The sequence below is a fragment of the Calonectris borealis genome, chromosome 1 (genome assembly GCF_964195595.1).
Source record: "Calonectris borealis chromosome 1, bCalBor7.hap1.2, whole genome shotgun sequence".
Classification (NCBI taxonomy): domain Eukaryota; kingdom Metazoa; phylum Chordata; class Aves; order Procellariiformes; family Procellariidae; genus Calonectris; species Calonectris borealis.
This window is the reverse complement of record NC_134312.1, coordinates 35,319,756-35,463,934: the sequence shown is the minus strand read 5'-3', so window position 1 is coordinate 35,463,934 and position 144,179 is coordinate 35,319,756.

The following is a 144,179-nucleotide window of genomic DNA, read 5'->3' as shown; positions in this document are numbered from 1 at the left end:
AGCAATCGCTACTTCCTGGAATGCACCTGCCATTCATATACTGAGCATGATGTCACATGGTATGGAATATGCCGTTGGCCAGCTGGGCCAGCTGTCCTGGCTATGCTCCCTCCCAGCCTCTGCTTGGTAGAGCATAGAAGCTGAATGTCCTTGACTAGCAGGGTACTTAGCAACAACAGAAAACATCAGTGCGTTATCAACATTCTTCTCATACTAAATCCAAAACACAGCACTAGGAAGAAATTTAACTCTATCCTAGACGAAACCAGGACACCTATTTACTTTGTGTTACAATTTCCATTTTGATGCACTAGAATTACATTTGAATTGTGTCTTGTTCTTCATGAAAATGTCATCTGTTCTGAGTTCCTTCATTCATGCACATCTGCCATCTCCCATTTTTGAACTTCCCATCATGATATTTTGCACAAATAGGAGCTACAAAAATTTGACATAAAGCTTTAGTTTGAAGGTTGCTTTTAAGGAATTCTGAAAGTAAAGTTGCAAAAATACAAGTGTGGCTTGAACCCTAACACTGGTTTGATTTTTACTTTTTGATTTCATTTTGCATGAATTAAGCACAAGATGAGAATTTGACACAGATTATAGACAGCAGCTTAGCATAAGCTTGGAAACCTATAAGTTTGCAGATGGTCCTGTCCCACATGTAAGCTCTTCTGTATTCCTGAAAGGTGTGCCATTAAAAATCACAGTCCATCCAGGTGGGAGGTAGATGCCAAGAGAAGACAGCAGATCACTGCAGGAAAAGAATATGAACTGAACTATGAAAACTCAAAATAATTGTCTATGTGAGAGAGTACCTTGATTCGTGAGTCTGAGAAGAGGAAAGTTTGGAGAAAGCAGGGAAGAAAGAGAAGTATCTTAATGAGGAACGGCCGTCCACAAGGCAGACCAGGCAGGTCTTTGGTAATGAGGATCGCAGGCAGATGACAGCATTTGTCAGGATGAGGTGGAAGCCCATTACATGTCCAACTCACACAGCAGCAGCAATGAACATAGATGCACCAGACAGCTTTTCACAAAGCCAAACACTAAAGCCCACAATCCCTAAGCTCATGAGCCAGACACTCCGGAGGGAGAGGAAGGCAGACCTCAGGTGGGACAACTGTTAATGTTTCTATTGTTTTATTACAAAAGGAAGTTCATGTGATGAAATTATATTGACAAGAACAGTTTAAACAAGGTTAAATTACATCCCTAATCTTACCTCTTTTCCCTTTTTCCAACAACCTTTTATTAAAATCAAACACTGAGAAGCTAATTTGTATGTGATTCATGCAGATCCTTTCTTCTTTGCCGCTGATTCTTATTCCCGCCCAGACAGACAGAATACTGCTCATATTGACATAATTGGAAACACTGCCATTGATTTCAGTAGGAGCAGCATCCAGCATAGCATGGGTGGGTTTTCATGGGATATCCATTGTCACTATTCACTTCCAGTATCATGCAGGCCTATTACAGGAGCACAAAGTACCATATGACAATTATAGCATTAAAGATCAGTACATTGCAGTCACAACCAAATTGTCAGCCTTAGTGTAGAGCAGTGCTTAAAGGGAAAACTGCTCTGTTGCAGACAAATACTTAAAGAATAGAAGTAGCTGGATGATTTAATTGCACAATAATGTATGCAATGTCTGATTTTCTATAGAAGACTATCAGGAATTATCTAAATCATTGTGTTCACTCTAGTTAGGGCTTCATGTAGTTCAAATTCATATAATTCTTCTTTGAAGCTACCATGTGAGTTATAAAAGCTCACATGGCAACAATGCTTGGCTTTCAAAGCACTTTCGTAAAACAGCTGTACAGAGTCCATTTCAAGCCTCGGAAATGAATAGTTATTTTGACAGTCAAGTCAGTGATGCTGAGATACTAAGAACTACTTTCCACATCATTAACCACAGTCTTTCCCCCTTGCTAGAGTAGCTGGTAAAAAAGGGCAGGCTACTTTTTGTCATGACAGCTTCTCAACAGCTCATTTTGTAGGGTATTAATCATGAATGTCTTTTCACCTTTCAAAAAAATGATTTTTGTTTGCATAATGGGCCAGGTATAATGTTCACCAAATTGGCATACTGTGATAGACAACTCGATTACTGAAGTTTATTGAATTTGAGATTAGGTATTCTAACCTTCCAAAAACTTCAGCCAGTTCAAAATGTAACCACCTTCTCAAAAAACACTACCAGCAGTCAGTGTGGACTCCCCAGCATACCTCTTCTTAATAGGAAAGGTCAGTTTAACTGACCTCGTGGACTATTTGCCTTCAGTGGGATCACTGAAATTCTCGTGAGAGCTCATGAGAGCTTTCCAAGCTGCAGAGCCAAACCTGGAGTGCTTTATGAAGAATGACAGTCAATCTCTGAATCTAAGGACTGAAGAGCAAAATTCCCTTCTTTGGCCCTGTCACAATAGAGGGAGGAGCGTTGAATGTGAAGAGCTTTATATTCAGACATGTTCTGAAGCACTGACTGCACTCGCAAATTGGCCTTGTCTGCACAAATTTAAAAGCAGGCATGAGAGTGGACCACTATCTTCCAGTCATTTTCCATCTGTATTATTACCTGTTTGCTTGAATTGATTTTCGGCTCAAAAGAAAACCCCAGGACAGGATAGGTGCTCCAGGATAAATCTGTGCATGACCTGATCAAATGACCTGCTCCATGAACAGGCAATTGGACATACACTGGGACTCCAAGGGCAATCCAGATCTAAGACTGAATCCACACCTTGATGTCTATAATATGGAGCATGAGGAAAAAATATTTTGACAGCAGTCTTTGGCTTGCCATTCAAGTCCTTAGAGCTCTTTTTCTTTGGAGGAAGGGGCACACTTATCTATGGAGCTCATCACTAGATAACAATAAAGAAAGACAAGGAAAGCAATAGGAACCAAAGGTCCGGTGCAAGCTGCACAACGTGCTCAGCAAAACAATTGTATCATGAAACCACTGACATGAAACAAATGCATTTTGCTGTGTTTATTAATATAAGAACTTGGTTGCCAGAAAGAGATCTCAGGGGATGATAAATAGGTTGTCTTCTTTTTTTATTGAGTATGGTAAAGTTAGTATTATAGGCTTAGAAGATGAACACAGGAGATCTGAATTCCATTAATTTCCTGGCTATTGTAATGGTACAAATAAACAGAGTTTTCTACAGCAGGGAACCAACTTGACAGAAGGGTTGAATCCATTGGGATATGAGGGTACTGATTAAGAAGATATTGCAAATGTTGTTTATCTAAACCCTGGCTGAAAAAGAAATGGATAAAAAAGAACATTTGGTACCATTTGAAACATTAACTTTTAAAAGTCCACAAAGTGCTGCTGTTCTTAAGGAGTATAAAATAAAGACTTGCTGTTAGAAGGAGTTTGGGATTTATTTCAGTGAAACATTTTACATCTGCAGAAATTCACCGTTTTCTCATGGGGAAGATTTTTTTTTTCTTTTTTACAAAGATTTGGAAATGGGTGAAATTTAAACTGATAATCTTGCAGTTCAGAATTTTCATTAAGAACTTTCTATTTAGAATTATATGATGTAAGACTGTAGGAGCATAACTATAAGTTAATTATGATAACAGATTTTTTAAATATAGAAAAAATACTAATTCTCAAAGTGTTTGAAACAAAATGTCTTAGTTAAATTAAATTCTATTTCCCCCGGATTTTGAGTTATAAAGAATGTCAAAATTAATTTACATACTTTTTGGAGAGGTCAAATAAATACAAATTATCAAAAATATACAGGATAGAAAAGTGTTTTCCACCCAGCTACACTCCTAGCAGTATTTCCCAGAGCTCCTAAATGTCAGATCTCAACTCCAACATTCATTTCTATTTAAAGACAAATCACTTATTTATAGTAGTTTTAATGATGATAATTATGCACTAAGCAGAAACAAAACAAAAATACTGAAATGCTTACTTACAGCATCAGTATTTGGATATCCAGGACAGAAACCTCATCCAGCCACTTGTTGATCCTCTGAATTCTGAAGCACAAACTGCTATTGTCTTCTGGTACAACTACTATGGCATTATCCGACTAAGCAACATTTACTGACAGGGTTATCATCTGAGACAATGCCTCAATGGTGTGCTGTGTCCATGGGTGTTCTTGGCCTGCTGGTAGAAAATGGTAGCTTGTGATCTTTGCATGGATGACTGACTGCAGAGGTGCCAGGACTGGTGGCCTCACCTTGGAGGGCCGGCACAAAATTCAAGCTGGCAGAATGCAAGTGGGTATATTTGAAAACAAATTATTTAGATTGTTCTTCAGAATTTTTGTGCAAGTGAAAACCCATCAAGATTTAGGGAATCATCTAAACATAAAAAAATAGCTAATGTTTTCAATCTGGATTTCCAAGCCTCAACATGTTGTGAACAGTTTTGAGAGCTGTGAACCATCCCTCTGTCAATAAAAGATGAAGGGTGGGAATGCAAACATTTTCCTATTCCCTGTCACTGTAATCCTTTCAATCTTTTCACAAACACAATGCTAGCAAGGTCATAGCTCCCTCAGCCCAGTCACAAATCTGTCCTGACTTTTTCTATGATATATCTAGACAAAGAATGGTCCCATTCCATCTGTCTACTGCAAAGTGGGGCAAGAAGACTGAAGCAGTTGAGACACAGAGGCGCAAAATATTCCTTTCCTTTTATTTCCTAACTATGTGGATAGGTGAAATATTTGAGGCAGATGGGAACCCTCCTGACTGGCAACTTTTCAAACTTTTTGCAGGATAAACAGTTGCCTGATTATGTACAGTATACAGTGCAAGGCTTCTTATCCAAAGGAAGTAGATTAATACCATGAAACACCTACCACTCAAATACAGATTATAATGCATGCTGCATATGCATTATGCATATCAGTGGTATGTCAGTGAAATACAGAAATCTGAACAAAAGTGTTTATTCATTCAACTCTGAGAAAAAATAAACCACACTTTATTAGTAATTACAAAGAGACCACATGACAAAACAAAATTGCATGCATCTTTTTCACTTACATCTTAAGTGATAGAGGAGCAAAGTCTCAGTATATATTGGGTATCTTTGAATACATCCAGACAAGCAATAATAAAGGATAATATGTTGTGATTTTTACACAGTAGCATGCTGGGATTGACCTGAAATATGTATTTCATTTGTCACTGAAGATTATGAAAATATCCTATACAGCTTTACATCAGAAAATAGTTTTTGAGCTATGCCTTTGAATTCAACAAAAACGATGTCTTTCTAATGGAATCCCACAAGGAGGTAAAATATCCCATAACGGTCTTTGTTTAATTCCATAATTTTAAAGACATTTTAATGTACCTCAACTGTGGTTACACAAGGGCAAATCAATTTGTCCATCTAGTTCTACAGCCTTCTCTAGCACCAATACCAATAACTAAATACTGATTGCTTTCAGACACAGAAAGTAGCTGTGGCATAGAAAATGTTGTGCCATGAACAACCAGAGAACCTTCTGAAAGGTCCTTCAGAGTTTTCTTCCATATTCATTAATCAAGAGAGAAGTGTTCCACCTTTCATGATATGGGGGATGGTGGGATTTCCTTAACACAGTTAGTGTGGGACAAATCTTGTGAAAAAGAGCCAAATCTAGGAATGAAGCTTCACCTCTACACAAAAACATTTGATTAGGAACTGAAATTTCATGTCAGTGCAGCTGAAATAATTCAGTTCTGGACAGAAAACTTTCCGCAGTGTGAAGAGTAGGAAAGCAGATGCTTTGCAGGATTAATAGGGTAACCTTCAGTTTTAGGTTTAATAGGGTGAAAGAATAAAATTAATTCTTTGACTCTTTCTTTGACTTTTATCCACCTCTTATCTCCTCCTTTTTTTTTTTTCTTCTTGAGTCTTCTTTTCGACTTTCAATGCATCATGTGTAATCACCCAAGGTCTCCTGAGAAACCCTTGCAACTTACATGTACCTCATTCCATGTCTTCATTCAGACTAACCTAATACGTGACTCTTGTAGTCAGTGTTTTCCAATAATATTCATCAAACTCTATAGACAATAGAGACTAAACCAAATTGTTTTCAGATTATCTTTGATTCTCATTAAATTCTAAGCTGCATATTCTCTACCAGAAGTTTTTGGGAACCTCCTCTCCTTTCTCCCAGTATTTTGATTTTATTATTATGGCCAGCAAATGTCAACTTCCATTCATCCACCATATCCTCTAGGTTTAATTTCTTTAAAAAGTATGTTGATACCAGAGCTAGTGTGGACCTAGTGAACTATAACAGATGATAGCAGGTTCCTACTGTAGCATCTCTAAAGTAGTTATAAATCCCACACAAAGAAAATGTTCTCTCCAGAAGTCCTTGTGTTTCAGAGTCATTTCTAATAGAACCTTATTTCATTTCCACAGAAACTGAGAAGCCTTTTCTAGCCAATGTTACTGGGCTTCTCTACCTCTAATGCTCTCTAAAAAAGATATAATATTGACTGCATTCTTAATATAGAAAGCTTGACTCAAGTTCCTTTATGGCAGAAACAAAGGCCAGATAACATTGAATGGATGAGTTGTTTGGGTGGGTGTAAATAGAAGCTAAAGTAGGAAGGAGAAAGGTGAGGTTTAAAACAGCCCCAGTGATGCTGCCTCTTGCGACAACTGCAACAGCTCCCACCAGGGACTCCCCTTCTTGAAACGATAGTCAGTTTAAATACCACTTTGCCAAATTCATCCAACACACCTTGTACATTCAGATAACAGCTATGCTTCCACTAATGAGGAATATGCATATTTCAGGGTTAAGGATCAGATTATTCTAAATTCATGCTTATTTGAAAATAGTTGACAATTAATTAGGGCTTAAGGAAATGGCTCAGTTCTATTCCTGTCCCTTGCATCAGAATTTTACTAGGACAAACCTATCAAAGCTAGGCGCAGCCTGAGCCTGTTAGCCTCACAGGTCATACAGTGTAAATAATGACTGGTGTAAGAGAATGGCCCTCATAGCTTTCTGTCACTGCTTTCTCTGGCTTTGTCTCCTGCTGTCCTGACACGCTGACTGGACTTGCTAGATGGACCTGGACTTGACTTGTTACCTCACCTTGTCTCATGATTGTTGATGGACTGTGTCCCTATCACCACCCTGGTCCTGTCTGGGTGCTGTGGGACTGCACTTTCAGGGTGTCTCTGCCTGCCTATGCTGGGGTCACCCTCTCTTCCTGGCTCATCCTCCTTCCTGGAGCAGCCTTGCTTTTGCTGCTCCCTGACATGTGCATCTACTGTAAGCACCTGCCCCAAAAGTACCTATTTCTTTCCACTGACTATTAATGGATTATGAGATGCATACTTCGAATGCAGCTAGTCCACTGTAGACATGGGAAAGAATCCCACCTAAGGTAATAATTTACTATCCAACACCTCCTAGAAATTACTGTGTGTGGTTTAATTAATACTAATTCTCTGGAAACCTTTTCTATTTCTCAGTAATTTTCTTAAAAAGCAGTTGTATATCTTTATATTCTCATCTGGACAATTATGAGATTCCTAAGGCCAATCAGTTGGTTTTTAAATTGATGGTATTTGACATGATACATTGATTAACTCCTCTCTTTTCTTGGAGTATTCTGTGGTTGTAACCATGGCTCTACCCAAAGGGCCTTGAGTGATACTGTGGGACACCCGCTTGTGCTTTCCCATAAAACCACTCTTATCCCAAGATTTGTTAGTGCTACAACAGAAAATTTGGCCTTTCCTAGCTTTCCTTTAAACACAGATTTCTCTTTACTATACCCCATTTTGTAGGGATAAAGCTCCAAGTCTTTTGGGTTTTTTTCCTCTTCTCTGTCTTCTGCTGATATCTCTAAACTTCTAATGCAGCTATTGACCTTGAATATAGTTTATTATGAATCAGGTGGGAGTAAAATTTTCTTCCTGCTGGAATTCTACTGGAGAAATTAATCAGAAATTCTTTCAAGGTTTTCAACAAAGAAAATCAAAATGTTGAAACTTCAAAAGTTGAAGTCTTTACTGGCAAATTCCACTTCAGCACAATCAGTTACATTGACAAAATGAGAAGGAGGAAATACGGAAGCCATGCACAAGCTTATATATTTTTTTTTAGAAAAGTAGTACAACAAAATCCACAGCTATAGAGACTGGGAAGAAGTGGGGAATGGTCCATAAGTGATTGTGTAATTTATCCTTGTGCTGAATTTATCAGGAATACTGTTCTTTCTAAGGCTCATTCATACTTACTGACTATTCAGTTCTGCCCAGTTTTATCACTCTTATTTATATAGCACACTGTGTAAGAATTACAGATACTGCATGGTCCCACAGTTTATATCACATGTATTAGCATGGCTGACTTCATAGTTTCCTGTGCTTGAAATGTGGTGTTCATTTTGAACTGGATTAGTCCAAAATAAGCCTATCTATAAGATCTGTATGATTAAGAATGTCTCAAGCCCATTGTTGTTGTCACTGGTATTGCTCCTATTTATGGGCTTACAGGATTTGATGAAGGATGGGAGAGGCATCCTTTCAGTATTTTAGATTGTACTGTGAATTGTACAAATGAAAGTAAGTCTATGTTTATTTTATGTACATAGAGCATAAGACAAGATCAAATAATTGGATGGGATCCATATATCAGTATCACTGCAACTGAACATCTGCCTGAAGATATTAAACACATATGCCATGCTTAATACATGTTGTGATGCTGCTGGATAGATCATTTGCTAATAACAAATCAAGTTCTCCTACCCTTTCTCATACTGAACCCTCATTCTCTGTATATAGGTGTCTTGCACTGACTCATGGATCTTTCTACCTCTAACATGCCTACAGTGAGCAAAATCTTCCCAGGAGATTAGGTTATATAACACATCAAAACTCACACAGCAAGAAACAGTGGGAGTAAAGATAATTTTATATAGTTAGATTTGGTCGTAAATTGTAATGAGAGTTTAAGATGTAAAAAAAGACTTGGACTAATAGGAATGAGTTGTGTAAAAGAAGCTCTGATGATTTTATTACTAATGAAAATATTTGCAAACATGGGAATCATGCAGCATACTGCAGAAGGAAGGTAATCAAAATTCCGTGATAACTCCAAATGCACTTCCTTTCAATGAGTTTACAGAGCATCACACTTCAAAATGTGTCATTTCTGTTTACAACAAATCACTGCTAGGTTGCAAATTTGAGGAAGCAGTAAATATTTATTTCATATTACATAAGAGGGTATTTAGCAGATGGGACTTTATGGGATGATAAGGATGTAGGTAGCATATTCAAGGGGAAAATAAAAACCACAAATTAATTGCTGATTTTTTTTATTTATTAATTTTTGTTTGTTGATTTTTGGCTGTCAAATGTTATGGTATCATTCCAGGAAGATAGCACTTTTTAACTATACAAGATGAGAATAAGATGTTCTTTTAGCTGCCAGATGATAAGTTTGACTAAAAACATTTTCATAGAAACCAAAGACACTTAACTTTTCATCACATTCAAATCACTAATCTGCAATGTTCACGATTGCCAAGATAAAAGAGACTATAGCAAGAAAGTAATTGGTATCTTTGCAGACAGACAAGGAGTACCAAAATTCTGAGGAAGACAGGTGATACTAAGTGAGATCAGCACCAGCACTGGTGTTCATTAGCTATGTTATAATCCAGCATGCATTTAAAATGTGTATTCTTTTAGAAGATCAAAGCAAAAAATGTAAAAGACAGATTTGTCTTGTAAAAGATCTTAGGATCAGTTTGACATGAATATCTTCCTTGTTTAAGCTCGTGCTTAGGTATACTATGGAAATAAGCTGATGACACCTACTCTGAAGTTTTTAAGATTTGTTACAACCAAACTGCAAGTCCCCATCCTTGGGGAAGGTAAAGATGCTGTTACACATGGACACCAGCTCATATCTACCAGTACTACAGTATGGCAGTCCAGAACATTACCTGCTGAGGAATAACATTTATCACCTTCTCTTTCACAAAAGTTTATTTGTGAAAATTTCTGACATTCAAAAATAATGTAATGGTCTCCAGAGAACAGAGACATTTTTAGTGCAGATGGAAGGCAATAAATCATTTTACCATACTCATTCAGAGCTGTTTAAAATGATTTTGTACACTCAAAATAACCAGTAGACAATGTTAACCTTTAAGTTTCTCAAAGCAGATGCCAAATCCTCTCCTATATTCTTCAGCAGAGAAGAATGGGATAACTGGTACAATCAATCCTATCTTTTTAATACAGAATAATTCCATCTAACAGCTTAGAGAGATTCAGCTGCTGTTGTTATCTTCCAGGCAAACCAGCATAAGAGCTTTATAATACTAGAAGGTGTATTGGGTTTCTGTGTCCAGGTGTTGGCAGTGGGGGAGGGGGGCAGGCTGCAGGAGTGGCTTCTGTGAGAAGAGGCTACTTGCCCCAATGTTGGAGAGTACCAGTTCCAGGAATCTGCAAGACCAAAAGCTGAGCCCATCAACGATGCTGGTGGCACCTCTGTGATAACATATTTAAGAAATGGTAAAAATTATATGCAGCAGCTGTGAAAGACAGGAGTGAGAAAATGTGAGAGAAACAACCCTGCAGAAGAGAAGAAGGAGGGGGAGGAGGTGCTCCAGGTGCCGGGGCAGAGATTTCCCTGGAGCCCATGGAGAAGACTATGGTGATGTCTCCCTGCAGCCCATGGGCGACAACGGTGGAGCAGATATCCACACTGCAGCCCATGGAGGACCCTACACTGCAGCAGGTGGATACAGCCCGAAGGAAGATGCAGCCCGTGGAGAGGAGCCCACACAGGAGCAGGCTCCTGGCAGGAACTGTGGCCTGTGGGGGTAGCCAAGCTGGAGCAGTCCATTCCTGAAGGACTGTACTCTGTGGAAAGGACCCATGCTGAAGCAGGTTTTGAAGAACTGCAGCCCATGAGAAGAACCCACATTGGAGCAGTTTATGAAGGACTGTATTCTGTGGGAGGGACCCCATGCTGGAGCAGGGGAAGAATGTGAGGAGGAAGGAGTAGCAGAGACAAAATGTTATGAACTGACCGCAACCCCCATTCCCTGTCCACCTGCACCATTGGGAAGGACAAAGTAGAAGAGTTGGGAGTGAAGGAGCGAAGCTGAGCCTGGGAAGAAGGGGAGGTGGGGGGAAGGTGTTTTTAATTTTATTTTTATTTCTCACTATCCTACTCTGCCATTAATTGGCAATTAATTTAATTAACCTTACCCATGTCAAGTCTGTTTTGCCTGTGACAATAACTGGTGAGCAATCTCCCTGTCCTTATCTCAGCCCACGAGCTTTTTCATCTCATTTTCTCCTTCTGTCTTCCTGAGGAAGGGGAGTGAGAGAGCAGCTTGGTGGGTGCCTGGCAGCCAGCCAAGCTTAACCCACCACTGAAGGCAATTTAAATTATTTGTAAAAATGATAGAGAATAAAGATATAAATGAAAGAGGTTTCTCAAAAAAATGTTTGAGATTTAAAAAATGTCACATCATCAAGCTACAAAATCAAGAATCTAAAAGTTTTGGCAGAGCAATATAATTTCCTTATTTTCCAAAATAAGTAGTTAGAATCCAATGAAATATATATTTATATTTGAACCACTTTTAACATTTGTTGAGTGACTTAACTTTGAATTAACTTACATTTTGACCCAGTTTTGAACCGCTGCCACAGGTTTTGTTTATCTTGACACTCTCTAAAGGTAAAGAAAAGACTAAACAATGATGCTGACCATTTCCTGTTAAGAATAATTTCAGTGACTCAGCCCTTTATCATGAGAAACTACTGAGATTAAAAACTCTCTGAATTCTCACTTATTCTTTTCATAAGATTGAGCTTTTCTGGAGTCTCCATACTTCATATCTATCTGTATTGCGTCTGGCTGAGGTGGAGTTAATTTTCGCCGTAGCAGCCCTCATAGTGCTGTGCTTTGTATTGGCAGCTAGAAAAGGTGTTGATAACACAGCAGTATTTTGGCTACTGCTGAGCAGTGCTCGCACAGCATCAAGGCTGTCTCTCCAGTAGGCTGGGAGTGGGCAAGATCTTGGGAGGGGACATAGCCAGGACGGCTGACCCAAACTGACCAAAGCGATATTCCATACCATATGACATCTGCTCAGCTATAAAAGCTAAGAGAAGGGGGGTTGGGGGGGGGGCATTCGTTATTCCAACATTTGTCTTCTGGAGCAACTGCTACATGTATTGAAGCCCTACTTCCGAGGAAGTGGCTGGACATTGCCTGCTGATGGGAAGTAGAGAATAAATCTTCTGTTTTCCTTTGCTTCCACATGCGGCCTTTGCTTTTGCTTTACTAACCTGCCTTTATCTTGACCCACGAGTTTTTTTCCATCTTATTTTCTTCCCTACCCCATTCTGCTGAGGAGGGGAGTGACAGAGCATCTCGATGGGCACCTGGTGTCCAGCCAAGGTCAACCCACCACACTATCATATATAATTTTAATGATTTTGGAAGACAGTATTAAATTACAGGGAATTAATAAAATAGTTGCATTAATCAAATGAACGATATATTCAGTTCATACATTGTATTCTTGCTGTTATTAATGGGAATTACACATACATATCAAAAGAAACAAAGTGTGCAACCGACATGTTCAACTTCAGTAACTTTAGTTCAAATCCCATCACATGTACCTCTAGGGACTTATTCATTCTACCATCCCAAATGGGATTAACCATTATAAGGAAGGCCTTGCTCATTAGAAGGAGTCTAGACAACAAGTGTAAGATAGGTACCGAACTTTAAGATGAACAAAGATAGGTGTGATGAACCCTGGACTTAGTTATAAATCTAGAAGTTTTTCATATCCTACGCTAAAAGCAATATAAATGAAATGTGAGAATTTTTTCTGCCTTCAAATTACCACTATGTACCAATATGGTCAGGTTTAGCTTATCCCTTTGAGTACAAAGCAGGATAACTGAAGTTTTGCTAAAACTGGCCAGAGAAGCAGCAAATTAGAACTCAAAAATATAGGATTTTTTTTTAAATGGTTTTTAAATCATATTGAAATTGCTAAATCATTTCTGTTTCCTTCATTTACCTGTGACTGCAGATGGCAACACAAAGCAACTAGAGTCTTGTAGGCAGAGGAGAAAAATAGCCTTCTTTTGAAAAACCTCTGCCAAGAATATAATTTGAGAAAGATGTAGTTTTCACAGGAAAACAATGGGAGCAAGCATATATTAAAGATAAGTACATTCTAAAGGATAGATTTACTATATTACCACTTCCTGAACAGGAATAGGCTCATATGCATTTTTTTCTCAAACTTGACTAAACTTCTTTTAGAGGACTCTGTCTTGGGTGTTAATAAATGGCAACGAATCATGTCCATTTGTTTCCAAACAAGTCTGTTGCCCAGGAGTACTCTGATACAGATTTATTACATCAGGTGTAAACGGGAACCCTGCTTTTCAAAATGCTTATTCTGGCTTTTCCTAGAAGAGAAAGCTAATGATACTAATATAAGCAGCTGATTAAAAGGTTTCAGTAGTCCAAATCTATTTTGCTGTTGAACACCTCTTTCATCTTTCTGAAAAATAAACACAGGCTTTTAATGCAGGACACTAGAAAAGAAAAAGTAGGAGCCTTCATCTGGGCTGTCTGTGTAATTTAACTTAGTTGCTGAGTTTAGGTGGATGTTTCCTGGAGTGCACACTTTCCAAAAGTTCACATAAGAATCCCTTTTTATTTGGTTTGATATTGTCAAGAAAAATAAAGCCATTTTGAAAAGAAAAAAATGGAAAAAATGGCAGAACTGAAATGAACTCTTCCCAATGATTGCCAAATAGAAAATCAGGCTTTCACTAATCACTGAATTCATATGACTGAAAGAATTATTCTCAAGGAATGGTCACCTGCTCAAGTGACTTGAGAGAGGCCCACGAAGATGATCAGGGGGCTGGAGCACCTCCCTTATGGGGACAGGCTGAGAGAGTTGGGGTTGTTTAACCTGGAGAAGAGAAGGCTCCGAGGAGACCTTATAGCAACCTTCCAGTACTTTAAGGAGGCCTACAGGAAAGATGGGGAGGGACTCTTTATCAGGGAGTGTAGTGATAGGATGAGGGGTAACAGTTTTGAACCGAAAAAGGGTAGATTTAGATTAGATAGGAGGAAGAAATTCTTTACTGTGAGGGTGGTGAGACACTGGAACAGATTGCCCAGAGAAGTTGTGGATGTCCTCTCCCTGAAAGTGTTCAAGGCCAGGTTGAATGATGTTTTGAGCAACCTGATCTACAGGTAGGTATTCCTGCCCATGGCAAACGGGTTGGAACTAAATGATCTTTAAAGTCCCTTCCAACCCAAACCATTTTGATTCTATGGTTCTATTATTGTAAGTCACTATCAAACAAAATACGATTAGGTCTACTGATCTTCTAAACCTGTTCAAAAACCCATTGAAAGTGACAGGATCTTTTAAATCAGATTCAGAAATCAAAAGACTAAGCAGATGCCCTGGGTCTGGCAAATATTGCTCAGCACCTTGATGGACAGGACCCCTCACCGCGGGAATTACACTATTTTGGAACATGTTGGATATGCCAATGTGAGACAAATGGACTAGAGCAGGAGAAGCTGAAACACCATAATACCACACTTCTCCACAGTCTTCCTACTGAAAAGGTTCCCAGAACCTGTGACAATCTTACAAGGGAGACTGGCTGCACAGAAACAGTCTGACTCCGCACCCTTCCTATCCTAAAGATTATAACCGTATGAAATTTTTCTTCAGCATCAGGATGGGGAAAAGTAAAGCTGAGGAGAGATATGCAAATTCACATCCAGCCTAGCATAACTCATATGCAGAGATTTTAGCACTAAACATCACAATTAGCTTTGCTGTGAAGAGATAACCCAACCAGAAAGCTGTTTTGCTGACTTTGTTTTCATGGCAAGAATGCCATGGCTCCTATTCCAGCAATGGCCAACATGCTGATAAAGGTAGTGGCTGCCCAGCAATGTTGCAGTGACTTCTCTGGTGTTGGTGTCTAATCTAGACAGATTTAGCTCAGATAGCTGTAAAAATGCCTTCACCTGCTCATCTTGCTTTTTCCTACTACAAAAATAATCCAAATTGCACCCCGCAAAGCTGTTATCAGAGCCCTTAGATGAAGATCTTCCCAACAGATCAAAAGGGAAGCTGATCCAAAGGATTTTAGGGCTTCTCATGAACAATGTCTCAATGATACATGGCTACAAAGGAAATTAAGTTAAATCATCTGTGGCAAGACTGGAATCAATCAGATTATTTCTCTGTTTCAAAATCATTTCTTAGCATTTTGATCATGTGGTGCACACAATAGAAGAAAATGTATACTTCAAATAGAAAATAGAGGTAAATCGGTAAGTAGTTCCTTGGGGACAGCTAGCAATTCAAAACAAACTGGAGCTGTTTGGCTCCATCTCTGTCTAGATACTTCTTTCAATTATGAAGCCCCATTTATCTCATTATAGGTTGAAAGACCATAACATTAGACTGAAAAATCACATGAAAAATAAATCTCAGTTTTAGTGAGACTCCATATTAACCTCATTGTTTTGACAATAACAACTAGGTAAGAAGCACTGTGACAATCAGTCCTTACCTTAACTCAGTTTTTCCTAAACTATCACTAAAAAGCTAGTTATTTCTGATACTTGTCCATTTAGAGTTATAGGTATCTGTAAACACACTCATGCATGCTCAGGAAAGCAGTTAGGAATGAGTTAAATACCCAGAAACGCTACTTAGATTCTTCTGTGTTCCAGGTAAATAAATGTCTTCTCTATCAGGCTAGGAAATACTGTAATTACCTGTATCTGCCAAAAGAGTATTTAAATCTTGTGATGAAATGACTTAGTATTTTTCAAGTGGTAAGGCAAGCACCATTGTTATTTTGAGAACTGCTTAGGGTGAAAACAAAAATTGTATGAAATTTGCAGTATTTTGAGACATTTTTTCTCATTTAAAGAATCTCACACTTTTTGAATAACTAAATCAATACTTTCCAACATTTATCCAATGCTTAAAATTGTTCTTTCAGTTCTATAAGATCACCTGTTATTCATTCTGATACAATGGGCTGATTTGGGGAAACTAGTTATCTATAATGTATGAATGTTGGTTTTATGAAATTACAATATCATTGATAGCCTCAATATGCAGTGAGTCAGCCCCAGGCTGAAAAAAATTTGAGAAAAAAAATAAAAGAAATCATCATCATTAAAAAAGGAGCTATGCCAGGCCTTTTGGAATATTGGACAGGAATGCCTGATCTAACAAAAAAATAGAAGAAAACAATTTCACCAACTTCATCTGCAAAGACAAGACAATATAAACTAAGAAAAATACAAAATGGAAAAGTCTGGATCAAGATGACAATAAAAAAGGGAGCTTGAGATAAAAGATGGAAACAAGTGCGCAAACTTTTTGAAATAGAGAAACTCCGTTGGATCATGGGACAAAGGTCAAAGCAAGCTGGTTGAAAGATAAGGTGATAACACCTCAACTTTCAGAGGAGTTGCCATGAGGGAAGACACCCAAAAGAAATGGTTTAGAAAGCTGAATGGACACTAGCACATGCCAGGAGGAGCAGTCCACAACAGTAAAGAAAGCATTAGGTGCTGACATGTGAATTTGCTTGTATCTCTTTATTTAACCATGTATACCCCATAACACTGAAGCTCTGAGAAAAGCTGGCTTTAAGCTACAAGGAAGACTGAAGGGATCAGTTTGAAGTTTAGTGCCTCAACAGTTCTGGTGACCCCCTTTTCAGTCTGTTAACTTTCACTCAAATCATGGATCTGGAAACAAGGATTATCCTGCATAATGATATACTTCCAAAATTGAGTGTTCTGGGAGAAGACAGTCATATAGCTTGTGGACAGTTACCAATATAGAGGGACGGGCATCTCTTGAATGAAACTCAGTTCCTCTACATTGGCCCCCTGGGTTAGGATGTGATGAGTTGCCTTCTGGAAGTGTCTGTCTCTCCCCATTAACTACAGAAGGCAAGCAACTAGATAAGGTTAGATACCTACCCATTAAACAAGTTGTCCTGGTTCCGGCTGGGACAGAGTTAACTTTCTTCCCAGTAGCTTGGGGGGTGTGCTGTGTTTTGGGTTTGGTGTGAAAGGAGCGTTGATGGCCCATTGATGCTTTGGCTGTTGCACCGGAAGGGGGGAGCACAGCCGGGGTGGTGGACCCAGCTGGCCAATGGGGTATTCTATACCATGTGACATCATGCTCAGTATAAAAACCAGGTGTGTGGGGGGGCTTGCCCCCATTCGTGACACGCGGTCGGCAGTCGGTGAGCAGTTGCATTGTGCATCGCCTGCTTTGTGTATTGTGTTATTATTGTTGTTCTCATTGTTATTCTCACTGTTCTACTTCATTTTATTTCAATTATTAAACTGTTTTTATCTCAACCTGGGAGTTTTCCTACTTGTGCCCTCCCGATTCTCTCCCCCATCCCACTGGAGGGGGTGGGGGGTGATCGAGCGACTGCGTGGGGTTTATTTCCTGGCTGGGGTTAAACCACAACACAAGTTAATTTAGATGAAGTGAATTCTAGACTGAAAGGCAGTATTTGGAATTGCTGAGACTTGGAAAACTTGAAAAAGCAGCGGTTCCCCATGTGTGACCCAAAGCACTCTGTGACCAACAGTCTAGTGAGCAACAAAAGCATTACTTAAACTATAAACTGTAAAATGTTATCACAGTGGTAGTAATGTTTTCTTACTTGTCTTCTGATTATATTTCTCAGACATGATCCTCCTTGTCTCTCTCTTCTCATTACTGAAAAATATATTTGAAACAGGCAAAGTTTCTGCCCTCTTCCAGTCTTTCAAAATTGATTTCACACAGAGAAATTCCCTACACAAGAATGGGCAAAATTACCTGAAGTATCTATTCAGATTTGGAGTGGCAGAAAGAGAGGAGAGTCCTGGCATGAATCCATCACATAATTAAGTAACGGTCCTGCCAAAATCAAAGAGAAATTAACTTGAATATCAGAGGCGCAGGCACTTTTTACATGTTTGCATATCGCATTTTACAGATGTGTATTATCAGCCTTAAAGGACACACTAAATCATTCTTTCACACACTCATCAGTTTAAAGAATGCAGAATTACTAAATTTTCTACAGTGTGGACTCAGATTGCTATTATTCTATGAAACCTTGGATCATTAATTACATGTTAGCTTTAAAAAGCTGCTTTCTGATTGTCATGAGTGAATCAGATGTCAAAGTGGTTTAAATCTGACTCAGATTCAGAAGAACTAAGCCAGCAGGCATGTGGAAAAATTATTTCATCCAATGCAGTAGGTACCTGAAAGTCCCTGAAACTGAATCTCTTACATCTGCTTTTTTTCTTTAAACTCTCAAGAATGTTTATGGAACTGAAGCTTTTTGATCTTTACAGTTCTTCTCTTTCCTTGAAGCTGGTTCAGGGGAAGGCCAATGTCCCCCATTTATAATTAGTCTCTGGTGTACCAAAGTCTGAATTAGCCTGTTCCAGCTCAAGGGAAAGAAAATGTAAGAGCAAAATATCTTAGTTGTTAGATAGTCTTTCTGTAAGAAAGTCAGCAAGTCGCATCTGATGTTTTTTTCTGGACTGCTGCCTTTTTCCTGGGGAGACATGAAAGGGGACATTGGCTTAAACAGATGTTTGTTGCCTCTGAGTTATTTAACAGCTAAACCAGTGAGAAGCTTCTGCTGCCATGAGAAGAAAGGGTGTGCTGGAAGCATTCCTCCTCCTCCTCCTCCTTCTCCTGTTAGAAGTGGCCAGGATCAGAGTCTGCTATTGGCAGCATCAAAGCCTGCAGGGGTGGAAGTGGAGGATGCAAAAGTGAAACCTGGATTCTAGAGCTACCAAAGGAGAGCTGCCCTTACCTAAGAAATATGTTTATCCTCTTCAAATGGTATTGCATCCAGTTTGGTACACATCTGTGATTACTAGATAGGGTTAATGGGATAGGAGGGTTAAAAAAAAAAAAGCAAAAAAAGGTGAATAACCTGTATAGCCTATAGCTTTGCAGTCTGCATAAGGTATGCTCAGATCTAATTTTTTAAATGCTGTGAGACCACAGGCTAATTACTTTGAGCTATGAAATCTGCATTGGGATAGTTGACAGACAATATCTCAGGAGAAACAGTGGAAGGACGAATTTCTCCATGTACTCCCTCTTATTTTGAGATGCAAGTGCATAATCCATTGCAATGCCTAAGTATAGAATCATAGAATCATTAAGGTTGGAAAAGACCTCTAAGATCATCGAGTCCAACCGTCAACCCAAGACCACCATGTCCACTAAGCACCACACCTACACGCCTTTTAAATACTTCCAGGGATGGTGACTCCACCACTTCCCTGGGCAGCAACAGTTCCAATGTTTAACCACTCTTTCAATAAATAAATTTTTCCTAATGTCCAATCTAAACCTCCCTTGGCACAACTTGAGGCCATTTCCTCTCGTCCTATCGCTAGTTACTTGGGAGAAGAAACCGACACCCACCTCGCTACAACCTCCTTTCAGGTAGTTGTAGAGCACGATGAGGTCTCCCCTCAGCCTCCTCTTCTCCAGACTAAACAACCCCAGTTCCCTCAGCCGCTCCTCATAAGACTTGTTCTCCAGACCCTTCACCAGCTTTGTTGCCCTTCTCTGGACATGCTTCAGCACCTCCATGTCCTTCTTGTAGTGAGGGGCCCAAAACTGAACACAGCATTCGAGGTGCGACCTCACCAGTGCCGAGTACAGGGGCACTGTATCTTTCTACTGTCACAAGAAGGACGGTCCTTGCTGTCAGTGCCATCAGACTTGTAAAAGCCTGGTCCTTCCTTGATAAATAGAATCTTCATGCAAACTTCATGCTCGGCAGGTCCAATGTCCCTCAACCCCAAATTTCCAACCTTCTAATTTTGAAAACAAACATGAAGCCTTGATCAAACAGAGTCAGAGAGACGGGAGCTTCTCCTCAGTCCTCGAAATGTGTTTTATTGGTCGAAGCCGTGAACTAGAGCCGATAGAGATGATTACAGCTGGTAGTGGAGGAAAAAAATACCTCTTCAGGATAAGATCGCGCAGTCGCAGCTGGCCAGCTGCAGCCCGGCGGGGCGGGGCGGGGCGGGGCGGGGCGGTGGGAGGGGGCGCTGTCCGTGGTGCTGCAGCGCTCCCCGCGGCACTCTCGCCGGGCTGCCGGAACACCGCCGGCTCCAGCGGCCCCCAAAATCAGCCCCCCATCACACACTCCTCGTCAAGCGCTGAGCAATTTACACCGGAGGGCGAGCATCTGGAATGAACTGCACAGTTTGAGGCAAGCAGGTTAGTTTTGTTTAGCTTGTAATCAATCCTCATTCCTGTTTTTGCTTTAACCAAAGAACCCAACCATCCATCAGTCCTTGGACTGACTGCTGAGCTAAGCAGGCTGTGCACAATGGCATATACTTAATAGGCCCCAGGAGAATAAATAAATAAATAAATAAAGAGTAAAAACCAACTGTACTGCAACCCACTGAGAAGGAAAAAAAAAAAAAGAAAAATATGTATGCAGCTGTTTGTGCCTCTGAACTCAAAAGTAGCTTGGATAAAGACCTCACACAGAGATAAATTATGACCAGTTCAGCAGTATCGTACCTCTGCAAAGGTAGAAATGCATTTTAATATAGAGAACTGGCACTTTATGTAGTCATGTTCACGAATAGACCACTTTTAAATGTTTGAAAGTTAAAACCATTTTACAATCTTTTAGTACCACTAGGTCTAGGGTAGGAAGAATCTTAACGCACCTCTGTGCACATGTGAGAAAAACTCAGCCTGTGTTGTTATATTATCATACAACTAAAAAATTTGAATTGTTGTGCAAAACTGATCTTCTGAATCAATCATGTCTTGTGTAACTTCCTAGTTAGTGCCCAGATAAAAAGAAGCAGAGGTCAAAACTTTTACCTGGCTAGACAGTGACAACTTTTCCTTGTGGAATCTGTTGCATTTATATCAAACAGACATATCGCAATCTTCGTATTTGCTGTCATTCTGCAATCTTTTGGACCTTAAATCTTAACACAAATGTGACTTTAAAGTTGTGGGAAGAGCTTGTGTCAAATACTAGAACGAGAGCTGCTCAGAAGTAGAAATGAATAGACTAGAGACACTCAGTTTCTGAGTATGGAAAGCATAAAGACAAAAATCTGAGTATCATTCTATTATTAATTCACCTACCTGCAAATTAAGCCAGCCTACACAGTTATTCTTTTTTAATTGTAGAAAAATGAGGCTGTTTACCTTTTCACAGTAATGATTTATTATCTGTAATGAACAAATCAGTAACAAAAGAAATTGGTGTTAAGGAAAGGAAGCACCATAAACACAGATGACCTTTTGGTACCCAATTCTTAATGCAATGAAAAATTTGCATAGCTTTAAACATTTCCACAAGGTACAACCCTTGCTATACACCAAAGTAATTAAGTACATTCTGAATATCACTAAACTGGCACACACTTAAATTGTTTGGAGAATAAGGATGTATTGATGTAGCTGCTTATAATAGTCAAGTTTACACTGAACAAAGGAATAAAACAGTAAATGGCAGAGAACTCATAGCTCTCTGAAAAAAAAAATCAGTTAGACAACACATGGAAATAATTCATGTGCAAATATGATCCACCATTTTTCTTAGCTATGCATTTCCTTGTTAATTTGTTTTCATATTATTTGTTAAAACAAGCTGACCATAAGTCCAGAAGATCTGCCTTTCCAATTGACTCTAAAATTTATCATTAATGAAAGCACTTTATTTCTCTATTATTCTTTCATTATTGTAATGGTATGTAAATTATATTCATTAGATTGTAATTTTTCCTGCAAATGTGCCTGGGGCAGAGAATTCTTTGCCTCATTTTGCCCTAGATTATTCCATCAACTTTACAGGACTTCAGCATACTTCATTGAAAGGAAACAGTGAAACATACTAGTAGAAGTTCTATACTAACATTTTTTTGTATCATATGAGCAAAGATAAACCAAGCTGCTCTTGAAGTGCAGTAGTCTACAACCCACTAGACATGTGGACTCTCTTGAGGATACCTAGATACTGCAAACAGAAGCCAAAGAGCCATGGTTATGTATTTGGTAAGCAGCATTCTGCAGAAACGGAGAGTCTCAAGAGTTCTTTTGGGGATATTGAGACTACAAACGTAACTACCAGATAGGACATATTAACTTCTTGTTGTACAGGCACTAGGAAAGCTACTTACTTTATTCCCCCGTTTTATTTAAGATTCACTTACAAGACCAAATTTAATTATGTAGATTTAGGCCTTAATTGTGCAAGACTGTAGGCAGCCTTACTGCTATCTAGGTGGAATCTCCACCAACTAGGAAAGAGGTAGGCTTGCATAGATCTGTAGGTGTGGGTGTATGCACACACATCTAATGATGGGCTTGAAGTTCTTGCGAATAGGAAGTTTTCCCCTTAGAAATAGAATAAAGTCAAGGCCAATGAAAACCAATGTGATCTTTCCTCTTTTTTGCCCACCTTAAATGTAATCATTTTTAAGTCTGATCCATGATTTTTGAGCAGCGATAGTCTCTGTAGATTAGTAGAGAATATACAGACCAAGAAACAGACATTTTTCATGTTCCAAACACTCTGAAAACAGCAAGGTCTGCAGTTACAGGGAGAAGCAATAATTTCAATTTGAAGGTATCTTTTTCAAGTAGAAGAATGGCAAACATAAGCCCAGGAGTATGGATGGCCAAGAATGATGTAATTCCCTCCAAGGGTCTGACATGAATCATCCTGTTGTACCACTAATGGACTGACAGCCATCCTCCCTCACAGCCTTCATTCTGTTTTAAATAAGTCACCAAATACAGAAGCAAAATTTCAGAGCTCATTGAGGGCAACACATTTTTTGTGCTAATATAGTAAACAACCTTAAATTTATTAAAAAATAGAAGTATTTGCCTAGTAACATCTATGAAAGTGAAAAAATAGTGGACTGCTAATTGTCCACCCCACCAAAGAAAATATGTTCAGCAGCCTGCAAAACTGTGATGGTTATATGATACGTGTACAAGCTCAGTGTGGCTGGGACAGTTGCAAACAAAAGTAGGACAATTACATATAGAGAGAACTAATTTTAGACTATGGTCTGTCAGATTTACTCATCTCTCACTAGGACAGCTGCCAATACTTTGACACTGTGACAAACGTAATCAAGGAAAAAGCTCATACACATTCCAACATTCTTTCTCCCACAGGCATGGGTGGGTACAATCAGGCTAAGGGCTTAGGAGGTAAACATCTGGGGTATGTTCACATATACATATATGAATAAATTTGAGGATGATTATTTTTATATATTCCACATACACGTGCACACACACATGCTAAAATATACCAATAGACTATATTGACATCCAAGACATATACTGGCTCTTTTCCAGAGAGGAAATGGGTGAAAACCAGACAACATCAGGGCTTTTACATTTCTATTTTAATCACCAAACATGCATGTCACTTTCACATACATAGACATACATGCATATCATATATATATGTATGTATGTATTTATGTAAAGTGATCAAAGTTATAGGGGGAAAGACATGCATACACTTGATTCTGAACACAGTATCACTTTCCAGTAGCAAACTACCTCATGGCTCTGTAATGAAAAAGGTAACCTGCTATCAGTTAATAATATTGCCACCCTCACAGTCCAATATAAAATATGAAGCTCTTCCCATCATTGTCTTTTTAAAACATTTTAAATGCTCTCATTCTGTCAAACACATTTCTTTCAGGTATCTAGCTGAAGTCAGTTTTCATGAAAATAGCCTGGTGCTTTATGCTGTTTCACGTAACAGCACCAGCTCACCATGTTCTATTTCATTTTCTTAGCTAGGTGACCATGGCAGAGAAGGGCATTGTCTCCAGGGGGTGTCCAAAGGAGCCTCTTTCTTGTCCTTGCCACAGCAATTTGCAGAGCCTTCGGGAGGACAACCACTCTGCTGCCCTTTGCAAAGGTTTTCAGTGTGTTCTCCCACCTGTAGAGTTCTCTGTAGTCCTCCAAGCCTGGGACACACAGAGGGAGGCCACTCTTCCTCCTGGAAGCTCCTAATGGATGTTTGTGACTCAAAGACAGAAGAACAATTTGTAACAAAGAGGCACAAAGGAGAGAAATTGCTCTTTGTACCATCTGCCTTTGTTACACACCTAGAGCATAAGCCTTAATGTTTAACTGGCTTTTATTAGAATTTCAGCTAATGAAAAGGGAGATTTCATAACAATATTGCTAAGCTGCTAGAAAAATGCATTGCACTCTATAACACTCTGTGAGATTCTGGTTTTTTGCAATATTGACAGTTTGACATTCAGAGATTGATGGTATGACACTCAGACGATATAACACTCAGCGGTTTCTGAGTCAGGCAATGGCATCTCTGTGCAGAAGGTTTGGTTTGTGTTTATCATCTGGATCCATTCTTCAGTCCCTTCTATATCACTTAGCTAACCACCTCATTAACATTAGGTTGTCCTCACAAAAAATAGGGAAGCATTATTATCATTGTTTTACAGAAAGGAAATAGAAGTAAAGAAAATTGTAAGTGATATGCCCAAGTTAGCATAGAAAATTGATGCAGAGCTATGTACAGAAACCAGAGGAGCTGAGCCCTAGCTGAGTGTCTCACCTGCTGTCTCACCCATTCTCCATCTTAGAGTGATGTCCCACTCTTTGGAAAGCTGAATATCCCAGCTTCCAAGGGTCTGTAACCAGCTGCTGGAACTCACAGGCAAGAGAAAGAAAAAGTCCACAAACAAAAAAGGCAAAGCAGGACCTGCTCAACAACACTGCTCGAACCCAGAAAATAATTTTTCGGTTCACTGTCCTATGTTATATCATCCTTTGGGCAATAAAATTGAAGTAATGTTGTTAAGCTTGCCAATTACCACCAATAAAAGTTGGTTCCCTCAGTTTCAGCAGTGAGAAGAAAGAATCATTTGCAGTCCTAGCTTAATTATTCATTTGGAAGGGATGCTATTAATGACCCTTTTCCTCCTTGTGAAATGCATGTGGTAAGTCATACTCTTGGACCCATCCTAAGTATAATAAAGAAAAAATTCATTTTTCTAAAGTGAGGCACATAGAGACACAAACATTTTATTTCTTTGAAAAACACTGAGCAGATAGTTCTGGCAGAGTAGAATAGAAAGTGGCTTCTAGTCTCATTACATACAAAAGGATTCAAAAAATTCCCTAGTTTCTCTCTGATTATTTCAAGCTGAGACAATATAGGGGGAAAAAATCTTTCTCTAAATATTTGCTCACATTTTGCTTTGGCATGATTGCTATCAGCTTGTATTTCTTTTGTTCAAATATTTGTATGATCAAATCACGCTGGCACAAGTGTTCATGGAAAACAGATTTCAAAGTCACACACACAGGCATTCACAGAAACTGAATATTCTGTCCTCCCACATGACAATTTATTTTAGAAAGGTTCATTTATCAATCAAATCAGAGCAAGAAAATAGCATCACCTGATTTATCTGACCTATCGCTACCAGGCAATACAACTAGAATATAAAATATTCTGAGAACCAGTAACAGGCAAGCCACAGATTAAAAATTCTAATCACAAATGCATTGATTTAATAATTTCAAATACAAAGAAATCCCAGAAAACATGATCTGCTTGCAAATATCCTTTCAGTAGCAAAGTAATACATTCGTTCTGTGAATTATTCATCCAAACCTCATAAATATGTATTTTATAACAGCAGGATATACTAATCCACAACTTCTCCTAATAACCTGAATTAAATGTGAAGTGTAAATAAAATTTTTAAGAGGTTTTGTGCCCTTTTTATGCTTTTGTGATCAGCAAAATTTCAAAGGGCCTTCTTCTGCATTTTAAATGTAGAAGTACCATCAAGTCTAGGCTTGAATTCGTTCAAAGTCTTGATGAGGCTCTCAAAAGTGTAGTTGAAATGTTTCCTTACATTGATTGAAAGGACATAAGAAAAGATGCTAAATCTTTAAATACTTTCCTTTTAAGTGTTTATTTGCTGGAGTTCAGTAAGAGAGAAATACTAAAGCAAGATATGTGCCAGCAAAGCTATATGGCGTATGAGAGAAACACTCAAAGTGTATTGTTTACCTCCTTCTCCCATCTCTTCACTGAATGTGAACCCACTACATGAATATTATGAACTGAGCACTGGCATGTGGGCTGAAACACATGCACTCCCTTGAAGGGGTGCCCGTGTGTGTCAGGCTGTGTCCCCTGATGGCTATGTGATTTCCACCTAAACCTGCACACATGTGCACATGCTAGAGCTTTGTTTGTGATGTCTCCTTGTATGACCTGTTGTGTGCGTGCATGCCTGCATTTGTGTGTGTGTACATGTGTGCAGGACCAGAGTTGTGCACCCCCATCGAGAATGCTTGCATTTTGCTGGTGTGTTGTCCAGTCATGTCCAGTAAGGTAGCAGTGATTGTGAGGTCCTTGGGAAAAACTGGCACTAGGAATTTGTCTGCCAGGTTCATAAGGCTTGTAGTCTGCCTGTCCCCAAGAAATCTTTAAGAAATAAAGCACAGAACGAATTGAATTTGGTTTTTCTGCTGGCAGTCTCTGGTTTGCAGTGTGTAGACTGTTCTTGGTGACCTTGGACAAGGAGGAGGGCAGTTACAGTTTTGGCAGGTAACCACATCATATACTTCACCATAAAACCTTTTCGCTTCACAATATTTATTAGAAATTGTTCCGGAAAAAAAATTGCCTGAGTGTTACAGACCTCCCCATCTCAGTACCTTTCTGGACAGTTTATGCCACTGTTCTGTAAAACCTTGTACTTTAGCTTAATTGTTTCTTTTCCTTTTCTAGTGTTTACCCATATATGTTAATTTCAGAGAGCAATCATCCTCTCAGCCAGGAAACTCCACAACCGAGAGAGAGTCTAAGTTTTTGGATCAAGATGAAGCTCTGATAATGTGGGACATTTACACAGCATGTTTAGCCATTAGCAGGTTACTATGGTGACAGAGTAATTTCAAGGTAGGGTTTGAGAACTACCTAGAAGATGTGCAGCTTTGGGTTATCTTCTCAGGTAAGAGCTTGCTGACAGCTGTTTGCTCTGATTCTTACTAAAATCATAAAAAACCTAATCCTCATTGGTAAAGTCCCAAACACAATTATGTGAGATTCCAAATTGTTACAGAAAGCTCTCCAAAATCACCATATCCTTTCTTTTTGCAATCTTCTTTTGAAAGCAAACAAGCGATTTTTAATTCCCCCCATCCCCTCATCCAGAAAAAGGTATTTGCACATGAGAATTGAAATCTTTATGCCTAGCTTGTGTTTTAATCTGTTATAGTTATTAGAACGCTTCAGGGTATTTTTCAAAACGAAGGTGCTCTGTTAATGAAAAAGAAAATGATTGTAAAATCAAAGCTGAAATTACAGGGGATCATGATAGTGCTGCTGTAAAAAGGATCTAGCAGCATTTTAATACAATATGCTCTGCTTGTGAGGAGGAGAAGACAGTACTTCATGTCAAAATATCGTATTCAGATATCTTTCATAGACAGAAAGCACAACAAAAATACTCAGAGCTAGCCTAAATCATGCATCCTTAGTTGTATACATATGCATTATAATAAAAAAATTAATGTAAAAAGACAGCCACTATTTATTTATTACATATTTGGTTCCATTTTCAGGACACAGTATGCCAGCCAGAAGAGGGAATGTAGTTTATCAGCCCTGATGTGCAGTGTTGTGCTGACAATGCTGAGGGCACTGGTGATAAATGGAGGCAAAGGAGATGCCTCCAAATTAGATCCATATTAGAATTTTTTCTTCATGAAGAGAAAGAGAAACCCTGTCGTTTATCAGAGGGAAAAAAAAGTATTCATGCAGCAAGGGGGTAAATTTTACTCTGACTTTTGAAATGGTTATCACTAACAATGGAGGCTACTAAAATTCAGCATTTTGGGTAATCCCTTTCTTAATTTAGTGTATTGCTAGCTTGATATACCTTTTCATTGTAATTGGTGTAACTCTAGAGACAATTAAAAAGCTGTTCTTCTTCTGAGGATCTTTATTAAATTAAATGGCAAAGAGCTATGGAACATAAGGCCGTTGGCTGAAATGAACGTTACCTGCGGAAAGGCAGAATGTGACATTTCTGTAACTCCTTGAGTCATTCCCATTCCAAGATCCTAGAAGAAAGGAAGTGTTTTATTGTGTGTATGAAAATAGCTGGCTCTCTGTTGCACCTTCTTTAGGGCTAATATTTGTTTGTTTCAAGATTTTAGGGCACACTGTCATTCCTAAAAGTTCAGCCAGGGAACATGGGGAGGAGAAGAGAGAATTTGTGCTAAGTACAGTGAATCCCATTCCATCAGCCACCCGAGTGCACAAGGACTGTTAAATTGTGTCAGATAAAGGAACCATCTAGGCCCACATCCCTTTCCTGACATCAGCTAGGCACAAATACTTAGGAAAAGGCACTAAGAAAAGATGGTCTTTCCCCAGTCTCTCCTTAGAAACCAGGCTCTTAATCTGAAGCTAATTTGGACTATTTTTGAGTGTCCTAAAATGGATCTATCCTTCAGAAATATGATTAAAACTATTTCTAGCTCTTCACAATATCACATGATAATGATCTATAAGAACTCTTTCCCCAGCTCCACAAAGTGAAATATGAAGTAGTGTTGATTTTCTTCTTAACCTCAGTTTAGCCCTGGCTCTTTCTAGTCAGCTCTTACAAGTAAAAGAAGTTTCAAGCAGCTAGTCACTTTGAATTCAGACCTCTCAACGGAATAAGATCCTGATGTATGAGACTCCCTTGCCATGAGGCCATGGGAAGGGCATCTCATCAGCTGTTGGATGGCACCTGAACATAGCATGACACACTCCAAATCATGGGATGGGATTGAGGCCCCTGGTGTATCGCAGCACAGGGCAGGGAATGGTTCTGCAGCATTTGACTTCTGGTGGGTAGGTGCTTTCTACCAGTACCTTGTCCTGGTTATAGCACAGCCCCGTTCACTCACTCTCATTTGGGGCTCTCAGCAGCAGGGTCTGGCAGACAGGGACGTGCTGAATACGCACGTCTGGTCTGTGGGATCCTGAGGAGGGACAGAGACTGGGACCCTGCATGGCAAACACGCTTGATCTATGCACTGCTACAGGGGAGTGTGAAAGGGGGTGGATTGTATTGAGTCTCACATTCAGCATGCAAGACTTGACAGCTCTGGGAATCTGCTGGCAGAAGTGCTCTGTAAGCACACAGGTGGGGTATAACCCTAAGAGCTGCATGGAACCAGGGGCAGTTGTCAAAATTTTAATGGTCATATAGAAAAAAAATATACGGATGCTACTTACCTTTGAAATGAAGGAGGGTTTCTGAATAAAGCTGCTCTCTATTCAGTTTGTTCTCTTCTATCAGATCCCCTAAAAAATCCCAGTACCTGGGTTTTCTCTAGAATGTCCTCTCAAACTATTTCTGCATATAGAAAAATCTTTTGAATAGATACATATTATAGTGATAATGTAACTAAATATATCATCCACCCATACACTTGCAATTGACTTTTCTCTAAAACTGGTCTTTTCTCCATAGCTCCTGCATCTAATTATCATCAATTTCAGCTCAGGAAGGAAATGATCTAACAATTAAGAGATCAATTATCTTAGTAGCAAAAGAAAAAAAAAATCAAATTAGTAAACTGGGAATTTTAGATGGCAATTTGATCTTTGGGACTTGTGGTGCTTAGAGGAACAATGCATACAGAACTTATCCTGTGGAAAGCCAATTGAATTCAGTAAAACAACGTGGCTTCTGTAACTGAACTATCAGAGTAATTAATTTCCATCCAATACCTGACAGTAGCAAAGTGTCCTGTATAAAATATGTTTAAGACAAAACAAGGAAAGTGATAATACACTGATCTGAAAGACAATGATGTCATTCTCTGAGGATATGGTCTGTTTTGTTCTACAGCAATACTTCACCAGAGTCAAACATAATGATTTATTAACACACAAGAAGTACCCCTGGCAGGCATAGTTAATATTTTAATACTGCGGGCGATGGAATGTGATAATTTCACTTGTTGCTCTGACCTTTATTTTTCTTTGTACTATAATTTCCTAGAACTTCAATTTATCTGGAGAACATGCAATTAGAGAGATCCTTTTAGATAAGTCACAATCATTTCTCACCTAACTTTAGCACTCATTTTTTTCTAAATGAAGCTTGTTCTTCACAATGCACGCTTCAAAACAGTTCGGAGTGGTTCACTGAGAACAATAAAGACCTTAGACAAGACACATTAAAAGATACCAATTAGTAAGCTGAGAATTTTAGGCTAAAATTTTATTTTTGAACAGTTCAGTATGTCAGGGAAGACTGCATACCAAAAAGCACAGATATGACCATGGTGAGAGCAAATATTCATTTACATTATTAAATGAAAGAAGAAGAAGCACCTGAGTGACAACTTCATTAAATTTGAATACATTGTCTCTAACTTCTGCCGTAAAAGCTTCAGGAACAATTCATTTCCTTGCTACCGGTAGTGATAATATATCATGGAACAAGAAACAAGAGAACTGAAAACAAAACAGGCAGGGCACGCTAATTAAGGAATCTGAAGAGCTAAATCCTATTTTGATAACGTGTAGGGTTGTTTCTACCTTCTTTCTCTAATACTATTTTATCATCTTCCTTCAAAATTGTAGCTTATTGGAAAATAGAAGTATTTTTTCTTGTCACGTCTGGATAAGATTTTAGTTTCTCGTAAAGCAGGGTATGACAGTTTCATTGCCTCCGTACAGTGATTTTCACATTTTCCTTTGCATCCCCGAGTCTGAGAGGTGACTGCTGAGTTTTCTGCAGTAGAAGAAGAGCACCACATAACTGGATTTACTAGAAATACATGACTCTAATTTTCTCACATGGCTTTTCTGGAATTTTATTTTGTGGAGACCTTAACTGGAATAGCATGTTCAGGTTCACTGCTGAATAATCCAATGAGATCTGCATGTACCTATGTGCTGGGACCACAGAGCAGGCAAAGTTTTGAGTGAGATCTGCCTAAGCTTTTGCATTACACTAAGGACATGCTTCCCTTCTCCTCCCCTTACACCCAGCTTGCTCTTCCCTACACATCTCAGGAGCCCTTGCAAGATTCCTGCTTTTCCCCATGACTCTTCTCTCCCATCCTTTCCATGTAGTCCTTGAGAGAAGCTTCCAAGGGTGGGAGTAAACCTCTCCCCTCCAAGAGGTTCCCACCATCCCAGCAAGCCATATCACAAACATCACTTGCAAACTGACAACAAGAAAATCAAACACACCAGACCAACGGCTATGGCATGTGTGCTGTTTTTGGCTGGGATAGAGTTAATTTTCTTCATAGAAGCCAGTACGGGGCTATGGTTTGGATTTGTGCTGAAAACAGTGTTGATAACACAGGGATGTTTCAGTCACTGCTGAGCAGTGCTCACACAGAGTCAAGGCCTTTTCTGCTTCTCACCCCACCCCACCAGCGAGGAGGCTGGGGGTGCACAAGAAGCTGGGAGGGGACACAGCTGGGACAGCTGACCCCAACTGACCAAAGGGATATTCCATACCATATGACGTCATGTGCAGCATATAAAGCTGGGGGAAGAAGGAGGAAGGGGGGACGTTCGGAGTGATGGCGTTTGTCTTCCCAAGTCACCGTTATGCGGGATGGAGCCCTGCTTTCCTGGAGATGGCTGAACACCTGCCTGCCCATGGGAAGTAGTGAATGAATTCCTTGTGTTGCTTTGCTTGTGTGCACGGCTTTTGCTTTACCTATTAAACTGTCTTTATCTCAACCCACGAGTTTTCTCACTTTACCTTTCTGATTCTCTCCCCCATCCCACCAGGGGGGAGTGAGCGAGCGGCTGAGTGGGGCTTAGTTGCCAGCGGGGGTTAAACCACGACAGCATGTTAGAGCTATTTCCAAAGCTATAACAAAAAGATAGCATCATTTATTTGCTTCCCCAGAGAACCTCCAATCTGAAGTGGTGATAACCCCTATGTATCAAAACTGCAACCCAAAAATCTCAAAAGCAAAACTTAGTTTGACTAGCACAAACCTGGCAGTGGGGGCCAGTGATGAAATATCTCATCAGTATTAAATGTTTTATGAAGCCAGAAGAACCGAACTCACAAGAAAAATAAGCAGGTAAGATCCACGCAGGCTAACTTTAGAACTAGGGAGGCAGGTCGGTAAATTCCATCTGGAGGCACCAGAGAGAGATGCACTCTTCCGGCAGATGAATCAGAGCACTTACAGTTAGGCTGCTGCTCTGAATCACTCTCTGCAGGTAATTTTCTTTATTCACAGGGAAGAGGAGCCTCAGAAAACCACCTCACTTAAGTTAAAGCAAGTGCCAGTGCATTGAACAACCCGTTCAGGTCTTTCAAAGCTGATAAATGGTATGCATAAACATGGAATTAAGGTAAGATTTCTCAAATCACTAAAATTAACTAGAAACTTCACTCTTATTTTCAAAAGTGTATTTAAAGGCAAAGCGGGTTTAATTCCTAAATCTCTGCTGGCCCATTTAAAAATGTTGCTATATTGAAGTTCCTCTGAAAAAACATCACCTTGAAAAAAGAAACCTTGTGCTTTAACTTCACATCAATGAACATATGCATGTAGCCAAAGTGAGAATAAGATCTGGAACAAAAAACTGAGGGGAATACTTAGAACAACTATTTCTTATGTTAAAGAGGGTGACTATTAACTCAGGTTCTGTCACTGTTGAGACTTTACTTGGCATCACATAAAAGCAAACACAGTGAGATCTCAAAAGTTAGCAGCTAGCCATAAAAATTTATAGATTGAAACTGACATCTTGAATTGTTTCTGGAAATGAATTAAATAAGTCATTATATTTTGCACTTGCTTAGTATTCTGAATCTTTTTGAATTATAGCTTCATGCACAGCGGATAAAATTATTTTCCAGAGGCAGAAAGGACTACTTTGAAAAAACAAAGTGTTTGCACTGTGTTTACACAGTACAGATTTAAAGATTAATTCATGGCCATACTTAGTATCTGAGAAGTCCAATGTGCCCAAAACATTCTCCAACAGCAGAGCAGGCACTAACAGTGTGGAAGTAGCCAGTAAATAATTCTACCGAAATGACAGGTGCTTCTTTGCTTCTGCCTCCATTAATTCTTGACTAACCAGCAACAGCTGGTTATCCAGACTTGAATTCTGATCTATATGTTAAAACTTTGCTCCATTACACAAACCAATTTGAAAGAAAGTTGAGTAACTTCTTTGTAGACTAAAATCGTAACCAGTGTATTTCCACTGGACTTCCTAAGTGTCTGGTATTCACATTAAAAAAGATGTACATTGTAAAATAGTGAAAAGCTGAAGTCAGTGTTGCATATTTTAGAAATAATATATCAGCACTGTTCACTGAGGAGAAAAGTAAGGATGTTAGATGCTGTGAGGAGTTCTACGCCAATAATATTCAAGACTTGCAGTGTTCACTTGTCTGATTTTCTATTAAAGCTAATGGTCTCTGCTCTCAGAGGTGTGCTTAATGGCAGTTCTGGAGAAGTAAGTAAAACTACTGTGTTAATTTCTCACCCTGTTACAAACACCCAGGCAAATCTGGCTTCCAGATCACACTATATTGTAATGCAATTCCCTCCCGCAGTTATGTACTGTGGGCACTGCACCAGTTTCCAGCACAGGAACAGGGAGAATGAGGAATAGGATCTGGCAGAGAAAGCTGATAGAACTGGTGGAAAAAGGACCCCTGAAGTGGCAGTCTGGAAATTAAGGTACCATCACCTCATTGTTAAGATTCAGGCTGAACCACTTTAACAAGATCAGACTTGTTTCCCAGCTTCATTTGCCACATATGCTCATATGCACCTAGTCTTATTTTAAACACCTAAATCCAAGCTGGGGCATCACTCTCCAGCTGCCACCCAGCCTTCATTGATGCCAGGAGAGTCTCTCAGGCTTTTTGAGAGAAGCAAATTCATTCCAGCGTGTCCTGAATGGAGGGACAGAGCCTGTTACAGCAGAGAAAAGGCACAGTCCTTTGTGAGCACAGCAAAACATCAGTTTTGGGGATCTGTGTGTTGGGTTTTTTTAAAACTAACCATAATAGATTTCATAGGGTGCATCTAGTAGAATGTCAAGGTAGGCAGGTGCCTGCTCCTTACCATCACATGGGCTTTCCCTGCCTCCAGGCCTCAGCTGCAGTTTCGTGGGAGCAGCTGTTGGCACATTCCAGTGTAATCTCTATTTCAAAAGTACTTTTGAACTGAAAAGCAGGGTCTTGAGAGAAAAATAATGGATTACACAGACAAAGAAACCACACATATCCATCTAGAGTCATCATCTCATTCCTACCAAAACCAGTGGAACTTTTTTTCACTTGAGTAAATCCCTCCATTTGGGGGTTTCATGTTAACAGTCAGAGTTACTGTTGCTGTTCAGGCTTCATCTGTACAAAACAAATGGACATACCAGTGAGTATTGGAAGCAGCATAGCTCAATACTTTGACTAACCAAAAAATAATTAGGAATCCTTCATTGTAGAGAGCTTAGTGAATTAATTACCTTTTTCTACTTCCTAGCTATTAATTAAGTTGCAAAGTTGAATCTCTCTATCACACATCCATTAGACCAAAAGATGATTTATTTGCCATCTGAATGCCGTGGTTGCTCTTTGCTGAAGCAATACAGGCAGGACTGCAAAAAGCAGCATGTTTTCTTAGACTTCTGTATGTCTTGTTTCTTTATAAATGTAGACTGGCATTATACCTCCCTGAATATGAAAGTCAAAGCACTTCTCTGGAAACACTGTCAATGACAATTTTCTTATCATTACAGATTATAATTAGAAACCTCACCCTATGGAAATACAGAGATCAGTGCCAAGCCTTGGCAAAGGACCAGCTGAGCTAATATGACACATGTCATTATCCTATCCTAGTCACAGGTATGGGAATTAATTGCGAGCAAATTTTCATTTATGAACACCTGCACCTAGATAGTTATCATCTATTACAGCCTTGTGAGGGCTTTTATTAATCTACACTACCCCTTATCCATGTGCTGCAGGTCAGAGATTTTAACACTAGTTATTTTGAGAGTGAAATAGCATTTTAAAATGCTATTGCCTTGTGATAATTGAGTTGAATTTACTGGAGGGTTATGTACTGTGTTCTTTACTGTCAAAGCTTAGGAAGTATCCAGTGAGACATACTTTTCCATGGTAGAAATGGGAACTTTTAATTTTAAGGAAGGCCGTTTATTTCCACTGGCTAACTGGATTCAGCTAAGCATTTTATGGTCAGACTAAGCCCAATGTTTTCACTTCATTCACTATGAAATATGTGCTATTATACCTCCTTAAGTATTGAGTAATTTTTTTTCACCCTGAGCGTTCATGTTTTGGAGTTACTGCAAAACCTGTCTTTCTAAATGTCACAGGAGACCTTGAAAACCTGTGGATAATTGAGGATTTGAATATCTGAAGGGCATTGCAATGTAATGTGTCTATTCTGGATGACATGATCTTCTTGTAGAAAACAGAATTCTGGATGTTTATAATATCCATACCCTAGTGCTTTTCCAAATGATTTTCTACTGTAGAGTAACTACTCTGTGAAAACTTTCCCCCAAGCGAAAAAGATTTTCTTTTTTTATTCCTTGCCCATAGCCCAAATGAGTCTGTGCATGTGAGAAGACCAGTGGTTTGTCTTGGATACTTTCCTATCTCCAGCACACAGATGGAAGCCTCCAGGGCAAGTACGAAAACTCCAGCGTGAACAATGATGGAGAAAATTTTCCCTGGAAGAAAGTTCATTCTAAAATAACTGGTCAGTGTTCCTAAACTTTTGGACACTTCCCTGGCTCCATTCTTCCCGAAATCTTGGAAATTCACTGATGTCTTATAGCAGTGACTTGTGTATGTACCACTAGACAGTTTTATGGACATGACAGTCCCATAAGGTTGATATAATTTACGGAGTAATTGACTCTGCCAGATCATTCAAAAAAGCTTAAATGAACCCAAGCATAACCCAATCTCTTTCACATGTCTCTCCACACCTCAAAGTGCTGACCTTTACCTGCCATTTATATCCCAAAAGAAACTTCTCTACCTGTGTGTCAATGTTTCTATCAGAACCAGTTCAAATTAATTTTTCAGTGAAGATTTTTCTGGTGTACAGACACGCTGCAGGTTCTGCATTCTTTATAGTATACACTGTATACTGCTTCACAACATAAAACATTTTCAGAAACACCCCTCTCTCTAAACCTCTGGAGAGTTAGTCTGTTTTCTAGATAGAAAACTGCTGACTTAGGATATCTGTTTTTCATATAGTGGCTTAGATGGAAGCAATGAAAACCAGCCAAGCAAAGAGCAAGACTGATGTGATCTGTGTGTCACGTAGAGGTGGGAGATAATTTTGAGTTCCTTAGTAGAGCAGCCTATTTTGTGCCAGATTTTATACAGTTTCTAAGCATCTTCCAAACAAAATTATATTTACCAGAATCTAATGGTTACTTGGGTTATTGATGTATTTGCTCAATAACCATCAGGAACAGTTATTGATGCATTATTTTTATAGATGACACTAAAAAATGAGTGAAAGATTTCGGTCCCACAATTACCCAAATATATTCAATTCATAATGTAAAACTACATTTTTCACTTGCATTAGACCATAGTAAGGGGAGAGGAGTATTTGTTCTTTAATATGGGAATGCAGTCAGGCCGGTTCAGCCACAGTACATTTTCAAGCTCCATTTTACCTCTAGTTTGAAAAAAATGCCGATTAAAAAAGTGGAAGATTCATAGTCCTCTCCAGCCACTGATTATTACCCCTTAAATCTTCCAGCTAGAGACAAATGAAGCATGGAATGTCCAGCATTGACATTATAATATAGTAAAGACAATCTGTTAAATCATACATATATTGTAGTTAACTCTAATTTAGAATATAAATCTTTGTGACAGATGATTGTGACATCATCCTCCCCTGAGTTTCATTGCAAGGAACTGGAACTTAAAGATAATGAAATGCTTTATGTCCCAGCAACCCTTTTAAGGTCAGCCGGGGAAGTACTGGTACACTGCTGTGTGAGGGCACTATGAGCAAGTTCATGCTGGCTCAGCGCTCAGTGCTAGTAAGCCTATTTTCCTCCATCTATTCGGGAGATTCCCAGAAGACTGTCTGATCTTTTGACTTCCCCAGATTTTCCCTCTTTCATTCTTTCTGGCTGGAAGAATCTAAACTGCAAATAATTCAGTGTTTGAGAGCTTTTGGGATATGTTACTTTTTCTCTATTTGATTGCAATACCGTAAATTCATTATGTTTCTGGTACCATGCAATAAGTACTCAAATTGCAATGTCAATGTTAACTTTTGTCAACCTCTTTGAAATAAATAAAATGAACGTTCCAGCATAGAGGTGTACTTTGACTAGTAAGTGAAAGAAGAGAAATAGTGTAAAACTCCATATTGTTTTTCTGATGAATGTAGCTAGGTAGAAAGTGTATGTGTTTGTTGCCTATTGGGGAACTGCCTCTGTACACTCTGTACTTAATTTGCATCATTGTAGAAGGCTTCTAAAGAATCAGACCTATATTCATTTACGACAGCCATGGACTTTGCTCTTCGTCAATTTAACACCGGTATGTGATTTTACAGGATCTCTTTAAAACTAGTTTTTTCCCCTCATAGCATGAATATAATTCTGATCAAGATTAAATACTAAAACACAATTATTTCAGACTTATGATGAAAAATATAATGAAATACAATTTCAAGATTGCACTTAGACCAATTTAATAGTACACACATAAACACAATAATAGTGCTTGTCAATGAAAAGAAAAACGTCAGAGCAAGTTAGAAAAGGAAATGCAGAACTTTCCTCTATCAGAAGATGCAGCTCATTCAAAATCAGACAGAAATCATGACAATATTCTTCCTTGTGAAAAACAAAGCAAAAACCAATTTTTTCAGCCTGCTCCAACTTCTCAGCTGGAAATATCTTTTCATTCTGCTGCTTTAAAGGTATATCTGTTTAAGAATTGCCAGTGTTAACACTGCAATGGAGTGCTTTTATTTTGTTGAAATGTTCTGACAGCTCTGACACAAAATATTTGGATTTTTTCTCCTTGAGAAGCACGTTTGAGTATTTGAGAATGAAGAGACATGAGGAGTTGCTGTGGAGGAGTGACCATGTCACTCACCCTATTCAAGTCATCTTCACCTGTAAGAAAGGTTGTGGTGGGGGAGAATTAAATCCATCATGTTAGCCATAAATTGACGCAAGGACAATTACCATGGAATACCTAATAACACAAAAAATGGTCTTTTTTTTCATTTCCCTCCTGCATGTCAACTAAGATAGCAGGAGTGACAACCATCACTTTTGAAGGCCTTGTGCAGGTAATGGGCACATTTTGAATTTTATTCTTTCATCAAACTGATTTAAGTCAAGAGTAACGCAGTGAAAGTCAAGGGATTTGCACTAGTGCAACACTGACACAAATAAGAAATTAGGCCCAGAAATCTATTCACATTCACAAATGTATTCACATCATACAGACACGTTGATAATAGGGCAAATTAGTAGAAAACAGTTTGTTCATGACAGGACTGATTTTCAGTATGTTGAGAACCACTCACTTTCCACTGACATCTCCTGGACTTCCAAATGCTCATCATTTCTGAAAAATCAGCCTTAAAACTTTTTGTCATATCTGCCCCATTTTTGCAAACCTACTGCAAACACAGTAGAAAGTGCTAGGTGGGTCTAGATGGTTCGTAGGTGCTCAGACTTGGGTGCACACATTCTGCAATCTCCCTCTTTCCCCAGGAGGAAAGGAATTTATGTACCCTGTACAGTTTATTTTATTACACTGTTATTTGTTAGCTTCAGATAACCACTTTCTTATCTAAAGAAACCAAAAGTGAATGCTTTTGCAGTTGGATGAGAAATGTTTCTAAAGAATAATCCTCTTGCAGGGAATCTGCAATAACAATCTGTTTCCCAGAGATCTGAAGGCTGGCAAACCAACTGACCCCAACTCCTTTGAAATGAGCATTTCTGCCTTCTCTCCCATCAGGCTTAGGGCAAAAATGTGCCAATCTTTATATGGATTGAGATAATTTCCTTCAGCAGAAGGTAGTCAAGAAAAGGCAAGACTTTGTGAAGAAAACCCATGTACCTCTGTAGCAGTGGATAAAAGGAAGCCAGTGGAAATCAATATAAATGCCTCTGACTGCAACCCAAATTTTGCAAGGTGACAAATTAAGCGTGTCAGTGTTTAATCCTATTAAAGCCAATGAGATCAAACATATGCCGAAACATACACACATGCCAAAAGCTGTTATGAAAGGAGGCCAAGAATGTTAAGGCCAGATTGGAAATCCTGACCCCCCAAGCCTCAGGTTTTCTTTTTACTTATGATGGTATAAAACCACTGAGAACTATGAACTGGGTTCCTGATCTGTTCTTAAAGATGTGTTGCAAATGACCTGTCCGATCTGGATCTTCTCAAGTTGAATTTGAGGGAGAAAAAGGAATTTAAAATCTTCAGTAGGAGCAGCATGGCTAGTTGCTCGTGCATGAAAACCAAGGACAGGCACTTTAGGTTTTCTGCACCAGCTCTGCTTTTCCTGAAATACTTGACTTTGTACTTAAGTCCAGAATATATTTATGCATTTATGTCTATACCCAGAAAACAGACAAGGGTCACTAGCTTTTTCTAGTGATAGGCACATCACTAGCTGGAATTTCAGCTCTCAGCAGGGCAGGATCCGTTGCACTCCTTGAGGTCGAGTATATCAAATGACACTTTCAGAGGTGTCCCCAAGGCATTCAGGCTGGGGCAGCATGTGAGAAGTGGGATGCTCAGCACATAAGGCACCCAAATGTTTCCCTCATAAGACTGCAGGGGAAGGCTGGAAGGAAGACTGGAGTGTATTTGGCTTCCATAGAATCATAGAATCGTTAAGGTTGGAAAAGACCTCTAAGATCATTGAGTCCAACCATCAACCCAACACCACCATGCCCACTACACCATGTCCCTAAGCGCCTCATCTACACGTCTTTTAAATACTTCCAGGGATGGTGACTCAACCACTTCCCTGGGCAGCCTGTTCCAAGGCCCGACCACTCTTTCAGTAAAGAAATTTTTCCTAACGTCCAATGAAAACCTCCCTTGGCACAACTTGAGGCCATTTCCTCTTGTCCTATCACTTGTTACTTGGGAGAAGAGACCAACCCCCACCTCACTACAACCTCCTTTCAGGTAATTGTAGAGCGTGATGAGGTCTCCCCTCAGCCTCCTCTTCTCCAGACTAAACAACCCCAGTTCCCTCAGCTGCCCCTCATAAGACTTGTGCTCCAGATCCTTCACCAGCTTCGTTGCCCTTCTCTGGACTCGCTCCAGCACCTCCATGTCCTTCTTGTAGTGAAGGGCCCAAAACTGAACACAGGATTTGAGGTGCAGCCTCACCAGTGCCGAGTACATGGGCTCGATCACCTCCCTGCTCCTGCTGGCCACACTATTTCTGATACAGGCCAGGATGCCGTTGGCCTTCTTGGCCACCTGGGCACACTGCCAGCTCATGTTCAGCCGGCTGTCGACCAGCACCCCCCCAATCCTTTTCTGACAGGAAGCTTTCCAGCCACTCTTCCCCAAGCTTGTAGTGTTGCATGGATTTAGATGCCTACAGTTTACCTACACCTTGCTTTACATGCCAAAGTCTTCTCATAAATCTAGCCAGTAGCCATAAAAGGATGGTACGCACCATCTTGCATAGGTGCATATAATATGCACATTTTGCACAAGGTCTTCAAATGCCTGTCCCAACTCTTTTAGACTCAAGATATAGGATGCATAGGCAGTGAAGGAGAGCTTACCAATTTTCACCCCGGATATCTTGACCTTTGTGTTGATTAGTAGAGTTTGCTTTATGGGCTTTTATCATCCTCCAGAGTATCATCCTGGTTCTCTGAATCTCTCTATAACTCTAAGTTATGCACATCTCTCTTCTGAAGAAAAACCTCTGCACCCCATTCCACAAGAAGGATTACCCAAGCACTCAAATATCTAGGAGAAAAGTAATGAGTGAAAGTCCATGGATAACTGCAGTATGTATATGCAAATTTGTAACCTACTGCATTACAGTGAACTGTGCAGATGCCCAAGGACCTCTGAATCATCCAACAGCAGAAGGTCTAAACTGATTAAACTCTTATAGCAGAAGCCTCATAAAGGTTTTAGTTATATTATTGAAAATGATCCTATTAAACTGTATCTTTATAATCAACCATGTCAGTGTGTTTTATTAAATCCACTTGAATGGTAAATGACTTTTTAAAACAGGGATAAAAGAAACCTAGAAAGTGCAATTGTCCCTCCAGTCCTAGGACCAGCCTTGCCAACTGCTCATGATTCAGAGAAAGTCAAAAGAATTTCCAGAGCATATAAATATAAGTTCAGAGACTTGAGAGCAGAAGGAAAGTATCAGACTTTAATAAGCTGGCTTTCAGAACTTCTGCTCCTGCAGTTTTTTTGTTGTTTTTGAAACAGAATAATGAGAACTGAACATCCTTGATGCCTTATACAGTCACTTCAGCAAAGTCTATAAAGATACCAGACGATTTTTTTCATATTTTGTTGCATCCTCTTGTTTACATAGGTCCACAAGCAAACAGAATTAAAAGTTATGTATATTGTAAAGTCAGGCATTCAGAAGTTAGGGTAAGCCGAAGTTGTATATAACATGCAGGAGCAACATTAATTTGACTCCAGCTTGTGCACATCTTGCTTTGTGAATGGGTTCAAGTCACTTGGAAAAAAAACCCAGGTAATCCTGCAGCTGAAGTCTGTACCATAATATGTAGGCACAATGGGGGCAGGAATAAGAAGGGAAGCTGTGGCTCATTGCGTGAGCCAAGGGTATACACTCAATAAAAAGGCTGACTCTTTTTCTTTACGGCTGATCTCACACTTCTGAGAGATTCTTAGTACAGGCTGTTCTACAGGGGCCACTGATTTGGTTTAACAGGTGATAGCTCCACTAAATTGAAACAGAATTTCCTGGGACAAAGAAAAGGCTTTTCTTTTTTTTTTCCCTTTCTGCAAAATTTCAAAGTCTTGCTGTAAACAGTGGAGATGTTAGAGCTTCTCAGAAAGAAGAATAAAAAAAGGTCATCTGTATCTGCTACAGGGGAACATTAGAAAATCGAAGAGTTTTTCTTTCGTCAGTAAAGCAAAGATTTTCAGAATGATTTCAAGGCTTTTTACCTGATGGGTTACATTTAGCACAGGATCAAGCGCAAATAGTGGCTCACGGATATTCCTTCCAATATCCATTATTTGTTTTATTTGCTTATCTCAGTTTTACCTGCTTCCAGGCCACCCAGTTTCTTAGCTTTGTGAACACTATCAGTATGCCCTTTGGGCACTGACACTTCAGATGCTCCTTCCCTAAATGAACCAATTTATGTATTTAAAATTCCCCATGTACATATACACATATAGGTATATACATAAATGAACATGCATGTGCGTATATGTAAATATATGCATACACACTAAATGTATATACTTACGTATATATGTATTAACACCATGAACGTTCTATTAACTTTTTTAACAGACCAGCAGAAAATAAAACTTTGAGCTGTAAAGTTCTGAAGACTTAATTTGTAAATAATTTTGAAATTTATTTGTGTTTAGCACAACGGAGTGTACCAAAAATTCCTTATACTTATCAATTTGACATATTTTTGCTAGGTTTACTACTCTTACTTCACAAATATGGCAGAAAATAGCAACGGTCTGCTGAGTGTGACACTTTGATTAATGCATAAAACTTTGTGATTGCACTTACTTCTCTCATGGTTTGTGGCTGGGAAAGCTCCTGTGAAGAATGGTGAATGGGTTATCTGAGGGCGTGTCTACAGGGTACACGGTGGGATATAGTCAAGTCAGCTCTCAGGGTACAGCATTGAAGAAGCACCCTGCGAAGACAGTAGGATGGGTTCAGGGAGAAGTTGAGCTCTGCAGGTGGCACAACATCAAGCTCGTTAGCTTCTGCCTGCCAAGGCTCTGAGGAGGACTGATGAGGAAGGGTGTAGTGATGCTTTTAGGGATGAGACCAGGGATTTCTGTATTGCACTCTGTCCAAGTGCCACGGGAGCTCTTCTTTGAGGAATTTGACTTTTCAGACAGGTTTAGAAATAATGCCTGGGTTGTCCTTTTATTTATACCAGTAATCTTAAAGGGCTTATGCATGGTCTTTGCCAGTTGGAGAGTTTCTCTACACACAGAATTTTGTATTGATATGACAGGCTGGGCCTGTATTTACATGTCTTGCTGGCATACCTACATCAGTATTAAAAAACCACACAACCCAAACCCCAAAAAGACATGTACAAGCAAAAAGTGTCTCGTAGACAAAGGTTACTAGCAAAACATTACTTTGCCTTACATAATTACTTCAGTATACCACCTAATTTCTCTAGGAAAATTGCTCTAAACTATAGAGATTCCCATATCCAGTGGTACTTTTCCAACCAACATTTGAATGATTCTGTGATATTATAAGCTACATCTCTGCTACGATATACCAATGCCAGCAAGCTCTCTTAGGTGCAGAGAGATAAATATCTCTTAGAAAAAAAAAGGGATCTACCTTTATAGCTCCTTAGTGAGGACATTCTTCTGTTCATGAAAAGAACTGCTATCATTATAAAGCTCTTCATATCCATGTCTCCGACCTAGAGAGAAAGTTGCAACAACTGAAAGCACTAAAGAAAGATGTAGATCATCAAGTCCATATTCTTATTGCAAGACAGGATCAACAGTACCCTTACCATTTCTAACAGACATCTGCCTGCATTGTTCTCCAGGTCTCCTGTGATGGTGTTCTGTTGTTCTTGCAATCAACCTACTGCCAGTGCTTCACAGTCTCCCCTGTTAGAAAGCTTTTCCTAATATCTAACCAAAAAGTCTCTTATTAAAGTCCGTTACTTCTCAACATAATGACATTGGAGAAGATAAGTAGCTTTTTCCCCCTTTAGAGTAGCTTTGGAATATTGAAGTCTTTATCAGATCTGTCATTAATGGCAATTTATCAAAATCCATTTCTAAACCAGCGTTGCTGCGTTTGTAGAAAAAATGAAACCACATATACGTGCAGCCCAGAGCTCACTATTTAAAGAAGTGAAAATTAGCACTGCCAAAACCAGTGATTTGCAAACTGTAATCCATAAGCAATGGAAAATGTGTGGATGTTCAGTAAAAGGCATCTAGAAAAAGGAAACCTGTTGTCAGTAGGCTGCTACAAAGCTACAATACACTACAAATGGGCCAGTGCCTCAGCCCAAGAACTGAAAAGATTCTAAAAATCAGAAAGTATTTGGAATCACTGATGTTCTGTTATTCATGCCAGATTAGGTAATTTACATCTAGTTTGGGTGTGCTTACTAAACACTGAAGTAATAGAACATGACTGAAGACATACAAGAATATTGTTTTGTCCAAAGCAAAAAGTGAGTATCATTCTTTTCTGGTTAAGGTTTGTTGTCTGTCATTTTAACCTATATACAGAGATTGACCTACGGGTGAATTCATCCAGCTGTGGTTTGGACTGAAAGAGAGATTATAAAACAGGAAACATGAGTACATGAGTACAATGTAAAAAAGAAAAGCATTAAAAGCTAAGAGACAATACAAAGTCTTAAAAGTGTCAAGCTTCTTAAAGGAGGAAAGAAGATTTAAAATAAGAAATAAGTGATTAGAAATAAAGATCCAGAAAGATCATGGACATTCAATTCAAGGAAAATCTTCCTAAATTAGGATGACAAGAAATTACATTAAACAAAGGATTATGGCTCTTTAAGAAATAACTTAGAAAAGACTTATGGTTGTTTCAAACAAAAGTCATCAGTACAATAGATTTTTTTATAGATCATACATAGAAAGCAGATTATTAGAGCCTGCAGAAAACAATTTTTATAATGGGGGAATCTTAAAAAATCACATAATTGAAATTTCGATAGAAAATTTTTTTCTTTCAGCTTCTGATAAAAGCATTGGTTTATGAAGGACTGACTGGAAAATATGTTTTGCTGAAAAACTAAAACCTGCTGTAAAAATGAAAAAACTATTTTTTAATTTCAGAAATTCCTTCTGTAACTACTTACTGCAATATTCTCTGTGTGCTATCATTAAACATTTCTTAGATTTCACTATGCTTTTTTCAGGCATCTTGTGGTTAGTGTAAAGTATAGTGTAGTTAAAAGTCAGAATGTTAGTAAAGTGAATAAGAAAAAGGATCGAACTGTATAATTTAGTAGGATATCCACAGAATTTATAACTAGAACCTTTCAAATACTGAATTCTATAGAAAGATCCTTCTCCCTCATTAGATATGATGCATTGGGTGTTTGAAGAAAAGATATGGACTACAGGAAAACTGCCTAGTTCGGGGAGAAAGGCAGAAAGTGAGGGAGAAAGGGAAGCAGGGAGGGAATCACTAAGGCTTTATATATTCTTTCCTAAATACTCAAAACCAAAATTGAAACTTTTCCCACTGAAATCAGTAGGACTTGACTTCTTTGGTAATCTGATTAGACTCATGTTGGCATGCACCAGAAAACATTCCAGCGAACGATATTGAAGATAGATAAAGCACTTTTTAAAGATTCTTTGTTTTACAAAGAAACTGTCATTCCTGTTTATCCATCCCTAGCAGAGACAGCATGGGCCAAATTGTGATACTTTACAATTTAAAGAAAGGAATAACTCCAAGAAAGGTCATGAAAAAAACTCTTGGAAGGCTCTGGAATTTGGAAATAATTATTTGGCAACTCAGGAAGAGTACAGGGATCGCGTTAGGTCGTGCAGAGAGGAAATTAGAAAGGCAAAAGCCCAGCTAGAACTCAACTTGGCCACTGTCGTGAGAGACAACAAAAAATGCTTTTATAAGTATGTTAATGACAAAAGGAGAGCCAAGGAGAATCTCCATCCTCTATTGGATGCGGGGGGGTACGTTGCCACCAAGGATGAGGATAAGGCTGAGGTACTCAACGCCTTCTTTGCCTCAGTCTTTAGTAGTCAGAGTGGTTATCCTCAGGGTACTCAGCCCCCTGAGCTGGAAGACAAGGACGACGAGCAGGATAAACCCCCCATAATCCAAGAGGATGAAGTTAATGACCTGCTATGCCACCTGGACGTTCACAAGTCTATGGGGCCGGATGGGATCCACCCGAGGGTACTGAGGGAGCTGGCAGAGGAGCTTGCCGAGTCGCTCTCCATCATTTACCAGCAGTCCTGGTTAACTGGGGAGGTCCCGGACGACTGGAGGCTCGCCAATGTGACTCCCATCTACAAGAAGGGCCGGAAGGAGGATCCGGGGAACTACAGGCCGGTCAGCCTGACCTCGGTGCCGGGGAAGATCATGGAGCGGTTGGTTTTGAGGGTGCTCACGAGCCATGTCCGGGACAACCAGGGGATCAGGCCCAGCCAGCACGGGTTCATGGAAGGCAGGTCCTGCTTGACCAACCTGATCTCCTTCTATGACCAGGTGACCCGCCTAGTGGATGAGGGAAAGGCAGTGGATGTGGTCTACCTGGACTTCAGTAAAGCCTTTGACACTGTCTCCCACAGCATTCTCCTAGAGAAGCTGGCGGCTCACGGCCTAGACAGGTGCACTCTTCGCTGGGTAAAAAACTGGCTGGACGGCCGAGCCCAGAGAGTTGTGGTCAACGGAGTTAAATCCAGTTGGCAGCTGGTCACGAGCGGTGTTCCCCAGGGCTCAGTTTTGGGGCCAGTCCTGTTCAATATCTTTATCAACGATCTGGATGAGGGGATTGAGTGCTCCCTCAGTAAGTTTGCAGATGACACCAAGTTGGGCGGCGGTGTTGATCTTCTTGATGGTAGGAAGGCTCTGCAGAGGGACCTGGACAGGCTGGATCGATGGGCCGAGGCCAACTGTATGAGGTTCAACAAGGCCAAGTGCCGGGTCCTGCACTTCGGCCACAACAACCCCAGGCAACGCTACAGGCTTGGGCAAGAGTGGCTGGAAAGCTGCCCAGAGGAAAAGGACCTGCGGGTGCTGATTGACAGCCGGCTGAACATGAGCTGGCAGTGTGCCCAGGTGGCCAAGAAGGCCAACAGCATCCTGGCCTGTATCAGAAATAGTGTGGCCAGCAGGAGTACGGAGGTGATCGTGCCCCTGTACTCGGCACTGGTGAGGCCGCACCTCGACTACTGTGTTCAGTTTTGGGCCCCTCACTACAAGAAGGACATGGAGGTGCTGAAGCGTGTCCAGAGAAAGGCAATGAAGCTGGTGAAGGATCTGGAGCACAAGTCTTATGAGGAGCGGCTGAGGGAACTGGGACTGTTTAGTCTGGAGAAGAGGAGGCTGAGGGGAGACCTCATCACGCTCTACAACTACCTGAAAGGAGGTTGTAGCGAGGTGGGTGTTGGTCTCTTCTCCCAAGTAACTAGAGATAGGATGAGAGGAAATGGCCTCAAGTTGTGCCAAGGGAGGTTTAGATTGGACATTAGGAGAAATTTCTTTACTGAAAGAGTGGTCAAGCCTTGGAACAGGCTGCCCAGGGAAGTGGTTGAGTCACCATCCCTGGAGGTATTTAAAAGACGTGTAGATGAGGTGCTTAGGGACATGGTGTAGTGGGTATGGTGGTGTTGGGTTGATGGTTGGACTCGATGATCTTAGAGGTCTTTTCCAACCTTAATAATTCTATGATTCTATGATTCTGTGATTTAATTTGACTCCTGCAACTTCATGAAACTATAGTTTATTTTTCTGTTAAGCTCTGTAAATGGAAATATTTGCTCTGCTTGCAGTTAAGCAGGTAGAACCACTGGAAGCCTCCACTCCAGTGCCAAAATGTCAGGAAATTAATATAATGTATTCAAGGGGTTGGTACAAGCATATACAGCAATTTAAAGCAGAGTTGTCAACTCAAGTTAAAGCTGCTTAAGCTGTGCTGTAGCCAGAGCAAAAATGCAGATCTCTTTTGAAATGAAATATTGTGGTTATTTTTGGTACAAAAAGGCTCATAGCAAGAGTATCACATTCTCCTCATAATGTTTGTCTGCTAGTTTAATTAGCAAGCCCCATCTATTCCTGTGGTAGACTTTAGGAGTGTCTATAACAGTGTTAGAAATTGCTTTTCAGGGGACCCTCCATTTGTCCCCACTTACTGTGCTTGGATTCATGGCGCAGGGTGCTCTGAGAGAGCAGGAGTGGGACTCCTCCTGAGCAAGATGGGGGGACATGCTCCAGAAGTTATCACCCCCTGTGCTCCGGCTGCTGATGGGAGCACAGTAGAATGGGCCAGAGTGGGGCCAGCCTGAAGGAGAAGCCCTTTGACCCTGCAAGGTGGTCCCAAGAGGTACAGCCCCAGCTGCCTCCCCAGCACCTCTGCTCCTCCGACAGTGTGTGGCTCATTCGTACAAACACAGCCTTTACCTTGCTCAGTGTTTCACATTTTGTCCTTGCTTAAGATTGAGTAATTTTTTACATTAAGTGACGAAAGTGTGTAAATGTGCGTGTATTCAGACATGTCTTAAAGCAGCTTTTCCTCTTTGGGTTACATTTGTGAGACAATGAAGAGGAGTCCACCTGAACTCACTTTCTTGAGTGTCCTCTAGGTAGGTATGAGATCTGGGTCTGCTGAAATACATTGCCTGATAAGGAGTACATGGAAAACCCCATGTAAGGGGGTTCATATCTAAGGATCCTATCAGTACTATACAGAGAGTACTTCAGATCCTGGGTACTTCAGCACTCCACACAGATGAGAGGAAACCTCTTGATACAGGACACAGCCTTCACAATGACAAAATGCAGACGGAGGATACCTTCAAGTTTCTGTTAAGAGTTTCTGTTATAGGAGCCAATCTAATTTTCTACAACACAAAACCTCTGTTTATAGAATATGTTGTAATGAAACAAATGCTGTATTCACTTGATTTTTTTCCACATGGTTCTCTTCCCATTTTCTTGGGTGAAAACTTTTCACAATAAGGATAATGTGAATATAACCAATGGCAGCATAGAACTATTGCTGGACATATTTGGTCAAACCTCAGCTTAACAAGACTTTGCCTGATGAGGGAGAGAGAGAGAGGACCAAAGGGGCCATGATCTAAGGCAGGTGACTGTACCTCCAGTGTCTGTTAGTCTAAAATGTATTTTTCCATCCATGATTCTATATATGCACATTACAGGCGCTTCTGGGCATGAAATGAGGAGATCTAATTGGCTGAATCAAGTTTGCTTCTGAAGATAGCAGTTTACATTTATCTCAGCCTTACTAGTGTGTTTTGTAAGAAGTCATTTTTAAAATCAAAAAGCAAGCACTTTGTTAATCTTCATTTTATGTGGTAGGTCTCCAGAAAAAAGGAAAAAAAAAAAAAAATCACGTGCTGTGCATGACAGTGATTGCAACTTCCCTGCAAATATTTTGCTTTTATGTTAACTCATTTCAGTCTTCAATCTTCTTCATCTTTTCTTTTGAAGTAGAGCATGACTTTCGCTCCATGTGAATATTATTTAAACATTATATTCAGACAGGAGCAGGATAAGCTCTTATGAATGTGAGTCAGGAAGAAAAAAAGTTGTTTTACTGAAGAAATTCTAATAAAAAAAAATTCATATTAGATAATAATCTAAAAGTTGTGAAATTGAGATTTTGTAGGTGTATCAGAATTCTGATCATAAGAGGTTTTGAAAATTAATTTTTCTTTCTGTTTTGAAACAGAAGACATTCAAATGGTTACAATTTTCCACTCCACTGAGGACTCACCATGTGTCCGGTTCTCTGTGTGTCTTGGGAAGATGTTAAATCAGAATAAACAAAATAATAAAACAGATGAAACCTACATCCTACAGCTTCATCTATGCAGTCATATCCCCATAAGGGATTACTTTAACAGACAAATTAGCTGCTCTCATTTAGAATAATAATCACTAGCATCAACTGCTGAAATACAACCTTATATGAAAGCTAAAAGAGTAAAGAAAAACTGCTTCAGTTTTCACAAAAAATATTGAGTTTGAATCTTAAATATTCTGAGGCCATTTTATACCACTTGGATAACACACAGGGGGTTTGAATTGCTAATTACATTAACTCCTTTTACATAAGGTCACTTTTTAATACAGTACGGCTGCAGAAAGGCTAGAGCGTACGAAAAAAACGAACATGTCTGTGTGAATCATAGAATCATAGAATCATTAAGGTTGGAAAAGACCTCTAAGATCATCGAGTCCAACCGTCAACCCAACACCACCATGCCCACTAAACCATGTCCCTAAGGGCCTCATCTACACGTCTTTTAAATACCTCCAGGGATGGTGACTCCACCACTTCCCTGGGCAGCCTGTTCCAAGGCCTGACCACTCTTTCAGTAAAGAAATTTCTCCTAATGTCCAATCTAAACCTCCCTTGGCGCAACATGAGGCCATTTCCTCTTGTCCTATCGCTAGTTACTTGGCAGAAGAGACCAACACCCACCTCGCTACAACCTCCTTTCAGGTAGTTGTAGAGCGTGATGAGGTCTCCCCTCAGCCTCCTCTTCTCCAGACTAAACAACCCCAGTTCCCTCAGCTGCTCCTCATAAGAATTGTGCTCCAGATCCTTCACCAGCTTCGTTGCCCTTCTCTGGACACGCTCCAGCACCTCCATGTCCTTCTTGTAGTGAGGGGCCCAAAACTGAACACAGGATTTGAGGTGCGGCCTCGGCCTCACCAGTGCCGAGTACAGGGGCACGATCACGTCCTTACTCCTGCTGGCCACACTATTTCTGATACAGGCCAGGATGCCATTGGCCTTCTTGGCCACCTGGGCACACTGCCGGCTCATGTTCAGCTGGCTGTCAACCAGCACCCGCAGGTCCTTTTCCTCTGGGCAGCTTTCCAGCCACTCTTGCCCAAGCCTGTAGCGTTGCCTGGGGTTGTTGTGGCCGAAGTGCAGGACCCGGCACTTGGCCTTGTTGAACCTCATACAGTTGGCCTCGGCCCATCGATCCAGCCTGTCCAGGTCCCTCTGCAGAGCCTTCCTACCATCAAGAAGATCAACACCGCCGCCCAACTTGGTGTCATCTGCAAACTTACTGAGGGAGCACTCAATCCCCTCATCCAGATCGTTGATAAAGATATTGAACAGGACTGGCCCCAAAACTGAGCCCTGGGGAACACCGCTCGTGACCAGCTGCCAACTGGATTTAACTCCGTTGACCACAACTCTCTGGGCTCGGCCGTCCAGCCAGTTTTTTACCCAGCGAAGAGTGCACCTGTCTAGGCCGTGAGCCGCCAGCTTCTCTAGGAGAATGCTGTGGGAGACAGTGTCAAAGGCTTTACTGAAGTCCAGGTAGACCACATCCACTGCCTTTCCCTCATCCACTAGGCGGGTCACCTGGTCATGACACACATTCTTCACATTCCAAGAGTGTATTTAGGTTACAATTTTACAAAACATGAAGCTCCTTTACAGAAGACTTCTGAAAAGTGAGAACATCTTTTGCAATCAAACCAGATGCAAACTAAATTATTCATCTTTACTAAATTTTGTTATTGCAGCTTAGACATTTTCTGTTATGAAAGGAAGTGATTTCCAGACAAGACACATTTACGACTGTTCCTACTAAGTAGTCAAGCTGCCTTTGATTAAGTTGGTGAAGCTGCAGAATATATGACAGGACTGTAGGTTAACAACTCAGCCGAGGCAAAATGAGGTATACAGTCACTGTGGAGTGTAGATTTACTGATAGGTCTAGGAATCTGAATAACACATAGGCAGCCCAGAACCTAATAGGAAATTAATCTTGTGGAAAGACATACAAATCAATAAAACAAAAATAAAATCATTTCCTCTTAAAGTTATTTCTTGAATAGCCATCACTCATGGATGGGGGCAGAGTGTGCAAAGAAAATACAGTATATAGGCATTACTTGCATAAGTATAGAACTGGTATAATAAAGGCAGTTGTTAATATCTGGTGGGAACAGACATAAAACCCAACCACTATGACCACAATAAACATAATGAATATGTAAGAAACACTAAATTAGAGTTGAATAAATGATTGAAAGAGAGACTGGGCTTTTGGTAGATATTTGAATAGCCTCAAGTTTAAGTCCAGAATTAGTAGGATGCCTTCTTGTCTAAGAATTTTGCAGGACATTTGTGGTGGAGAAAAAGGAACAGAAGCTTGAATGAAAGTTGTGCAGACAAAATTAGAGAACTGGCACAAGTAGCTCCATGCCACCCCTCCTCATTTTGTAGCATAAAGAGGTGTACATGTAAAGTCCTCTTTTAACTTTTGAACAAAACTGAATGAATCTTGTCCATTCTCAGGAATTTTGGCAAATTCTGGCACTGGTAAAATGGTAAACCGAAAAAAATAATGTTCTTTCTGCTCTTCTTTATATGTCTCCCAACTGCAACTCCAGAATTTTGTTGTAGTGGTTTTGAGGTAAAGCAATGAAGATATGAGTAAGGCCATTTAAAAAGGAATTATATGAACAGGAGAGCTCTGAAGCTTGAAAATAAAGCTATGCACTGTGCCAGTAAAACACCGGTTCTGTAGAGTGATTTGCTTCTTGAGGAGTGTTATTGACCTTGTACAGGAAAGACATAAGAAAGAAATAGTTATTCGATTCATTAGGATGACTTCTCACTTTTTTTCTTTTTCTTGTTCTTTGGCTTATAACTAGGCATGATGAGAACTGGTTTTGCCTTTTAAGGAAGTATATGGCAAGCAGTTTTGTCTCCAGATTTCCCATTAAACTTCTTATCAGAAAAGCTCTACACACGAGCAAATTCCTGGTGTCACTTCTTTCTTAAGATGTTCAGGTGTATGGCACAGGGTTTCCTGGTGATGTCTTCAATCAGAAAAGTGATGAGATTAATAAAAAAATAAAGAAATTATGCTGATGTTGAATAAAGCAACCCCAAAATCAAAGAGATGCCATACAGACTTTCTAGGTGGAACTGAATACAGTAGTCTGCCTACATCCAAATAACCTGCCAAGGCTTTCACAAGAGCCTTCTCAAGGTGAAATATATTGTATGATGATAACTTGACTGTCCAGCTGGCATCATTCAGAGCAATAACCCTTTCTCTAATAGGATATGAAAGGGTAAGAAACATGTTTGTGCTGATTATATATGATTTATGGTCACAGAGGAAAGATACAAATGATATGACTAAGACTTTTATTATTCATACAATATTCTATATGAGCATAACATGTACTAGGTCATCAAATAAAGATTGATTTTTATAGAACTTGTTAATCACAAAGGTCCAGAACTTCAGAATTTATTGATTTCAACAGGAATGAGCCATTTAAACACCTCTGAATATCTGGTCTTAAATTAAAGCGGGATGGTGTCTTTAATTCATACTTAAGTAGAGTGCCCATTGATTGATTTGAAAATGTAAAACCAGGTGTGTTAACAGAATACTAAGGTGACCTCCTGTTCTTATATCAAATCACCAGTAGTGTGAGCTATTTTTAGTGGCATAATAATTATACATTATAGCTAAAAACTTCTATTTCAAAAAGACCTTGTCCCCTGAATTTACAAAGTTCTGTTTAGGTAGATTGAATCACCTTCAGAAAATCTCTGTCTCTCTTCATTGACTTTGCAGAAAACCTAGGATGACTAGGCTCCCACTTGGGTTAAATGGAGTGGCATTAATTAGGTGGGATAAGTCGGGGACTGAAGACAACAGCTATCTTTGAAACTCTCCAGGGATCATGATTTAGCTGCAGGACCCTAAATTGTTTATTCCAAAACCTTTTGGGCCCCTCACTACAAGAAGGACATGGAGGTGCTGGAGCGTGTCCAGAGGAGGGCAACGAAGCTGGTGAAGGGCCTGGAGCACAAGTCTTATGAGGAGCGGCTGAGGGAACTGGGGTTGTTTAGTCTGGAGAAGAGGAGGCTGAGGGGAGACCTCATCACGCTCTACAACTGCCTGAAAGGAGGTTGTAGCGAGGTGGGTGTTGGTCTCTTCTCCCAAGTAACCAGCGATAGGACAAGAGGAAATGGCCTCAAGTTGCGCCAAGGGAGGTTTAGATTGAACATTAGGAAAAATTTCTTTACTGAAAGAGTGGTCAGGCCTTGGAACAGGCTGCCCAGGGAAGTGGTGGAGTCACCATCCCTGGAGGTATTTAAAAGACGTGTAGATGAGGCCCTTAGGGACATGGTTTAGTGGGCATGGTGGTGTTGGGTTGACGGTTGGACACGATGATCTTAGAGGTCTTTTCCAACCTGTATGATTCTATGATTCTATGATTCTATGATTCTATGATTCTAATGGCATGTCCTTTCAAAAATATAGGCTTTTCTTTCTAAAGTGTTTCCATCTGCTTTTCTTCACACCATTTCTCAGTTTCACATAGATTTTAATATTGACAGCTGAACAAAGAGTCTGGGACATAATGCGAGCACTCCTGAAGGAACTGGGTTCAAGCCTATCAATTCATTTCACAGGTTCTGATTCAACAGACAGAAGCATTACTATCACCACCATGAACAAATGATTACCATAAAATCTTTAGGATTTTAGCCCAAATCAATGGCTTTGGGTCTAAACTCAATTACACTTATTATCCTCAGCAGTTAATTCAGGGCTCAGTTCAGGGCAAACAGCTGAATGTCAAGGAGGATCCCATCTTGAATTTTGTTAGCTTTAAATATATTTTTATGTCATTGTGGATGAAACTAGGTTTTCCTTGCCAACACTGGCTGCCCCAAGTAGCCCATTTGCACTGCAATGTTGACACACGGCCAACATTAAGCAGACAAGACTGCCTGGAAACCTTCCTAAAGGGGCCTGCCATAACTCGCCAGAAAGACAGAGGGGAATTAGGGGAAATTTAAGATTAAATCATCTAAAAAAGAAACTCTGATTTGCTTAAAACTGAGTCTAGGGACTGCACCAGCTTTGTCTCTTCTCATGTCAACCCAAATGACTAAGAGCTCTGAGGTATAATGCAGTTTTGACCTCTTCCAGGGCTGAATTACAAACTCATTAAGTCAAAGACACAGAAGACTGACATTATTTCAGTGAAATGGAAGGTCCGATAGCACAGCATCAGGGCAATGGAGAGCTCTGAATATAGGATCAAAGACTTGAACTGTCCTTTACCTTCAGGAAACAGTGAAAGGGATGGTTTCCAGCATTTCAGGTGAAGAATCAGGTAGATTAAAAAAAGCAATCATCTGATATAAAATAAAAATATTAATACTAATAAAATAGTAGATATTATATGACAAGCACCAGGAAAACCCGTGTACCTGATCACAAACAGGCAGCAGACAATATTTTTAATAAGATATTAAAAATATTTTGATAATATATAATAATTTAGTATCACATAATTTGGTTTTGTAAATTGGTATGATCCTGACACACAGGGTCAAGACAACACACAGCTCTGCACTCTCAAGGTCACACACAAAATTTTCTCAGTTCTTTCTATATAGCATATTCGGCAGAACCTGGGAGCCTTGGAAACTGTCCTTTTACAGCACAAAGCATTAGATCTTGCTGATATTTTTCTTCAAAGGACAATTTTAAGGAAAACAAAAGCAAATGAGAAACACAACCTGTGCTACTACCAAAATGTAAACTCTAAAGAACTGCTAAATGTCTTTAACTATTTAACATAAATCTTCAGCACAGTAGCAGAGAGCACAAGTTTGTATTCTCCCCTAGAAATGTAAACAGTGATATGCCCTCCAGAAGCTGAAATCCAAAAGAAAGTATGAGGCTCTCCAATGTTATTCCTTGACAATTTCTTAAAGGCTTTTTCAGATTTCTAGTGCTGACTTGAAATATTTTACAGCCTTGGTTTCTCTCCAAATTGTATCTCTTAATCACAACAAACTGTCACACATTGTCAGTCTCCACCAGTGGAAATGATAATGAGCAGCTTCACTTTACAGAAACACATCTAACTGATTTCAGATTGATGGGGATGGCAAACAGTTTTGCCCCAGCCTTTGATGAGCATATTTGTGCAGCTTGGAAATTCCATCCCAGAAGAGTAAATATGCTCTTGGCAGTTCGAAGACAGATAGCGCCAGGACTCTTTTCTAGTAATACTGAACTAATTGTGGAGCAGATGTTGATTTGCTGCCCTTCATGCATTGTTCTCTAAACTCTGGGCTGCCATTAAGGCTGCAGTCTCTAATGGCCACTTCCACACGTAGTAGTAGACCCCTTAGTAACAAATTCTCTCTTGGGAACACGGTCTTACAAATGCCATAATTCCTTTTCCAAAATCCCAAATGTGACATATGTCTTTACTCTTTGATACTGCAAGGATTTTACTTTCCTTACTTTATTATTTCTGGAATGCAAGTACATGGCTAAAACCAAGTTCAAACAAATAAATAGACCTCTTATAGGATACAGTTGCTTTGTTGGCATGTATTCAGGAGTCCTTGCACTGTACTCGTTCAGTCTCTGATGAAGGGGGAGCATATGAAAGTTCACATCCAAATTACCACTCCTGCAGCAACTCAAAGTGTACTACTGTCCTGGTTCCAGCTGGGACAGGGTTAACTTTCTTCCCAGTAGCCTGGGGGGTATGCTGTGTTTTGGGTTCGGTGTGAAAGGAGCGTTGATGGCCCATTGATGCTTTGGCTGTTGCTGGGTGATGCTTGCACCGGGAGGGGGGAGCACAGCCGGGGTGGTGGACCCAGCTGGCCAATGGGGTATTCTATACCATGTGACATCATGCTCAGTATAAAAACCAGGTGTGTGGGGGGGCTCGCCCCCCGTTCGTGACACGCGGTCGGCGGTCGGTGAGCGGTTCTGTTGTGCATTGCCTGCTTTGTGTATTCTGTTATTGTTGTTGTTCTCACTGTTATTATTACTGTTCTACTTAGTTTTATTTCAATTATTAAACTGTTTTTATCTCAACCCGGGAGCTTTCCTACTTGTGCCCTCCCAATTCTCTCCCCCATCCCACCGGGGGGGGGGTGATCGAGCGGCTGCGTGGCGTTTATTTTTGCTGGCTGGGGTTAAACCACGACAGTCCTTTTTGGCGCCCAACGTGGGGCACGAAGGGTTGAGATAACGACAGATTATTTAGAACATATTAAGGAATTTATATCTGGTGACATATTCGTTTGTTCTGCACCATGCTCTTGTTTTTACTGTACCTGTTAAAAATTGGAGTTGGGTTTTGTAGTCTGTTGTGCTCTGCCGTGATTAATGATGTTTTGCCTGGGAGATTTGTTACTAAAACGCTGGCATTGGGGGTTATTTGGTATTTGGGATTCGTAATGAAGCCGTTTCTGCATTTCGGGTACCACCTCATGGAGACCATTAGCAATTATACCTTTTCCTCCGAGAGATTTTTTATGGAGGAAAGAGAGAATGGCACCCTCACTACCTTCATCTCCTTTGTTAAAATAACTTGCCAGTACCTTGAACATCCCTGGGTAGTTAAGATATATCTCTTGGTACTCCTTGGGAATATTGTTGCGGTTTTATCCAAGGTTAGTAAGCAATTTAAGAATGTCATCCAGAGATCTGCCCCAAGGTTGGATAGCTATGAGTGGCAGGGCGAGTGGGATAGCATGGGCAAATGCCTAGGGCGATGGGCACCCCCAGTGTTCTGGAACTTTACCCCTGAACAAGTGAAGAACCCTGAAAAATTAGTAGAATATTTGGAAGAAGTGTGCTGTCACCCTGGCCATTCCAGGGAGACGCAAATCACTACAATGTGCTGGGGCCTGGCCCACGCCTACCGAGCCCTATTTAACACCACTCAGAACCCCCAAGGGGAAGGAAACGTCTCTGCAGCTGATGACAAAGCAACAGGCCCTGCAGCTACCCCACCCCCCACGGCAAGCACAGCGGCTCCCTCACCCCCCAGGGCAAGCACAGCAGCTACTCCGCCCCCTGCGACAGAGAACCAACCCACACCGGTATCAGTCGCCCCTATACAAAAAAGAAAATGCACAAGAAAATCAGCTCGTCTAGTAAGGGATGAAGATGAACCAGGGCCATCACGAGAACAGGAGGAGGAGGAGGCAGAACCCGTAAATGAGATGGTGACCACCCGATCCCTATCCCTGGGTGAGCTGCGAGATATGCGAAAAGACTTCAGCCGTCGTCCAGGGGAGCACATTGTCACCTGGCTGCTCCGATGCTGGGATAACGGGGCCAGTAGCCTGGAATTAGAGGGTAGGGAAGCCAAGCAGCTGGGATCCCTTTCTAGGGAAGGGGGCATTGACAAAGCAATTGGACAAGGGGCACAAGTCCTCAGCCTCTGGAGGCGACTCCTGTCAGGTGTGAAGGAAAGGTATCCCTTCAAGGAAGATGTTATATGCCACCCAGGCAAGTGGACCACCATGGAGAGAGGTATCCAGTACCTGAGAGAATTAGCCGTGCTGGAAGTGATTTATGATGACCTGAACAACGAGCAGTTATCCAAAGACCCAGATGAGGTCAAATGCACCCGACCCATGTGGCGGAAGTTTGTACGGAGCGCACCAGCGTCACATGCAAACTCATTGGCAGTAATGACCTGGAGAGATGGAGAGGAACAAACAGTGGATGAACTGGCTGGCCAACTCCGGCAATATGAAGAAAGTCTCTCTTCCTCCCTACGGGCCTGTGTCTCTGCTGTGGAGAAACTGTCTCAGGAGGTCCAGCAAATCAAAGAGGATATGTCCTGCTTCCCCCCTGCACGGGCCAGTGTCTCAGCCATTAGGAGCAAACGTCCCTCTGCTCAAGAGAGGAGACATCGTGGGTACACACCCCGGGGCACCCTGTGGTTTTACCTGCGTGACCACGGAGAGGACATGAGGAAGTGGGATGGAAAACCTACCTCAGTCCTACAGGCACGGGTACATGAGTTGCAAGGGAAAACAACCACAAAAGCGGGTTCTTCCAGGAAAACCGCTGCTCCGGTCTCCAGCGAGTTCCCCAGACAGAGTAGAAGGGCTGATTCCACTTCCGACCTTAACAAAGGGACTTCTGACTCATACTTACAAGAAGTAGATAGCGAATATGATGACCAGGACTAGAGGGGCCCTGCCTCCAGCCAGGTGGAGGAAAGGGACAACCGGGTTTACTGGACTGTGTGGATTCGATGGCCTGGCACATCAGATCCACAAGAATATAAGGCTCTCGTAGACACCGGTGCGCAGTGTACCCTGATGCCATCAGGCTATAAAGGGGCAGAACCCATTTGTATTTCTGGAGTGACAGGGGGATCCCAAGAGTTAACTGTGTTGGAGGCCGAAGTGAGCCTAACCGGGAAGGAGTGGCAGAAGCACCCCATCGTGACTGGCCCAGAAGCTCCGTGCATCCTTGGCATAGACTACCTCAGGAGAGGGTATTTCAAGGACCCAAAAGGGTACCGGTGGGCTTTTGGTATAGCTGCCCTGGAGACGGAGGAAATTAAACAGCTGTCCACCTTGCCCGGTCTTTCAGAGGATCCTTCTGTTGTGGGGTTGTTAAAGGTCCAAGAACAACAGGTGCCGATCGCTACCACAACAGTGCACCGGCGGCAATACCGCACCAACCGAGACTCCTTGATCCCCATCCATGAGCTGATTCGTCGACTGGAGAGCCAAGGAGTGATCAGCAAGACTCGCTCACCCTTTAACAGTCCCATATGGCCAGTGCGAAAGTCCAATGGAGAGTGGAGGCTAACAGTAGACTACCGTGGCCTGAACGAAGTGACGCCACCACTGAGTGCTGCCGTGCCGGACATGCTGGAACTTCAATACGAACTGGAGTCAAAGGCAGCCAAGTGGTACGCCACCATTGATATCGCTAATGCATTCTTCTCCATCCCTTTGGCGGCAGAGTGCAGGCCACAGTTTGCTTTCACTTGGAGGGGTGTCCAGTACACCTGGAACCGACTGCCCCAGGGGTGGAAACACAGCCCTACCATTTGCCATGGACTGATCCACACCACACTGGAACAGGGTGAGGCTCCAGAACACCTGCAATACATTGATGACATCATCGTGTGGGGCAACACAGCAGAGGAAGTTTTCAAGAAAGGGGAGAGAATAGTCCAAATCCTTCTGAAGGCCGGCTTTGCAATAAAACGAAGTAAGGTCAAGGGACCTGCACAGGAGATCCAGTTTTTAGGAATAAAATGGCAAGATGGACGTCGTCAGATCCCAACAGATGTGATCAATAAAATAACAGCCATGTCTCCACCAACTAACAAAAAGGAAACGCAAGCTTTCTTAGGCGTTGTAGGCTTTTGGAGAATGCATATTCCAAATTACAGTCAGATCGTAAGCCCTCTCTATCACGTGACCAGGAAGAAGAACGACTTCAAATGGGGCCCTGAGCAACGACAAGCATTTGAGCAAATTAAACAGGAGATAGTTCAGGCAGTAGCCCTTGGGCCAGTCCGGGCAGGACAAGATGTGAAGAATGTGCTCTACACCGCAGCCGGGGAGAATGGCCCTACCTGGAGCCTCTGGCAGAAAGCACCAGGGGAGACTCGAGGTCGACCCTTAGGGTTCTGGAGTCGGGGATACAGAGGATCCGAGGCCCGCTACACTCCAACTGAGAAGGAGATATTGGCAGCATATGAAGGGGTTCAAGCTGCTTCGGAAGTGGTTGGCACTGAAGCACAGCTCCTCCTGGCACCCCGACTGCCGGTGCTGGGCTGGATGTTCAAAGGGAGCGTCCCCTCTACACATCATGCAACTGATGCTACGTGGAGTAAGTGGGTCGCGCTGATCACACAACGGGCCCGAATAGGAAACCCCAGTCGCCCAGGAATCTTGGAGGTGATCACGAACTGGCCAGAAGGCAAAGATTTTGGAATATCCCCAGAGGAGGAGGTGATGCGTGCTGAAGAGGCCCCACCATATAACAAACTACCAGAAAACGAGAAGCAATATGCCCTGTTCACGGATGGGTCCTGTCGCCTTGTGGGAAAACATCGGAGATGGAAGGCTGCTGTATGGAGTCCTATACGCCAAGTTGCAGAAACTGCTGAAGGAGAAGGTGAATCGAGCCAGTTTGCAGAGGTGAAAGCCATCCAGCTGGCCTTGGGCATTGCCGAACGAGAAAAATGGCCAGTACTTTATCTCTATACTGACTCATGGATGGTGGCAAATGCCCTGTGGGGGTGGTTGCAGCAGTGGAAGCAGAACAACTGGCAGCGCAGAGGTAAACCCATCTGGGCTGCCGCATTGTGGCAAGATATTGCTGCCCAGGTAGAGAACCTGACTGTAAAAGTACGACACGTAGATGCTCACGTACCCAAGAGTCGGGCCAGTGAAGAGCACCAAAACAACCAGCAGGTGGATCAGGCTGCCAAGATCGAAGTAGCTCAGGTAGATCTGGACTGGCAACATAAAGGTGAATTATTTATAGCTCGGTGGGCCCATGACACTTCAGGCCACCAAGGGAGAGATGCAACATATAGATGGGCTCGTGATCGAGGGGTGGACTTAACCATGGACACTATTGCACAGGTTATCCACGAATGTGAAACATGCGCTGCAATCAAGCAAGCCAAACGAGTAAAGCCTCTTTGGTATGGAGGACGATGGTTGAAGTATAAATATGGGGAGGCTTGGCAGATTGATTATATCACGCTCCCACAAACCCGACAGGGCAAGCGCTATGTGCTCACCATGGTGGAAGTAACCACAGGATGGCTGGAAACATATCCTGTGCCCCATGCCACCGCCCGGAACACCATCCTGGGCCTTGAAAAGCAAGTCCTGTGGCGACATGGCACCCCAGAAAGAATTGAGTCAGACAACGGGACTCACTTCCGAAACGCCCTCATAGACACCTGGGCCAAAGAGCACGGCATTGAGTGGGTATATCACATCCCCTACCATGCACCAGCCTCCGGGAAAATCGAACGATACAACGGGCTGCTAAAGACAACACTGAGGGCAATGGGTGGTGGGACATTCAAGCATTGGGATACACATTTAGCAAAGGCCACCTGGTTAGTGAACACTAGGGGATCTGTCACTCGAGCTGGCCCTGCCCAATCCAAACCCTTACGTGCTGTAGAGGGGGATAAAGTCCCTGTCGTGCATATGAGAAATATGCTGGGGAAGACAGTCTGGGTTGCTCCTGCCTCTGGCAAGGGAAAACCCATCCGTGGGATTGCTTTTGCTCAGGGACCTGGGTGCACTTGGTGGGTGATGAGAAAGGATGGGGAAGTCCGGTGTGTACCTCAGGGGGATTTAATTTTGGGTGAAAATAGCCAATGAACTGAATTGTACGATGTTAGTTATTACATAGTACTGTATGTCATCACTTTTATGGTTACCATATGCCATATTAACAGTATTACAGTAAGAATCACCCAGATTAATTTAGGATGAACGCCGATGAAACTGAGCAAGGTGCAACAATGATAGAACCAGACGAGCGCCCAGAACTGGCCTCCGCATGCAAGAGCCCGACACCACACACCATCTCTCCTGCCCTGCAAGACTGTTACGACAGATGGAACCCGAAGTCATGGACTAAATGAACTCAACGGACGTTTTAGAGGGATGGCCCATGGACTAAGGGAATGATATCTCTGTGTGCGTATATATCAAAAGGCAGGGAAAAGGAGCGGTGACTAATTGGAATGTATGGGAAAATGTGAGACCTGGGCATGATGTAGATGGTATAGAATAAGGGGTGGATATTGTCCTGGTTCCAGCTGGGACAGGGTTAACTTTCTTCCCAGTAGCCTGGGGGGTATGCTGTGTTTTGGGTTCGGTGTGAAAGGAGCGTTGATGGCCCATTGATGCTTTGGCTGTTGCTGGGTGATGCTTGCACCGGGAGGGGGGAGCACAGCCGGGGTGGTGGACCCAGCTGGCCAATGGGGTATTCTATACCATGTGACATCATGCTCAGTATAAAAACCAGGTGTGTGGGGGGGCTCGCCCCCCGTTCGTGACACGCGGTCGGCGGTCGGTGAGCGGTTCTGTTGTGCATTGCCTGCTTTGTGTATTCTGTTATTGTTGTTGTTCTCACTGTTATTATTACTGTTCTACTTAGTTTTATTTCAATTATTAAACTGTTTTTATCTCAACCCGGGAGCTTTCCTACTTGTGCCCTCCCAATTCTCTCCCCCATCCCACCGGGGGGGGGGTGATCGAGCGGCTGCGTGGCGTTTATTTTTGCTGGCTGGGGTTAAACCACGACAACTACTTTCCTGCACAAAGGCAAAATGCTATTTCCTATAGGAGCTCAGAGAGCAGCTTGCTGGCTATACATTCTGTCTACTTGGGCAACAGCTTCCCCCCTTACCAGCAATGCAGCAGGAGCTGGAAGTGATGCTTTGCACAGAGCCATGGTAGTGTTAATCTGTGTGTCTTCCTTCTGGTTTAAGCAATAGATGCGACTCAAGCTTCAAATATCCTTCAGCTCGCGTCCAAAGAAGAGCAACTGGTGAAGGGTCTGGAGCACAAGTCTTATGAGGAGCAGCTGAGGGAACTGGGGTTATTTAGTCTGGAGAAGGGAGGCTCAGGGGAGACATTACTGCTCTCTACAACTACCTGAAAGGAGGTTGTAGTGAGGTGGGTGTTGGTCTCTTCTCCCAAGTAACAAGCGATAGGACAAGAGGAAATGGCCTCAAGTTGCACCAGGAGAGGTTTAGATTGAATATTAGGAAAAATTTCTTCACCTAAAGGGTTGTCAAGCCTTGGAACAGGATGCCCAGGGAAGTGGTTGAGTCACCATCCCTGGAGGTATTTAAAAGATGTGTAGATGTGGTGCTTAGGGACATGGTTTAGTGGTGGACTTGGCAGTGTTAGGTTAACAGTTGGACTTGATGATCTTAAAGATCTTTTCCAACCTAAATGATTCTATGATTTTATGATTCTATGATCCTATGATTCTAACTCCCTCCGAACTTCAAGATTTTATGATGTTTTCCTGGTAACTGGTAAATTTAAAAGTATTATTAAAATAGAGGTTGCTGGCAAATCTTGGTGCTGTCCCCAGCCTCATTTCCATAATATACGATATGGAAATCATTACACTGACCCCAAAGAGTTGCAAATCCATGGTGGTAATGTAGCAGAGTATAGCCATAGTGCTGTTTTGCACATAAAGAAATAACTGAACCACAAAAAGAGTTGACAAGGACTTGATCATGTGGAATATAGTAGACCATACTGGAAAGGTGAAGCACCAGCAAAGGATGCAAGGCCACGACCCCTACCTCTATACTGCTTCTACCTGCCCTCCATTTAATTCTGCTTGTGAACAAAATCCTGGATTATCAAGGACCCTCTATGGAGTCAAATTGTCTTCTTAAACGCATGTAACAGGATAATACATTTACTATACTCTGCTTTCCAGCAGATTTGCAACTCATTTACAGAATTGTAAATATTGAAGTAATGACAGCTTTCTGCACTATAGCAAGTCTCTAATTACATTTCATCTGTAAAACCTGACTGTTACAAAAATGCTTTCTTCATTGAAAGAGAAACTAGATGCTTGCTCATTTGCCCACACTATGGTATAATACTACAGAGATCTCAAGCTGCTTGACTTTTCAAAGGTATATTTGAAGGAAAATAATAATATAGTTTCTGTTTTTTTGTCATGTGAAGGAAATGAAAATTGAGCTTCATACAGAGAATGATAATTTAAGAGTCTTTGAATTAGTCCCAAAAAAATTCCTTTATGAAACTTGAAAACAGAGCAGTTACAGTAGCAGTAACTGCAGAAAATTAAAGTAACTTTATAAGCAAGTATAACTCTAACTTTGTAAGTAAGTACAGTGGGTGTCATGACAAATTCAGCATTCAGCACAGGGGAAGGTGGTGTAACACCTATGAGCAGTGCGGAAGCTACCACAGCTACTGAGCACGCCTGGAGAGGCAAGTGATGCTCAGAATGGTAAATAACAGAGATGGTTATCATCACCCTGCTAAACTGTCACAGATTACAGATATTTATAACAATTAAACTATCAATGCAGCCACTGTATAACAGCACTTCCAATACTAACATTGAGATGGGTATGAGGTTTTTGGAGAGCTTTCAGTGCAGTGGATAACTAATCCCTGCAGCACTTGTGTGAGATAATTGAGATATGTTTATTTATGGAGAACAAAAAAGCTGTAAAAATGTGTTTTCAGAGTGGCTGAGTTTTCTTGCCTGACATGCAATACCTGTTTCAAAAGGTAGAAGAATCTGTAGTCCTTCCTGAATCCAGTAGAGGTGTTGGTCATCAGCCCTTCTAAAATCAGGTGCACACACCTATACTTATGACTTTAAATGATGGTTGAAATATAAAGAACTTGTAGTTCCTGTCAGGGAATCCATTTGTTCTCGTATCATGGTTTGAGGAACACCTGTACAGCATCCTGCTGCGCACTGGCCTTTTTCAGTCACTGTATACAGATAACAGCATTTGGAAGAAAACGACCACTTTGACGAATTCAATACCATGCAGTCAGATTTTTGAGGATTTTAGGCAGCTAAACAACTCTAAAAAGCCAGCCTCTAGTGATTTTCCAGGTACCTTACAGAAAATCAGCCACCAAGTTAGGTTTAATGGTCAGACATTCCTGGCTTTACAGGTTATTGACTATTCTAATTTACTAACTTGAAAGATTGACTCAAATGACTACAGGTGGACTACAACACAGCTAAACAGTATAGACCTGCACACTTCAACCTAATATGGGGACATCTACCACTGAATCTTCACCAGTTATGTCTACCTACTTACACCCATTATCACTAAGTATCATTTGGCCTAGTGAAAATTTGCAGGTGGAGGACATATTCTCCAAATTTACTGCAAGAAGCCAAATCTATGCCACATCAACATCTGCTAAATGAGGAGAACCTCTGCAAAGAATCGAGGATCAAGAACATATCACCACTCACAGAGGCTGGGGATTTGCTGGAAGCATATGGGTAGCCCAACTATTCCCCTGAGCACAGCCACATTGACCTTACGCTTGTTGTTCAGAAGGCCACAACATGATTAATTCGTTATTTAGCTCTTAGCTGCTCCCTTACCTCACTGTAGATGAATATTTTTAACCTAAACTTCAAGCTGCCCTGTTGTCATGGTTTAAGTGAATTAATACCAAACTAGCAATAGCTGCAGGGGGGCAATTTGATGCCAGTAGATATCCTCTCCCTCTCAAGTTTCCTCCAGGTTTCATCAGAGATGTGTAATCCCATACCTTAAAAGCAGCAGCAGGAGTTTGTGTTTGGGCATATTTCTCCGATCAGCATCTCCTGTGCCCTCCATCCTGCCTTCTCTGTCACTCCAATAGGAGATTTCCTGCCCCCTTCCAGGCAGGGGTGAATTTCTCCTTCCCTGAACCAGTCGTTGTTTGGAGACATGCACAGCCTTAGCAGCCCTTTGAAGCAAGACACACCTTTGGCCGGAGCTGCTGATTTAGTGCATAAGACCATGTGCACCTGCGGTGCTATATAAATAATAAACTTCTTCCAAGTGAAGTCCTTGCCTCTCCCTCCAGTGCCTAGTTGAGCTGCACAATGCTATCTAAAAGATTAATTTCTTCCCACCAGCAGCATGTATTGGAGATATTTAAATGACAAACATGGGCTCTGTCAGGCTCTTGATGGAAAGCTGAAATACAGCTTCCTAGCTCTATTTCCACATTCAACTACAATACCAGGAAGCTGAGAAGCTAAGAGAGAAGCGTAAAGGATCTACAGTATATATCCACAAGAGAAGGAGGAGAAAAAGGAAAATGAAAGACAGAATGTCTTCTTTCTTTGTGTTTTTCTCTTCAGTACCATTTTACTTTATTCTGGTTTGTTCTATAGCTGTATATTTTACGAGAAGCTCTCTTTGCTTATTAATTACCTTTTTTTTTTAAATCTATATATGTACTATATATCCCTATGCTTAAAGGGAATACAAACATTTTCCTTTTGTAGGACTTTTCCTGTGCAGTTACTCTTTTATTCCATTTTGGTCACTTTTTTCTGTATTCTAGGATCATATGAGAAATAAAGGCAGCTCTTTTCTGTGCCAGGGAATTCATAAGTGTTTTCAAAAATACTATTTTATGATAATACCAAAAGTGTCTTAATTTTATATAACATTAATTTTTCATTGCTTAGCTGTCATGGAAAAAAATTCCAAAACCCTAAAGTAACCATGAAAGGAAGATAGCCTGGCTGTCTAAAATCCAGGGCTTATCTTCATCTCACTTGTTCATTGGAACATACGAAGACTTTTATGGTTATTATTTTTGTGGGTTTTTATTTCCTTTATAGTTTTATAGTTTTATGAGCCACAAAATCATAAATCCAAGTAAAATATAAGAATTGCTGAATTCATTCTCTAGACTTATACCACCATGTTCTGCTTAGTTAATAATGAATCTTTTTCATAACTTGTAAAAGATGTCGCTAGATTTGTTATCGAATGCTAATATATCAACTGAAATTTCAACAATGGTGACAGGTCTAAATACAACCATTTCTATATGACTAATAAACAAGTTGTGGATTTAAAGAAGAATACACACTTATTAAACTATCATGTCCTACATGCGGAGTTCTTTCTTATCAGGTAAATTTTGCAAGTATGGTACCTAAAATATTTTTTTGCCCTTCATATTTGTCCCTTTCCAACCAATCTATGACTTTTCTTTCAAGCCACATCACACCAACGCAAACCAGTAGAGCAAAGCACACAACTATGACACCAATTATTTTTTTCTCAGCTGCTGCTTAGTAACAATGAATGTTTATTTTTAAAGTACTTTGTTACCTTTAAAACCCTAAAAATAGTACAAAACTATAAAAAAGTTTTGTTCCCAGAAAAAGGCTTTGGGTGTCTAAAGTACATGCCAAATTAAATATGAATTTGTTATGATTATCTAATCAAAATCAAGATATTTCTGTCACTTCATTATGGTTTCTACTTAGAATCATAAAAGATACATTATTCCAAAATGCCCTTGACTATTTTTAATCTAGAATTTTAAAATGTTTTCTCATGTCTGTCCCTTAATAAAAGTACTTTAAATTAATGGTAGTACCATTTCTTACCTAGTTCTAACTATTAAGATCTGAGAAACAAGTAAGAAATGAGTGTACTTCACAAAGTACAATCTGTACTGTGAATTATTCTCTGAGCTGTTACCTGTTTGGACATAATTTTAAAACATGCGATTGCTGATGCCAGAAACCCATCTCAGATTGTCTGTACCACTGTGTTTCCTAGTGGTTTTGCAATAACCAATTTCCTTTCTATTTGCATTTACATCAAACAATAATATGCAATGCTATTTATTGACAATAGAAGGCTGTCAACTGCTTGTTCATCTTGTGGGCAGCTTGAAAACTGAATAGCAAAAGTGATTCACAGAAGGTGGATAACCTTTTTAAATAATGTAATTTTTTTTTAATAAAAAGAACCCAAAGCCACATTACAGGATCCAAAATACTGCTTATGTGCCTAATCTCCAGCTAGATATCTAAATTCAGAGAAACAAACAAGAAAATCCCTACTTTGCTCTCTCAGATGCTTGGATCAATACATGTATCTGCATTTTTCAGTGAAAACTTTCTGTCTGTAAAGCCATGCTTTTGCACATGCCGTAAGAATCTGTTGCTTAGGTTGATTATACCTATCTCCTGCTTAAAGTTTTGTGGTTTGTGAACTAGGAGATTCTTACCGTTATGTCCCTCAAACGTCCTGAATTATTTGGTGTCTTCTGAGTGGTGATGCTGAAGCACAGGATTCAGCAGTCCTGTTCACCATTGTTCAAAGGAAACAGCAGGTGAGGGGTGATGTTTAATGGGCCCAGACATAAAGTGGGACTTAGTTCCTCTGCCCCCAGTCAGTTTGCAGGAAACTGTCCTAATCGCTCAGTGACACATTCGCCAGAGGGAGACGTTTCTAATGCTCTTTGTTGCAGCTGCACCACTCTACATATGGGGATGTAGAGGAACCCAAAACCAGAGAGGAGGTCTCAGCAGAAGCGTAATTTCGTACCTTGGCAAATGGGCTCTCATGCAGGAATGACTCGTTCCCTCCCTGGTGCTTCTGTGGTTTTCCCAATGGCTATCTAACGTAAAGTACACAAAACCCCACAGGTAGGAGAGTCCCTCATTCCCCAGCCCTTCTCTTTCTCACTCTCCCCAGAATTCCGGTTCTTGTTTACACCGAGCAAGCTTTCCACAGAGGGGCAGAAGGTGCTTCTTGCCAGAACACTGCAAGGGCCCCCAGCTTCAGCTCTTGGTGGGATTTATAGGTTCATCACTTTTCTCTTCTCTTCCCCTCTAGGACTGAATGGTGATCTAAATTCTTGCTTCTCAGTCAAGTGCGCCCAGCACTTCAGAAAGAAAAAAGTGCCAGTGTGACCTCCTTCGTCCATGTTCTAGGTAGAAAAGGTAATCTGGCTGTCACACATTGTTTCCTTGTTGACCTTAATCAGGTGACAACCTGGTGTTACCAGTTCACTTAACCAGAAGACCAAGTTAGGCAGTAAATCCTCTCAGTGAAGGCGCTTCAGTTGCACCATTCTCTTTGGTCCTTCCTTAATTTGGCACAGGTCTTGTCATTGTCCTGCCTGAAACTCATTCGACTCAGAAAATATTGTAAATTCTACTGCAGAGCATGAAATATCTCCTTTAGTCCTGTTCTTTTATTCAGACTTTCTGAACAGCAGATGATACAAAAAACAGTATCATTATATGTCTAATCTTCAAATGATATAAATTGGAGTTGTTCCGTAGAGAGGAGTATAGCTATAAAGATTTCTAGTGTCTAAGGCTTCATACCAGCAAAACAACTCCTTTGGAGCAGTATGGTCAACTTCTATCACAGACAGCAATTAACCAGGACATGGGTGGGGTGTGCAGACCTTCCCCCATCAAGAAAAGGCAACTCTGAAAGATTTCACTAATTGCCGGGTTAGTCAAGATACTTTATCTGTGACTCCTCACACTCAACAGGAAAATACCGTGCCCAGCAAGACTTTCTACATTATGATTCTGCCACGCTCCTAATTTTGGCAACTAAACTCTTTCTCTGTCTGTGTTGTACAGCCAACCTCAACACTTTACTTACATATAGGGAATTGAAACATAGGCTTATACCTACCTGGAAGTGGTTTCATGTTCAATCTCTAAAAATAGAAGCCTATTATTTATAAAAATACAAATACTTTATTAACAGAAAATGCAAATTCTTCTAGTCCAAAACAACAAAAAAAGCATCTTGCTAGTTGGAAATTGCTAGATTAATGACCAGGTTACAAACACTCTTACAAAAAATTGAAGGGGGAATGTTATTCAGCAATATTTAACAGGCTTTTCCAAGAAAAGTAAAATGGAGCCCAGATTAACAGGTAGAATGATTTCAGACTCCTCATTTTATGCAGTAAATACCTGGTGCTGATTTTGGAGCTGATAGGTTTCCAAAGGGAGAGGTAGTCCACAGCTGCCCTGTTCCCACGGAGAAAGCCCAGCCCATGACGGGCATTGTGCCCCACAGGGAGAGCTGAGTAGCAGAATGAAGTGACCAGCAGCTGCAGTAGCTATTTTCTCTGGCATTATGAGTGTCATTTAGATAATACAAATATAACTATCCCATTACTCCCCCAGAACATGCTCATAGCTGAACCACTGAGGAACTGGCAAATTGCTTTAAATTCTCTTTGCTGAGAGCTTATTGCTCACAAGGGACTAGTTCTTCCTCTATGTTTCCAGCTGTTAAATTGCCTTCAAGGACACTGTTGCACATAAGCATTTGCTGCAGTGACTTTGGAGGAGTCAAGGAAGTGATGCAGCGAACGTCACTGTAGTCCAAACTATGCAAAATCTGGAAAAATCCTATTTTAAAAGCATTTTTGTAGTTGAAAAGTCAGCAAGTACAAGTACATTCTTTACTTTTCAACGTCTTTTCTGAGCGTGCTTTACTACCAATCCTACTATTCAGGGCAGAAATCCACCCCGTCAAGTAGAAGACCATATTTTCACCAGTAAAGAATTGGTTGATTGTGACACCTTTGATAAGCTGAAAGGGCTGTGTTATCTTCCAACAGCTGGTACGTGCTAAAGATACTATGGTAGTTGAATCCTGGGCAGTCATTTATTACAGAGAGGCAACACCAAAATAACCCTGTAGGCACCTCTCTCCCCAATCTCCAACTATCAACACACTAAAAGAAAATTCCCTTTGAAATTCCAACTTCATTGGGGAAAAAAAAAAAGCCAATACAAACACTGTTTTGTAAGAAAATGAAGATTAAAGTCAGAGACGAAATTATATTTCTATGTAAAAAACACGCTTGCACTGAAGCAAAGGCACAAAATGCCAGTCTTCTACAGGCGGATATGCACTTACACCTGTAAATATTAACTTGTGGGCAGACTCACCAGATGAAGATTACTCATTTGGAAAAGAAAGGTGAACTACTTGGAGCTTGAAATTCTCGTGATACTTTTATACTGAGTTCAATCAATGGCAAAAGTAAAGGGTAATCTACTTTAAACAGACCTTCTAAAGAACAAAAAGATCATTAGAATAAATGACTAACCATGCGCAACATAAATAGTGCCATGTAAACACTAATGCTCAGCAGTGCATGAGACAGGAAGGTGAGGAGGTAATGTGCTCGAGCATCGGGTGTAATGGTCCTAACAATAGTCTTGTGTTCATTATGTTGATAACCATTAGTATGTAACACTTTGCATACATCACAAATCAGACTAGAAAACTGAAGTGTGCGAGGGACCCAGTTCAATGTTCATCAGACAACCTTTTCCCAAGACCTGGATGTTTCACAGGTGCCCAGCACTGATTTCCCTGGCAAAGTTAGCCCTCTGAACACCTTCTGATCCCAGTCTCAGACACTGTAAGAAATGAAAAGCCCATCCACTGTCCAGGGGATATGTTGCAGAAAGGACAAGCCCCTGGAAAACAGTGCTGTTCTTAAAGAAAAAGTTAACGTTGTTAGGGCTGCGTCTTGGAGATTGAAATAAGAAAGAAAAGATTGAATGCAACTTTACCCTTTTGGTCTTGCTGCAGCAGGGGAGGTCTGGCCAAGCCATTAGGCAGCAGATCAGTACAGTAATCTGTAAAGATTGCCGTCAGGGGCACCTCGTTTGTGCATTCAGTTACTAAATAGCTCTTTCTACTCAGCCATATGGACATCCTACTGTGTTTATGTAATTTAGGCACAAATACACAATCCTAGTGTGAGTCACCACAGTCTTCCCCATGTGTTTTGAAATTCGTTAGACTCTAGTCCCCAGCTATAAAACAAAACTAATGCTTTGCTCTCAAACCCCACTTCACTGTCCTTGATTTCCACACAAGCTCACTATGAGGTATGTTCTAGCTTTCAGCATGGCCCCTCCAGGACAGGGACTTCAGATGTCATTTAGCTGTCTGCCAGCCCCAGGAACAGCCAGAAGACATTTCAGTTTGCTAGGAAAGTTAAGCAAGCCTCAGCTGTCCCTGAAGGATCCTCTGACACGGGGATGTCCAGGGTGCTTGAAACACTCCTAAAACTTTATGCCCCTTCCCGAGAGAGAATGCAGCCCACGATGGGCTGTGTAGGAGGCAATGGCATAGCATTAGCTTAAATTCGCAAAATCCTTATTCTTTGCAACAGGGTTTCCATTGTTTTCCTCTTCCCTCTTTGTAGTTTCCCAGAGCAGTGAATTCAAGCACTACCACTCTAAAATGCAGTTACTGATCAGACAGCCTCAGTAATAACTTGATGCTCACAGCTAGCTCTGAAGAGTTTATTGTAAGGAGGAGCAGGCAGGGATTCTGCCCTGGGTCTCTGAGTGCCCTCGGCTTTTTACATCATTCTCTGGAGGGCATCAAAATTGCTGCTGAGCTTCCTGAGATGGATTGGGACTAAGAGCATTTTATCTTCTTTGGGGTTAGCACAAAAGCCTGAGTTAATCATACTGGAAAACGCAGCACACAGGGCTACCTCCAGTGGTATGGCATCCCAAATCTCATACCACAAAAATTAGGGACCGAGATGTAGCCAGGGATCTTCAGACAACCAGCCTGAGTGTCCCTCCACCATACTCAGTACCTGTGCAAACAGCTTTATCCACCCTAGATAGGCATCCTAGCTGTCACTGTTGATTGCATTCATACTCCAACGGTTAGGCTAACCCTTTTGTTAACTTCATACACTTTAATATAAATTAGGAGGAGTTCTTTCATCTCTGATAATGATGTGTAGTTGAGATTAATGGCCTGATTTTTGTAAGTACTTGTCAGTTACTGTGAGTTTTCTGCATTTACAACAATGTGTGACCTTCCTGAGCAGGGCTGGGAGAATACACCTCTTAAAAGCACTGAGCATCCTCGGCTTCCCCTCTGATCAATATTCTTCATCCAATATGGGCACGTGTTCATGCACTGATTGAGGGATCAGTGTTGCTGTTGTATTCATACCTTTTCTAAAATGTAATTATATATTCAAAATATGACAATTTCTTCTTCTCAATAGCTTGGGCACTAAGTGAGTGTTTTAATCAATCATTTTTATTGTTACTGCTCTGGTACTTTCTTCAAGTTTCTTGTTATAGGAAAAATATTTTTGTAGAGAAGTCTGATGTTTTTATCCCTAAGTGCTCTCTGTTGTTGTTTGTTTGTTTGTTTGTTTTTAAATGGGAAGCTTCGTTCCACTTTGCTACAGGATCCAGTGAGGGTGGTAATCATACTCGGAGGGTTATTTCGGTATGATTGTAAAGGTGAAGACTATATTTCATTACTTTTAACACCTCTTTTCAGAGCCATTTCCAATATTCCTGAAAAAACAAAAGCAGTGTGGTGCCACAAAATTGACATTTTTATATATCAGTTTGCTATATACCATGGCTCCCAGATTGCTACAGTAATTACTTTAGTGACGTTGCCAGTGCCAGTTCAGGATTGGAGCAAAACATAAGAGCAAGAGGATTTGAAAAATAAAGATTTAGGATCCCACTCTGATACCTTTTCTATTTCTTGACTAAATATATTTCCTTTACACAATTTTATATATCTCATATTATACCTAGAGAAAATTGTTGAATGTCTACTGCCGTCAGGTTCTGGGTCATCATATGGTTAAGAAGGCATTACTGAAGCTCCAAGACAAGTACCCAGGACTCTGTGACAGTCCAATTGGTAAATAAATTCTGAGTTATTTCTCCTGTTACTTAATTTACAAGTAAATTAATTGTATAACATATTTTCTGCTTGGCTTAGGCTTTTTTTCAGGGGGTGATACTGCACTCTTTATTGTTGAAAGTAGGTAACTGAAGCATGCATGTTGTCAAGGAGTATATATGGTAGGGTATATATATTTGCAACCCCAAAGAAGCCATGTGAAAACTTCAGGAGCCACAAATTGTCGAATAAATGTGTTGCCAGAATGTTCATGCTGAAATGGTCAACAATTAATGAGTTAACAGACCTCAAAGTGTTGCAAGTATTTGACTATGTGGTATCCCGCTGACGTAAAGACAGCGGTTGCATTTCTTAAGGATGACTGTTTCAAAATGATGGCAGCGTTGCAGTGTTATGGAAATGCTGCAGAGCCCTGAAGGACTAGCAGCATAATTATTTTAAATGTAATTGTTAAGTTTAGAAAGCTACTTAGTGACACCAGGTCAATTTTCTGGCAAATTCTATGCCTTCAAGACAACAAAGGCTACAAACCCCACACGCTAGATATATCACACTACACTTTTGTGAGGCAGTACTTGTTTAAGGGAAAGAGATGGTCAAGGAAAATCTTAGAGCAGAAGCTCAGAGTTCATGATTTAGACTTCAACCCTGGGAGAAAAAACATGGGCAAGTGTTTTAGATCAACTGTCCAAACGTCCCATATTCTGATTAGGGATGTCCACAAAGCAGCACTGAGCAGGAACTTAATCAGCATTTCTCCTGCCTCCTACTACCACAACACAAACACCTCAGCTCGTTCGCCTGCCAACACGTCCCTTATGCTACTGGAAGCAGTCATGCTGGGGTTGACACAGGAGTTCATTCACAGTGACCGACTGACTGGGACACGCTGCTGCCCACCATGTGTAAAGGTAGCATTTCTGCCTGCCTTTCCTCAGGGAGGCAGGGGCTCCTCAGTCCTTACCCAGATACTGATTTTCAACTAAAACTTAAAGGACCTTCAATACCCTAATCCTCTCTTCAAGCAAGACTGCAAACATTTCATTAACTGGTTCAGAAACTATTAGGAGAAGGACTGACAGACAGATGGATGACGAGACACATAAATAGACTCTACTTTAGCCTCATTTTCTTAGGAAACCAAGCTACAAATACAACTCAGTTGAGTTTCTTTTCATGTCAATATTTGTTCAATGGGTACAATAGCTCTCTGCAACCAGGGTGAAGCATCGTTATTCATTTACCTACCCCAGTGCTCATTTAATCACCTCTTACCACATAAAACCTAAGAAGTTTTTATAAAATCCCCAAATATTAGGAGATAGGACAGATAAAAAATAGACATACCATTTTTAGACTTTTCCTCTCTGACCTTTTTGAGCAGAAGGCAAAAACTTCCACCAAATCACTCAACACTGCTTTCATTCATCTCTTTGACATCATTTTACAGCTCTGTGGAGTACATGGAGCAGTCGGCAAGAGCATTTTGTACAGTATCTGCCATTGCCTATACAGCAGGTCATTTGGGAAGGCCCTGCAAAAACTGCATTGTAATAGTGAAAGGGAGATGTCATAAAATTGTGAAAGCAGATCCTTTCCTGGCTGCTAATCCATGTAAATACAAATCTAGGCTTATCGTTTTTAGTAGAGAAAATGTACTTGTAAAATCAGGGCCTGAAAATGTACTGGATCAAAGCAAAAGAAACAGAAGTTAAACGTCAAAATTCAGCACGCGTTGTCTGTTAGGTTCAGAAAAAATACAGTAAAATGTAGTTTGTGAGGGAAGGGGAAAAGTCCTTTGAGGACTACAGGCAGTGTTGGTGGGGCATTCAGCACGAGGCACCCTGCACAGCGGCGAGCAGGGTCTTGCTGTTTGCCAGCATGTTCCAGTTGTGAGTAAATTCTTCCAGTAATGAGTGATAAATTGAAGAATGGGAAATACATGTAATGGCCAAACACAAAGCCCTTAGGCACTTTATCTGGCAAAGTAGAGATTAATGAGCTTCATTAAATGACCAATTTTAGTGTACTCTAAAGGGAAAAAACACACCTTAGCAAGGGCTTGAGGCAGATGCACAAGCAGGGGCATGAAGGTAAGGAGCCAAATTAAAACAGTTCTGAGATTAACAGTAACAAAAGAAATGCCCTGAGAGGAGTCTGGCTGTTTTCTTAATCAGCTGTATTCCTCGCAACGGGGCAGAACCAGGCAGAACGCCATTTCATTTCCTGGGTACTTTCTACATCAGAACAAAACCCAGATACTTTCCAGGGCTTTCATGAAATATCTGTCTTTCAATTGAAAAGGTGAGGGGTTTGTATTATTCTCCTTCTCTCTCCCAGTCTCTGCCTCTGTCTCCTACTTTCAAATAAAAATTGATAACAGAATGCTGTTCTGACAAAAAAATAGACAACGGTGAATTTATTGTGTCCTCATGAAAAGCCTTAGCTAAGCAGCGTGTTCCAGCAAAAATACATTTCTCTGAAAATGTCCCGATCAACTCAATTTTTCTTCATCTGCTCCAAACGCAAAAGAGGGTGGCTTTGGCTGAGTCGGATCCTAGAAGGCAGCAGCAAGGGAAGAGCTTCTCTGCAGAGACACCTTGACGATGTGTGGGGGCAGGTCCCAATCAACCAGAAGTGGCAGCATGAAAGTTTAGGACCTTCTCTGAGGTAAGAAGGAATGAGAAGAGAGATGGGAGGCTCCGCAGAAGTCTCAGTGAAGACCCAGCTCCAAGATACGTTAGGTAAAAATGTATATTTGTTAGCATAATTATGCCTTTAAACATTGTGGCACAAGCTAAAGATAAAGGCAAGGCAAGGAAACTGGAAGTGTCTCCATTATATGCAGTTGTGTCACACTGCATTTTCACATATGCATGACTCTAACTCAGCTAAGGCACATGTTTCGACTGTGAGGATTTTTCAGGAAAGTCATGAGGGACTTAATTTTTGAATGATAGTTCACACTCTTTCTTTTCAATGGCCAAAACAATAATGTATTTTTAAAAGACTACACTGGGGGCCTGATGCTGCAATAACTTTAGTTATTTAAATGATAGACTTTGACTCTAATGAAAGCAGAAATTATCCTTAAGTGAATGATTAAAATTAAGTTATATGCTAATGGTCTACAGACTGTATTATCACTGTAGCAGGAGGAACATAAATTCACAATATTGGATGGCTGCAAATCCAGCATTCAAAAATCACAAAAAAGCAAAAAGCATCATTAAGATTTCCTCATGAAAGAATTCTGGTGTATTTGCAGAATGAAAAAGAATATTTTTTCATGTTTGCTCTGCACAACTGTTCAATTGTTTAAGCTGGCAAGACCACAGCCATTTCAGCAGTTTATTTGCCAAAGTGAGGGTTTTTTTCTTACAATTGCCTATCAGAATGCAATTCTGGGAAGACATTTTGTGAGGGGCATTTCCAGACCTGCCTGTGCTCCTGGTGTTGCTTTGGATGCAGGAGACGTTGACATTTCATATCTTGGTTTTCCACACCATCTGCTGCTATTCTTGTCTTACAGTAAAAAAAAATCCAAGGGGAAGGAAAAAAAACAACCAAACAACTTCCCAGAGCCCAGGTGGATTCCCAACTTCTATTTTTAGAAGCAAGGCTGAAAAAAATCCCGTGCTGGGGAACCTGGGCCAAGGCTGTGTGTTTGTGCCTCTAGGGATGGGGTTGAGGCAATAAGGTAAAACAGAGAAGACTGGCATTTCAACAGACACGTCTTGACGTCCCCAGAAACAGTATTTCTTGTAGGTACAATCTTTTGTACTTAAGATGCCGTATGCATGGCAGCTGCATATGATCCCTCCTTGTTCCCTTTCTGTGTGCTACAGGGCGCTGTGAGCGTCCTCATTTTCCATCAGGGGCTTGGCACAGGTAAAAAACACTGAGGTACGAAACCACTGCTGTGGATCTAACTCCATGGGAGAAGAAGCTGACAAGATATAGGACACATGCTTCCTCATGTGAATGAGGGTAGGCATTCAGGCCATAAGCCATTGCTTTCACAAACTTCAGAAATCTGAGGCCAGAATATGATGGCAGTACAGGCAATCTGAAGGCAGAGTAATTCCTTAGTTCCCAAAAGATATACGGAAAAATCCCAAAGCATTAAGTGAGGATTTTGCCCTTACATTCTTCATTCCAAATATCTTCCTATCGCAATTAAGGTTGATACTTATGTAGCCATAGGTGGTATAGCCAGTTAGAAACTGTCCAGTTTGGGAATGGTTCTGGTTGCCTAAGTGCGTAGCAGGAGCCGTGGAGCTGAGGCTTACACCTGGATGTCTAGGGGGCCAGAGCTTCGCTGCTATTGTACCTGAATTGTCCCTGGCACATCTTCAGCAGTTGAAGCCAGCTCTGGATAGCTGTGGAGATGCCTGTTGAAATCAGAATCTTGCAGAGGTGGAGTAGAATTAAATTATTTTATCCGAGAAAAATAAATGCATTTTTAAAATAAATAAACCAGATTTTCATGGCTTGATATTTATGGCTTTATATGTCAGTGTCCTCTAATGTTGGAGAAAACAAGCTTTAAAGTGGATAGCAACGAGGGGCAAACCTGGCAAGATGAAGGACCTGGTTCTCAAGGAGCAGCACAGCTGTTGTGGAAGTGGTGAGTGGTCCCTCCAAACTGGTACGAGAGTGGCTTGAGGTTCCTGCAATTGGCAGGATATGCTCAGAAATTCTCAGTACTGAGCAGTAGAAGAGTTGTTAATGTCAGCTACCTGCACAGGAATAACTACATGTAGTATGACACCACTTAAACATTTAACTAGTTTGATTAGCTGGAGCCTTATCAAATTCTCACAGGAAAAAGTTTCCGGAAAGCTTTTAGGGCTCTCAGGAAGACCTGTGCCTTGGGGAACTGTCTGTTTGGCCCAGGTTTCCCAGAAGGGCATTTAACTGCTCTACTCTCCTGAATAGTTCTTCTGATAGCCAGTAATTCATATTTAAAGACATTGCCCATTATCTTTTTGCTGAGTGCAAATATAAGTTCCTAATAATTACTTATTTTTTATTCTTTTCTTTTTCTAAAAGCTGATAATGTCCAACAATGTATCACGCACAATCCAGTTTTGGACTACAGCTGAATTTCCTAGGCATTACTACAGTAAAAAATGGTCTGTTTAATAATAGATAATTCAAAATATTGAGAAACAATCTTAATATTTCTTATTTTAATGCTTATAATAATGTGACTTTGATTAGGTCTTCCGGTCAAAATCTGAAATACTATCTGAAATAATATATCTAAACTAAAACTAAAAAAATAATTATATATAAAGTGGTCTTGGGTTGATAAAGTTTGCCATGCAATGGCAGCTAGATACAAAAAGACTCTGACATAATTCTGTGGTACGTAAAAAAAAAGAAGAAGAAACTAATAGCTGTTCTACAAAAGCTTTTATCTAACCATCCCGTGTATTTTCTCCCCCTGTCCTGCTGAGGAGGGGGAGTGACAGAGTGGCGTGGTGAGCAACTGGCAGGCAGCCAAGGTCAACCCACCACAAAAGCATTCAGTTTGAGGCATCATGTTTGAGCAGACCATAGTGCCTGACTAATCTAGTGTCCTTCTACGATGGAGGGACTGCATCCAGGTCTGGGATCCCCAGTACAAGAAAGACATGGACCTGTTAGAGCAGGTCTGGAGGAGGGTCACGAAAATGATCAGAGGGATGGAACACCTCTCCTATGAAGAAAGGCTGAGTTGGGGTTGTTCAGCCTGGAGAAGAGAAGGCTCTGGGGACACCTTATTGTAGCCTTTCAATATATAAAGGGGGTTTATAGGAAAGACAGTTAGAGACTTTTTGCCAAGGCCTGTAGTGATAAGACAAGGGGCAATGGTTTTAAACTGAAAGAGGGTAGATTTAGATTGGAAGTAAGGAATAAACTTTTTATGATGAGGGTGGTGAGACACTAGACGCTGTTGCCTGGAGAAGTTGTGGATCCTCAACCGTTGGAAATGTTCAAGGTTAGGTTGGAAGGGGCTCTGAGCAACCTGATCTAGTGGAAGATGTCCCTGCCCATGGCAAAGGGGGCTGGACTAGATGATCTTTAAAGGCCCCTTCCAACCCAAACCATTCTGTGATTCTATGATTCTATGATTCTATGATAGTGAAAGATACTTTCAGAATTAATTTTAGCATTTCCGGGCATTCCATATCAATACTTACAGGACAAGATGATGATGTTGTAAGAAGTCAATATCCTATATTAATCATATAAAAGCAACTGCTAGTCCATATTTATTTCCTTTTTTGATGCAGAACACTCAAGTAGTACATGAAATATGAAATACATTTTTCAAAATTAGAATTAAAAACTATTTTCATTGAAACAGATAGACAGAAGAAATATCTACATGGAGTCATTAATAATAGAATTATTAATATTTCAACAAACCAGAATAAAGTAAAGGTTCTCAAAGGGGTATCAGCTGCTAAGCTGATGGATGGATGCAAGTTAAAGCTAATGGATGCAAGTTAAAGCTGTTGTCTGCTGTACTGAGTGATTACCTGCCTAACCTATAAGGTAAAAAGCCAAAATGTGAAAAGTAGAAGAATCTCAGAAAAAAAGGGAAAAGAAGAGAAAATGACTGCAGCAAATAAAAGATTAAATAAGAAATATGTAGCATGACAGTACTTTGACTAGTCCACTGCTAACTATTATTAGCATAATTAAAAGTAGCATAGTTTTTCACCTTTCCCCAGTAAAAGAAGTAATTTTCCACCCTAAACCAAACAATACTAAATTGGTCCATTGGTCTTTAATTTTGAACACAAAGTTTCTGAATGAAGCCTGATTTTTATAAGCATTAGAGAGTTTCAGAGCTATAATCAATAAAATAATTGTATCTAAAAAGTCTGGAATCATACATTTAATATAATCAAGTCCTAAAAATTACAAGCTTTAGGGAGTCAAACACTAGTGTCTAGTGAGAAGCTGGTAGAATCACTATGGATCTGAATTTACTTTGCTAAGTAATATATGTTCACAAAAAAATAAGTTTTAAATCATCATTTGATTTGTGTCACAGTGAGCTTATGCAAATTGTGGTGTATGGTAGTCAGCCAAACAGACCACAATTTAGTACAATCAAGGTTTTCTTGATTTGTTACAAATTGAGACCATCTATGAATGCACTCCATACTTCACTGTGCTTACTTTCAAGACAGAAAGCAATTTTTCATTGCTAACGCTAATTCTGGGCTTCAGTGACCGAGTAAGTGGCAATGCTGTTGGCTCGTGAATAGGGTAGACCATACCCTTTATGAGTCTTTTATGAAGGAGTGATTCAAAATATTCACATGGTTTCCTAAGGAATCAGTTCTTTGATTGTATCTGGGGTACAAATTTTCAGTCTTTACAAAAATGGAGGTATTTTCTAGATGTGACAGTGTGCTCCATTTTTCTATATTAGCCTTCAGATTAGGGTACTTCTGAAAAAGCTCCTCTCTCCACTGAGAGAATTCAAACCCCTCTCTCATCTCTCTGGCCTGGAGGAGGGTAATCTACCCCAACTGGAGACATCCTTATTCCTATCGAAGTTGGGTCACAGTGCAGAAAAAAAGTGTAGAAGGTGGGCTACGTCAGGGTGGCTTCAGAGGCATCTGGAGTTCATGAAGAAAAAGTATTCTGTCAGAAAAAAAAATGCCAGTGAGTTCACACTTCAGGTAGTTCAAGTAAAATCAACACCCCTTTCCACGTATTTTGTGTAATATCTTACAAAGGAGTTTGTGCTGGTACAGAAGGCTTGCCTGAGGCAAAGCCTGGTAAATAGATCTGTGAGCGGATGAACCAAGCTCTCACACAGTGTGATCCAAGGTCTCTGAATCCAAGCCAGATATGGATCTGGTACGGGCTCCTCAGTTTAATTCCAAATTGAAAGAAAGTTTTGTTGTGGTGCACTCTGAGTCCTTTTACAGCTCTTCTTTAGTGGAACAAATAGAAAAGGCTTGAGTTGCCTGACAGATGGCAGTTCAAATCAATATATGCCTGATAACACACCTGGCCCAGAGACAGGGGTGTGCTCATTTGTTAGCATTCGCAGGCCCTGGTTTTCAATTTTCCTTCTTCTTCCCACTTTCCCAAAGAGAGGGTATGGTTATTGCCCCTTTTATCAGTATGTCTCCTGTACACTTGGCAAGCAGCTCTGATCATCACCCGAATGGGTCAGAGCCAGGTATCTGCTCCTCCTGCAGCAGGAAACATAAAGCAAAGATACTCTTTGTTCACAACCCAGTAATATAGGTGCTTTCAAACAACAAAGGCAGGCAAGGACAAGGTGCGGCATCTGCAGAGGCAGGAGAGATGCTGAAAGAGTGAACTCCACAGCTATATTTGATGGCAGTCCTGTTGTGAGCCTCAAAGTTTGTGACTGAGGAACCTCCTTGCCTTTCCCCGCACCACTGAATATGGGCTGCAGGTATCTTCCATTACCCTTTTTTTTTTTTTTTGCTTTTTTTCAATGAAACTCCTAGTTGAAACTGTTGATGAAACCCTTGTTTTGTCACTTGTTTGCCAGAACACTTTTGCACCATTTTGTAATAGAATTCACTGTCTCCACAAAAAGTGAGCTTTCTGTTATCACACACATTTTATCAGGATACCCAGTATCCTTCCCAGCTCACAGCTTTGCTCCAGCTCTTTCCTTGATTTCTTTTCTATGCCATTTCCTCCTGCTCCAGTGTCCCTTTCTTCCAGTCTTCTTGATTCCTCCCATACTGTTCCAATTGCTTAAAATACCCCTTCAGGATAAATGCCAATTGCTTTCTCTCCATTCAACCAGACAGCATTAATACATTTACAATAGAAATGCTGCACAACCTGAATTTCAAAGAAAGGCAAAAGCCATTACTCCCTGGCTAAGCGCTCTTCCAGGTGGAGAGCTGCCTGTTGCTCTTTGGCCTGTCCATTGCTGATAAACAGCAGGAAAGAACCTACCCCTCCTGCTCGTGATGTCAGCACAAAGTAACATCTGTTCAGGTTTTACTTTAGTTTATTTTACTATAGGAGAAAGCACAGTTTGTTACATATTTGTTTTGTAAATTCCATTTCCACTTTAATTAGAAGGCAAGTTCCTGCAATTTCCATCATAATTACCATAATCTGCTTATAGTCAATATGATGAGTACAGCCAGGAGAAGCAGCTGGGTTACATTTGCTTTATCCTGGGTGGAAATCTTTAAACAGATAAGTATTGGAAATAGTCCTACAATTACTCTTTGTGAGACAATATCCATGTGCAGGAGTTACTTGATGGATTGTGTATAGTAAGATCCATGTACCAGGGAAGAAACATTTAAAATGTGTCTCTGGATGTTTAACAATGGTCATACGCAGAACTCATTTTTCTGATTTTGTTGTTTATGGAAAAGATCATATTGAGGATGCTTAAGTTTTCTTGGGAAATGACTTATATGGGTAGGCACATATTACAGATTTATTCACTATTGAATTTTATGCCCGTGTAACTCAATTGAGTCCAGAGTTAGAGCAATACAGCAGTAAATCAGACTCTATTATTCTTAGTTACTTATATGGAGTCACAAGCTAAATTCACTGTGATACAACCAGGAATATGTGTGTGGGAGGGTGCTTTGAAGGGGCTCTTCAGTGAGAGCCATCAATCTTTCTGATTGCACTCACCTCTGCTCCACAGCACGCTCTGCAACCAAAGGAGAGCTTCAGAGGGTGCTTTCGTAGGGCATCCTTGTCTCCTCAGAACAGAGAAGCTGCTGCAGAAAAAGTGGGAACATTTGGTGCTCTCTCTCACCTGTACTGGCTTCACTCTTCATCAACATCATACAGCTTAGCTGATCTGGAGGAAATTAGTGTAACAAAGATCAAGGTCAAGATCAGGGAAATGAGGGGTGATTTCATTTTATGCAATCTCTAGGCAGGTTAATTTTACCCACTCAGGCTCATTCTCTCGCAGCCTCCTTTCACTCACGCTTTCATGTCCGTATACTTACAAGCCCCCAAATGTGTGTGCCCAAGTGGTCTGGCCACGATCAGCTGTGTGCAGCAGAGAGGACACAAGGCTCTGCCTGTTGAGGCTTCACACCTTTTAAGTTCCTCTTGGCTGGTGATAACAAACCAGTTTTCTTTTATATTCTTTAGGAGTTACAGTTGTTATAGGGTGGTCTGTTGCTTCAGAATCTAGGTACTTCAGGCTCCACAAATCTTAGGCAGGGTTGCTGCTTATTGTCTGCCCGACCTTGTTTGAAATACATTTTTGAAATATATACATCTTTATGGTTATTGCCTGTTTTCCCATGGTGTTGACACGAAAAAGAATGGCATATGTGATGTGCTGTAACCTTACTACCTGAATCCTGTGGTCAGAAAGCAGGGTCTTCCCCTAACAAGGCATCTCTGCTGGGCTCTCGGCAGAGTGCAAGCCTTCGGGGAGTGAATAAACATCGTGTTCCTCAACTTGATTGATGGGGAACAGTCACTGCCAGTATAGGTCAGTCTTTTAACACTCACAGCAATCTTAATATTTTTTTGAAGTCTCTTAAAGTATAGCTGCCCCTAAAAAAAAATCACCAAAAAACTACAACAAAGGGAAGTCTTCCCATAGCTCTCAATGGTGAATAACTTTCGGTCCATGATTGATAATTGATTGATTTTTTCTAAAAATTGATTTTTCAGCTGGTGTTACAAATATATACAACCAGAGGCAAAGAGCATGTCAAAAGATTTTTTTTGTATTATTTTAGACAGTTTTTAATAAGATTTGAGCAAAAATTTAATACTGAAGGCAAACTAAATCTGAAGTGTTATTTATGACTCTTTAATATTTTTTCAATTGGTCACTTCCACTGCTTGTATTTCTGGCCTTAAATTATTCGATAAAAGTCTTCAAGTTTTTCAGTTCTATTTGTTTCATGTTAACTGCCATTTGCTAAAGCTAAAATATAAGCCTCCTATTAAAAAAATAAAGAAAGCATGCTAAATTACTCTGGTTACCATTTACATAATATTTTCACTGCACTCACCATTTAAAGAATCATTATTTGTTTGGAAACCTCTTTGTGTGGATGTATCGAAGCAGTGAATCTGAAGTTAACCACGTAGAAATTGGTTGTTTAATTGGATAAAAACTGCAAGATTTTGATCAGGATTCCTCACTGGAGAAACATGAATTGTCCAAAACATTGTTGATCACTGGACTGGCTAAATTAAAACAACAAGATTTTCTTACTACTTAAATTGAAGCCAAGGTCCCGCAGTCATTGATATGGGATTTGTCTGCTACCAAGACACTTAGAAATTAGGATTTGGATTAGATAGAGGCAAAGAACCACATTTTTCTTAGTTATAAACCATATAAAAATTATTTTAGACCAAATATTACCTTCTCTCCCATAGCTTTCATAAAGGCATAAAGCTGGCGTTAACTGTTGGAGCCAAGCTAACAAGCTCCACAGTCTGTGAGAAACGTCCCCAGCCACAAAGGAAAGACAGTTTTGATCATTTAATGTCATAAATCTGATCCTATCCCTGCATTTAAAAAGTACATGTGGGTATTTCATGTCCCAAACCTAGTGATTAATTAATTTGAAGATCTACCTTGTGCACTACCTTTGACCTTGTGATGGATAGGGAGTGAGAGAGGCTCTACCACCAGAGAAATTAAGATATGAAGGATGTTATCATATGAACTTTCCTATATATGAGGAAGGAAATAAATATAATATATACTCCTTTAAGAAATGTAGATAAATAAAAAAGCCATAGTTTTCAGTTACTCTGCAAACATGTTTGTCTGTTGCCATAACACACTGAAACATCCAAAATAAGCATCACTCTGGTTTTGGCTGCATCCAGAGGAGAGGTCAAGCACGTGCTTGGGTATGTGCCTCAGCTGAGAAGCGCTCTTGGCTCCTTAGCTTCTGCAGCTCCAAGAACAGAAAGGTCTGACTTCGCCCCAAGCTATGATTTTCTTGGAAAACAATGTGGGTAAATTCCACAATAAAAGAGACAGAGGAATACCTGCCAAGTGTTCAGTGTGTTGCTCCCTCCACATGTTTTATCATTTGCTCTCCTTACAGCTTAAACATCAGGCAGTTTGCTACTGTCTAAGTCCCTGGCTTGGGTAGAAACTGGAAAACATTAGCCACACCATCTGGGTCTCATACAAATGAAGCAGAAGGCAGCATTTTCAAAATGCCAGAGTCCCAGCCTTCCAAGTACTCAATCACTTGTACCTTTTCCAGTCTCACTTTGGTGAAGCTGAATTCTTTTTCTGCATAAAACCACTTATTTTCCACAGATTGACGATATGCCACCACCGAATGTTTTCCCCACATGCATGCACCCTGGGGTATCATGTGAACCTCAAGCAAAAGTGATGCCAAGCGCAAGCCTGTGGGACCCCACAGAGGCCTCTGATCTACAGCTGGTGGAGATGCATGGAAGAGGCTAATTTGTTGAAAACGATGTTTCCCAAAAGCTCTCACTGAACTACACACAGAGTTTGGCTGGAAATCTGTCACAGCTTCTGCCAGTGCATCATCTCACAGATGCTGGCTGGCCTGGCTTTCCCTGGTTCCAGGGCAGTCTCACCATGTGCCATGCCCTCATGTGGGAAAACACAAGTTTTTGCTGTTTTTGTGCCAAAACCCCATCTGCCACAGGGTTTGAAAGCCCTGATATTAGAAGAGTTGTGTAGCAAGGTGTCTGGGACACCCACAAATCCCAGACCACACCAGGTTCCCCTCCCATCTGGAGGAAGCAGTAGAAGGCTGGACACCTTGGGGGTTAAGCTGATGGGCTGCAAAGCTCCTCACTCATTTGTTGCTCCTTGTGGCTTCAGGACTCCCAGATCCTGACAGCACCGTAACTGGCCTTGAAACTCCACAACAGCGAACTCAAAGATTTGATTTCACCTTTTAAAGACTTGAATTCAATATTGTCATTAATTTAAAAAAACCTTCAAAAAACACTTTTTTTCCCCAGAAAGTAGGAAATATTCAGAATTTTACAATTTTCTGAAGAACATGATCTTCTGATTACTGACTAACATTGGATCAAATGAACGACAGTTCAGCACCATTCATTCCACCAGCAACATGTACAGGAGGAAGGAGAACACCATTCCTCCCAGAGACCAGGGCTAAACCAACAGATATCCTGGCCCTTCCATAGCCTCTGTCATAAAACTACAAATAAAGGGAAAGAGAAGAAGAGAGAGAGAACAATCCTCATGCGTAAAAAAACATTTTTACTTGAGTAGAAGGGTCAGTGTCTGAAGCTTGAGTGAAGCTCATTGTCTTTCAGTAAGAAAACCCTAACAATCTTCAAAATCAAATATTTTTTTTTAAACAATTCTGAATGTGATGGATTTCACAAGGCAAAGTTCTGATTCTTTCCGCTGTGCTCTAAACAAACTCCTCTAACACAGGCTTTGTTTTTTCTCACTAGAGGTTGAATCTCTGGCAAGTGTTTTGTTTCATTCTTCCCAAGGCCATATTTGTTTGCAGTAAGATGAGAATTAACTTGCAAGGTAGCAGCCCACAAACTTTGCAGTTAGTGATCTTTAAATAGGATTCTGATGAATTCACAGAGGATTGGAATGAAACACCACGAAACATTTACCTTGAAAAGCTCTAGTTTCTTAAATCAGTTTCCCCAGAGTACGTTTACAGTAGCTGTCACCAAAGATAGCTCATTGCTGATGAGCCTCAAATGAGCATTTCAAGTCCATGAGACAGAAGATGCATAAGCAATCACATTAATGCTATCTAACCAAGCTAAATAGCATAAGACAATTTTAATTTGCATGCTGACAAGAGCTAAATTGCAGAGTTCACCTGTAGCAAAAAAAATCATATGGTGATCATTGCTTTTGCTTTTCTTAAATTAGCATCTGCCAAGTACACCATAAAAATTCTGGTCACCTAAAGAAAAACATATTCCAAAGCTAAATGTCATCATTACTTCAAATTACTGTGACTTATGATACAGAAAGCAATATTTGGTAGCCTCCAGCAAAACAGTGGCCTTTTCACAGCCATCTGCAAGAAACAGTAATAGTGTTGATAAAAAATGATATATTTTTGTAATGTCACAGGCTTTCAGATACTTGGGAAAAAATCTCTGATAACAGATGGAATGTTTTTTGACATTAAAATATGCATTTTTTTACACGTGGCAGTGAATGAGAAAAGTGTTAGCTTAATAAATAGCGGTGCTCATGGGTACTGGGTAGTTTCAGTTGGCTTCTTTTCTGTCAAATATTCTGGCTTTATGATATTAACACAAATCAGAAATGGCTGGTAGTTTTCACTCTGTACATTGCTGTGCATAAAGGCCTCATATAACATTTTGGGATGTTCAGCTGTATAATATAACACCACTGACATAGAAGTAACATTACCTATATACAGCTACCTATATACTTATATGCAGCTGCTCCAAGGAGCTTTAAAAAAAAATGCCCATAACACTCTGTGAGTTCAAGCAGTAGCACCACTTCCTTTCCAGAAAGGAATAGATCTCATTGGGTCCAAGTCCTTCACTTTGTGATAAACCTGCTTACAGTTGAAGATGTTGAAGGAGGTTTTTAAAGGAGTGGGTTTTCTTGGGAGGGAGACAGTTGATGGAAAAAAATTACTCCTTAAAATCAAAGCTTTTCACAGGAACATGCCTGTTTGAATGTAAGTTCCCTCTGTGAAATATTTCTCCACAACAGAGTGGAATTTCCCACAGAAATCAAAGAAATACAGCTGTCTGCATGTTGAATTAGCTCTCTCTTGCCCCGGGTTGTGTATCACAGCTGGTTTATTTAATATACTGGGATGTCCTTGTCTTTTTTATTATTTTCCAGAAAAATACAGATCTTATTGTTTCACCCTGAGATTTCAGCTTTGCATAGAGTGGCTATATCTCCAACCTCACTCCAATTAGCAAATCATCAGAAAAAGTATCGGTAAACCTCTACTAGCTACTACGGTTTCTGTACAGCCTTTTTCCTTTCACACTTTGTGACTTGCTCTTAGCTTAATCACAATACTATCTCTTTTGTATTCCTTGGCTGAGCCTTATGAATACCCTGAACCTCATTTCTCATTGATGCTAGTGCTGTAGCCACAGCCATTTCAGGCAACAATGGACTCCAGAGTGCCTAGGGAGAAAAATCAGATACTATACAAGAACATTTTCAATGTCATTTTCCTAATTTGCATAAATTCTTTTCTGTTTTTTTTTATACATTAAAAGCAAGCATTACTGTGAGTTAATTAAAATAATTCCATGAATTTGAAGCAATTGTGCTGTTACATGATTTCATGTTGCATAATCAGAGAGCTTTGTACTGAAATCACCCACTTGATTTTAGTATGATGAGCCCCATGGCAAAACAGAAACTGAAGTGCAACCTCCCACTTCCCTCCCCCTTCCAAAAGAAAATTAAAGAGAATTAGAAGTCTCTAACAAAGAATTCTGTTCTAGAAAGCAGAGAGAGACTGTATCACAATTTACAATTCGATCCTTTTTGTTGCACGGTGGTTCAGCTGACAGTTAATTTGTAAACTGATATTGGATGTTCCTTGTTATGCATTGCAGAATTTGGGTGCAATAGAGATAGAAAACCTACTATGACATAAGAAGAAATCACATAGTGACAAACAGATGTATATGGCGATCCTTACATAGATGTAATCACACAATGATACAGATGAAATAGACGCATTCAGTGAAAAGCCGCAAGGCTAACCTGGTATTTCAGCATTTAATAAAATATATACAGGTACAAGAGAGCGGAGAATCAAGATAATAAGCACTGAGTGTTCTAGCTAGAACTGTAGCATTTGTCCTAAAATTGTTAGTTCATGAGATGTACTACTTGGAATCAATTTCAATTTACACTACATCTAGCCCTAACCCACACTTCAACTCTTTAATATGTATAGATACTGTAAATGTCCTTGCCTGGGTAGGTTCTTCTAGGAATTTGAATCCAAATGGAAGCTAACAGAGGCAGGAAAGATTCAGCCTGTCTCTGGAAGGATTTTAAGCACTACTCAAGTTGCCTGATAAAGAAGTACATTCAAATTTTTCTATGCCAGACTCACGGTATGTGAGCAGATACTAGATTAATGAAGATTCATGCAGCAAAATCAAATGTACGCATTAAGAACTTCCTGTAATCAGATATTAGAAGTTATGGTTTCATTTCTTTTCCCCTTCAGCAGCAGTGAGACAGAAAGAGCAGGCAATTACCATACCCTTTTCAAACTGTCTTGTATAGCCAAAGCTGAGCCCTCACATACACAGCATTAATCTCCTTTTTAAAATTAATGAAGACTAATTAAGGAAAATAAGCCTCCACAAGAAAAAAAAAGAAGTTGCTTTTGTGGAAAGATAACTCTAGTAACTGCCACAAAATGCCATTCCATTGGAGAAAACCATATGAGTAACTAACTGTAATATGAAGTGACGAATGTTATCTCTTTCCAACCAGATCAGATAAGCGAATCAAATGCTAGTTTTAACTCTTACTTTAAATAAGGTTATTAGTAATAAAAATGGTATGAAGCTTCTGGATAATTTGAGCTAAGTGAAATCAAATGAAGGAAGAATAGAGAGAAAAAAAAAAAACATTAATTGAGATTTAAAGAAACTGTTGCAGATCTATTTTACACCACATCCGGATATTATAAGATTCAAATTCTGAAATTTGGAGAGACTAGAGAGGAATAAAAAGGAATGTTTTTTCTGTATGAATTTATATTCATATATATGAATATACATATACTTAATAGACATATAGCAATATATATTAACATCTATGTATATAATATGAAGATGAAATATATACATATATTCATATATATTCATATATATTGATTTTTATATATATAGCCACTGATATTCAGGGCAAAATCTGCAGGTATAAACCCATTTAAATATATTTTTAAGCTCATCTAAATCTGTTGTCCTAGTATCTACCATCTTATCTCTGATGAGTTATACTCAAAGGTGAATGAAGTTTTTGCGAGTGTAGGGATAACACCACTACCACGATGTCTTGTAAATCAGCTGTATGTGCGCTGTGCTTTATCACTATCATTCGATGCATGAAAATCTCTTCTTTCACAGTCAGAAATCTGAACATCAAATCTGGGATCTCTAAATGCAGTGTGGGTTTACCAGAGATCATTCACCCCAAACCAGTCTGCTATCTGTCTTTAAAGAGGTAGCTGAATATCTAGACAAGTGAAAGATGGAAAATTGCACCCATTTGACTTCTGGCCAGGCATTACATAGACTTTCATATAAGGAATTATCACTTACACTACAGAAGATGAGGAAAATTGTGCGGTCAATAAGGAACAGGTTCAAAAGATGAAAATAGGTGGTGATGATGGGCAACTGACAGACAGAAACAGAATGAAACGCTTTGCTGAATTTCTTAAGAAAAAAGCTATGCACCTCAGGACTTTCTGGACAGCGCTCTTTGTGTTACACTGGCAGAGCCAAAATCGGAGTCATCATCCTCCTGATTTCAGAGACACAAAATATTTTACGGGAAGAACTGTCTAACTTCAATGTTTAGGGTAGTATTAAGTACATATTAGAACAGATCTGCAAAACTTTAACTGAATTGAAGTTTCTTTCATTCTGCTGAAAATGACAGAAGATTGAGACCTGAATGTAGGAGCTGATTGTGAAATAACACTGAACCACCCATATCATGAAGCAAATTCAGTCCTACAATATATCCAGCTTGGTATTTCTACCAGAGACAAGCAACTGCTGTTAGGGTTTTGCAGAAAAACTGATCTGGAAAACCGTGTATGTTTCTGCCCATTGCCCATTGTCAAAAAAAAGATTAATTTAAACGAGAACAAAAACAGAGCAGGGTTATGAGACTAACCAAGGAATCAAAAGAGGATCTTAGCAGGACATCAGAAAAATTTGACTTGTTTTGTTTAACAGAACAAAGAACAGAAAAAATATGATGAGTTTTTATAAATACACTAGGAAGATATAAAATAGGAGAAGAGAGCTATATGATTTAAAGGGAAATGATTGTTTAAAAATATTAAAAAACTAAAGATTATAAATCCCCAGTGTCTGTCTTGAAATTTAAAAATGTTTTCTAACCATCTGAGCAGTGAGTTCAACACTTACAACTTGCCAGCTGGAGCCCTGGGAACAAAGAGATCACAACAATTTTAGGAATTATATTGTCTAATGTGTCCAGACATTTGCATAATAAGCAAACAATAAAAGAAAAAAGAGGACTACTCTGAAGTAAGAACAAGATTAAGGGCCGCTCTGATTTGATTAACTGTTTCTGTGCCAAGCCTATTGGATGAAGGAGGCTTGCCCACGTGACCAGCTCAGTCAAACGCAGAGAACATAAAAGGATCAGTCCTGTTTCCCATCCACCTCCTTTTTAAGGCTCACAAGCTAGAGCTGCTCAGGTTTGAAATCAAGCATTTCCTTTCTTAGCATACATCACTGAAACTACATTGCAAACTCTCACTATCCTTTCTTGCAGTTAATGTATTCCTTCTCCCAGATGCTACTGAGTCATAGCACTGTATTTCATAGGACTGGTTTCAGTCTTTCCAATATCCTGAATATAAGATCCTGGCATCAGTCTGGAAGCAGAGCATCCCAATTTCCTCACATTCCAATACAAGGATGTTCCATGGAAACATTGCACAGAAATTTTAAGTTAATTAGAGGAAAAGAGATCAGTGATCTGAATGTGTCTAAAAGGTGCTTAGAGTACAGAGCACAGAGGTCCACAGTCTATCCTGATGTGAATATTTTGGACATTGGATGAGTAGGATGAGGCACAAAATGGATGTCGGTTTTGGACCATGATCAGAAAAGAATAGAGAACAGAAACTATTCTAAGTGTGAAACCTGAAAGACATCAGATCAGTAAAGCTGCTAAAACCAGGAAGACAAATTCTACCAAAACATTAGAAAAAAAATCACAAGAAGCATCTGATGACAGGTGAATGTGATCATAGAGACAATACTGGAACAAAGAAATCTTGCTGACCAAATAAGTATAAAGACAGAAGCTTATTGTTTGTCATGAGTAAAATCATGATGGAAGTAATAATCATCAGATTAAAGGTAGTTTTAAAGGAAACAGAGGGTAAAGGAAAACATGCTCTGAGAATATGCTAAAGCTGCTCTGGTCCAAAGTATACAAGCTGACAGTTAATGGGGTAAAAGCAAGAACAGAATCAAGCAATGTCTTGATATTCATTGACTTTTTGAAGCCAGTTGTTTCAGGGAGTACTATGCAAAGCTACAGAATGATATGGAGTTCCAGACAAGTTTATTGCAAATATAAACACTATGTACAAATTCCCCGCAGCGCTTTAAGAACTACTGGAAAAACAAGTAAGTGGGTCAAGTAAGTGGGAGATGTGGTGGCTGGAGACTGGCTTGGGCTTAGCGACCATGAAATGGTAGAATTCTCGATACTTGGTGAAGTAAAGAGGGGGGCCAGTAAAACCGCTACCATGAACTTCTGGAGGGCAGACTTTGGCCTGCTCAGGACACTGGTCGAGAGGGTCCCTTGGGAGACAGTCCTGAAGGGCAAAGGGGTCCAGGAAGGCTGGACGTTCTTCAAGAAGGAAGTCTTAAAGGCGCAGGAGCGGGCTGTCCCCATGTGCTGCAAGAAGAACGGGCAGGGAAGACGACCAGCCTGGCTGAACGGGGAGCTCTGACTGGGACTCAGGAAAAAAAGGAGAGTTTATCACCTTTGGAAGAAGGGGCAGGCAACTCAAGAAGAGTATAGGGATCTCGTTAGGTCGTGCAGAGAGGAAATTAGAAAGGCAAAAGCCCAGCTAGAACTCAACCTAGTCACTGTCATGAGAGACAACAAAAAATGCTTTTACAAGTATATTAATGACAGAAGGAGAGCCAAGGAGAATCTCCATCCTCTATTGGATGCGGTGGGGAACGTTGCCACCAAGGATGAGGATAAGGCTGAGGTACTCAACGCCTTCTTTGCCTCAGTCTTTAGTAGTCAGAGTGGTTATCCTCAGGGTACTCAGCCCCCTGAGCTGGAAGACAAGGACGACGAGCAGGATAAACCCCCCATAATCCAAGAGGATGAAGTTAATGACCTGCTATGCCACCTGGACGTTCACAAGTCTATGGGGCCGGATGGGATCCACCCGAGGGTACTGAGGGAGCTGGCAGAGCAGCTTGCCAAGCCGCTCTCCATCATTTACCAGCAGTCCTGGTTAACTGGGGAAGTCCCGGACGACTGGAGGCTTGCCAATGTGACGCCGATCTATAAGAAGGGCTGGAAGGAGGATCCGGGGAACTACAGGCTGGTCAGCCTGACCTCGGTGCCGGGGAAGATCATGGAGCGGTTCGTTTTGAGGGTGCTCACGAACCATGTCCGGGACAGCCAGGGGATCAAGCCCAGCCAGCACAGGTTCATGGAAGGCAGGTCCTGCTTGACCAACCTGATCGCCTTCTATGACCAGGTGACCTGCCTAGTGGATGAGGGAAAGGCTATGGATGTGGTCTACCTTCAGTAAGGCCTTTGACACTGTCTCCCACAGCATTCTCCTAGAGAAGCTGGCGGCTCACGGCCTAGACAGGTACACTCTTCGCTGGGTAAAAAACTGCTGGACAGTTGAGCCCAGAGAGTTGTGGTCAACGGAGTTAAATCCAGTTGGCGGCCGGTCACGAGCGGTGTTCCCCAGGGCTCAGTACTGGGGCCGGTCTTGTTCCATATCTTTATCAATGATCTGGACGAGGGGATCGAGTGCTCCCTCAGTAAGTTTGCAGACGACACCAAGTTGGGTGGGAGTGTTGATCTGCTCGAGGGTAGGAAGGCTCTGCAGAGGGACCTGGACAGGCTGGATCGATGGGCCGAGGCCAACTGTATGAGGTTCAACAAGGCCAAGTGCCGGGTCCTGCACTTCGGCCACAACAACCCCAGGCAACGCTACAGGCTTGGGGAAGAGTGGCTGGAAAGCTGCCCAGAGGAAAAGGACCTGCGGGTGCTGATTGACAGCTGGCTGAACATGAGCCGGCAGTGTGCCCAGGTGGCCAAGAAGGCCAACGGCATCCTGGCCTGTATTAGGAATAGTGTGGCCAGCAGGAGCAGGGAGGTGATCGTGCCCCTGTACTCGGCACTGGTGAGGCCGAGGCCGCACCTCAAATCCTGTGTTCAGTTTTGGGCCCCTCACTACAAGAAGGACATGGAGGTGCTGGAGCGTGTCCAGAGAAGGGCAACGAAGCTGGTGAAGGATCTGGAGCACAAGCCTTATGAGGAGCGGCTGAGGGAACTGGGACTGTTTAGCCTGGAGAAGAGGAGGCTGAGGGGAGACCTCATCGCGCTCTACAACTACCTGAAAGGAGGTTGTAGCGAGGTGGGTGTTGGTCTCTTCTGCCAAGTAACTAGTGATAGGACAAGAGGAAATGGCCTCAAGTTGCGCCAAGGGAGGTTTAGATTAGATATTAGGAGAAATTTCTTTACTGAAAGAGTGATCAGGCCTTGGAACAGGCTGCCCCGGAAAATGGTGGAGTCACCATCCCTGGAAGTATTTAAAAGATGTGTAGATGAGGCCCTTAGGGACATGGTTTAGTGGACATAGTGTGTTGGGTTGACGGTTGGACACGATGATCTTAGAGGTCTTTCCCAACCTTAATGATTCTATGATTCTATGATTCTATAAGTCAAGGACAAACCACCACTTTTTGTTCTGCTCTTAAAGTGGACATGATGAATGTTATGTGCAATGAAGAGCATAACATTGACGATCTCCATGTAAGTGTCTCAGTCTAGGCAGATTCAGCACATCACCAGCATGAATTCATATGAATGACGCAGGTGCAGGACCTTGCGCTTGACCTCCTTGAATTTCATAAGGTTCACACAGGCCCACTCCCCAAGCCTGTCATGGTCCCTCTGAATGGCATCCCTTCTCTCCAGTGAATCAACTGCACCACACAGCTTGGTGTCGTCTGCAAACTTGCTGAGGGTGCACTCAATCCCACTGTCTATGTCACTGATGAAGATATTAAATAGTATTGGTCCCAGTACGGAGCCTTGAGAGTCACCCCTCATTACTGGTTTCCACTTGGATATTGAGCCATTAACTATAACTTTTTGGACACAGCCATCCATCCAGTTCCTTATTCATCTAACAGTCCATCCATCAAAACCATCTCTCTCCAATCTAGCAGCAAGAATGTTGTGGGGGACCATATCAAAGGTCTTACAGAAGTCTATGTAGATGACAACATAGCTCTTCCCTTGTCCCCTGATGCAGACACTGCATCGTAGAAGACCACTAGATTAATCAGGCGTGATTTGCCCTTGGTGAAACCATATTGGTTGTCTCTAATCACCTCCCTGACTTACATGTCTTCGAGGAGGATCTGCTCCATGATCTTACCGGGCATGGAGGTGAGGCTGACTGGTCAATAGATCTTCAGAGTCCTCCTTTTTACCCTGTTTAAAAATGGACCTGATGTTTCCTTGTTTCCTAGTCACTGGGAACTTTGCTTGACAGCCTTGACTTTTCAAATATGATGGAGAATGGCTTGGTAACTGCCTCAGCCAATTCCCTCAGGACCCTGGGGTGCATCTTGTTGGTTCCCATGGACTTGTGTATGTTCAGGCTCCTCAGGTGGTCTTGAACCAGGTGGCAGTCATGCCCACAGCATGGGAGAATTAAGGTCTGTCTTGTTTTTTTCAGGGCTGGGCAAAGGTACTTGCTGATCATGTGTTGGAGGCAGCTGGAAATTAACATTTGAAATCAATCAGTTTCAATTTTCAACAAATTATATAATTAAAAAAATGAAAAAAATGGTTTTCTGCTGCATGATGACACTGAGCTGGGGGAATTAGGCAAGTATTTGCTACAAAACAGTTTGAATTGAATCCACCTGTGAACTGCAGCCAAGCTAAGAAAGCCAAAGCAAAGGTTTACTTTCATAAAAGTTAGCAAGACAACTCTTGATAAATGAAAAGTCTTTTGGAACTAAAACTTTATGTAACAGTCTAGATGAAATGTACCATAAATGGATTGAGTTTATTGAGTTTTTAATATATTTTGGAGTAGGAGGATTGTGCATGACAGTAAAGTTGATGGAAGAAAAAATGATGAGGGTAAATTTATTCTGTTAATGAACTCGAGCTATACCAGCAGAAATGCCTTCTACTGGCCTATGTGCTGACCAGCCCCATTCATGACATAGGCATTTGGCCTGGTCTTGCAGAAGCTTAAAAACTATACTGCTATAGTAAACTTCTATTCCATTTTTATCATAAATTATTGTGGATAAAGTAGAAAATATTTTTGATTACCTGTAATGATGTCTTATAATTTTCTAAGGCTTTTTGGGTTAAACCCAAATAAACTAGAGCAAAGCATGAAGCAAGCAGAAATAAACTTCATTACTTTCAGTGACCACTGTGACTCTTCTACAATCACAGATTTCCCCAGTGACAGGGGAAGTCTTCTCCAGAGGGGCTAGATTGTTTGTCATCTCTCTAAGGACTCTCTAAGGACACATCAGATCCTCAGTTAATTTCCTATAAATTAAAATTGATTAAAAGATCCTACAACAGGAAAGAGTACTCAGGAGAAAGAGAGATACAAGAAAACAAGCTGTATTTCCAGTTTAAGCACCTAAAAATCTGGGTTTAAGCCCACAAGAAATGTATTGTGTTACCCCAGAGTGTTGCTCTCAGATCTCATTGGATCTTTACCATTATAGGTTAGAGAAAGGGAGACTTCCTCCTTATTAAATGAGTTGAAGGGGGAGGAGGTTATATGGTGTTTGCCTCGGATGGTGAGTAAAAGCAACATGCTCATTTATAAAATTGCTCACGGAATTTGGACACTAAAATGTGCTGTGTGGGATTAGAAGCACATATGTTAGCGCATGCAAATGAACGGGAATATGGAAGCTTGTATTCACATTGTGCCGATGGCTCTTAGTATTACATGAGAAATTACTAGTTAGAGATAAAAAATTAGGAATGCACAGAAGAATTGAAAGTTTGGAATATATAAGCTGCATTGGACAAGAATAGGATCAGCCTGGAGGGAGGAATTAGTTTTAGTTCTGGCATGGACCACAGGCAGTGTTGAGATGCACGTGCTCTCTCCTACTGCCACTGCTGGAGGCATAACACTGGGCTCGACAGACCACTGGTCTGACTCAGTAAGGTATTTCTTCTGTTCTTACAACTGCTTAATTTTTCATTACTGACTGCAACATGAAGTTTGGAAAAGCGCTAATGAAATCTGCCAGTAAAACAAAGCTGTCTGCCAATGCAGAGTAAGAATGGACAAACAAGATAGATCTGGGTAACCCCAAGGATGGCAGCAACAGAAGCATCATCAAACTTATTAACACAAGAATGAAAATTCATTAATATTTTGCAAAGGATTTTTGCTTTAAACAATAGCTCGATACTGGGAAATGACAAAGTAATATAAAGACCCAAAACAATGTGGCCATGAAAATGTAGATGTTATAGCAGAACATCTTCAATGGAAGTGGAAACATATTAATGCCATCTTAGCTGTACTTCTCAGGAATATTTTTTGAAACTCTGGACACTTATGTTCAAGAAAGATTCACCCAGGTTGTACTGGTTTTAAGGAAAGTCTATTAGAATGCTCAGAGGAACAGTGCTGATCCTATGAGAAGAGGCCAAAGTTACCTCTAAACTGCAGTCACAGAAGACGATGGAGTGCTGTGGAGGAATACTCGCTTTAACCTAGCAAGCTTGGGTACTGTCAACAGTCCCAACAATAAATAGTTCGGTGTGGGCTAAATTACTGTCAAGACTGCTACCCACACTCAAGCTATCTAATCAAAAGCTGCTCACATAACTCTGCTCTTCACCCTGGTCACAACAGCAACAACAAGAAGGACAGATATCAGGTTTTCCATAAGGATGTCATTTATAGTGACAACTTAAAGCAGCCTAGTTTGTTAGCTTAGTACAAAAAATACAAATAAAAATAAAACTGGGAGGAGATAAGATTGCTTTCAAGAAATACAAGGCAAGCATCAGGAGGAGAGCTTACCACTAGGAGCTATTTAACCTACCAGACTATCTCAGGAAAACAAATAGACGTTAAGTGTCCATGAATATATTTAGCCTGGAAATTAGAGAAGGTTTCTAATTAACCAACCAGTGAGATGCTAGAACAGGCTTTCAGTCAAAACTGTGGGTCTAAAACTTAACTATTTTTAATATAGAGCTTGATTAGAGGAAGAATAGGATTTAATGCTGAGATTGCTTGCAATGACTGTAATCAAGAAAGTTTCATATACTGTTGTGACTGAAAACATATAAATTGCATTACTGTGTAGTACTTTGTCTTTCTTTGAATGAGAAACCACTTCTCTCTCTTTTACATCAGGGGTGAGATGAACCCAATGCCTCGTTGCTAGTCTGTTCCTTTCATGACCTCAAACTGATGAATCCTCATGATCAAGATTTTGGGTGTCTGTACAACAATCCACTTTCCCTTTAAAATTTTGTAAATTACATGGTACAAGTGAAATTTTCTGACAATTATAACTTCATTTCTCTTTCAAATTCAAAGGATTAAAGAATGCAGATTTGTATTCTTTCCCTTCCAGTCTGTGCATAAACATTTTATTTTAAAAATATTCTGCTGTTCTAAAGGGAAGAAAACAGAATAATTCCTTCTTATTTACTGCAAATTCAGATATCTCATTAAGATCCCTGCTCAGCGTCTCCCCAGATACCATTGTGACCTTATTGTAGTGTAAGTATCATTGACCAAGAAACAGAAAACTGTCAAGTCTCTCTTAATGTGGGAAAGCACCTGCAGAACACAGATGTACAGAAGACAGACCTTATGTGCAAAGTACACTTTTTATTTATTTATTTATATAACAATGTTCATACTTCCAGAGGAAAATTAAATTTCTTGTTCCCTACTGCAATCAAACCATAGAGGAAAATTCTAGAATTTAAAAAAAAAAAAAAAGTTATTTACTTTTTTATGTAAAGACTCACTGTCTGTCATCTAATAGCTCTTTTCTGCTACAGTGTCTACAAGATGAGGGACTTTAAGCTCTTTCAAATCAGGAAGTGACTGTTGTTCTGAACAGTGGAGGACACAATGCAATCCTTGGAGCATATCACAGGGAAGAGATCAATACAGGCAATAAGCTAACCTTTCTAAAACTGAAATAAATGTCAAAGTGCCAGCTTTGAGGTAAGGCAAGCATATATGTATATGCATGAGTATAGATGTAACATTTCCCTCTTGCATATGTGTTAGTGACTCAATCACTGCCTAGCAGAATGTCAGTGTACCCCCTCCCAAAAAAAAAAAAAAAAAAACCAAAAAAAAAACCAAAAAACCCACCAAAAACCAAACTAAATGAAAAAGGAAATTCAAGAGGTTTTCAGGGGAAAGAAAAGTGGTGGAGTCAGTTTCTGCTTTTAGACTAATAGAGCCACAAGGACTATGACCTCTTTCTGAGAGGAAATTAGATTTCATTTGAAAAATCTGCCATCTGTACTTTTTTGGATTTCTTTATACGGATTATCTTTGTAAGATAAAGTCATCTGTACCATAAAAGAAGATCATGTTCTCATTTACAACTATGCTCCTTTACACTGCTTAAAGAACCTTTCCCCTTCACTTTAAGATATTTCTAAGCTGCCACAGATGTGTAAACAAATCTAGCTGAAACTGGATGAGAATCAGGCTCAGTACATATGTAGGGAACGGAGCTATATGGGGGAAACCCAAACGTGGATTGAAGGAAAGATAACTAAGAAGGAGCAAGAGAGCTATGCCCAAAGGTGTTAATTCTGTGATTGCCGAATGGAGAACTTCAAGATAACTGGATTTTTGGGGGGTTTGCTTTGTTTTATTGGTAAAGAAATACACAGAGTTGTCATATTTGTTTATTCTTCTGGTCTCTGTGGAATGTGAACAAACATGTGCATTGCTGGGTTTTATAAGCCCTAAAAATAAACTGGAAGAAAAAAGTCATTAATTGAGCTAGGAGAGAAGAATAATAGACTGGGAGTCTGGCCTTTGGGACTCATTAGTCTCTGCTTCTGTATCAAACATCTAGGGAACGGGAAAGTATCTTTGGATAACATTTCACAGACTAATTTGGTCTTTGAGCTGTGCATTTCATTCAGCTGAGTAAATATTATTTGCAGCCAACTGAGTAAGCCGTTACATTAGCTATAGTGAAATTGCTGATTTTGAGCACTTAGAGTGGAGAAGGTCAATAGCAACAGGAAGAATTAATAGGCATGTGGCTTTTATAAAGTTCCACAAAGTTTAGCCTCCCCTCATTTGGCAATAATACTTGGTTTGAAGCTAGAATCTGCAAAGGCAAGGTAATTCTCGCCTTGGGTTGCCGTGACAACCTTAACAGAGCTTCTGTGCACAACCTGAAATTGTATCCAAGAATACAACACAACTGTAACTCCCAGCCAGACTTAAGGATATGGGGAAGAAAAGGGAGAATTAAAGGAAAGGGTGATTTTTATGGATTTTATCACCTTTGCTAAGAGAATCTTGCAGATTTTTGAACAACAAAATATAGAATTTACATTGTTTTGGTTTTGGTTTATTGATTTTTTTGTTATTACAAGCTCAAGGTCTTCATTATCCTGGAAGGTTATGTCTACATTTAACCATTTGAATATTGAACTGGTAAACTCCACAGTTTGTCCTGAAGTCTCAGCTTAGCTAGAGCACAACTTGGCTCCATTTTATGCAAAATAACTGTATTTGTTTCCTAAGGAAATTAAAGCTTATCAAGGAAGAAGAGCTTATTTTCCTAAGGAAATTAAAGCTTATCAAAGAAGAAAAAAGTGAGTCCAAATTTAACCAAGATACTTGTACAGATCAAGACGATGGGAAATATTCCTGAGGCATTGCTGTTCCACAGTTTAGACCTAGCCAGTGTTGACTTGAGAAGGGAAACTACAAGAACTCATAGGATTAAAATTACTCCCCTGTAGTCACACAGCTTCTACATAAAATTCAAGAAACTCGAGGGTGTATCTGTTCGTCATTAAAATTACTATTTCAATTCCAAAGCCAGACAAATCAGAAGAAAGGACAAATCTAATATATATTCAGTGACTGTTTTTATTGAAGGATTAATACACCTAAACATCTAAGAATCCTCCAGCATGTCAGACAAAATCCTAATAGATAAACTCATTTTTAGTAATACTAACAATTCTGGAAGAAATTATACAAAGAGAAGCAACGGAGTCAGACTTTGTGTATCATGAAGAAGCAAAAGCAGGCAGAGATTTTCTTCATAAATATTCATAAAATAGATTTCTTCATAAATCACCTTTTGGAGCAACTTTGGTATTTGGAAAGTCTGTTCTTCAGAGAAACTAAACAAGCAGACTTCACTTTGAGAGGATGAGGGCATCATGAATTGATACCTTGAATGTAGTTAGCCTTTTTTTTTCCTATTGACCTGTTTGTTTCCATTAAAACTGGATTAAAACCAGGAGGAAAAATATTGCAAGAATACTCTCAAATGTCCTGAACAGATCTGTTTCCCATGTTTTCATGTGTCTGCCTTCTATCCCACTGCCGCTTCGCACACAACACACATAGAAATGCACTTCTGATTAAAAGGGTTAAACAGTGAGATCATCATCAAAAGACCTGACTCAAAATGAACATTGCTGAAGAAAAATTAGTATTACACATTTGCACCAGAAACCTAAGCCTAAAATTACACTCCTCTGACTAGGGAACAGAAAACTTACCATTCATCTTGTGTCTAATAAAAGCCAGCTAATCCTCAACCAGATTCCTTATCCTTCTTCATATTGGTTTATTTTATTTCGTACGGATTCAATGAATATAAAGGCAGAATCATAAAAATACACAAGCCCAGATATGCTCACATATTGCAGTTTCACAGTAACGTGGGATTTGTGATGTACTCCTGGATAAATAAGATATATTAAAAGGACTAAATGAATTAGCAAGATTAGCTTTGTTTATGAGAAACGCTGTCACATATTTCATACTAAAGTGCATAGATAGTACTAGATTCATTTTGCAAGCCTATGATCTCGAAAAGTCTGTACTGAATACTTTCAGTTTCCTGATGGCAATTTCCCATAAAAATAGGGACTACAGATTTGCAGAAGCATTGTCATGATAATAAGCTCTATTTCAATGAACAGCAGCTTTGCTCGGTGTGCTGATTTTGGCAGGGATAGAGTTAATTTTCTTCATAGTAGCTAGTACGGGGCTATGGTTTGGATTTGTGCTGAAAACTGTGTTGATAACACAGGGATGTTTCAGTCTCTGCTGAGCAGTGCTCACACAGAGTCAAGGTCTTTTCTGCTTCTCACCCCACCCCACCAGCGAGGAGGCTGGAGGTGCACAAGGAGTTGGGAGGGGACACAGCTGGGACAGCTGACCCCAGCTGACCAAAGGGATATTCCATACCATATGACATCATGCTCAGCATATAGAGCTGGAGGAAGAAGAAGGCAGGGGGGACGTTCAGAGTGATGGCGTTTGTCTTCCCAAGTCACCGTTATGTGTGATGGACTCCTGCTTTCCTGGAGATGGCTGAACAGCTGCCTGCCGATGGGAAGTACGGAATGAATTCCTTGTTTTGTTTTGCTTGTGCGCACGGCTTTTGCTTTCCCTATTAAACTGTCTTTATCTCAACCCATGAGTTTTCTCACTTTTACCCTTCTGATTCTCTCCCCCATCCCACCAGGGGGGAGTGAGTGAGCGGCTGAGTGGGGCTTAGTTGCCGGTGGGGGTTAAACCAGGACACTCAGGTAAAAAAACAGTTCTGAAAAAAATAGTAGGCATATTCTCAAACTATTTTCCAAAGTAAAAAAAGACACTTTAAAGAAAATACTTTCAATTTACAATGTCACAGACAGCTGAAGGCAAAATTTTTAAGGGGATTATTAAAAAAATTTTTAGAAAGGGATTTGTATTAAATGCATTTACATAAAAGTAAAATGTATTCTTTCTTTACAAAAGCTAAATATCAAAGTTCAAAATTGTTGTGGAAGAGGTAAAAAATCCATCCTGAGAGGACAATTAAAGTTACTCGGTTTCATATGATCCTGAGATGTTCCATCAAACAGTCGTTAATGATCTCACCAGCGACCACATGTAATTCTCTTTGTCCATCATTTTTAGAAGACTAGGTATTAAACACTCTCTTCTTCTATTTCTCCTCAAAGCTTCTGTGCTGACTGCAGATATGTGAGAGAGGAATCAGAAAGGAAGAAGCTGGGAGAGAAGCTACTCCTGTTTCTGGCTCATTGTGATATAAATAGTGCCCAGAGACTGGTGCTCTGCCGGTGCTAGAAACAAAGGAAGTTTCCTCCATCTCCTCCACTGTGGAAATAATGCTTTTATCTCAATAATTTGCAGATGGTCCATTAATATCGAGGGAGTATTACCTTATAGGAGAATCCTGTCTTCCAAGAGCGGATCTACACAGATCCTTGCAAGATGCTCAGTCACACTCTTGGCTTAAATGCGTGAGTGACCTAATTATTCACTGCTATCAGTCAGTGGCAGCAGTAAACAGCAGCTCACACAGTAGCTGACCGAGGGCTGAGGAGAGACTCTAAAAACCTCTAGATTACAAATGTCAAACTGTGACCACCTGCCCTGCTGCTAGCATGAAAACATTGGGGGGAAAAAAAAAAAAATGGCAAACTGATAGCTTGAGGGAAGGAAGGTGGCTTGCTCTAAGTGCTTACTTATTCAGCCTATATTGTGTCTGGTTAATATGTCATGTGGTCTTGATCAAAAGCCAGCAAGATACCTTTTGCTTAGCAGGACTGTTGCCCAGCACTTGATTTTTTTGTGATATGCAGTGTGTGAAATGTAAAAGGAAGATTTTACTCTTTGTGTGACGCTATCTGAAGCTAGGGGAACGGGCTGAAGTGAAACGCAAAGGACACCCTACCAATAAGGTGAGTCTGAGGAAGGAATGAGTACTCCAGAAAATGTTATGAATACAAGAAGAAACAAAATGCTGTTTCTGCACCCCATTTTCAAGGAAAGCAGGACAAAAGACGAGTCAATCTGAAGCCAGTATTCAGAAAATAGGGGCTGCTGTTTGGGTTAAATTCTTACCTCTAATGGTAAGACAAGCACTGAGGATCTTAGCTAAGCTATTCTGAGCATTAGAAAGGTACTTACTGTTAAATATTGATGGTAGACACATTCATATGCTGTTCTTCTCAAGCCCTCATTTCCAATCTTATAACTGAAGCCTAATCAAAGATCTTGCTGAAATAGAACTTCACCTTGTTTAGCTCTTTCTGGAGTTATAAATGATGTCACATGAAACACAAAAAGCTGACTCCATCCTTTTGGAGTACTGAGTCCAGGTAAAGTTGTATAAGCACCAGCAAACATCATCCAAAGATGCAGGGAACTCATCTGCTGAATGCATGGCAGAGCTGGAACACTCTGAGCTTTCAAGGGGGCTGAAAATTGACTGAGGCTTTTCTTGGGAGAAAATGCTTGCTGGGTGAGAGAGGAAAACATATAACTTTAGGTTATAGGATTTATTATTTATTTCCATTTAACTTTTTGTACATATTTTTCCTTTATTTCCTTCTTGATGCCATACTTCTACTGTATTTATTTATAAAGACAAATAAGTAAATAGGTAATATGTAAAATAATTCCATTAGCATTAAATTACTGCTGCTCTGTGAAGAATTGGCAGTACAGATTCCAAAGGTGGTTTCAGTACAGAAATCCTGTAGCCATATTATATCACCCATGCAGGTCCCTGTTGTTTCACATGAAATGCTGTTTCCTTGTTCCTCTACCATCTGGTTACCAAGGCTTTTTAATTGTATCTGCTATTTGATACAAGGGAGCATGATGCTTGATTGAGCAGAAGGAAAACAGATTAAAAAATGAAGTCCTCTAAGGGCTTTAAACTGTTATTTATCATTCATTTATCTTCAACAAAAGAGTACCCACCTAAATTATGCACATACGTAAGTTTTAGATTAATGCATTATCTTATCCTCTTTTTTTTTTCTTATTGCAAGCACTGCAAACATTATAATTCATGAATAATTTTAAGCCAAATTTCCACTGACTTCAGTTGGTCTACTCTGATGCAAACAGGCACAAGTAGACTGCAGGCTTACAGAGCTGGGAGCTGAGCATGTAATTGGGTTAGAGAAATGGAAGACTGTTTAGGGCTGATTAAGAACTTTTCAATAAAATGTTAAGTCAGAAAATGCTGATGTATCAAACATGAAATTTCTTCTGTTAATGCACAAGATTTCTCAATCTGAGGCAAAGGAAAACTTTCACCTGGAGACAATACCACTGAAGAGAAGTTCACTCCTGAACAGAGCACTTCCCTGGGCCACGAGTGATCGATGCTTACATCTCTTTTCTGCCTGATTTAAACTAAGAGGCGTTAGCTGGATCCACAGCTAAGGACTGACTCTCTTAGTTGAATTTGCTGGAGATTTCATATACTCACAAACTTACCTACACTTATTCCTGCACACAACCTTTATCCACAAATGCCACAATGGATTCTGGGCTACATGTGATTACTAGTGGTTGTGTATATCAGTGTTTCCAGGATAAGATATTGTAGGTTGAAATCAGTTCCTTTAGCCAGGAAAGCCAATGGCATAGTGCAAGTCCTAGCTTAATAATTTGATATATCTTACCTGTCTTATTCCTGCAGTAAATCCCATTTTGACTGTGGTGACTCTTCTTTCCCCTCTTGCTCAAAATGTGTTCCTACATGCTATAATATCCTGAGATTTGCACTTACTCTCTGAGAAAATAACAAACGACATCCCATTCTGAACCTTTTTCAGTTAGCATGATTGCCTCTGTCCTCCCTCCTGAGGAACGTTCATGGCAGGATGCAGCTCCACATCACATTTTCTTCAGCAACAAAGCCAACTGAAGCGATCCCTCAACCCTAGCTACATCTTCTGGAGTTTACCAACTTTCTTTCCTGAGCTTACCCTGGTTTTGAGGCCATGCCGTAGAATAGACCTGTGAAGCAATTCCCTTAAAACAAATGCTCATCAAAGAAAGGATCTCCAACTCTGAGACTATGAGGCTATCATACTCCACAGACTTCAGTGATTTTGCATTTAAACCAAAGAGCTGGTTGTGGGAAGAACCTGCATTAAGTCATGTAAGAACCCCACCATTCTGCTTCAAAGATTATTTCACCATTTTATCTCTGCTTAGTGCACTATGCATAGATAAGTATAAATTTTTAAAGTTATATATGTACATAAAGAGTACAGTTTCATATGCATGTATAGTTTTTATTTATATATTACCCCACTAAGGATGTATTAATCTGGACCTTGGCCAATGCCTGAATCTTGATTAATTTTTTTTTTCTTTTTTTTTAGCAGAATAGCGACCTACTCCCGCAGGTGTCAGAGAGGAATCAAAGCAATCCCGCTACAGAGAAACTAAGCACTACATCATTGTGCTCTTATCTAGTCTATTAAATGGAAAGCTTAGTGTAAGAGTTCCTGCTGGTCCTGTGCTTTATTATGGACAGGATTAGAGGAGTTTGCCACCTCCTTATTAGTTGCTAAGTCACAATGCCTTGTACTTGGATTAATTTTTAGATTTTCACTATACTGTTTTGGAACTTGTTTGTTTTTAAAATCAGGCAAGTGTGGAAATTCAACAGTAGTTCATCCACTTCACATGAAAGGAGCAGCTATGTTTTCTTACTTTGAGCAGTATTTTGTTTCCTTTTTGCCTAATGTGTAACAAATCACATTAGTAATTTTCGAGTATATTCAATATGAAAAAGAAAAATTCAGGTAATCAAATTTGGGTGTCCAACTTCATAAAAGTAAAAGACCAGCAAATTTCAAATTTTCATCCATAACATTATAAATTGGAGCTACAAAGGCTGTTATCCTTTCAAAGGAAACACATAAATATGCCTTGTTTAGAGTCAGCATGCAATTTTCTCATTGTATTAGTCCACTGTTAATCTTTTCTGAAAGCAACAGTCACAATTACAACTTGCTTTGAATACTTAGTAGAATATGTTGAATAAGATAAATTGTTTAGACTTGTTTAGACAAAAATCTTATTCTATTCTCTCGTAACTAATTTATAACAAAATAAGTTACAGAATTTAGTAATGTTTGGATATAAATGCCTGCCTTAGCACAATGGGGAAAATGATACATTTAATCAGGTTTCCATTCTTAGGAAGTAAATAAATACAGCATATTAATTTAAGTGTTAGGTTCCACTGAATACATTCTTAAATATTGCCCTTTCAGTTTTACACTTACAATTTTTTTTTTTACTGTGAAAGAGAGATTAAGTAACCATTTTGCTTTGCTCAATGTTAGTAAGACAAGACCAGAAAGGTGACAAATTTTGGGCACCACACTTTTTCAATAAAAATGTGAATAAACAGTAGAGTCCAGAGAAGTGCAACAGTAGAAATCAAAGCCTAGAAAAGTAGGAAAGAATGAGAGAGTTGGGGTTATTTATTACAGCAATAAAAATCTGGCTGTCTTCAAATGCATGAATACTTCAAAAAAGCTTAAAATACATAAAAGGCTGTTCCAAAGAAGAATAGAACAATTTGTTCTCTATATTCATCTTGCATAGAAGAAGAGGTAATGGTCTGAAATTGCAATGCAGCAGACTTGTATTAAACATCAGAGAAAAAGTAGGGACAGTTGGGAGCTGAAGTAAATCAACTAAGGTGGTCATTGCACTTCCTAGAGGTGTCTTCAGGACCCAATAAACATCTGACAAGAATGATGTTGAAGTCATCGAGCCTGCTGTGAGAAAAGGACTGATGGGCTATACGATATTTCAAAGTCTTTCCAAATTCTAGTCTTTTAATTGCTTCAGGTTATCTACACAGCAAAATCTAGCCAACTTGGACTTACCAGTAAAGACATGGTGGTATGGACTTTACCAAACCTTTACTTGCCAAAGCTTGCGACTTTACAGCACATTCTGTATGAACTATCTAGTCCCTTTTTCAGCACATTCTGTATGACCTATCTAGTCCCTTTCCAGCACATATTGCTGCTGTGTCTTCTATTTTTAATGATGGTTATCGGTTTAAGGCAGTACAGGTTACAATTGTCTCTCACTTTCTGAGAAAGCCAACCTGAACTCTACTATTCTTATCAAAAGTATTTTTTTTAATCATACACTTACACAGCTTCAGAGCAACAACTTGCAACTTCCGAGTATGAGTATACCTGCTACTATTTGCATCCTTAGAAAAATATCCTGTACAGCTTTGTGTGATAATTCTCAGGAAAACACCTCTCACAGACAAGATCTGTCATAAAGTCAGTATTTCTGGCCCATTCACCTTACCCATCTCCTCACAGATCTGAAAGCACAAAACCCCCACAACCAACAACAGAATTACAGTTAAAAATTATGTTTTGATCCCCAGAGTCTCAGCTATACTTGCTTTAACAAATTTCCCCTCTTCTTGTTGCCTTCAGGAACAGTCTTTCAGCTCACTCTGCCCTCTTCCATGGCTTCTGAGTTCCCCACTGAGCAGGAGTGATGGCACCCAACAGTTGACTGGTTTAAAGGCTGCTTAATATGCGGTAGGCATGCATTTAATATATTTTTCAGCCTAAATTAGGTCAAAACAATCTCCTTGTAAAATGCTCTCATCTCTCTGCTCTAGTATTATCTTTCTAGCCTTTCTCTTGAGGTTGTGGGCTGGCAGAGCAGGGAATATATGTTTCATGATGTCAGGGGAGAGCTAAACTAAGAGAACCAATTTTTTCCTTCTACTCAGTTTAAGCCAATCAAAATTTCTCTTCAAGCCCCTGAATGAAAGTACACTAGGCACAAGACAAAGATGAAATTCAAACTGAAAAATGTAGTCCCTTTTTTTTCTCAGGCTAATCTACATATTTTGCAGTCAATAAACTACAGAAGCAATACCAGAAGCCAAGACTAAACCCAAGGATTTACTTCTCCCAACTGGCTCTTCTAACTGTTAAAATCTCTCTTTTGCTCTTCAGGAATCACAAATTGTTTCTGCACAGGAGCACAAATTCAGCACTCAGGGAGTGGGGAAGGCAAACAAGAGGAGAGGAGGAAGAGTGTCCCCAGGCCAAACCAGACTAAATCTGGTCATGAAGTAATTCTCCTATAGGTATAGATGAAGGTCAGTGGGTCAGTGCCTTCAGTTCCCTGCGTGAGAGCTGTAATTAGAAAATAAGCAATATAAGACGTAGGAAATGTACTATCTATCACTACCATTTCTTAAAATTAAAAATTAACTTAAAACCACTTCTTCCAGTTGTAGCATCTCTCTGAAAGACAAAGATCCTGGATGGCAAACCTAACTAAGGAGAAAGGCTAAGTCTAGTGCCTAAACCTAAAGGAGAGGCAGAATTTATGATATCTTTTGTTATTTCTTTTTTTCCCTAAGGAAAGCCTTGAACAAAGACATTCACTTGCCCAAAACTATCATTTTCCAAATTCAAGAAAGTCACAAGGACCATTTGTCTTTTCCATGACAGCGGTTTTTTATGTATCCTATAAATATTGCAGTATTTCCATGAATGAATGTATTAAATAATACAAAAGCAATGAAACTGCTTTGTCCACTTGTCAAAAAGGAAAATATAGGAAATGAAAGGGAACCACAATGGGAGAAAGAGAGTTCTGGTGTTTCAATAACAGGAAAATCTTCACTTCTTGCTTTTAGGTTTGAATCAAGTTTCTGAAAGCACCAAATGAAGGAATAGATTATGCAATATGTGGAGAAGCTTCTAGGAAGTTCACATTTGTGGGACTGGATCCAGACAGAAGGAGGATGGAGAGACAGCAGCAGTTAGCTCATGTCTAACTTGCTCTCGTGGCTATCTATTATTTAATTAATAAACTGCTTAGGAATATGGGGATATTTATTTCACCGGATTAAATGAGACTAAATATGATCAAAATGTGGCCCTTGGCAGTGCAAGACTATTTTTGAAAATTATTTTGAAAAACAGTACAAGAAGCAAATTTTCCTCAAGAAAACCCTACAATCTCCTGCAGCAACGGCAGGAGCTCTCACACATAAGATGACAGCAGCTTCCAGGGTTTAAACCACTGCATCACACACAGACCAGCTTTGCTCTGAGCAGAACAAGACATAACAGGGCTACAATTAGCCAATGGCCTTTTCACACACTGGGCTTGAACCTGTGGAGAACAGCAGGAGTTTTCATGGAAATTATCCAGTACAAACACAGCTTTCTGTTGCCATAGTAGATACAGAGCTTCTATCTTCTTAGCTGCAGACAACGGCTGGGAGAACAAATCATGCCTATTATAATATTTATACTCTGAGGCAAACAGAAAAAAAAACCTGATGTGTTTATATACATACAGCTAGCCTGGCTTATCTTGGATTTTGCCAGGGGTTTTTTCTTTTCCATGTATCAGTTTTGGTTTTTTCCACTGACTTTCATTGCCTATGACAAAAGTTTATTAAACATACAGGAGCGAGTTCTTTTTTATATTAATAGACAGTTTTCATTTCACAATAAACTGATGAGTTCTTGTAATTTAGCCAGATGCTTCAGGGTTTTTAAAAAGATACAACAGATTTGGAAAGTTCACTGTCTATGGAAAATAAATGTTTCTTGTTTATACTGCTGTATCTAGATATTGAGTAATATTGACTGATATAGTAATTTCCTTATAGGGAAGCAGGACACTAATTATGCAGAATTTTACTGAGACTTTTGAGGTACTTCTGCCTCTAACAGAAATGCTTTAATGGGTCTGGGAGTGTGTCCAGACTACAAAGGGTTAATGCATGTTCTGAAATCATTAGTTTAGCTGATGGTTTTGCTATATTGTGATGGTTTTCTGTGCCTCATCACACACACCTCAGATCTACCCATAGGAAAGAAGCTAACCACAGAAAGAAACAGGGAAGTTTGCCTCCTTTCCTGACCTCAATATTTAAGTTTGGTGCAGCAAATATGATAATTTTACCATTACTTCAGACATGATGACTAGTGTCTCCAAACCATTCATTTAAGTTGTCCTCCCACTCTCACTGCTCCTTGCTCTGCCTGTATGATGCAGAAACAAAAGAACAGAATATATGAGAGACGATATGCACAGTATCTTACTGGAACAAAAACATTACTCATCCCCGCTGGAGAGCTTGGGGACTCTGAGGAAGAAGACAGTAGCTTTCATCTCTGTTCAAGACTCATTTGAACCTTTACCTGTGGTCTGAGAGGGAAGTGATGAGGTAGATTTTACAAAGACCATGACCAATATATATTAGAAGGGAAACCAACTTTTGCATCTCCTCTGGAGCTGCACTTTTATGTAGCGTGCAGCTCTCTACCCTATCACAGGATATTTTATGAAGACAACATTATTATCTGTGTCAGCACAAGGTACACAGAGCACTTTGTCTCATGGCCAGGTGAAGCGGTGCTCGTTGCCACGAAGCAATCCCACTGCTGAAGCCAGTAAAGAACAAAAGCCATGAGACTAAAGCTGAGTGATTTCTTTATTTTTAGCACATACACTAAAGAGCTGTTCTGATGATGTTGCAGCCATTTACAAGAGTGGGTCAAATTCATCAAGCAGCTTTAGCTCAAAAACTTTTTCAGACAGATCCAAAGATTGTCTCAATAGCCAAGTAGTTAGGCCACTTTTTCAGTGTTTACAGACTGAGTGTCTGCACTTGAGGACCTGGAAATCACATCTTGCACCTCTGAGGAGAGTGGTTTAAGTTAAGATAATTCTGGGTCTGGGTGCTTCAGCGTCTTCTAGACCGTGACCTGTTCTGTACTAGATAGTGTCGTCTTCACCGACACAGTGATGCTCCCTTTCTGGCCTGGTGGCCAGTGCAGATAGGACACAGCACCTCAATCTTTGATACAGGAAGCTTTTGCATAGTTATACCCAGCTGAACAATGCAAAGAGAATAAATGAACTGAAAGGCTTCAACCTGACTTCAGACAAAGGGCTATGAAGGGTTGAGCGCTCTTCAGAGAGTGAGAGCCACCAAGCCCTTGAGTTGCAGCTGAGAAGGACGCAGTCCCTGTCCCTCAGCCCACTGGCCCCAGTGTGGGCACCCTGGCTATGGGATGCAAGGGGAGCAGCAGCTGCTGATGCTTTCCTCCAGCCCTCTCCAGACAGCACGTTGTTAAACACGTTGTTCCTTTCCAGTATCTCCCTCTGGACAGAAATCCTGAAGAAGTTCAAACATGTGGTTTGAGCCAAATGTCTCTTCTTCTCCTCCCCCTGCCTTTGTCTAGTTTGGCTGCCAAACTGAGAAAAGCACAAATATTTACTCAGCTTTCGTTTTACACCCTGCCATCCACTTCTGCCTGAGCAATGTTCACACAGCAGTATACAATACCATCAGCACCAAGCTTTATTATTTAGCCACCGTGGCTTATCTGCTTGCCCAGATAAAAATGAGTCCTAAAGTGTGTCCCAAAGCAGCAGCAGAAACTCTTTTCTTATTTCTCCCTCATTGAAGGCATCCTCAAAGGCTTTATAAACATCCTGCTTTGTACATGAAGTTGAGATATTTGTCTATCCATAAATTTATGATTTACCCCACCAGAAGAAAGCAGAGTCTGACAGCAGAAGGACAAAGAAGAAAAAGATTTTAGTCAAAGTATCTACAGCTTTGCTGCTTGTTTGTTTTCTTTCACTAAGGCCTCAGACAGTTGAGGAGAACTATATAACTAATCAAAACCTGACACTTCCAAAAAAACACATCTCAGATTTTTCAGGAGTTCAAAGAGTAAAAGAAAGAATATTGTGGAAGTTAAAAGGAAAAAAGGACAAGGTTTTGAGATATTTACATGATTAAGGACATGAAAATTTGCAGAATACCATTAGCAAAGTAATAGAAAACAACATAATCAAAAAGCTCTGAAAAGTCAATATCATACGTAGTAAAGGGACCATTTTCTGCACTGACTTGCAACTCAAATGCCAATTTCTTAAAGTAGGATTTTACATAAATTCAGTTTCCCTGAGAACATAAAGGTTATTTCAATACATTCAAATACATTTCAAAATGTTAAGTTCTATAAAAATATATAACATCACATATCTTTTTTCAGCATCTTAATTTTTACAAAGATATTTTTAACGTTTTCCCCAAAAAAATCCTTAAGATTTGACTCTTCTATCTTCTGTAGGATTGAAGGATAGCCTAGAGACACCAATGAGGCTAACAAACCATGGTGAGTCAGCTGAGCTGGAGAGGAAAAGGTTTATCTATCCCAGAAAATTTTTACAGATTTCAAACTTTTCTCCTATCCCAAACTGGAATTAAATGGTGAAATCTACCCTTCACCTCTAAAATGTGCTTTGGATTCAGCAATTTGTTTTCACTGAAACATTAAAATTTTTTTATGGTTGTCTAGCTTAGATTTTATAATGAAAAGTTCTTTCTGACATCAAAAAACTTGGAACTTGGAAAGTCTTAAAGGAGAACATTTATCAGTTTTGCATTTTTCTCAAATCAGTTTTCAAAACATGACATTTTATCAAGTACCTCTGCCACTAACTTTCTCCTGGCATGAGACTTTGGAAAATATGAGGGAGCTTTTCAACTCATGGAATTTGTGTTATTTTACATTTGGGTGAGGGTAATCCCTTTTGATTCCTCACAGCTTACCTGTTAAGGTAGAGAATTTTTTTCAGTGTTTTATTATTTCTCACCATGCATTTACACAAGTGCACTGATAAGAAATACGAATAGTTTCATCATACCAGAAGTGTGAACAAGGCACAACAAAAAAGTTCTCTGGAGCCACTTTATGAATTTGCTAGAGCAGCATAATGAAAAATGAAATATTAAAAAAAAAAGTATAAAAATAAATATACAGAGAATATCAGCTTTACCCATTACCCTGTGAGAGAGCTGAGTCAACAAAGCACTGATTAACAGTGTCAGGCTCTCAGAAGGAAAAATAATGTGACTCAAAAGGATTTGCCAGTCTGGAGGAAACATTAGTACTTTATGTTAATTCTTTTAAACACAGGGAGCTGGTGAACATATTTTCTTGAGAGCAGCATATTCATGAACCATGTCATCAAGCCTGTTGCCTGGATTCAGATGTTTTTGTACAGTACAAATGAGTAAATCTTGAGAAGGGTAAAGCATAAGGTTGTAATGGGTAACTTAGAGAGGCATATATACATCTATCCTGTAAACCCTGTTCTGAGATTTCAGAACTTACACCCCCTCCAAAAAAAAGTTTATGTGATATGACCATAAGAGTTGAAGCATGCACCCCTGGATTGTAGCAGCAGTTGATACTTAGAATTATTGGTTTCAAGGAAATTTTGATATTATTTCATTCCAGTTGTGAATGATTACCAGTTACTAAAAGCACACACTGAAGACTAGATAAGGTTCAGTTACAAAAATGAGAAGCTGTACCAGCCATGTGGTAACAACACAGAACTGCCCATGCCTGGAAACCACTGTTCCCACCACAAGGGAAAGGATGGGGATATTCCTTCTCCCTTCACTCTCATGTCTGGGATGGAGGCTTTCATTTTGCCTATCAGAAGAGCTCAGAGGGCTCAAACTGCCCACCTGGGCACGGGCAGCAGGAGTACAGGGTGAACATAACCCCTTGCACCATCTCTCTTTTTAAAAGCTTCAGTCAAAAGCTATACCTTGATGTTTGTAAAGCATTTTGAAGATAAAGATTGCCAAGGATAACCCTGCTAATTCTTTGAATGCTCCACTGGGACATTCTAACGTACACTCTCCTGCTAATACTAACCAGCAGAGGTTGATTGATTTTCAAAAGAGAAGCAAACCTTCACTTTGAGTTTGCTCAAGCCAAGGGCAAACATTCTCACCCAGATCCCTCACTGTGTCGGTGATCTCCCTTAGTACCTCTCCAAAATGACAAGTCCCAAGATCAAAGCTCAGTTTCTGCAGCACCTGTCTTTCAGCCCGCCATCCTTCGTAGAAGAGCCACAGCTTTCCAGTCTTCCAAAGCCCAAGACAAGCGGGTGTCTTAGACAAAACACTGTGCTGTAGAGGGAGCTGACTACCTAATCAACAGAGAAATCCCCCTGAAAAAGAAGGGATAGGAGAGCTTAGGCATCTCTTTGGGAATTCATAACCCAAATCCTGTTTTGAAAGTAGGCAATTCTGACCTATATGTGACAACGTGACTGATATAACTAATTGGGTTTTCTAAAGCCTACTCAAAAAGTGGCCTAAACTCAAGGTGGAATCTGTCTCGGAGGCACTATGCTCAGGAAGGTGGTTTCCCCACCTCCCCATGAGGCTCGTCCCTTACACCATCCGTGGACTGACGCCTCCAGTGCCCCGAGAGGTAGGCAACTTGATTGTGTGCTGTGTGCAGCAGCAAAAAGGAGCTTGGTACTCACCCAGAATCTGGGAGCCCCTGATTTCATTTTGTTCCTGGGGAAGGTCCAAGCTTGCCTCTTTGCAGGACAATTCCAGTTGTACAGATTATTCTAGGACTAAAAAACATACACTCTCCACTCTGTGCTTAGAGGTCTTTTTTCCTTGTCTGGATTACTCAAAGGCTTTAGACGCTTCATAAGAGCATGCATCTCTGTAACCTAATAACCACTAACACCAGCCCCATAATCTAGGTAGTTACGGGGGGAGAGTTCTTAAGACATCTGTCTCACCAGCAACTTTACATTATAGTCTCTAGAGTTTCCTGACCATTTATTTCATTTAATGAAACCAGATTTTACCTCCCAGCTCATCTACAATCTGGTGATGTAGCACCTTCCTGCGAAAACGGCTTTGACCAGACCAGAGTGTCAAAGCAGGGTCTCCTTCTCCTTGCAGACATGCTCAGAGTACATATTCAGGAGGCAGACATCCCTCCCACTATTGAAACACTGCAATGACTGCTCTTCCGTTTTGTGTGGAACTTGATCCACTAGACAATCCTGAGAAACTTTTAAGCTATCAGCAGGAGGGGAAAACAGGCAGAATGATGATTTCTTTCTGAATCTCAATCAAATTTGCTCAAAAGATAGAAACCAAGTAGCTCAGCATTGCTTAACTGTAGCATTGTTAAACATGTACTGAAGAAGGGTCCGGGGAACAGCAGTGTCCAGAAGCTAAGCAACCCCACAGTGCAAACATCTCTTGTATTGTGTGGCACAGATAAAGGTCTGAAGGCTGGCAACTAAAGCACCTTTTCCAGACCATGTCTATGTTCCTGCTGTTCTTCACTACAGTCTACTCTTCCAAATGATAACTTATGCTTCCTGTGACTCTTATTTTTTTCCTTAAATTTGGGGGTTTGCATGCAATTCAGAAATGGGAGAAGAAGGGCTGCAACCTCCCATTAGTACTGCTTGATGGTACTCAAAATAACATACTGTGGGAGACAATACGCTGTCTCCCCATAGATACCTCTTGCCCTGCCTACAATCAGTTTAATTTTTCAAATCTGTTACACTTACTATGCTTCAGAAACATTCTAAATACTGAAAAAAATTAAATCGTACTGAGGAATAAGAGAGTGTTTTCTCATAGAGAGCCAAGAATGACAAAGTCATAGAGAGGATATTTTCGACATATAAGGATATGTTTTAGACATCCTTTCATACTCATAAGTATTATCATAAGCAGCTGAAAGATTTGCTTAGATGTCTATGCTTCTGAGCTTTTAATAACAGCATTGTAAGAAGAGATTTCTCAATCGCTGACTTCTGGGTTCATCATTTAGAACACAAGGTAGCAGAAGACCTTGTGAATCATTGAGTGTAATATCCTTTAACATATAATCCCAATCTCAACAGTTTAATGAATCTGTAATATTTTATGTCATTAATCAATTAGTAATTAAGATTCAGAGTGATTTCCCTTATTGATCCTCAGCTATATAAAGTCACCATATCATTCACATATCTATTCCTCCAAGAAGTTTATGAAGAAACAGTTTCAAATTGCCTAAAACATCACTAATAACTTATATAGTGTTTAATTGCAAAGAGGAAATACTGATAATTGGTTAAACAAGCTTCTTGTATATTCCCCATAAAATTTACAGGAGACAAGTATGAGCTTCATTTCTGGCTAACCGCATCTCTCTAATCATAAACACTCTGAAATTTCTGTTACCTTATTTAATTCAGGGAAGTAAAGAAGCAAATGGAATTGAGTTCAGGATGGGGTAATTATAACTGTGGCCATCAATCTGAGAAAAAATTAGTCATTTAGACTGCATCTAACTGTAAGTCCCTCAGATTTTAATTCTCCAACAATCAAATAGGAATAAGAAAATGCAATGTTATTTCCTATGAAACGTAAAAGAAAAAATATTTAAACATACAAATGACTTAGATTTACAATATAACTGCAGAGAACACTGTAGGGAAATTATTTGTAACAAGGTAAGGTGATCTTAAACAATGTATAGTATTTATAATCACTGTGCTCAAACTAGGTCTTATGTCCCATGTTTAATAGCATTTTTCATTCATTTGCTCAGTGATGACTCAGTCTGAGCAACAACTTCATTATCTTGAGCACAGTGTCATCAGAAGAATAGGAATGGGTACAATTATACTAAAGAAATAGAGGTGTGCTCTGCTCAAGCTAGAAAAAGATCTCCTGCTTAAATCAAGCCATGCCTTTCTGTTAAACTGGAAGAGGAACAGGAAGGTTCCCACTACTTATTTCGTGTCAGAATAACCCAGACTGGAAAATTGCAATCTGACAACTACCAAGTCCTACATAGGACCACATTATCTGAAAATCTCAGTTGGCAATGGAAAGTTACTTGTCATAAAGTGTTTGTCTACTGTTTGCAGTACTTCTGAGGATGGTTCAACAACTATTAGTTCCTCCAGTTTCTCCATGGCATGTGGAAACTCACGGTGTGGGGTGAGTTCCCCCTGAGACACTTTGACTTATATACTGAAGTTGCATTGCTACAGCTACAAGTGTTTACATTTCCAATAGTTAAGAAACAAAAATAAGTTTAAAGAAACAATAATTTATTTTGTATTACTGGCAAACCGTACAAGGACATTAAATAACTGACACCAACAGTCAAATTGAATATGCTTTGCAAACAAAAACATTACAAAGGAAGTAGAAGAACAGAGTATCTTGAAAAAACAGGAGGGGAAGAGAAACTATACACAGAAACCAAAAGAATAGTTTTCCCATTAAAATGATCTTTGCACAGTCTGTCCACATCAGTGTGACCAACTAATCTAGTCTGGTCAAAATAGTCCTGAATTAAAGACATCTTGGGATTTTCTTCAGGACTTTAGAAGCAACACATGGAACTAGTAATTTTCTTGCATTTGTATTGTGGGACTTGGGATTTACCCATGTATTCTCCATCCTTGGAATCACATCAAAAAAAAGGAGTAGATGACCTTCCTCAGTCGTGCACTGGAGCAGGCGACATGACCCAGAGGGCATACCTACTACCACATAAGTAAGCAAAGGGAGCTCCTTTCTTTCTTCCATCTTTCCTTGGTTCGTTCGTTCGTTCATTCGTTCCTTCCTTCCTTCCTTCCATACTTTAATACTCTACCCATAGTTACACCATGTGAAAATAGACAAGGGCAGATTTAAAAGCTTATTGTGAGATTTAGCCCAGCCTGTTGCCAGTATAGTACCTGACCCATTGTTGCTGTGCAGGGAACAACAAACAAGCCACTGCTTGGCAGTGCTTTGGCAGCACCAGAAACAAGCCACTGCTTTGGCAGCACCAGAAACAGCCAGGGAAATGCTCAGCCTAATCCGTGTGTCGGTATTGCCACAGCTACCCACAGCACTCACCTTAGATGTGTCCACTCTCCTTCGCTGCTGGAGCAAAAGAGGCAGGAGAGGGGGAAAGACTGGAGAAGAGGCTCAGAGGGGCAGAATACCCTTGGGAGAGAAGGGATTTAGGATAGGAAGGAGCCGATTGCTGTGGGATGGCACATGCTGGCATGAGCCGAGCAGGGACTCAGCAGCTGGAGAGGTTAGGAGCCGAGGGCTCCTGGGCAGAGGGTGCCACAGGACAGAGCTGTGGAGCAGGGAAGGTAGGCAGCAATGGGAAGGTGGCCTCTGGGAGGGTAAGGGGCTGGGGTGAAAGGTTCAACTCTCCTGAGAAGCTTCCAAGCGGAACCACAATTTGAGGCCAGAGACACCTCGCCCCTCAGTCCCCATCTTCTTTTTATTCTCTCTGAAATATTGAGCTTCTACACTTAAGCTAGGAGCTGTTTTCCCTCTCTGTGTTATGAATTCGGGATTATATCCATGTGGGAGCACTCTGTGGAAGTCCTGATACTGTGCACAAGATCCACAAGGGACCATAGCTCAGGCACTCTGACCCACGCAATGGTAATTTCCTAAGGGGCTGCAAGGGGCTGATCGTAGTTATAGGGTCTCAAGTTTGCAAACAGACACAAGGGGAGATGCAGCAGCGGCTGCCCAGGAACAGGGGTGCCAGGGTTTTCCAGTGGCAGCCACTCCTCGGGTGCAGGGTAATTTATTTCTTCCCTGAAGCAATAACATCATGTTGGTCATTTGCCCCAGTAATATAGTGATGTTACGAAATTTACAGATTTTTAGATGTGTTCCCGCAAGAAGCTGGCTTGTTGGAGCTGCTCACAACAGATCATCGAGAAAACTTCTAGCAGGGGGAAATCCTCCTGATGGCATGGGATTTTTAAAGCACAGATTTCTCTTTTTTTTTTTTCCTGCCAAAGTTACTGTTTGTCACAAACAAGTAGGAAGAGTGGAAGGAGGAGGAGTATCATTACAGAGAAATGCACAGGCAGCGCTGTCAGTGGGATGCTTTTGCACAGAGCCCCAATAGCTATTAAATATTTCCAGTAAATTTCCTTTTTAAATGACTACTCATTTTCTGAGAGGTTCAGCTCTGAAGAGAGAGATTTGAAGGCAGATATAAAATAAAAAATTACATACAGCAAAAGGCGCAAGTCCTTAAAAAGTTAGGCCAGGCACAAACCCTTTATTATTTTGTACATTTTTGTACATTATTTATTTAATTGATCAAGAGATATTCAGAAGATTTTATAGAATACAGCAGAAAGAAAAGAGCATGGAATTGGAAATGGAATAAAATGATAAATACGTAACTTTATATAACATAAATATTTTATGGAAAAATTGTTGGTAGCCGCCTGGAATTTATACACACAAACTCAGTGTTTATTCACAGTTCATCCTCACTTAGATTTATATGACCCAAGAGGTTTTTCTGTAGTCAAGATTTGCTTATTGACCCAATAGCAAAAGTATTTTGAGCTTGATGAAGGGACTATTAAGACTCGGTCATCACAAATCTTAGAATACCATCTGCATCATCCATACCATGGCTATGAAAGGATTTGACAATAGGCATTGCACACACTTCTGTGTCGGAAGTCAGAAACCTCGCCAGTTAGTATAAAACTGTTCATTTGCATCAAGAATTTCCCTCATTATTGATGGGTACATCTTTTTTCTCCCCTCATTTTAAATCTGTTGGTAGGCTGCCATAGAGCCATAGCCATAGCCAGCAACCTACAAACCTTATCTCTGAATGTTGTTAGCATTGGACTGACTGGGATTTTTCCCAGATTCCTAAGGACTACCGAGCTAATCCAATCCTGCCCTGATCACTTTTTAGCAGCTGTTATTAGTTTTGTTTCTGCCCAAGAATAACTTAATGGCCATCAAAGTAATTAAAATATCAAGCACATATCGTCGTTCTAGAGATAAAACTGCCTTAAGGTTTAGAGTGGCAAAATGACTGATGAAAGAAGACATGAGCCACCAGCTCCGCACCAAAGCAAGCAAGTGCTTCTATTTAAAAAGCAGCGTTACAGCTCTGTCTCTGCTGACAGCACACACCATTGCGTAAGCGAAGAGCCTCATAAGAAAATGTCAAGCACCAGAGCGCTTTGGACAGGATTAACAGACACTAAAGTCCAACAAAATCTTTATGGTAATCCGGTCTGATCCCTGGAACTACAAGCCACATAATGAAAAAAATTAACTGCTCCTATTCCAAGGTTTTGGGGACAAGGAATTGAGTTAAGCCAAAGAGTTTTAAACAACTGCCCTCTTCTGAGGTGTTTTGGTGCAGGGGTGCCATACTTCGTCAACATTGTCTCTATCAACAGAGCAGGTGGGGGGATAGCTCATTAGTTTCTGCTTATGTAGTCTTAAAGCAAGATCTTCAAAAATCTAAGAAATGTTGGCACTTAGATCTCTTTGAATGTGAAAGAAGTAGGTAGGCTTTAGGCTCTTCAAAACTGTTCCCTGAGAAAAATAAAGGATTTTAAAATTTCTCTGGGTCTTTTTAGGTCACTTTTTTACTTGAAGAAAAGTTTTGCGTACTGCTTTAATATTCAAGTCAAGCTATTCTTTAAATTAGCCTCATCTTAAGAATATACAATTAACTTGAAAACTTGAATATAAAATGGCTCATGTGCATCTATGTGCAATATCTCATGACTTTCAATCATCGTTATGACTGTCTTTTCCTGAGAGAAACGTATTATCTATCCTATTATCCTTTTTCTATTGCCGTCTTGTAACAGCTGAACAGCTGGGGGGAATGAGGTGAGACTTCCTGCAAAGCTGACTGTTACAGAAGGAAAAAGTCAGTAAAATCAGAAGCCTTGATGATATTCTCCATAATCCTTATGATAAAAAAAACAATACTAATGGCAAATTTTACCAGAATGCAGTTTATCTACTGCTCCAAATAGGGCACAGACCCAATAGACCAGTTTATGTGTACCTCCTGATGAAGGACTGGTTTTATTTGGGTTTTTTGTTTGTTTCTTTGCTGTCTCCTGGGTTCATGAGCCTGGCTATTTACAGCTGGCACATATGGAAAGGCCACACAACAACCTGCAGTGCCAGGCTTTTCCTTTGGAAGTTTTGCACTGTAATGCTGATGTTTTCTTTGGAAAATCTGATGACATGAAAGCCTGCGATAGATCTATATCTGCAATACATTAGATCTTGCCAGGGCAAATAAAATACATAAAAAACATTAAAGAGAAGTTTTGCACTGTAATGCTGATGTTTTCTTTGGAAAAACTGATGACATGAAAGCCTGCGATAGATCTATATCTGCAATACATTAGACCTTGCCAGGGCAAATAAAATACATAAAAAACATCAAAGAGAAGTTTCTCCTGCAGGAGTTCCTACTGGTTTTATGTTTCACCAGACCAGTCTGAGTGAGCAGTTAATAACCTGCTTGTCTGCAAGGATAATTTAAAATTACCGAAGGCCTTCGCTTCTGCCAGTTCCTGTTTTGCCCTCACTGTAATTTCTAAATATAGGTTTGGGTACTGCCGTAAGTGTGGTGAGCATGGAGCATGGATGCTCTCATGGAGCAACAAAAAATGGTGTTGTGGGACTTTGGTAAAAAGGATGGGGAATTCAACTGGGAAAGCTCAGGAAAGACTGAAAGAGCTTGGACAAAGGTAATATTGCAAGCTTGGGGAAAGGACCTGGAGTAAATAGAAAGACCCTGGGCACGTGGTTGAGGACAGGTATGTCCAGGCTGGAGGGAAGCCTGAGACTGAAGATGCTGAGAAGGATGGACAGAGGGAGACCTGCTCTTTCTCCATCCCCTAGCAATGAGACCTCATGCCTGGAGGACATGAAGCATGCATAGGACTTCAGCCATGCTCCCTCCACTTGCCTGCCCCACTCCGTGCCAGGACGATGGCAGCTGTGAGCAGTGGATGTGTTTGTTGTACTAATTTGGCAGGGTGAACACAGAACGCAGTCTGGGAACAGACGCTGCCTCCAGAAGGGGAAGCTTTAATGAGAGCTGTTTGTGGAAACACTATGTAGCCTTCCTCAGAGCCCTGTGCTGGAAAAGAGCTGCAATTTATCTTTCTCTTCCCAGCACAAGTCTGTCTGTCCTATCAAGTCCAGACTTGCTTTATTTTAATTTTTTTTTGTTGTTGTTTCTGTTTAATTAAGCTTCCTGGTACCTAAAAAGATAGTAAAAAAAATATTATTCCAATCCACATAATCATAAAACAAAACAATCCCAAATAACTCCTTAAGCAAAGCCTTATAAGCCAGCACATTAACCCAGAAGTGAAAGCCAGATAAACATCATTTCCTTAAAATTTGCAGTGTCAAAGCTTTCATCTAGACCACCTCTGCCATTGCATAAGTAGATTCAGATCACCAAAGAAACAAAAATATATACATATATATATTATATATAATATATATAAATATATAGTATATGTATATCCTTGTATGATCTTTGTTTCTGAAATAAGTTTACAAACAGCCTTGTCAACTCTACAACATACATAAAAAAGAAGAAAGAGTCAAACATGGACTGCTGCCCTTGAACATGAACCAGCCTGAACTTCATGATTCAGTCCCACACAGATCTTAGCTATCTGAGCTAGACATTTGGGTAAGGATGCTATTGTTATTGCCATGCTGCTGCTGCTGCTGCTGCTGCTGCTGCTGCTGATGATGATGATGATGATGATGATGATGATGATGATGATGATGATGATGACGACGACGACGACGACGATTATTATTATTATTATTAATAATAATAGGCATGAACAAGTGGCCCCCAAATTCCTTCAGAGTGAAACCAGGTTTAGCAGTGTGAGTCTATCTTTCCTACTCGGAAAGGAGAACCACTGTTACCCATCTCCTATAGGTAAAGCAAGTTCCTTACAGAGGGATTATCCCCTGACAATGCAGGCAGTGCCATCGCTGCTCCTCCACCAAGGCTGCTGTGCTCCTGCAAGGTCTTTGAGCCTTTGGCTAAATCATTCCTCTCCTTCCAGTTCTTTCTCAACAGCTACTCTACTGCCTCTTTCCCTCTCTGCTTTTCTGATGCTGTTTTCTCCTTTTCCTCCAGTAGTTCACTGCATAAAAAACAACCTTTTTTTCTCACTAAGTAAAATTCCTAATGTGAAAAAGTAAGCAAGTAAAAAAATTTTTTAAAAAGAAAGACTATCATCTGGGCTAAAACTAAGAGTCTTCTGCTATTAGAAGAAGGAATACTAAACTCAACCTAGTTCTTCCAGACCCATGGCGTGAATCGTTCTGCTCATATGCCAATACTTGAGAATTTCACAATGAGATGAAACAGAAATGAATATGCAATAAAGTATAAGGAATCAACAAATGGTAAATAAAAAAATGCCATTGGCAACATGCATGCAGTATGGACTATAGTGTATAATTAAGCACTAACAAATAGCAAAAAATAGCATTAAAAATATTCCAAGTGAATACTAATATATATGGTACCTACCCACAGAATGAGCCATTTATAGCATCAGTGAGTAATGAATGGACTGTATAATGAAATAATTATCTCATTAAAACATTAAAAATTGTCTAGTTAAAAAAGATCAAGACTTTAAAATTACAGACTTGTTCTTTGGGGGAAACCTACAAGCTGTTCACTCTACGAGAATTGAAGGTGTCAGAGTCAGACAGCCAAGAAGAGAAGCCATTATCTTTTGTGAGGGCTCAGGAGTCATGCAGTGGGAGCCAACTAAGCTGGGGAATGCAAGGCAATGTACTAAAACAATCTCAAACAGCAAAAAAGGCTGCATTTAGCCAAAATACTAGCCGGAGTCCTTTAGACCCAGTGAGGTGCTCCAATAATACTCTTCATGAGAGTCCACTCAGAATACAAGCAGAAGTGCCTTTGTCAGACCAGACAGGATCCTCCTTACCTGACTTTGACTATCTAGAAGTGCCTTATGACCATTTCTCTGTGTTATATGGGCTCCCTTTGTGTCTGAGGCACCACCTGAAGATGTTCAATCCCGTCCAAAAAGACTTCAGGAGGTGCTTCTTTCTTTCTATTCACTACAGAGGGAAACTAGACAATTCTCATTAAGATGGATATATTTAGGCAAGATTTGCAGCAAGAGAAAATCCAGTTAGATACTAGATAAAAAAACCTTCACAATAACGGTGGTCACATATTGGAACAGATGCCCAGAAATACTGTGCAATGGAGACATCCAAAAACGATTGAACTTAATGTAACTTTGGAGTTTGCATTGTTTTGGGCAGAGTGGCTCCAGAGGTCCCTTTCCAGGCTAAATTATTCTGTAATTGCGAGAATCCTCTCTGCAGAAGAGTTATATTATTTATCCACCCACAGCTCCACGTGATTTCTTGATTTTTCCTCCCTGGGCCATGTTGTGTCTTCCCTGTACACATCAAACTCTGAGAGAGCTCAGAGAGGTCTGGACATGGAAGGAGACATTAAAAAGTTCAGCTCTCCTCCCCACCACATGCATTTTTTCAGCCGTATATTTTCACCATATTATACCTATATTTGGATCAAAATAAGGGAAGTGTATTGAATATTTTCAGCTGCAGACAGCATCATCTCTATCTAAACAATAGCTATTGGAGGGGTTCTGGAGGGGTTTTGGCAAGTGAAAACATATTAGCTGAATGTTTACTGTGCAAAACAGCTGTAGCATTCAGAAAACAATAACCAAATGATACACTTTTGAATGTATTAATTTAAAAAAACAGCTATTTTCAAACATATCTACTTGTTCACTCTAACAGAGAAATAGAAATAGGAAATCAGTAGATGCATTTCTGCCTGAGCTTTTTTGAACCATACACGATACTTAGAAACCCTTAAAAAAACCTCACTTCTCTCTGTATGGGCAGTCCTGCATCATTTCTACAAGCAAATAAATACAATAAATGTTGAAGAATGAGGCATCGCTTGGAGAATACACCTTTTGTATTCCTAATCTTTCATGTTAGTCAGGTTTAATTAGCTCCAGTTAAGTTTCTATTATGCGAAGTTTTAATATGCTTGTTCAAGGATCCTGTGTTTAAAGTACCGATAAATGTTGTTCAGACTAAGAAAAAGTGCAGTTCCAGAGTTAAACCAGCTTCAAACTGCTGTAAACTGTATGAGAGCAGACAGTGAATTCACGTGATGTGCTGTGACCTCAAAGAGGTTCTGTCCCATGGAGGATTTGTTGCCTGCGGGACTACTGAAAGGGCTTGTGTTAGTGTTAGTCCAAGCTGATTCAGTAGAGGTGCTTATTAAAAGCAATGCTAATTCCCAAACCAACTGCTAAAAACTATCATATCAAGCTCACCCTCAGCTGTTGCTCCCTCTCCCTAGAGCTGTGACCCAAGCTTTACTCAGGAGCAGCCCCTCCGTCTTGTCCCCATGCCCCCATAACCAGGGCTCCGCTGTGGCCTCGCTCCATGCCTCAGTATCAATCATTTGCATCCTTTATAGTAATAGTCTGAACAAGGCCCCTAGGTACAAATACTCTTAAACTTTAGAAGTGTTAAAAGTGTTATAATGGCAACTCCTCCAGATCAGTCAGTATGTGCAACTGACACCTTTATACACCATTTCCAAGCACAGCAACTAAAACTCAAAGTAAGTTTAAATTAGATAACAGATCTTAAATTAAAAATTGATTAAACATTAGACTATTACAGTTCAGGTACAAGAGCAGAGAAATGTTTGACTCTGCTTATGGGTAACTAAAAAATTCTAATAACTGATATTGAGCTTGCAAGATGATTTGATTATATTTTTGATCTTAATTAAACTCCATGTGACATATTAAATAGGGTAGGTAGAATTCCTTTAAGCATAAAAACTAATGTTGTGAATATACTTGGATTTGATCAGCTGAAATGCAATATTATCTCAAATATAAACTATGTTTACTCGGCAGTACACTTATGATGCTCAGCTATTGAATCTGGTATAGCAGTTCTAATCAAATCTGGTACAGATAATATAATAGATAAGAAATAGCCTGATGAATTGAAATGGCTTCACATCACAAGCGCCCAAATTACTTCCAGCAGAATGGACTGAGCTTCAGCCTACAACACCCTCTTTACTACCCTTTTTTCTGGCTCTCCTTTTCCTGTCATGTGGACAGAAGAGTATCCACCAAATGATGGTAACACAGGCATCCCTTTTGCATGATGGGTCTGCAGTATATGTTTGGGCTCTCTGTGTAACACAAAGCTGGATAAATGTCCATCAGGTGATGAGCAACATTTTGCTCATGACATCCACGGCTTCCGGGTATGTGCAAGTGCAAAGAAGGCTAGGCTGCCTTTGAGTGTCGCTTTAAATATCCGTGTGGTGTCACCTCAGCAAAATTTTGAGGACCACCACTCATTACATTATAGTACATTACGTTATAGTACATTACATAATAGTACTGGAATAATAATTTGTTAAATCCACACTATCCTTGTTATTCATGTAGTTCTAAAGGTCAACATTAAATCTGAATAGAATATGATCCCACCTAGTTATGGAGCATTTCAACTCTAGACACAGATGGTGATACACAAGCAACTAATTTAGACCTCTCCTGTAATCTGTACTTGCTAAATACTCCCCAGAGCACGGCTGCTTGAAGAATAGGACAGTCCCAAGTTCATGTGCAGCTGTGGTTTGGCAGAAAAAGCAGGGAAACACAAACAAATCCTTTAGAGTTGTGCTTGGTTCTTTTCTGAAGATACATCTATCCAAAGTTCTGAGAAAGTCTGAACATGGAGAACAACTACAGAACATAAAACACATAGAAAATAAAAAAAAGAAATTAGGAGCAGTGTCTAAAGTTGCAAACCTCCCAAGTCAAAAGGATTTTCCTGTTAGACAACCCTCACACTAAGAAAATCAGTAAAGAACAGGCACATGTTCTGCAGCATGGCATGTGGTCACACCAGAAGGTCTGCTGTCTGAATAGGTCCTAAATCCCACGTTGGAAACGCACAACATTTTACTTCTCTTCCGCCAGACAGAGGGAACCTTAGGCAAAGTGATCAGATACTGCGGCAATCAAAATGAACAGCAGCAGGTTCTGTAACACGAAATCTTCATACAGAAGGATGTCAGATTCTTTAGACAGATAATTTACTCATTAAAGATGAAGACTTTAGTCAATTAAAGTATGTGCAAGTTCATGTTGAATGTACTGAATAACTTTGATTTTAAAACGTGAAAAAATACACTGTGATCAAAAAACTCACTCTCACTTTTTTAAACTTTCAAAATTTACTTTCCAGTTGTTTTTAAAAAGGCTACACTTAAAAACATATATTTCCAAAGTAAATAAAGTGGTTTATTTTAGGTCAAGCACAAGCCAAACAAAAAAAAATGTTGTTCTTCCAGCAAAACTAAAAATATTTTAGCTATTCACTTTGCTCTAAGCTATAACGTAGCATTTTCAAGCAGAAACATAGTGGAAAGCACTGAAATGAAGGAAAACAGGTGCTCTTTGGAAGAGGTAAATCAGGCCCTGGCAAATCAGCAAGGGGATCATGAACAAGATGGGGAGGAAATGTACAGCATCAAAATATGTTGCAGACAGCCCCTGCCTGTGAGGTTCCCACAGAGTCCAGGCTGTTTTTGAAAACTGTTTTTCTTGGCAGAACCCTTGGTTCTCTCCAAGGATGGGGTCGATCCCAGACGGATCCCAGAACTGCCATTTGCAGTGGCCTGCACCAGCAGTGGCAAATCAGACACCAGTTTCTTTTTTTTTTTTTAAATAAAAAAATTTGGGTTTTTTTAATGAAAAGCAAGCTCTTCATAGATTATCAGACCTACAGCTTTAGGTTGGTTTTTAATTCCACCTTCCCCACCAGGTTAGCTCTTACCTTATTTATGCTTGCTTTTCAGAGCTGGAGTGGCCACAGAGACCCTGCAGAACAACAGGGAGGCAGGAGGTGAAGCTGTGGTAGTTGTCTCCCTCCCCACAGCTGTTCCCATCCCTGCACACAGAACAGTGTAGTTGGTCTTGCTTTTCATCAATCAGTTTCTCTTTTGTTTTCTCATGCACTGGATCAGCACATTTTTCATTCAAAAGCAATGACAAAGTTTCAGTGGACTTTTCCATCAGGAGGGTCAGAATCCACTCTACTAATCCATTCAAATGAACATCAGACTGGCAACGATCTCACCACAATTAGATCATTTGCAGATAAAATCAGGAAGAGCTCTTGCATCATGAAGACCAGCCCTCCCCAAAGCAGGCTACAGAACTTCATTTTTACTCCTGTACTGGCCCCAAACATTTGTATTGAAGGCACGTGTTCTGAAAAGCAGCTTCATTTTAACATTCATCACTGTCTTTTAAAAGGCAAAACAAAGTAAAACCTGTTTTTCTACAAGGCAAAAATGCAAAGTCTCAGAGATGTTTTTGTGGGTTGAAGTTTATAAAGGCCCCAAAATGCCCCAAAACATCATTGTGCTGGTGGAAAATCAGTAGGTGAAAAACTGAAGAGGAAAAAACATTAAGGACAATAAAAACATTTTTCTGATTTTGAAAAAATGCATTTAATTCTATATTCATATTTTATTTTCTACTGTATTTTATCACAAATGGTGATTTTTTTACGCCCTATATTTTATACACAGTATTTTACAACATAGTAACCGTCAATGCACAGTTTTCAAGGACTACTGTGCCTTTGGAAGTCAGGGTGATAATGAGCTCTGCTGGTCGGTGTTGACCATGTGTTATTGTACAACTTTTTGGTAGTAATTATAAGCAAACCACAATTACATGTTTCTTTACACCAGATACTGTCTTCCCTGTAGCCCCCCAAGTCCCTAAAATACTGTATAAGAATTATTAATACTTAATAGTCTTCATAAATTTTATTGTCTTAATTTTAGTGTCTTAAGTGAGAGACATTTTATTATCACTGAAATATCAAGTCATGAGTAAAAAGTAACCCTTCGGCAGTGGATCTTTGTTCTTGGGATTACCCCACTGACGCTGACATGAGTTTGCCCAGGAACAAGAGGGTTTGACCCAAAGGGTTTGACCTTTTTGACCACTGGAAAGAAACTGCGTTCCTGAGCTGGGCTGCGGGCTGCACCACGGGCACTGCTGGCAACCCCTTGCAGGGCAATCGCTTCTTCCTGGCTTTGAGGAGAAGACACAGGCTGGGAGCACTGCCAACACCAGCGCTGCAGCCGGTGAAGGACAGTGGTGCGCTGTCCCCTTTCTCCTCCCACTCCCTGTCCCTAAAATCCCGTGCTCCAAAGATGCGAGTTGAAGAGAAGAGCCTATAACTGCACTGTTAAAGATCACATTGCGATGTGTACAAACACGATTGGGGATGCTAGGGTAAAAAATAATAATAATTCAAGCCTAAGGCAAGCACCTGCCTCAGAAAGTTCAGCTTGCACAATGAAAGTTTGGAAAGCATCACCAGTTGGGGATCTCTTCACAGTGGGCAGCTAATAGCTCCAGTTTCCAAGGCCAGGCCCAGCACATGCATAATATTATTTCCTTCTGCCTTCTTAAGTATCTCAACTACAAGAACTGAACCCCCCCGGTTGTTGCATTATAGAAAAGTGTAATTAAGCATACTTGAGAGTTCCCTGTACATTTTGCTATTCAATAAACCTTTTCTTTGCAACTGAAGGCCTAAGATTGAGGTAGCGAGGCCAGTTCTCATACTCCACGTGTGTTTTCCAAACTGTTATCCACGGTCAAGCCTCAACACTGCACTCCAATAGGCAGAGAGGGGGATGTTAGACCTATGATTAGCACTTTAATTATCCTGCTATTCTGTAGCTTTCCACTGATTTGCAGTAGCTTCAGTAGTGGAAGAATCCTGGTAATATCTGACAGTTCTCTTACATAAGGCTGTCTTATATTTTATAAGTGTATATAAAAATTTTATATAAATAGTCTATATACAAGTATGCATTAAAAATATTATATATGCATACACGCACAGTTCTCCATATCTCTTTATAGTTTAGTTTCCCATCCAGGGCCTCACTGTATATAAGAATTCGGAGAGGTGAGTTGTAAAGTGTTGGAAGACTGACCACAGGGATCACCATCTTCCCTGCTGAAGGCTGAAGGTATCAGAGGAATTTTTTTCTGTCATTCTTCCCCTCTCCCTTTCTCTCTCTCTTTTTTCCTCCTACGTCTCTCCTTCCCTCCCAATTAAAAAAAAAAAAAAACCACAACAAAAAACTAAGCACAAAGAGAAAAAGAGAGAGAGAAAAAAAATATTAGCAGACTATCCCAATTCAATCAAGTGAATTATGGGTCTCATAGAGCACGTACTGAAGCCATGAACCTCCCACTGCTTTAGGGAGAAATCTGCAGAACCTGGCCCTACTAAACCGTGTGTGTGTGTGTGACAGGCTTGGGTCCTTTAGCAGTGCTCAGTGCACACACAAACCCAGTGTAGGACTCAAAACCAGGTGTCCATCATACAATCATTCAGTGGAACCAGTCTCAGCCTTGTCTAATTTATTTGAGTGAAACTGCGTCACAGTGCTCCAGAGAGGACAACATGTTCCTTCTATTTTGCTAGAACAGGGCTGATCGTAAATTATTTTAGGGCACATTTTCCCTTGGGTAAATGCACTCTCCAGTAATGTGCAACATATTTGAGAATATGCTTCTGCAGCTTGGCAAAATGAGCAGGAACACCAACTTGCTCACCCATTATTGTATGTAAAACAGCTTTGTATTTGCAATTAGCAGGAGAAGTGACAGGACAGTACCCGACTGGGAAAAGTGGAAGCTGCTGAGATTAATCAAGTGTTCCCATGGCAAGAACTATTCTGGAGTACACGCCAGGTTTGAAAAGAAAAATTCTTTGTGTTTTATTTGTTTGTTTGTTACCATACAATATGTAGTTTCCCGCCCCTCTTCTTTCTGATTTTGACAAGCGGACAATTCGAAGAATGAACGCTTAAAAGGTCTACTTCCTCTAACACAAGTACATTTAGTGTTTATAATGTCAGGTTTAATTCTATAGTGAACACTAGCAAAACTGATGAAAAATACTTTTGACTTGTGGCTGAATAGAGGAAAAAAATCCAACATCATAATTTTCAAAATGTACTTTAGAAAAAGAAAAACCAGGAATCCTTTTGGTACTGATAACTTGAGAAAAAAATATTATAAGGCTTCCAAAAGAGCCGTGTTAGTCAAATGATTACTGCCATGATAACACAGCCATGTTTTATATTTTAGACCATTGCTCCTGTAAAATTATACATAATAATAACACAGAGTTGAAGATGCTGCATTGTTCATGACTGGCTGAAATTCTGACCTTGGATTCAAAAGATGCCTTTTCAAACAGTGTTAATACAGCAAAAAGGGGCTTACTTCAAATCCATAAATTCATTTGGAAATAGCTGTAAAAATAGAGTATTTAAGTTCCAGTTAGCTAAATAGTTGAAGCTGTGCCAAAAGTTGACTTTGCTCATAAATTGTTTTGATTGAAATAGTGCCTACTGGTTGAGACAGACGCAAGATCCAAACATGGCAGATACCATGCACAAGTTTTTGAATTCCTAGTATTTAAAATACTTACTAGTGTTTTTCCTTTAAAATACCAAACATCATAAAGCAAAAATGTTAACAGACTAAAACACTGAGAGTATGAATGCCCAGTGAATCAGTCTGATTTTTTACAACCATGTACAAAAAGTCTGGGTCAGGTTTAGATCAGCATCAGCAGAACTTCAGCACCAGATGCCTCGTGCCCTCGGTATGGTCCTGCAGCCCCAAACTAAGCAGGAACATTTTTTGAAGTGAGAGTAAGGGAAGAGGGAAGGGAGCCATGGTGCGGGGGATACCACTGGTGTATCCCAACAAGAATGTCAGTATGAGCTGAAGTGTCATACCAAAGCTCTTCAAAACTGGATCAGCCCGTTTGGGCTCCACAAGAACAAAATCACTGAGATTGTGGCTTATCAGTTCATACCATCCTAATGTGTTATATCCCTTTCAACCACTTCACTCCATGCTGTAGCCCAGGGTATCATAAAAGCCTCTTCGCCATCCTGAGGCCTCCCATTTCCCCTAGCTCATCAAAAAAAAAAGCTCTTCTTTATTTTTCCTTCTTGCAAATGTGCATTTCATTCATTCTAAGCAGAGGATGATCTGAGGTCTCGTCATCAGTTTTCTTAGAGTTAATTTCTGGAATAAGACAGAGGATCCTAATAGATTTAATCTCAAAAAGTTTCTTCAGACATAGAGGTTCAGCTTTTTCAAGGATGCATATAAGGGGGTATAAAGCTTTTTGGCAAGGGATATTCTCTCACACACCTATTCCAGATATTTGAAGTTGGAATAATCAGCCATATTTTATTTCCAAAGCATCATAAGCAATTTAGTTTCCTTATTAGTAAACTCTTTCTGCAGTTTAGTGCAGAACAAAGTGCATTACAACTCTGATGAAAGCCTTTTAAGTGACCATCTCATTATATTTATTAAAGATCTGGGTTCAAAGGTTCATATGACTGAAGACTTGCTGCATATTTTCCTGCAGGCTGCAGATTGCGTTAATTTTAAGAGTAATTAGCAGATTACTGGAAGCTCAGCATGTTGTACAAGAGGCGACTGGAGTTTATTTGCCAGAATCTTTAGAAGTGACTTATGCATTCTTGCATCAGATCCAAACAGATTCTATAAGAAGCATTTTATTGTAGATGTTTATAATTTGCAGTGAGGTAGTGCCTAGAAATCTCAATCAAGGATCAAACTTTATATATACGTCACTGGAAGACAGCCCCCGCCCTAAGGATCTACATGTTTCATTTAAAAAGCAAAGTAATAAAATGATTCCCAAGCCTTTTCTAACAATTTTAAGAAATAAATCAATGCATTAAGCGGTGCAAGATTAGCCACACTTCTTATTCTTTTACTGCAAAGCACAACGTCTTCTGAATGTCAGAAATCATTCATGGCATTTTATAACCTAAAGAAGGTCTTGTCTTTTTCCCATTAAATTCAATGGTAGTTTTTCCAGACAACAGCAAAAGCAGGACTTCTGTGAGTTTTAATTAGCTTAAATTGTCCAAGTGCTGTCTAAAACAGATACTAAATCTTCAAGGTACCTAGACTCTCATTTAATAATATTTGTGTTTAACAAAGTGTTTAAAAGACTAGACATTTTCTACTGCTAGTCATTGCGTTTCTTGCAATTGTATCTTTAGTAAAATATTAGACTGTACTTTGTGAAGTATTGTATTTTGCTGATGACTGCCGTTTTTTTCTACTCATCCACAGAATAATTTGGAGGATGCATTGTCAAACTTATATTTGTGGGGGGGTAGAGACCTTGTCCACTTACATCTATTTCTCATCATACACAAATTTGAAGAAATTCTACAGGTTTTATATTTAGAGCCCGTAGTATCAGAAATTCATTTCCTTAGGTCCATGGCTACTCAGATACCATCAGATGTGAGGAAAATAATAGAACGGCCTGAATTATCAATTTTCAAAAAACTCCGTCAAAGTGCGGCTCTTGGGATCAGCTGAACCATGTACCACAGTATAAATGAAGTTTCCTCATTCTACTGTCTCTAAGTTCAGGTACATAACAGTTAACTAACAATAAAAATTGTAAAAAATAAAATTTTCCAAATATTGTCCCTTATCAGTTATCACAAAAAGGAAGGACTGATTGAACATAGGATTTCTTCCATTTAAAATCTTCTTTATCTTTCTGGATTTAGTACAAAGAAGCAGCCTACACAATGAACAGCAGTTATTGCAAAACACTTTGTACGAATATGCAAAATAATGAGGGCAATCTAGGATGGATACAGTGAGTTTCTCACAGACTAGTCTGAAAAAAAATCTGCTGTAGGGTGCATTTGAATGCATAGGAAAGGCTTAAGTTTAAAAATGGAAAAAGAAAGATGAGAATATGTTGAGAGAGGTAAGATGGAGATGACAATTGCAGTAATAAAGAAAGAGAAGTAGGACTGTGCTTCCTTTACAGAAACAGCAGAAAAGAAGAGTTAAAGGAAAGATGAGAAAATGAGTGTCACGTTGCCTTGAAGATAATATTTCAAATCCATATAAAAGAGACTTCCTTCCAGCAAAACACTTAAACACATGCTCGGCTTGAAGGACACAGAAAGTGTCACTAAAGCCAATGAGCTAATGTCTCCAGCAGGCAGTTTTCCAGGGTTCAGCTATTCACAGCCACCACTATAGCAGCAGCAGCACAGACCCCTATCTGGACAAATAGTTGTATTTACATTTCAGTTTTACCTCAGTGCCATTCACCTCAGTTTAAAGCATAAAGAGGGAAGTCAGGCGCTCAGTCTGTACTAGCAGGGCTCAGCAGCAATCCCGCACACAGCACTGGCCACAGCGCTCAGGGGTTTTGCATGAGACAGGGACTACTCCCAACAGGCAGAAAGGGCAAGGCAAAAGAAAGTTCACCATATAGACATGGGTTATGCCATGACACTTGTCCACATGGCCAGAGAGCATGCCTTGTCCTCTCTTATTTACTAATGTAAATGTGACCATAGCAGTACAGTGCAGAGATATATCCGATTTAACTCTAATTTGCCATCTTGGCTATGGGCCTGCTTCTGTGCTACCTTCTGTGGCTTAGTGAGGGGGGAAATTCTGGCACCACAATAAAAAGCTTAATATAGATATACACTATGCGCTAAGATTATACTATGAACTTTCACCCTTTTGCTGCATAGAGCACAGCCCTGGTGTATTTGAACCAACCCTTTGGCCTTCTAGAATATGGAGAGGCCTATGATTCTGGAAGTTTTAGCCCGTTTACTTTTGCTTTCTTGCTAATCCAGTATTTACAGTGCCTTTTACATTTCTTCCACTCAGAAACCAGTTGCAGCAGTTTTAAAATAGAAAGCTCGATGACAGCATTAGTGATGCTGTCTCTTACAGGGTTTATAAAGCCTGTTCCACTGTTTCGCCCTCTTCTCCAGACCTGCTGAAACAATGACTACGATCCAAACACAAGCACAGCCCTGACAGTTTCTTTGAAGTTTCAATCCAGTTCTTGTGCACAAAGAGCACAATTTGCAGTGATAGCAACAGCTCTGCAGAAGAAAGGCTATTATCTTTGTTTTACCTAAGACTTGGATAATATACCATGATTTGTTTGCAGGGAGTTTTGCCAAGTTACTAAAATGATAGAGAACTAAATTCGACTTTGTGATTAAAGGGAATAACCCCAATGGACTCCAGACCTACTCAAGGACTATGTTTGGTCTATTTTATCTGGAACTGATTACATATGCATTTTGCAAAAGCTGTGTTTCACGATAGGTGGACCCATATAATATAAGGCAAGCAGATATGACCATCTTCCAAGCAGATCAAAAGGCATGTGGTCATAGCTGTTGGATGACAAGCCCACACTAGCACACCTTGCCTGTTAGGATCAGCTGCTTTGGATTTGGTAGTACTTTAATAGAATCACAGGGCTTTTCAGTAGGAAGTAACTCGTAGGAAGACTTCATGCATGCATGCAGGCATACCTTGTATCACTAGCAAGTTATGTTGCCTTTTCATAAGGATTACACGATTGGCTCTGTTGGTTTTATGGACTGATATTTCTTAGGAACTCTTAAGTACGTGACCAGTAAGAATTCTTTTCAGAGGCTGCTGAGGTTTTAACTGACTTATGCTTCTTAAACTCACCTTTGCAAGAGTACAGGATTGGTTTGTTATTAAACTCAATTCAAAGAAAACAATTTTGGTTTGATTTAACACTGATACGTTTTGAGAATCTCTCTTTTCTTGCATTTCTATTTAATGAGTGCATTATTTTAGTTAGAAGGAAGAGATTTACTGGGACTAGCAGAAAGAAATAGATGCCTTTTAGGCAATACCAGTAAAGACGACCACATAGCAATTCTTAGTACGTTTTTACAGACTATCTAGTATAAAGGCAAAAACAAAGCCAGTAAAACAAACAACAAAAAAAGAATTCAAACCTTCCCCAAAATTCTTTTTTTCTCTAAATTCATAAAAGGTGCTGACTTTCATAAGTTCTTTAAAAAATCAACCTGCATTGTCTTTTTTTTTATTTTACAAAACTCTAGTTTGAGTAGACTAAAAATGTTTAGGGAGGAAGAAGAAATACATTTCAGATTTCACAAAATGTTGATGTTTTTTATTACTTCTCTTTTTTCTCACACTTTTCCAAACATAAACACAGGCTTTCAGCCATGTCATTGTGTTCCTTGGAGTCCAATATCCTGGTGCTGAGCTTCCCCTTCCAATGCTATGACCACATCTGTGTGGCACCAAGCTCAAGGCACCATATCCCAACTCTTATCAAATCTTATGTCAACTTGAGCTCAGTGTCACTCTTACCAAGTTAGTTGGTTTTTCACTCGAAGAGGCCATAAATCTCCTGATGAGTATAAAGTTAGTCTGTAAGTCTCAAGGGCAGCAGTTGTTCTTATCACATGTGACCTTGGTGATTGCCATGTTTGTGATAACCAACAAGAGTGATACCTTTCTGCTCTTTGCTTATAGAACGGTTGCTGGGTCTTGCTCTACAGACCCTTCCCTCTGTGAAAAATCCTCTCACCCTGCCCTGGCTTCTCCATGTAGCCTCAGCTCTGTCTGATTGCCAAATTAACCTCCTTTCTTCTGCCACATGACTCTCTCAAGAAATTGCCCAAGGAGAGGAAAAGAGATGACATAATATGATGATCAGCAAGTTAGTCACAATATTAGGTACCATCATTTTTTTCCATTCCCATTGCCGTCAATGGCAGGTTAGCCATCGCCTTGTTGAGCTGCAACTTATTGAGATCTAATTGAGCCAGTTCAGAAAGCCTAAGCTAGAGAGTACACTATCATAGGAGAACACCGACATTTTACTTCTGTCTTTTTTACCATTCAGGTTACATAATACTACACTTCTGCCCAGTGTCTCTGCTACTTACAGCTCACAGCTTTGTCCTGCTGCTACCAAGCAAGTCCATTCATATGCAAGTCTTACGGTGTTTACACAATAGCAAACAACTTTCAAAATTACATCATTTTTGTCAGTTTATAATGTAAAGCTTTCCAGTTAGATTTTAATTCTTCATTTCTGGTGAACCCTGAACTCTTGCAAAGATCTGAATAGCATTTAAGTTCTTATTTGCTTGCTTTGCCCAGCATCTTTTCACTTCACTGCCATCAGGTGCAAGATCAGTTGAGACACTTTGATGCCATCATATTTCCAGTTATTCCTACTTGCCATAGTCGTCTTATGATTATTTTTCAAAGAAGCATGGAGTGATTTGGGAGACCATTTGTTAAGCTGGTAGATGATTGACTGACTTTAAAAAGCCAGAGAGCCTCAGCTGGCTCTCCTATTTTAAGCTAAATTTCCAGGCAGCCCCAAGAAACTAGCGGCTGAGCAAGCTGCCTCACTGATCCCTTCTCTTTCCTCTAGGGTGTTCTTCTCACGAAGTAAAACACACTCATTGAAGCCACCTCCACTGTGGTTTATGCTACCATAGCACATTCACAGTGTTCCTGGAGTGCATGCAGTCAGTGACCTGAGCTCAGCTGATGCACAGCTCCCCTCTCAGCCAAGGTGCCTGTGACTGTGCTGATGCTAGTAACAAGCTCTGCTGGAAGTTCCCATAAAGCAGTAGACTCCTCAGAAACATCTGGCAGAAGCTGCCGCACAGTAAGAGTTGATGCACTCAGCCTAATCACTACAGAACAGGTTTTCACCTTAGAAGAAATAGTCCATAATCAGAGTGAAAGACCTAACAGTTTACCATGTATGACCCCCTCAACAAACAAAAAAAGACCTTTACATGGCCAGATTTAGACAATACTAATGTCCTTCCAGGTACCCCATTACAAGACTTTGGTCTCTCAGCAGATGAAGCAGCTCCAACAGTCTTTACCCTAAATTTATGTTTGGAAGAGAGAAAGATTCATGAGACAAGATTTAGGACGAGAGGAAATGGCCTTAGGACGAGAGGAAACGGCCTCAAGTTGTGCCAAGGGAGGTTTAGACTGGACACTAGGAGAAATTTCTTTACTGTAAGAGTGGTCGGGCCTTGGAAAAGGCTGCCCAGCGAAGTGGTTGAGTCACCATCCCTGGAAGTATTTAAAAGATGTGTAGATGAGGCGCTTAGGGACATGGTGTAGTGGGTATGGTGGTGTTGGGTTGATGGTGGGACTCGATGATCTTGGAGGTCTTTTCCAACCTTAATGATTCTATGATTCTATGATTCTATGATTTTTAACAACTTGTTGTTGTTGTTGTTTCAGGTTATGTAGTTCCCAGACATGAGCAGAGACTAACCAGCTGACAACACATTTCTAACTTTAGAGGGACATCAGTTATTTCTTTCTTCTAAGTTTATTGTATGTCTAAGTCATTTTGAGAATTATTGTCCTGTTTAAATATCTTCCTATCTGTTATAAACTCACATAAATATTTAGTTTAAACAAACATCTTCAGAGTGTCTCCTTACAATCAGTAACAGACCCTTCCCAGACAAATAGAGCTGGATGTTTTGAAATCCAGCATGATGAACTGTGAAAATACAAACCAAAAATTGTTAACTGCACATTCCCACAAAGCTGCATTTTTGAGGCAGTATTTTCATCCTCTGAAATATGAGCTGTTTACACTGCAACAGCTCTGGTAAAATGTTCAGTCCTTGGTGCATGGCCGAATGCTGACCGATGATGATTACAATAAGAGATTTTAATTTTTCTGCTAGAACAGAAGACCTCTGAAGGGGGAGGGGGTGAAGGATGAAAGGTAAGACTTACCTTGCTTTATTTTAGCTGTCTACAATTTATGTCTTCATCAGAGTTAGTTCTCGTCTGTTGTGTTCATGGAGAGTTCGGTCAGTGGGAATGATTCATCCTCCCCATAAGCAGGTGCCTACATTTGATCAGATGGATTTCATCTTAAACGCTGGTTGACTACATGAGATCAGTGATATATAAACCTGCAACATGAATCTCTTCTTTGCATCAGTGGCATTTTTACAACTGATTTAAGGAGAAGAAGGATCAGTGATTTTCAAGATGTAGAAAAAGTAATTACTATGATGACAACTCATTATATTGCTTCTTAGAAAGAAGCATGTTTAAAGAGACATTAAGTAACTAAAATCTAAGTACGATGCAAGATTATTTTATATTCACTGCATCAATAGTAGAAATCATTACTTTTAAGCATTAAGTGGAATACACTGAACATGCACATTTTTTTTTCCATGTTAAACAGCTGCCAGAAATTATCATTTCTCATTCTTTGGCTTTTTTTAAGTTCACAGAAGAAATTTACTTGGAAAGAATGGTTGTATATAAATTTTTACTTCAGCAAAGTTTATAAAATTTCTCTGATAATTGCAGAGTACAATGATGCATAAAAAAAGTCATGATTAAGCAGAATGACCTAGGACAAGTTACATAACAGATGTTTTAGCTGGAGTAGCATATGTATTATACATCTGACAGGCTTCTGTCTCTACAAATCAGTACTTGTTTGCAAAGCCACAGAGAAATAATTTCTTAGTATGCAAACAGATGTACAAGGCAAAAAAAAATTAGAAAATAAGGTCTTCAGGAAAAAAATAAGATGTTTGCTATATAATTTCAGCTATTAGAGAACAACTACATTTTTAAAATATAACAGATTGAAAGTATTTTTACTCTTTGGATGTTATTAGCATCATCAGCGAGTAAATAACAGAAGCACATTTCAAGTCATTGCATTGAAATTCGTGTTTGCCAACGAGGCACTGTTTTGTTACTGTTACTGATGATGGGTTTTGGTATCTAAGAGAGGCATTGTAGATCTGAAGTTTAAGCTTTAAACAATGTCAAGAGAGAGCAAGGTACAGTTGGACCAAAGGCTTCTAACTAGGGCTCAGCACCCAATGAGAATGGATCCAGAATGGACAGTACCTATGTCGCTTCTACCTTTTATTTAACTAGCATTTTCTCCTGAGCAAACACCAGACTGGTCCTAACACAAACTAGAGCCGCCATGGACCTGCTTTGACTTGTGTCTGTTTACCATGACCCCAGGATGCTGCTCCCACCGATGCACTCCCACCTCGTTTCCCCCAGGAATACCTCCCGTGCCGGATGGCAGGAAATGGAGATCCGCATCGTGTGCTTTCCAGAAATGTCAGTCCCAAACATAGGAGCCGTACGTATCTTCAGTATGTTAAGCTGGTTCTCAGTGTTAAGCCAGTTCTCCAGCTATTCTGTGCCCAAAGAAAGAGGGATGGCCAGTGACATCATGGCTACATCAAAGATCAAAGTCAAAAACTGCCTTTAATTTCTCTGTGTATCAAGCTGCTACTAAACTCCCTACCAAAGAATTCAGTGGATTATGGCTGGAGAGCTGAACAAACCTGGAAATAAAATCTGGAACTAGCAAATGGAAATTGTAAATATTTATGGGCATTATACTACAAATGAGTAAAAGTTACCCTGCTAAACTAGAATATGCCAGGTAATAGAACCATGACATGGCTACTTAAGTAACAGATATTTTGATAATAAATGTTGATATTAAAAAGACATCCAAAATAATGAATTTATATAAAGTTGGTAATGCCCACTATTAGATGTTGTTAAAGTGATTGGAGCAAATGGAAGCAGATGCCTGTCTGCATATGTCCAATATTAATACCCAGGATTTAATACCTACATCTAGTTTATTCAAAGAGATATCTTTGTTTAAATAATTACAAGCTCTTTTATTGTCTGGTTTTAGCTTTCCTGAATTGCAATCAGAACAAGATCTGAGTGTGTATCTGTTTTTTCAGGTTTGTTTTGCTTTTAATGTTATTATTTAGTAATTCAGCTGAGATGGCTTGAAATTAAATTTAACTAAAATTACATTAAAGTGGAGCAACAATCAGTAGACAGTATAATATAAAAAAATAGAGTTATGCTTGTTGGTTTTGCCTGAATAAACCAATTAGAGCAGCCTATTGAGATTAAGAGCAACTAAACAGATCTCTGGCATAAATGTTGTCTCTGCTGACTTTAAATGGGGGCCATGAATTCACCCTGTTACTATATTCTATAGGATAGTGCAATGGAGAGTAAAATAGGGAATCATAACCTTTGTAACATAGGTGACACCAGAAGAAGAACACTGTCTGTGGACCCCCTTCTCTACAGATCATGGCAACCACTGTCATCCATTCTTTTAACAGAAAAGGAATTCTGCCCCATTCACAGCTATGTTTACAAGGAAATCAAACATTAACTAACTTCATTTAAAGCGAGTCACACCCTCACCCTATTTTTAATAATTTCAACAGGAAGAAGGCATGCTCTCCTTGATCATCAGCCATATTGGAGTGTACGTTTACAGAAGGCTGATCTAGATACAAGTCCTATTTTCCTTGTCTTTATCACAGCATGCCAGATTTAGCTCTAAATGCGCATTTTTTCCTTTATAATTTCCTCATTGTTTTCTTTTTAAAGCACCTTTTAAATATCGAGCAGTGTGAAGTAATTGCCATAAAAGCGTAACTTATTACTGGGTAGTTGAAATCGGATGTTTCTCCACTATTTCAGTGCAGCAAATTGCCAAACCAGCCCTGTTAGGATGAACAATTCTCCATGACTCCCTGGGGTTTGTTACAGTGAAGCTAGACTGCACTGGGAAAGTACTGACAGATTTTTTATTTCTTTTCGTGCAATTAAAAGAATGGAAACAAAGTGAATGAACACCACACGATCCCTGCTCTCTCCAGAGAGCATCCCACAGAACGTTCTGCAGATGACTGGTGGCCCACAGAGCACAACTGAGGAGCTGCTGGAAGAGAGGTGGTTTTGTAATGAGACTGCTTTACTTGCAAGTGAGTTAAATATACATTTCAAAGCGCGTTTTGCTACCACGTATTTTACATTCTGTACAAAACTCATGTAGACTTTTCTTTCATTAAAGTTTCAGCACTTAAGAATACTTGTAAAATCACGATAATCCATGTGTTTTTCATATTCTACCAACCCACAGAATCACTTCACAGCGTCTAATTCCCAGGCCATCTATAGAA